The sequence below is a fragment of the Chrysemys picta genome, chromosome 3 (assembly GCF_011386835.1).
Source record: "Chrysemys picta bellii isolate R12L10 chromosome 3, ASM1138683v2, whole genome shotgun sequence".
NCBI classification, from domain to species: Eukaryota; Metazoa; Chordata; order Testudines; family Emydidae; genus Chrysemys; species Chrysemys picta.
Window position 1 is genome coordinate 123,711,509 of NC_088793.1, and position 125,647 is coordinate 123,837,155.

A 125,647-nucleotide genomic window follows, 5' to 3' on the forward strand; every position below is an offset into this window, starting at 1 on the left:
AATGTATCTTTCAAATAAACAGCACCATAACTGTTGCATATGATGATCATAACTCTGTGCTAAGAATCTGTTCATAAAGAGTATTGATGTTACTTAGGGCTATATTTCCAAACTTTATGCTTGCTTAAGAGCCATTTGGGGGCATTGCTGCTAGCATTACTATGTAATTTGCACTTCCAAGTGGATGCATCACAATCTAACAGCAATGCACTTGTGTAAGAAATGTAAATATTTAACTCCAATGAAATAACATATGAATTACAGGTAAATAAACCTTTGTATGGGTATAATAAAATGCAGCATTTATTGTATGCCTGCCTTGTGTAGCCTGCCTGGGAAAACGACTGTAGAGTTATGAAACAATTTATACAAGTGTAATTAGTGATATTCCCAAAGAAATAACAGTTCACAATTTAATGAAAGTTGTTACAGAAATTGCCTCACCCAGCCAACAAAATCTTCTCTCCCACCCTTCCCATGATGATGACACTAATGAAACTAGTGAAATTAATATTTGTGCACATATAAAAATAATTGCTCACCTGGGACTAGTGGGTGAGTAGAATTTTGCAAGGTTAGAATATAATAATAATCAATAATGTCAACAACCTTTAACTTCAGATGGCAACTGAACATGCGCAAAAGTCTCTGGGAGATTTAACAAAAAGTAACTGAAGCCAAGATTTAAAAAAAAAAATGGTTAGTGAGTTTGGAGTCTTCAATTTTTGGGAGCCCAACTTGAGACACCTTCAAGGGGCCTGATTATTCAGAGGATGGATATTCAGATTCAAGTTGTCTTGAACTGGGCCCCCAAAACCTTAGGCACGCTAAATCACTAGTCATTTTTGAAAAAATCTTGGCCTAAAAGCATAAATTACCATAATAGACAACATGCCCAAATAAATCAGACAGAGCACAAAGTTTGAAAAAAATCAGAAAAAAATAAATCTACAGATCACATCTGTAATCAATAGAGGGGAAAAAGAAGATCCTAATTCTTAATCAGGGAACACTTCGAATAGTGAGGGTGCTGAAAGCCAACCCCCTTACCCTTGTCTGCCCTCCCACCCCCTCCTGGAGCCAGCAGCCGGGACCTGGGGGTAGTGGGCTGGCAGGCTGCGACCCAGGGGACTGGCAGCCGGGACCCAGGGCATTGGGGAGCTGGCAGTGGAGCCCCGGATAAAACCTGGGGGTGCTGCAGCACCCCCTGCACCCTTAGATCTCATGCCTATGCTAATATATGGAGATATACCTATCTCATAGAACTGGAAGGGACCTTGAAAGATCATTGAGTCCAGCCCCCTGCCTTCATTAGCAGGACCAAGTACTGATTTTGCCCCAGATCCCTAAGTGGCCCCCTCAAGGACCGAACTCACAATCCTGGGTTTAGCTAGCCAATGCTCAAACCACTGAGCTATCCCTCCCCTCTGCTCTTAAATATACGATCAAAATGCTTTTGTGTGTGTTGAAGGGGAGTGAATTCCACAGGGGCAGCCCCTCACGGGAGGAGGCCCTGCCTCTCTATATTGCACTCTGGGATGTTTAGTAGATGCAATACTGCCTGTCATACACATGCTGCACAGTTGCTTGAAAGAAACCACACAGACCCAGAGAGAGAGAGAGAGAGAGAGAGAGAGAGAGAGTGAAGTGTTAGTTCATAAAAACGCACAGAGACCCTGCAAGGCTAGGAGACAGAGTCCTCATCCACCACATGCAAGTCAATGGTCAGGCCGCAGCTGCAACTGCAGAGAATGTGGAGAAGTGATTGTAGCTGCTGCCAGCTCCAGCATTTCCTGCCCCCACTGTGTATGGGCACAGTGTCACATCCTGGCCTACCCCGTTTCCCCCTTAATCTGTGGTGCCACTGACAGAGACACCACACAATTTTGCTCAATGGCGAGCAGTAGAGGCAAAGAGTCCACCTGCATGGGCTCGTTGCTGCCTAGCACACCCACATGTTGAAGATGTAGGAACAGATCCTCGGGTGGTGGAAGTGGTTTAGCTGCATTGCTACTAATGCCAATTTACTCCCGCCGAAGCTATGTGGACAAATGAATTGACAGAACTTGTCATTTTTCTATTTGCAAAATTGATTTATTTGTAGGGAAATTCCCCTTACCCTTTCTAGGGTGTTTGCTATTCCCTGGATCAAAACATCGAATAACTTCCCAGCCAAAGAATATAATTTCCCCCTCCTCTATATATTTTTCTGCCCTGTGAATGATCATTTGCTAAAAACAACCCAGTATCAGTCTGCAGCTTCAAGATTTTCCAGAAACAAGGAATTTCATAAATACATCACTGGTAAATGGCAGTCACCAATTCCATATGACACCTCACCCGTATAGACTATGCATACATGCAGCTATTACTTAGCTTGGTGTGAAACTGTGGTAGGACATCTGGTTTATGAACTCTGGGAGAAGGACCGGTGTGCTTTGCTGTAAAATGACAGCGCATGTTTATGACAGGATGGTCTGGTATGGTGTGGGGTGTATATGGTCAGGGGAGTTTTCTGTAATGTATACAACTCATGCTGTTGTATGTGGTATGATTAAGTGATTTAATGTGATACAAATGGAGAATGAAATTCATAGGTTTTTTTTTCTCCTTTCTTCCCTCTGTTTTATGTGTCTCTGTGCTGCAGCATTTTTCTTTTTGAGTTCCCTTCTCACTTTCGTAGGGAATAAAATGAGCACGAGAAACTGCTGACACTTGGGAATCATTTGGGTTGCCTTAGCAACAATTGGCCAGAAAAGACAGGGTCTAATTGCTCTGGCTTAATCTGAAAGGCCTTCTGAGGCTTGTTGAGGAAAGCAGAGTCTGGAGCTAACCAGGACCAGAAGCAGGCCAGATAAGAACAGCTCTCCTAAACTTGGGGAGGAAGGGAGTGACAATTCAATTGGTAAAAGTGAGAGGCCTCCTGCACCCAACAGCTGGGGCTAAACACTGGTGGAATGCAGGCTGTAAAGCCCTGTCTGGGAAATCCGAGTTTTGACTTTGTAATTTTTGCCCTGGATCCACATGGCTAGAAAATCACAGGAACAATGGGATCCACTGAGTTAAGTGCCTCGGCTCCCTATACAATGCATGAGGAAAGATAGGCACCTAAGAATGGGGTCCACAAAAGCCAGCACGCTAGGCAGGGAGCTGCCTAAGCTAGGCAATGGGAGATGCCAATGAGAGGGATGTGTCCCAAGCCCTGAATGTGATGCCTAAGTCCAGGCTAGAGGAAGGAGCCTATGTTTGCTTGTGATCCACAGCCAAGAACTCCTCTGCTGGAGTTGAGGTGCCTAAGGTGTTTCTTGAAAGAATGAGTTAGGTAAGAACCTAACACTACACAAAATGGACAGAAGAAGAGGTAGTGCCTCCCTTATCACTTTTAGTCCAGTGGATAGCACACTAACCTGGTATGTGGTAAGTGTAGGTTCAAGTCCCTCCTCTGCCAGACGGGGAGAAGGGATTTGAACAGGGGTCTCTCAGACCTCTCAGGACAGTTCCCTAATAGTCTGGGAGCATCTGTAATTCCATGGGCAAGTTAATGACAGAAAGGTAAGGGAGGTGTCATTTGATTTGTAAAAATCTACCGAATCATAATTTCAGTGATGTCACCCTAACTGGTGTGGCGGGGGGACTCCCTTCCCCCACCCAGCCCCAGGTCCTCTAATTGGTGGAAATTTTGATAAGGCAATGTTGTTGGAAATGGGTCAAGTTGAGTATCATTTCTCCCACCAACAAAATGGTACCAAGCATGATAAACCTAGACCAACTATGTAGCTATATAGTCAAGAAATGTTTAAAAATCATCTTTTAAAATGATCCTTTAACACAGGCCTGTCAGACATGCAGCCCTCACAAAGTTAAATTGTGGCCCTCGACTGACAGTGTTGTGTTATCAGTTACTGCTCAGAACATGATACCTGATTCATTTTTTAAATGTTATAGATTACTATAAATGGAAGGAGTGCTTCAGGCTAATTTGCCACCATCGGCAAAAATGAAGCAATTCAGTAGTATTGATTATCAGCTTTGTTTATTGTGCCAAAAGTGTTGTCAGCGTCCAGCCAGAAATTACCGGAATCCATCTGCAAACAATATTCACATGTTACATAACAGACATTACATAACAATTCCAAAATAATTCATTACAAAATCCTTGTTTTTACTTTGGTTTTCACCATTTTTAAGCATCAATGTAGAGATATAGAGCACCAACTAGTAGCTGAATCTTTGGAGAATACCATCATGGAAGACCTAGTTAAAAACAATGCTGGGTACACCTTACATGCTATATGAAGTGCACTCATTAACTGAATATGGCAATGTTGGAGAGGTTCTTTGCTGCATGGAACTGAAAAAAGGGTTGTACATTCCCCCAGACCACATCAAGGGTAGGTTTATATTCCATGCTGCCAATAACAGACTTCCTTGAAGATACAGCAGATGGTAAAGGGTACCTTCATGCTACTGATATGGACTGCTATTAGAGTATTAACGGGGACAAGTCCCAATCTTCAATGCTGTGTGGACCAGCAAAGAACCATTCCTTGAAAGAGGTTCCTGACTTCATGACTCACTTACTTTCCTACCAAGGTCTAAAAATTCTGAAGCCAAGAAGTCCAGTTTTCAATGAAGCAACAGTTATATTGACTAAGGTAGAGTCTTCTACTTTCACTAATCTTGACCTCACTTGGTTATTGTGCAAAAGTAGGATGCACTCCAGAGGTGAAAAAATGACTGAGTTCTGGAAGGTTGCCTGGAAAGACCAAATTAGCTTACTGGAAGGCATTTGAGTCAGCCGCCAAAGACTCCCCTCACTCTGAAGATGCTCAGAACACCTGAGACAGTTATGGGTCATAAATGCACCGGAGGGCTTCATATGATGAGTTTATCATTTGAAGATCAACGTTATGAGGCTAGCAGAGCTACACTGGTGGATGTTTTCCAAGAAGCAGACAAACAGAGAAAAATTGCCACCAACAAGGGGTGCATTTATACCTGCTCTCAAGAAGGCAAATTATCAAGCAATGGAATGGCTCCAGGATGATGTAGTGCATCCAAAACTCCTCTCTATGTTGGGCATGAATGAGTCTTGGAGGATGGACTGATCACACCAGTCATGTGTGAAATACCATGTTTTTCCTGAATCAAGCCTTCAGCTCATCAAATGCTCGTGTTCAAAGAGCAGATGCTCATCACCCTGCAAATGTTCGGCCAGAAGCTTATCTTGTGCAGAAATGCGTGAATATGGCAAAGATGAGAATCAGTGTGACAATGTGTCTTTCTGTGGTGCCCTGCAATGGAGAAGACACTGATAGTGACTTTGATGACTAAATGTTTTCAGTTCTACTTGTCAAGGCTAACTTCCCTAGAATTACCAAAGATCAAAGTCTTTTTTATGTTGGTAATACATCCCTATGTTAAAGTATAATTTTAAAAAGCTGATTTTTAAACATTTTTCTACATAATTGTTCTAGGTTTCTCATTTTTGGTACTATTGGGTTCATGGAAGAAAGGGCTTTTGAATGATACCCAAGTCAACCCATTCCTGACATTGTATTATGAAAACTTCCACCAACCAAAGGACCAGCTGCTGGGGGGCAGTGAGTCCCCCGTGAGACACTGCAGAGGATGACAGCATTGAAATTATGCTTCTGTAGATTTTTACAAATCAACAACTCCCTTGCCTTTCGATCACTGATTTGCTCACAGATTGAAATTTTACTACTTTATGCTCTCAGCCTATAACCACTGGGTTTTGGGATATTCTGATGTGGGTCAGCCTCAGTCTCTCGTATTGAAGCTGTTGAACTGTGGATAAATAATTAGAGATTCATTAGAGTAGGGGGACTGGATCCTGGATCTCCCATCTCTATGGTGAGTGCCCTAACCATGAAGCTATAGAGTCATTCTCTTGCTCCCTGGCCCAGTGATTCTAATTATTTATCCAAAGTGGAACAGCTTAAACAGGAGAGATTGTTGTGCAGATATTTAGCTGGCTTTATTGACTTCAAGAGCAGGTCCAATTTCTACAGTAAGAGATTGTCGGGGCGTCAGAATGAGGGGGTGGAGGAGGCAGGGGCAATGGCCCCATCACTTTTTATCATCTGTAAGGGCAACGGGTGGGGGGGAAGGGGTGGAGAGGAGCAAGCAGGGGGCGGGATCTTGGGGAGAAGAGGTGGCACTGGAGCAGGGCCTCGGAGGAAGAGGTGTGGGGGCGAGCCTTGGGGGAAGGAGCAGTGTGAGGGTGGTGGCTCAGGGAGAAGGGGCAGTGTGGGGGCGGGGCCTTGGGGAAAAGGGGTTGCGTGGGGACAGGGCCTCAGGGGGAGGGGCAGCATGGGGATTGGGCCTCAAAGGGAAGGGGCAGCATGGGGGGGACAGGGCCATGGTTCGGGTACCGGTGGCCCCCCTACTTTTAGGGAGCTTCTGCCGCTCCTGGAGAATGTACAAAAGCTTCCATGGCTAGCATGGAGTGGGCCTTGCACTTCATGGAGCCGGCCTTGCACTTCATGGAGCCACTGACACCTCCACAAAGTGGCCCAAATCCTTGGCTGCCATAAGTCAGTGTAGGTCCATTGACTTCAAAAGAGCTATGCCAATTTACACTTTCTGAAGATGGCAGCTAGTGTACACAAGACATAGTTCTTCTAATTTATGAGTGGAAGTTTCCATTGACTTTGTGGAGGTACAAGAGACAACACAAACTTCATGTAGCTCAAAAGCTTGTCTCTTTCACCAACAGAAGTCGGTACAATAAAAGGAATCACCTCTCCCACTTTGTTTCTCTAACACAAGTGTAGGACAGTGGAGAATAATGACCAACAGCCTGGATTCTTCTCTTACTGACCCTAGTTTTATACAGATTCAGTAGCGTTGCTCCTGATTTACACATGCATGAAAGGAAAATTAGGTCAAGGGTCTCAACTCTGTTCCTGGAATATTTCCACTGAAATCAATGGTATGGCATCCACTTGCACCAGTGCTGAATTTAGCTCATTATTCCTTTTTGTCTTTCCAGGGCAGAAGGTCACTTCTGTATCATAGCTAGGAGACAAAAGTCTGATAGTTTCAGTAGCTGTTGTATTAACAGCTTGGAAAATTCCAAAAGTGACTAAAGTGGATGTCTTGTCACAGTGCCATTATGTTGATAATAACTTCATCTTTTAACAGGGCTTTGCTTAGTAGCGCTGCTAGTCACCATCACACTGCATCACTAAAACAAAGCTTGCTAAAGGAAAATAAGAGGTGAGCCTTGCCTTTCTGGAAAACAGCTTGTATTGATAGTGTCTACTATCACTCCAAAATGGACAACGTCCTTACTATATGTGGAATGTGGTAGTTTATATTAAATGCAGCCTCTGCTTATGTAATGATAAAGTTATACAGGTAGAATATAAAAGGTCAAGAAGTGCAAAAATTACGGTTTCTACTGCATTATTAAATTGGTGTATTTTCTATTTTGCTTACTTTTTGTGTGTTAAACCTGTCCTGTAATATATTCCCATTTGATGTTAAATGTATATGATAAAATATGCAGGGCATGAAACTTGGCAGAGCTAGTGTTGCTATAGGAATACTTTGCTTATACATTTTCCAACTTCTAAATTTGTGGCTGTATAACCTTAAGATTGTACTAACACAGGGCCAGACCCCACCCTTCCATGGCAGAATCCTTCCCAGTGCTGTAGACTTTATGTTCTGGCTACTCCCTAGTATGTCCTTATGCCAGGTACCACCACGGATGGTGGTGGTGGTGGATAGCCGCACAGAGGAGAGGTAGGCACGCTTTTGTCCACAAATAATAAATTTGCCAAAAATGCATTTTCGGGGGTGTGACGAAGTGTGAATGTTCTTGATGTTTTCTCTGAATATTGTGTGTGCGTGCCTCAGTTTCCCCTATGTATTACTCAAGTATCAAGGTAGTGGGATAAGGGTGTATGATCATTGCAGAGACCCCAAGAGGGCAGATGTGACTGCCAACTGGCTGTCTGGGCAAAGAGCATGGCCGACAATCTGTATCCTAGCACCTGGTGGCTTGGCTCCCTCCTCTGCAAGAATCAGCCGGAGGTGATGGAGAACAAAGAGACCAGGTGACCCAGGAAAGAGACACAGCCCAAATGCGGGGCAGCTGGGCATGACACAGGCTGGGCTGGTGGAAACTGGTCAGTCTCCTGGTTTGGGTCTCTGGGGGTGGGAGGGTGGCGGCGGAACCTAGGGCTTGGGGCGCTGAATCCTCCCAAGGTGGATTTTGCTGAATGTTCCTGATTTGTGCTAACAAGATCTGTTCTACTGTGTTCCTGTCACCTAATAAACCCTTCTGTTTTACAACTCTGGCTGAGAGTCACTGCTGGCTGTGAAGTTGGGGTGAATGGCCTCTATGGGGACATGTAAGACTTCCCCGGGTGTCCCTTCCAGGTGGACTCACTGCGGGAAGCTCACAGCGTGAACCAGGGTGCTGAATGCTTCGAGGCCAGACCCAAAAAGCACTGAAGCTGAAGAGGCTTTTTGCCCTGGTGAGAGTGCGCCCTGAGGGGAGACACTCCACTAGAGTCCTTCATGGCATCATTCAGAGCACCAAGACTGTGACTCCATGACAGGGGGCACAAAGGCCATTTGTGAATTCAGGTTGAATTTGACAAATAGTGTCAGCCAAAAAAAAAAAATTCCCCTAGAAACATCAAAACATTGTGTTTCAACGTTTCATTTCAATCTGACATTTTCAAAACAAAATGTCAAATTAAATCAACATTTTGTTTTGAAAACATTGAATCAAAACAATGTTCAAAATGTTTTGTTCAACCCAAACAAAGTTTTCAGTTCAAAACTACAAACTTTTTCCAGATTTTTCACTTTGGCCACTGAACTGAAAAATCAGTTTTTCACTCAGCTCTACTGCAGAGTCCTTTATGCTGCTTCTCTGCCAGGGGAATTCCCACAGGGCCATTGTGACCCCTTTAGGTAGGTCTATGCTGCATTGTAAACCATGTCTATGGGCTCATGGACTCCATTTCCAAGCCCTCATTTGAGTGTCCACACTGCATTGTAAACCCGGGCTTATGATTGCTGGACCCAGGTCTCACAGCTATGCTAATGTGTCCTTAGTGTGCTACGCAGACCTTCTGACTTGGGTCTGCAGCTTGAACTGCGCCCACACTTCAAAATGACAGGGCTTAGACCCAAATCATAGAGGGACTTGGGCTCTGACCCATTGTACTAGCAGGGTCCTAGGGCACGGGTGATGATTGCTTGCTGCCCCAAGTCAGGATGGATCTACATCTACAGTGGCATGTACAGTACAGACAATGCACATCCAGCTAGCATAGATATAAATAGCAGCGTAAATGGTCAGGCACTGCTTAGGTGAGTAAAGTAGAGTGGCCTGCATGCCTGAACCCCCAGGGTACATACCCTACATGACTCGCTACCTGACCAAGCCATGCCTCACATATCTAAAAATACACTACACTAAAAATAGCAGTGTAGTGTCCTACCACCTCCCCCCGCCAGACTCTTTTCCTACTGCAGTGAAAGGCTCCAGCTGCAGGGAGTTGACAAAGCCTTTCCCTACCACAGTGAAAGACTGGCAATAGGGAAAGGCTCTGGCAGGTAGAAGGCAGCAGTGAAAAGCTCTGGCACGGGTGGGGGGGGGGGGGGAGGTGTCAGTGGTGAAAGGCTCCAGCAGCTCCCCACTGTCGGAGGCATTCCCCATTGCCTCCCTCCTGCCAGAGCCATTCACTGCTCTGTGAAGATACATAATGCAGCGAGTGTGGATGTAGCCTGCCTTCCACTGAGGCATATAGCTACATGTTCCTTACTTACTGTCACAACTGTAGACAAGATCTCACATTGATTTGTATGTGGATGGAAGGGGGACTTGGGCTCAAACCTGAGTCAGAGTTCAGGCTTAGTGTGCAGTGTAGACATCCACTTGTTATGGCCCTGCACACTGCCAGTTCAGCATACAGGGGCTGTAGTAGGAAGCAGAATCTGGCCTCTGTTGCTCTCCCTAGTTCAAGCACCAAATGCTTAGTGTCACCTCCTCTTGCCTGGAAATTCTTGAGACACTGATTTCTCTTGGCCACTGACAGCTGCATCAATGAAAGATGAGGAGTCATGGTATATGAGCAACATCCTCCCACACTTCGTCCTCAAAGAGAACAAAAACATCTGGCTATTTTATGCTAATAATCACTGAAGTTGTTTATTATTAACAGCAGTGCTGTGTCCAATGTCCTCAACCAGAATCAGGGCCTAGTGGTGCTAGAAATTGTATAAACATTAGGTTGGTAGTGAGTAGAGCTGAGTGAAAATTGGCATTTCCTGCAGAATTGACATTCCAATATTTCAATACTTGTTTTTCTCCTGAAGTGGGATGAAAAGTTGAAATCTCAATTTTTCACAGAATAAAAAATTCCCCCCAAATTATATTTGGAAATGGTGAAATGTTTTGTTTCAAGTCTGTTCAGTATTAAACTGCATTTCCCTATGGTGGTGCCAGGACCGGCTCTAGGCACCAGCAAACCAAGCCCATGCTTGGGGCGGCACATTTTCAGGGGCGGCATTCCGGCCATCTTTTTTTTGGCTTCGGGCAGCAAAAGGCTAGAGCTGGCCCTGGCAGCAGCAGTGCATCTTGCGCGGAGGGCGCCCTGGGGCCGCTGCGGTTAGTGCCGGGGGGGAGCAGCGCCCGCACCTTGTAGCTGGGCTGGGCAGGCTCCGAACAGGGGACACTTGGGCTGGGGGCTGCCCTGCAGGGCACATAGAGTCACCCCCCAGCGCCGCAGCCAGGACTGGGCGAAGCGGCCCGAGCCGCCCAGGGACTGCGGCAGGGCAGCCAGAAGCAGCAGCGAGGCCATAGAGGGTGAGGCGCTGCCGGGTGGAGCCCGCGTCCTGCTCTCTGAGGCTCCGCTCCCTCTGGGGCTATCTTGCCCCAGCTCCTCATCCCCCTGCCGGGGCGGTCCCCCAGCTCTGCCCTCCCTGGTCCCGGCCGGTCCTGGAGGCAGGAGCCCTGGCTGGAGGGACCCTGGGCTGAGGCAGGGCTCGGGAGACCGGCTGGAGGCGAGGGGGGAGCGGGCGGAGTCAGCACTGGTGGGGGGGAGCCCAGGGCTGGAGCAGCAGGGGGTGTGGGTGGGGGAGGGAACTGGTGGGGGGGGGTGAGAGCCCAGGGCTGGGGTAGGGGGGTAGCCAACTTTTTTTTGCATGGGGCAGCAAAAAACCTAGAGCCGGCCCTGGGTGGCGCATTGCCTCCTGGCAGTTGTAGTTCAGGTCTGATGTCTCCCTTCTTCCCTATGAGCCAGGTTCTCTGGCCAGACTACATCTCCTATGATGCACCTGAAGCCATGTGTCTCCCACAATGCACCAAGCTGGTCACAAAAGGAGACTAAATTGCCTCATGGGAGATATAGTCTGGCCAGGGAGCTCAGCCCATAGGGGAGAATGGGGAATCAGTTATCTTAACTACAACTCTTGTGGGTCAATATGACACCATACAGATATGCAGTTGGATGTTTGAACTGACTCATAACAAGATGAAAAATTGAAAATTTTGGCAAACTTGACTCAACCTTTGGGAATCAAATGGATGGCTTATTCTACTTCCAGGTGGACAGACAGGTGTCACACTTGTCATTAATTCATGCTCTGGTGGGCAGCCTCAGCAGAGAAGCCAAGGACAGAATAGGCCCAAAGACAGAATATACCCCCCCACATCTCCAGGCCATGGCTGAGACATGGTGGCAGAGCATTGTGGGGAAGCATTTTTACTGCCTGTTCTGTACCTCTTTTGGGTATAAAAAGAGTTCATTGTCAAGGATTTTCAATCCAACACTTTTCCCTAGTACTAAATTCATGTGTCCCTTCCTATTACTCTTCCAATTCCCCCCGCCCCCCAAAATAAAAAGCACACACACACACACACGAAAGAATGGTGACATGCAGCAGAATTAAAAGGCAGTTCCATGGCCAGAAGCCTTGTGTCCCATGGCTCGATGAACAAAGCAGTTCTTTCTCTCTTAAGATGATCATCCGTGCCAAATATTCTGGCACAATTCTGAGCCTGCTTCCCAAACTTATTCACTTAATAACAGGACCGTTTGTCTTTGGGCAATGCTCTAAGTTATACCATTGGGGTTTCCAGGGCCTGAGAATTTTCAGTCCTGGAAAATGAATAAAAGGCCATCTCCTTTCTCTGCAGGCAAGTGGAGACTCTGAATTCCCTCAGTGTAGGCTCCTCTTTGTTTTTAGTCCAAAGATTGTCTTAGATCCAAGCCAACCAAACAAAAGCTGATTCTCTCACCTTTAAATAGAGGGATTACTGCAGACAAGTTGAAGCTGTGGGGGAAACTGTGAGCTCCACTTGAACAACTGAGGACACAACATTTCATATGAAACAAAGGTGAAGAGAAAAAAAGCCCTGCTGAAAATTTACACAGAGTTATAGCTGCAGGAATCATTGCTGACACTTGAGACATTGTTTAAAGCTCTTTGTATTTCTATAAAGAGGGCATGTAAATAAACAGCAACATTATTTCCCTCTGCAATAAGAAACCAGCTTTTAAGCTGAGAAAGTTCACTATGAAAGCAATCTTAGTGAGTTGTGCGTAACAGAAGAAAAATGCCAATGTCATCAAATACTGATGTCTGTCTTTCTTCTCTTCCCATACCTCAGCAATAAATCATGTTTAGAGACATGTATATTACCTGCTATTTATGGTGGATGCCATGCAAACAATAGTGCTACAAGACAATTTCTCATACCTTCTTTGGAACAAATCACTTCTACCAACAATGTGAAAAACAATCATGTCCCAAAATAACATCTCACTCTGGCTGGGAAATGCTCAGCACAATTCAGGTGGTGGGTATGGAGCAAACATGGTTTTAAGCATTTTTTGCACTCCCCCAATCTTGGGCTGCTCTGTGTTGGAAAAGTCCTTGGGACAAGTTAGAGAAGCCTGAAAACTGCTTTGATCTTCACTGCCTGCCGACTGATCCAGGCAGCCATTATAGTAGTCTGGGGTTGCTGGGGATCTCTGAGGCAAAGGAATACCCTGGCCTTGCTTCATGTACCTGGCTGTTTTCTGCACCAGCTTGGGAAGGTATTGGTGTTGGGAGTCACTCTGGCAGCTCAATGCCAAACAAGGATCCTTCTAATCGTCCTCTGGCCTACTACCATTTGCTGTGGGAGAACAAAGCTAAAGGAAGGGAAGGTGGATTCTAGGCTTTTCCCCTAACATGAACACACCTCTGTCTATTACATTACTGTCTTTGGCAGCTGTACTTGCAGAAGAATGACATTGACCTACAGAAGTCTCCCCAAAGATCAGTTTTTTATAGAGGCTAAACTAACATTGTATTGATTCTGAGCCTTTAAATATTGGTCCAGTTTTCAAGAGAACAAGAATCTTCATGGTAATTGGAACCAAGTTAGGAAAAGACACTGCCACTACCAGCAAGCTGATCCACAATATTTCATATCTTTAAATGAACTAAAGCCAAGTGAGAGAAAGAACACTTCAGCACTATGAAATTGTCATTGCGCCTGCTCCTGATTTAAACTGGTGTGATTTCAAATGCGATAATCCTGATTTATAGCAAGGTAACCGAGAGGAAGAATCAAGCCCATAATATCTATAAGAGCAGCCATGCTAGGAAAGGGTTAGAGGTTTAAATTGTCATCTTAGGCAAGACAAAACAGATTTTCTTGCCACCCACCCACCCACGACCTTGCAGCCCATGACGGCTCAGAGCTCTCAAATATGGGTTTATGAACTCAAGGAGGGTGGGAATCAAGCTATGAGAACTCTGTGAAGCATTTTTTCTGCATTTCATCTTTTTCTCTGGTTTTCCTTACAACATCATAATCTAGATCTGCCACAGCGGTGCACTGCATGAATAGCATTTGATGTCACGCAGGCTTTTGAAAAACGTGAAGATATTGTCTGGTTCAAGTGTCAGACAGGCACTGGCAGGAACCAATTTACAGCAGAGTCAGAAATCTGAGTAAGTCTGAAGTATGCTTGTCCCCCCAAAAAGTGCACTATGAAAATTGATGTGACATTGTGCAGCGGTGAAAGAGGAAATCAGTTTCATTTTACTTTAAGGAGTATGGATGGCTTCAGATTCTAATATTAAGAAAAACTTGTAGGAATATCTTGCATGGATTTCCCATGTGTAAGATCAGTTTTTCGTGTTTTAAAAAAAAGCTCAGGGGAATTTGTATTTATACCTGTATAACTAAGAGTAGGGTCTGATGCATGCAGTAAGAATAAAGAGAAGACACAGATCACCCTGCAAAATAAGAGGCAAGGATTCTGAACCAGTCATTGCTGGCAAAGTGAAATTTTTCTCCAATATAAAGCAATGGGGAACAGCAATCAAAATTGATTGTTCCAGTTAAAAGGCTGTATCATGATGTTACCAAAAAAAAAGTATCATGATGAGCTCAGCTCTTCTGCTAACATGTTGTAATAAATATAGACAGGAACCCGTTAAGATTAAACAGTTCTTTGGCACATTGTACATTTTCTTGATTCACTGTGCATCATTAAACATATTTTTTATGATGCTTTGTTTATTTCCTGGACAAGACATTAAATTCAAATTACATCTTAAAGGAGTTTTACTCAATTCAGATCTCACTGTGGGAATCTCTCATTATCAGGGTTCAGATTTCTAATGCAGATGAATGGGTCAGACTTCGATAGCAGGTCAAGGAGATTAGGTGAGCTCAGACTCATTTGGATCCAAGGCACTTTTTACATTAGCTAGTCTGCTGCTACTTTTGTAAGGAATCTACAAAATATTTATGTAGATCTGTGCACTGAGGTGATAAAAATGATAGAGAGCCCTTTTTTTCTGCCCCCAAAACATAATTTAATACGTTATTGTTGATTACGGTGACATTGAATAGTCAGTAAAACGTGAGCGTGCATCTCACAGTGCGTAAATGGTGTTTCAGATTCCTTTCTAAAATGCATAAAAATATTCAGTGGCATAGTATCTAAAATTGTCCCTCCCTCCCACTCCCTTTCCCCTTATTCCTTTGCCAGTTGGTCATGAATTTTAAGAGTAAAAGACTAAAGCTGTATAATCAAATTCATTATATAGAAGTAGAAAGGCTTTATTTGTCATTAGTTTGAAAAAAAATGTCATTGCATTCTCTCTTCTTTCATCTAAAGATAAGCATTTTGTAGCATTTAATAAAGTGCATAGGGTGAGTGCACAGTTGAAGGACTTGTGCAATTGTTAAAGGTCCTCTTAACATTATCACAGATTTCTTTAAACTGTTTCTGGCTCTCGCGCCCCCCCCCCAAGGTTCATCCCCACCACATTAAGTTAGGGTTTGCCATGGTCAAAGAGCTCAAAACTGAAAGACAATATTTCTTGATAATAGATATTCAGACTTGAATAATTTCAAATCCTTTCTGGTTTTTAAGAAACCAGTGAAAAATTCTCAATGATTCATGGCCAGTCTCTCTCACCTTTGGAAATGCACGTGCTTGTCAGTTTTACCATCACCTACTGCATTATAGTTTGCTATTTATGGACCCAATCAAGCAAGGTGCCGAGTCCCCTCAGTTCCATTGGGAATTGAAGGAGCTCAAGCACCTTGGAGAAGGGGCTAAGCACCTTATAGGATGAGGTGCAAGCCCTACAAACAACATTTTGTTCTGATCAGATACAAATCTTCAATGCTGAGCGACCCTAAAGATAATGCATGAATTTCTTTTAACTTGCCTGTCATTTTTATTTATGATAATGCTTTGCTGTTTGCTAAAATCCCAATAAGGTGCTATATTATAAAGATAAGCCTTTCTCCAAGATTGCATTGTATTTTTGTGTCATAGAAAGGGAGCGTGTTCAAGGTTGTGCTCCAAGATACATCACTATGTTGTACAGGACTTACAGTTTTCTAATTACTGCATTTGAAACTTACCCAAGAGACAGGTTGTGAGCCTGGGCAAGCCACTGCAGAAAGAGAGAGAGAGAGCGTGAACGAGTGAGCACACAGGGCCTGATGGAGGATGCCACAGTTAACTCCACTCCTAGTGCAGAGATCTTTGGAAGATCTCTTGCAGGAAACTTGATAATCATTCAGTTAGAAAATGCAATCTACTGAACTCCTCTGGGGGAATCTGGGGACTATGTGAGTAATTCTCAACTCCAACAAAGGAAATTAGTAAACACAGTTAGTTGTTCTGACCCCCCCCCCCAATTCCCATTTTGGTTCAGAAATTGCGGAATGCTCACCCCTTAAAATGTCACAGATGCTAATTTATTTCTTAACCATGAAATAAATGGTTGCATAGAACTTTATCAGAATTGTTAATAGGATGTTTTATCAGAAACACCATGACTACTAACAGCCTCTGTAACAATAAAAAGAGTATGCATTTCCCTTAGTTATCCCTAGCGGGGAGCTGCTGCAATGCACCCTCTCTCAGAGCAGAAGGACAAGGTATGTGCTAAGCAGCAACCACCAGTGCAGCTGCACATAGGTCAGGACTGCATTGCAGTGAGGGCCTCTTCAACCTCTTCAGTCAGACAAGGTTCCTTGCTTTCATGGTAAGCTTAACCTCCATTGACCCTGGAGATGAGATCTCTACCCCACCAAAGTCAGTGGGAGTTTTGCCATTGGTGTCAGTGGGGCCAGGATTTCACCCTAGGTTTATAACATCTTGAGTCTACTCCAAAACCCAGAATCCCCTTCCCCTTTCATTGCCAAAGCAAGATGCCACTTGAATCCAAGTTGACTTGTGTAATAATACTTGTTTAACACTCTATGTAACATCATTAAGAGGAGGCAGTGGAACTTTAAGTCAAGCTTCAGTCTCCTAAAATTCTCAAGCAGGTCAGAGCCAGGGCTTAGATAAACAGGGAAAGCTAGAACCACAAGGGGGTCTTTGATGCTTAACTACAACTTTAGGCACCTAAGTCCAACAATTAGGCACCACTGGCATTCACAAAATCAGAGCTCAGCTGCCACCTAACCCCATAGGTGCCTACTTCCAGGAGAGGGTTCATCATCCCAGGCGGAGATAGGCACCTTCCTCTGGCCCAGAATTAGGTGCCTAACCATCCTGGAAGGGCACAGCTTAGGCCCCATCCCTCTCCTCAGCATTTCTACTGGCTATCTTACACAGCTTCCTACTCAGCATAGGTGGTGGGTGGCTAGGGCTGGCAGGTGTTCAGCCCCCTCCCAAATCTATTGAGCAGTTCACCAACTTTTCTCCAGTTTTGGCATAAAACTACAGTACAACAGCTCTGCCCTGCCACTTTGAGCTACCCTGCATGCTCAAGCCCAGCATGACAGGCAAAGCCCATGTCTGACAGCACCAGGGTCAGGCGGGTGACACCCCACCTGTGCATGGAGGTGCCTATCATGTGACACTGTGGCAGATTTCTCCGACTCCATGAGCAGCAAGAGACAACAGGTCAGAGTGGGGAGTAGGGACCACGGCTAGAGGGTGAATGCAGGTGGGCTTGCTCTCCAACACTCCCAGTGCCCCACCCCCGGCCCTGTACCAAGCTGGGATAGACACTGGACTGCTGTAACTATGAATTGTTCAGTTGTGAACCCCACTAAAAGTTCCTGAGCACTGTAACTATTAAGGTTTGCTCAGCCCATGCCCAAGGAATATTTTCACCCGCTGCCTACACCCCTCAGCTTGCTGACTTTTGTGGATCCCATGAGTAGATGCCTAACTCTCCCCTGCAATGCATAGGGAGCCTAGGAACCTAACTCAGGGTGGCTGTGGATTCCACTACGCATCAGGGTGCCTACCAGGTAGGCATTGAGGCACTGAGCCTCTCTTGTGGATCTAGTCCTGAGCAATTTATATTGATTAAGAAAGAACTATTTAGGGCCAGCTCCTCAGCTGCTGTAAACTAGCATAGCTCCATTGACTCCAGACACCGACACTGAGCTTCTATATAGCTGGTGTCACATGTTGTATCATTTTTTGGCAATATGGGTGCCTCCACCGGCTGTGCTGAGTTATCCATTTCAGGCAAAGAAAAAAAAAAAGTTCCAGAACAACTGGAAGTTTGATACATAGTGAGAATTTCTCACGGTGTGAATTTTAAGAACCCTGCACTCGGGCAAAATGGAGCTAGCTTAGTGTTGTAGACAAGGGCTCTGAACAGCTCATCCTTCACATCAAACTCCTCTAGAAACCACCCTGCTTGTAAAGGTTGACCTATATGAAGTCTTAATTACCCAGCAAACAAAGAGGGAGCTTAGTTCTGTTAGTCACAAACTTGGTGGATTGCCCCTCTTCCTCTCACAAACAAAGGCTGACATCACTCACTGGTCTGAATACTGCTTTCGGTGGAACAGCATAGCTTGTAATAAATAAGAGAATCTCAGCAGGGCGGCTGCCGGCATTCAGTCTCTCATCAGTGGTGAGGAGACGGGAAACCAGCACGTTAGCTCTGTATCTGCTTTGTTCAATGGTGGGATGAACTGAGAGCTCAGTGCTTTTCATGCAGTTGTGTTACCAGGCAGATATTTCGTTCTTTGGGGGGCCTGGCCGATAGTATTTATACCCAAACATGAGAGTTTTAAAAATTGCTTTTTCACTGTCAACTGATCTGAATAGGCGGTATCAGCCTTATTAGCCTCCACCTCCAAAATAACCCAAACTTCTTCAGGGGACTTGTACTATGCTGAGTTGTGCCCTGTGTCTGAAGGCCTGACTGAATTTCCCTGATAGCCTGGCATCCCGTGGCTAGGATGGGACCACAATTCCCAATTTTCCACTTGAACTATATTTGATGGCAAACAACTGATACATAACCGTGTTTGATAGGGAAATCAGGGCATACTGAGAGTAATGTTGTGTCAAAAGACTGCCATTTTCTCCAGCTCTGCATTAGTGGCAGTTTTATTAGGTAAGGATTGTGAGCTAGATTCACAAAGGGACTTTAGGTGTTGCAAGGTCTAACTCTTACGTGCTCTGCCACCCAGGGGAATGCATTGCTCTGAGTTAGGCACCCAGGCTCTCCATACAATCCATGGGGAGTGTTAGGTGCCTAAGAAAGGCATTCTCAGAAGCCAGCAGACTGAACAGGGAGAGGCCTAAGCTTCCACATGAAACACAAAGGAAAGAGGCAGGGCTTAGGGCCCAGATTCACAAAGTACTCAGGCATCTAGCTCCCATTGGTCTGGGCTTCAAAGGCAAAGTAGGTATTTGAATCTGGGTGTCCCACAGCCCAGGTGAGTGTCCTCTTCACACACACAGGTCTTTGGTGAAGAGGTGCTCCAAGCACACTAACTGGATCAGCCACTGCAGGGGAGATAGGTAGGGAATACCTACTTTGAGAGTCCCTCTGGGACTTAGGCTAAGCAAGGGCTCTGAGATGCTCATTAGTTGTGGGGCAGCATCAGGACTTGGGAAGCTGGTGGAGACTAAAGTCTCCTAATTGCTTAAGGTGCCTTCAGGGTTAGATGCCAGCTGAGCAGGGGTTTCCAAGGATCTCAGTGATGACTAAATGTTGGACTTAGGTACCTAAAGAGCCAGTCAGGTGCCTAAGTACTTTTGTGAATCTGGCCATGTAAGATTAGGCTCACCCGATCTGATCCTGTCAGATGCTTCCAGTGGAAGCTAAGGGCACTCAGCATCTGGCAGGATTAGGCCTATAAAGTTAATTGAACAGTTTAAAATCTTCAGATGAAAGCTTCTGTGTAGGGCCCTGATTCAGCAACGCACTAATGTTAAGCAGATGAGTAGTCCAATGAGTTCAGTAAGTTTAATCACATGCAATCACACAAAGTTAAGCATCTGCTAAGTACTTTGCTGAATCAGGGCCTAAACATTCGTTATTAACAATTTTAAAATGACAATTATCAGAGGGGTAGCCATGTTAGTCTGGATCTGTAAAAAGCACAGTGTGTCCTGTGGCATCTTTAAGACTAACAGATGTATTGGAGCATAAGCTTTCGTGAGTGAATGCCCACTTCATCAGACACATGAAGTGGACATTCACCCACGAAAGCTTATGCTCCAATACATCTGTTAGTCTTAAAGGTGCCACAGGACTCTCTGTTGCTTTTTACAAAATGACAATTTTTATTCTGATTGAAAAAAGATTGACGTACTGGCAAGACAAGAAACATTATCTACAGTGCATATTCATTTTGCTGGTCATAAATGTTCTCTGGTCAGCTGGTATTTATAGAACAAAAACTCCCTCCAGGTGTCTGGCAGTCAGCTTAGCAAGTACTTTGTAATCAGTATTGAAGAATGATATTGGCTTATAGACCATGCAATTATTTGTTTCTTTGTGTGTTTTCTAATAAGATTGCAGCTGTTTCCAGGGATTGTGACCTTATTCCATGCAGAATGTCTCTGATTACTGCCACCATGAAGTATGTAGTGTAGCTTTGATTGGACGCTCAGTTAAATTTCAGTGATAAAGCCAGCCAGTTTGCCTTGTTTGTTACACAGAGAAAAGGGGCTCTGATATTTTCCATCTCTTTAGACTACTTTTGTTCCAGTCTTAAGATACTATTTTTGTCACCTCATCAGGGAGAGAACAGAATACATGCTTTTAAAGGATAGAGTAGGAGACTAGTTTTTTTGTCATCTCCAGTAATTTATCATATCAATAGCATTGCTGTTCCATTTTTGCTTCCTTCTGTTCTTTCCTCAATATACTAGGCCTGACTCTCCACTTGGTTACCCCAGTTTAATTCCATCAACTTCCATGGAGTGACCGTGGCATTAAACTGGCTTAACAGACCAGAAAATCTGCCCCACCCGCTTTGAAGTGGTGCCTGACTTTGTTCACAATACTACTACTAGCCCGCGTGCCTTCTGAAGCCAACTTCATGGGATAGGTATTTTTGCAATATCACTACATGTCAGAGAAGCTTGTCTGAAAAGTCTGAATGGCTTGTCTCTTGCTGTAGGATTCCCCATGTTTTTTATTATCTTTTCTAGCACCCAGAATGTACATCTTTTTTACTACTGCCAGTTAGTTAAAAAATGAGCTTTGTTTAATTCATTGGGCTTTCAAAAAAATGTTATTTTTATACTAAAGTGTTTTACAGTATTTATACTATGGCATAAATATTTTTGCAAGTACACCATCAACCAGATTGCATCTCCCCCTCACTGTGACTTCAGTGAAAGTTTTCTACATTCCTGTGAATTTAATGGAGCCTTTCTATTGCTTCCTAGGTCTCTTGCTATAGGCACACAGGTACTCACTGACAGACACACACATGCCCCACGGCTCTCAGAGTAATGTTGCACAATCTACGTTCAGCAATGTAGAGGCAAGTGCCTAATGAGGGAGCTCACATCCCAAACAAAACACGAGGAATGGTTAATGCAGACAAGCCTGAGCCCTGATTCAATAAATCATCCCTATTCAGGATAGCACTTATGCATGTGCTTATGCATGTGCTTAAGTGCTGTCCAGAATCAGGCCTCTTGTCTATACCAGGAAAAAAACCACTTTTCTGCACCAGTGCAACTCAATCTGTGCTGCTCACAATGCAAGCTGCAGTGTAGACAGGGTACAAACATCTTTACAGTTGTGTCATCTGGCTCTATTTTTCAATTTGTAACTGTTATGACTTGGGGCCTCTGTCTGTACAAGTTATACATTCTAGTTGATATTGCAAAGTTATTCTGAAGTTACCTGGAAATTAGTGTATCATGGAAAGCCTATGTATTCATACCATCATTGGCAATCCCTTGATTAGAGGATGATCTCTACCACAGATTTACAGATGGGTCCTGAGATGACTCAGGAGTCTGATCCTGGAACCATGGATCCACCTGCAGTACGTACAGACATTTCCTGGTGTGCCAGCTCCCTGCTGGAAAAAAGTTTTTCCTTCCTTCTTCTCTCTTTTCAGCTTCAATGGCAAGGGACTGCTCCTCAAAGCGGGCCACTGCCTAATGGAGGATGTGGCACCATTGTGGTCAGTTAGTGGCTTGCTCCTCCCAGCCTGTGATGTCCACATCAGTTTTCTTAAGATACACTTTCAGTGTCTCTTTGTAGCATTTCCTCTGACCACCATGAGATCTCTGACCATGGGTGAGCTGAGAGTAGAGGCCTTTTTTTGGGAGGAGAGAGTCTGGCATCTGCATGCAATGTCCAGCCCAGCCCAGCCGAGTTGGTGCGTAAGGATTGTTGCTTCAATGCTGGTGACATTGGCTTCAGTGAGGATGCTGGCATTAGTGCAGCGATCTTCCCACTTGATGTGAAGGATCTTCCAGCGGCATTGTTGAAGTGCTGTCGATAGGCCACCCAGGTTTTGCATCCATAAAGGAGTATAGGAATAACAATGGTCTTATAGACCTGGGTCATGGTGTCCACAGTCCGTGAAAACGCATCGGAGCAATTTCCCAAAGGAAATCACTTACACACTGGATCCTGTGCTGGATCTCACTGTTGATTATTCCGTTTTGAGAAAGTTGGCTACCGAGGTAGCAAAAGTGTTTGACTGTCTCCGAAGTCTGTCTCTCGATGGTGATTTTTGGTGGGTCACGTGCAAGGCCTGAAGCAGGCTGATAGTCTTCTCAATACTGAGAGAGTCCTAGGCTCCGATAAGCTTGTGCAAAAAAAAATCCAGCGTGGACTGAAGGTTATTCTCAGTGTGTGTGAGGATAGCACTGTCATCAGCATACTGAAGATCAGTAAAGGATGCCCTGAGGACTTTATACTTTGAGCAGAGACATCAAAGATTAAAAAGCCATCCAGCTATTTTGTATTGAATATGTGGGTATTCACTCACGAAAGCTCATGCTCCAATATGTCTGTTAGTCTGTAAGGTGCCACAGGACTCTTTGCTGCTTTTACAGAGCCAGACTAACACGGCTACCCCTTTGATACTTAACTCCATTGGGGAGGCAGTCTTTAACAAGAATCAAAATGACTGCTAAATAGATGGAGAATAGGGATGGGGCATTAAGGCATCCTTGCTTAACCCCAGTTTTGATGAGAAAAGGGTCCATATCACCATTGTGGAGAGGACCTACAGTTAAAGACAATCTGGTCTTTATGTTTGTAGAATAGTGGGCCCCAACCTTTTCAGTGTGGCGGGCGCCTGACAACTAGCCGCTGAAGAGCACGGCCACCAGACTAGCAGCTGCCGAAATACTGCCGAGAAGCGGCAACGCGAAGAGGCGTTGCCGCCGAAATGCCGCCGAAAAGCAGCGGCATTTCGGCGGCGACTCTTCTTGACATTGACGCTTCTTGGCGGCGGGGTGCTCCCTTGTCAGTAGGCGGGCACACATAGATGCCCGACGGGCGCCATGGCGCCCGCAGACACCGCGGCACCCATGGACACCACGTTGGGGACCACTGTTGTAGAAGATTATATTTTAGAGATGCTCCCTTATAAATGACAGTATCATGAACACAGGAATTTGGAGATGTACCATGGAGGTGGAGGTTGGAAACACAGCATGGCTGTGTGCAGCAATTCACCAGAGATGCTCTCCAGTTTGTTTTATTGCTTTCTCATTCACTGGTTTGTTATTTAATGAACCCCCAGATCGCTACAGGCCTAGCATTAGAGTGCAGCTTCAGTGGAAAAATTTGCAACTGTTTTTTCCCCCTTGTACCAGTGCTGCTCCATTGGTGTTGACAATGGTGTGTACTGTGGTGTAGAAAAAGCACTGCCATATTGTTTAAATCTGCTCTGAGCAGATGTGCATGACACAGTGGTAAAACCACCACCAGCCAGTCAACACCATCACGCCATTCTTGCTAGCACCAATGTCAGTGCACTGTTGTTACAACTCTGGTGGGAGATTTAACACAAACAAACAAAAACAGCCAGCTCAATGTAGGCAAGACCAGTGCTGACTTTCTGCCTGATTCACCACTGGGTTACTCCAGATTTGTGCTAGTGTAACTCTGTTGGTTTCAACGGATTAACACACTCATTAATCAGGCCTTTGGATTTGAGGCAAGCAGGTGTGTTCCAGTGTCTGATGAAATCTTACTTTCAAAATTAATGCAGATTGGCTTGTACCTGAAGATTGTCATGTGGATTAAAAACTGTCTGAAGGATGGTAAGAACAATGGGTAAGGATTAACTGCAAAGTATCAAAGTGGAGGGAGGTGTGTAGTTGGAAACAGAGGGATGTGTTAGGTCCGGTTTTAGGCCCCAATCTTGCATTGGGGTCTGCAGGATTGGGGCGTTATTTAGTCTCTTCATTAATGCTTTAGAAGAGGGAGTAAGTGAAATTCATTAATGGAATTTGCAGAAGATAATAAATTGGGAGAAGCTCTCAACACCAGAGAAGACAACTGAATAATACAGGGAAGGCCTAGATATTAGAAACATGAGCAGGAGATAAAATCTGATTCATCTTGAGACAATACAAGATAATGAATCTGGGCAAAACAGCTCCAAACACAGATACTCAATAGCAGGGAGAAAGCTGGAAAGCATCAAGCTGGCCTTGGTTCCTTTCTGTGTAGAATTATTTCTTGTTCCACATGTTCTCAGACAAAGAAAAAGCCAGAGCCAGCTGTCCTGGCTTGGTATTTAATGGCTCTTGATACTGCTACTAGAAGGGGCACGTGTTCAAGGAATAGTTTTTCTGTGCAATATCTATTTAAAAGGATGTGCCAGTTGCTTTGGACAAGTAAATTTGATGGATGTAATCAGTAAGCAGTTCTGTAGTTTTAACTGAAATGGTATTTAAATGGTCATTAGGCTTAGAAAGTAACACACTGTTAAGATGAATGGAGGAAGTTAGCACCTCTCTCGGGGCCTGATCCAAAGCCCATTGAAGTAAGTGGTTATCTTTCCATTTACAATAGTAGGCTTTGGGTCAGGCCTTCAATGCTTTGTTTCTGTCTGCTTGGCTGTAGAATGAAGCAAATGACCGGTGTATGAATTGAATTGGGAAGCTTATTCTCATATCCAGAAGTACTAAAAATCTCTATAAAAAACATCTGGAGAACTGAACAAAATCTGCAATTTCCACGGAGTTTTCTGCAGTCCAGATTTTATTTTCTGTTTGTTACAGAGACAAATCTCCAGCATTTTATACAGAGTTGGAAACAAACATTGCCTTGATTTTCCAGAATCAGTTGCTACTACAGTATGTTGTTTACTTATACTCTTGGAAAAACTGGTTGTGTAAGGAAAGTGGACCCAAGACCTTTTTTTTTTGGTATGAGGCAAGGGCATACATTGTCTGCTAGCTATAGCTTCAGAGATGCTAGTGGAAGATGTGGATATCCTGAGAAAGATCCTCAAGCAGAGGAAATAAATGCTAATTGCTCTGAGATCTGGCAGGAGTTACCTCGACATTTCTCTGTAATAACTATTTTATTTGATGGAACAAAATGGCATCATGAAATCTCATGGTAAATTATGGTATTTTCTATGATGATTGTGCAGCAATGCTGTATTTGCAGTAAATGCAAGAAATATAATAATTCTGGGCCTGATTCAAAGCTAATGAAATACACGGGAAGCTTTCCATCAGTTTTAATGGGAGTTGGACTGCACCCTAAATGAGCTAAAGTGAAAAGAGGAGGGTTCCTAGAGTAGGTATTTTTGTTGATTTCTTTAGCTCTGCAAAAGTTCCTCTAGGGGTCTATCCTGTGCTCTGAGTGGGATTGTCACAGAGTGGCTGGCCTGATTAAGGATAGATGAGCCCAGCCCCACCTGTGATACAGAAATCACCTCCCCAGTAGGGAGGCTGAAGAATGTCATGTGATAGGTGAGTCAGGTGACTAAATCAGGCCTTTGAAGTATAGGTAAGTGAGGCAATAGAAGGCGGAGGAGGCATTGAATTCTCTCCTGGGGGAGAAAGACCACCCCAGGAAGCCCTGAGAGTTGATGCTCAGTAGAGAATGTTATGTTGCATGACTATTTAGGATTCTGAGTAGGGTTCCCGCTTTTGAAATGCCAAAAAAAACCCACAACCAGTACTCTCCCTGCTTCCCCAAGGCAAGCCTGCCGCAACTTCAACACCCAATCTCAAGGCAACTCTGCAACCTCCCCTTGAACAGCTACTTATAGTATCTAGAGAGAAAAAAACATATAGATAAGATTGAGAACATCATTTTCTTACCTTGGTCATGTTTCTCCAAGCTGCTTTGTTTGTGTTAGTCTTCATTGAGATTGGGCAAAACCAAACTGCATTGATTCTATATTTTAACTATATACTTGAATGTGAATGTTTTGGAACTTCATACACAGAGAAAATCCATTGATCCTACATCTTGAATTTGTATTTGCTATTTGATTTTGTCGTTTCCAGCAATTTCTTATTTTTAATGACAACATCATAGCATCTTTAGCTGGACACAAACTTTTTAAATTAGATATCCCAGTGCATTGTGATAATAATGCAAATCTTTAGGCCCACGTAAAAGAACCCCAGCAGATTAAATTATTTTTCTGGCAACTGACAAATCCATAAAAAAAAAAAAACTGGCTAGACCAGTCAAATACCCGCCAGGTGGTAACCCTCATGCTGAGGGACCTGGTTAGAAGTTCAGGTCCCCCAAAGGGAGTCTTGTTTTCATTTTGAACTTCGTGCTAATAATCTAGCCCCAAGAAGGCAAGAAGGGGTATCATTGGACAGAGGAAAGCCCTTGTGGGGTTATAGAGGAGTCCAAGAGGGAAAACTGAGGCAGCAGCGAGCGTGAGCACAGAGCGGGTAGGATATCTTTGCTAGAGGGAGACATATTTCAAGCTGCAGTAGAAAGGACTGCTCATCCCACCCTAACAAATACATATCAACCAGATAATAAAATAAACCCACTCATCTCCAATCTTCTGACCACCCACTCCCCAAAAGCCAAAGGAGTAAAAACACAGCTTGCAGTACCGCCAGAAGGCTAACAAATACAGACTACTGCAGATCCGAGTAGGTGGATAGGAAGTGAATTCCAAAGATGGGGAGCCATGCTTTGCTAGCAGCTTCCTCCTGTTCATAGCAAGGGAGCTCCAGCTCAAACACATCAGCTGATTGCCACTGTCGCAATATGTCATGGGAGGAGAGGCAGTCCCTCAAGTAACCAGGTCCCAAACCAGTCAGGGATTGATAGGGTCAAAGCAACTCCTTGAATTCCACCCAGAAATGTATAGAAACCAAAGCAGTGATACAATTTGATCCCACCATGAAAGTCTGCTTAAAAAGTGTACCTCAGCATTTTGTGTTAGTTGTTTCCAAATGGTTTCGGTCTAGTGATTATTGCAGCATTTTACTCTGCAGATGAGAGAGGCTAGGATAATTAGGTCAAGGTCTGCAATAGAAGAGAAGGGCTACGCTCTGCTCATTTGATGCAGACCAAAAAAAGTGTTGTTGGCTAAAGACAGCGCGTTCAGGAACAGCCCAGGATCTAACAACACACCTAAGTCCCCCCTCCCCCACACCTCTGTTACAAATGGCAGTTGCACTCCCTCAGTGAGCAGCATTGATTGACATTCTGCCAAATCTTCTTTCGGCTTTCTGTCAACCCACCAAAATTCCCTCAACAGTTTCTGGATTACTTTGCAGCCAGCTAGCTCTCATCCAAGACTCGGGTTCATCTCGACACTGGGTAAGTCATTCCACTGCTCCAGCGGGGTGACAGCATACTGAATAAATCGCAGCCCATATCTCCTCACTAACTGCTCAGGAGGTCTCATATGTATGTTCAGCAGGATGAATGACTATATAGACCACCACCATATCTTTCAGGAAAGGCCTAGGTGCAGAGGAGCAATTGCTTAGAACTACTCTTAGTTCTCCCAGAGAAATAAGTGCAGAGTCACAGGAGAACAATTCCATCCACTTCTGCTAAGGTCTGAGAGATCTCAAAGAACCACAATGGCCACTTTCACTTAGTCCTCTGCTAGCAGAAGATAATCCGATAACAGAACCAGTTTCTGTCCCATATCCAGTTTCTATCCATAACCAACTGACCAGGCTTGGGGAAATCTAAGGACTCAAGAAGTTACTAGTGGCCCCACCAGTGACTGTCTCCAAAAATGGGAGATTGCTTTCGAGGCAACAACTAGCTAGACTGTCAGCCTCAAGAGTTGGTTTCTCAAGCATTGCCCTTATGAAACGTCAGGATGATAATGGTTCTTTTCTCCCAAACATGTACACCAGGAAAAGGGGTGGTAGTGAGAACATAGCCATTTAGAGTACACTCAGTGGTATATTTAATTATTATATGACACTTGGGCCTGGTCTACACTATGAGTTTAATTTGAATTTAGCAGTATTAAATCGAATTAACCCTGCACTCGTCCACACAACAAAGCCATTTATTTCGAAATAAAAGGCTCTTAAAATCGATTTCTGTCATTTTGAATTAGGGTGGCCGCAATTCGATGGTATTGGCCTCCGGGAGCTATCCCACAGTGCACCATTGTGACCGCTCTGGACAGCAATCTGAACTCGGGTGCAGTGGCCAGGTAGACAGGAAAAGCCCCACGAACATTTGAATTTCATTTCCTGTTTGCCCAGCACAGGAGAGCACAGGTGACCACAGAGAGCTCATCAGCACAGATAATCATGCAGGCCGATAATCGAAAAAGAGCACCAGCATGGACCGTACGGGAAGTACTGGATCTGATTGCTATATGGGGAGAGGATTCAGTGCTAGCAGAACTTTGTTCGAAAAGACAAAATACCAAAACTTTTGAGAAAATCTCCAAGGGCATGATGGAGAGAGGCCACAATAGGGATTCAGAGCAGTGCTGCATGAAAGTCAAGGAGCTCGGACAAGCCTATCAGAAAACAAAGGAGGCAAACGGTCGCTCCGGGTCAGAGCCGCAGACATGCCGCTTCTAAGCTGAGCTGCATGCAATTCTAGGGGGGGCCGCCACCACTACCCCACCTCTGACCGTGGATTCCGAGGCGGGGGTAATCTCATCAGCCACACCTGAGGATTCTGTGGACGGGGAAGAGGAGGACGATGACGAGCTTGCAGAGAGCACACAGCACTCCGTTCTCCCCAACAGCTAGCATCTTTTTCTCAGCCTGCCTGAAGTACCCTCCCAAGCCAGTACCCAAGACCATGACTCCATGGAAGGGACCTCAGGTGAGTTTACCTTTTAAAATATAAAACATGGTTTAAAAGCAAGTGTTTTTTAATGATTAGTTTGCCCTGAGGACTTGGGATGCATTCGCGGCCAGTACAGCTACTGGAAAAGTCTGTTAACGTGTCTGGGGATGGAGCGGAAATCCTCCAGGGACATCTCCATGAAGCTCTCCTGGAGGTACTCCAAAAGCCTTGCCACAAGGTTACTGGGCAGTGCAGCCTTATTTCGTCCTCCATGGTAGGACACTTGACCACACCATGCTAGTAGCAAGTAATCTGGTATCATTGCATGACAAAGCCTGGCAGCGTATGGTCCCGGTGTTTGCTGGCATTCAAGCAACATCCGTTCTTTATCTCGCTGTGTAATCCTCAGGAGTGTGATATTGCTCATGGTAACCTGGTTGAAATATGGGAATTTAATTAAGGGGACAGAAGTGGCCCTTCCTACTGGGCTGTTTGCCTGTGGCTGAAAAGAAATCCTTCCCTGTAGTAAGCCAAGCACAGGGGGTGCGGTGTGGGGGGGAGAGTTTGGCGCTAAGCCTTTCACGTGTGGCTAGCAGGGACTTTCCCTGATACCAGCCATGCGGTGGGGGGAGGGAGGGATAAAGCGATCATCCCAGAGATTTGGATGGGCGGGGGGTTAGTTTGTTTTCTGCTGCTGAAGGTTAACAGGAAAACTGCAGCACTCAATGGGCTTTGCTTGGTATGTGGGAAAGGAGGACGCAGAAGCCGAAAGACAATGGCTTACCATGGCCGCATGCAAGCCAAATTCTGTTGCCCAGTCCTGCGTCTGTGATCTCTAGCAGCAAAGCCACAGGCACTCAATATTAAGAGGCAAAATGCAACCTTGCACAGAAATCACACGTGCTATGTAATGTGAATAGTGTTGGTCAGCGTGAAAGAGAATAAGCATTGTTCTGTAAAATGTATATTTTTCAGAAATTCTCTCCTTTTTTCCCTCCCTCCAGCAGCTGCAAATTTTTCAAGCCTCCCTCCCGAAGGCTATCTCAGATAAGGCATCGGAAAAAGAGGACGCGAGACGAGATGTTCGCGGAAATCATGGAATCCACCCACAGTGAAAGAGCTCATCTGAATGAGTGGAAGGACACTGTTTCAAAGTATAGGAAAGATGCCAGTGAACGTGAGGACAGGAGGGACCAACGTGAGGACATGAGGGACGCTCGAGATAAGAGGTGGTGGCAGGAAGATCAGAGGAGGCAGGATGCAATGCTGGGGCTGCTTCGTGAGCAAACAGACATGCTCCGGCATCTGGTGGAGCTTCAGGAATGGTAGCAGGATCACAGACTGGTGCTACAGCCCCTGTATAACCCCCCTCACCATGCTCCATAGCCTCCTCACCCAGATGTGTAAGAACACGGGGAGGGGGGAGGCTCCGTGCACCCTCCCACTCCACCCCAGTGGACAGCCCAAGCAAAAGGCTGTCATTATTTTAACCTTTTTTTAACCCTTCCCGGCCAGCCCATGTTGATGTTGGTGAAACGTCCCCTTTGATCCACCAGTGCTTGCAGCACCATTGAGAAGTACCCCTTGCGGTTTATGTATGGGGTACCCTGCTGCTCCGGTGCCAAGATAGATGGAACCCATATACTTCTCACCCCACCACAGTTCGGGAATCCCATTGCAGCGAAGCTATCCACTATGGCCTGCACATTTCCCAGAGTCACTACCTTTCGTAGCAGCAGCTCAATGATTGCTTTGGCTACTTGCATGACAGAAGCCCCCACAGTAGATTTGCCCACTCCAAATTGATTCCCGACTGACCGGTAGCTGTCTGGCGTTGCAAGCTTCCACAGGGCTATCTCCACTCACTTCTCAACTGTGAGGGCTGCTCTCATCCTGGTATTCTGGCGCTTCAGGGCAAGGGAAAGCAAGTCACAAAGTTCCATGAAAGTGCCCTTACGCATGCGAAAGTTTTGCAGCCCCTGGGAATCGTCCCACACCTGCAACACTATGCGGTCCCACCAGTCTGTGCTTGTTTCCCAGGCCCAGAATCGGCGTTCCATGGAGACAACCTGCCCCATCAACAACATGATCTCCAAAGCGCTGGGACCCGCGGTTTGAGAGAATTCTGTGTCCATGTCCTCATCACTCTCGTCACCGCGCTGCCATCGCTGCCTCCTCCTTGCCTCATTTTTCTGGTCCTGGTTCAGCATAAACTGCATGATAATGTGCGAGGTGTTTACAATATTCATGACTGCTCTCTTGAGCTGAGCGGGCTCCATGCTTGCCGTGGTATGGCGTCTGCTGTGTTCACCCAGGAAAAAAGGCGCAAAACGGTTGTCTGCTGTTGCTTTCACGGAGGGAGGGGTGAGGCTGTAGCCAGAACCACCTGCGACAATGTTTTTTGCCCCATCAGGCACTGGGATCTCAACCCAGAATTCCAATGGGCGGGGGAGACTGCGGGAACTATAGGATAGCTATGGGATAACTACCCACAGTGCAACGCTCCGGAAATCGACACTAGCCCCGGTACATGGACGCACACCGCTGAATTAATGTGCTTAGTGTGGCCGCATACATTCGACTTTATACACTCTGTTTCCAAAATTCGAATTCTGTAAATTTGGATTAATCCCGTAGTGTAGCCATACCCTTGAATACCACAGTGATAAGTATGGATAGGTGTAGAAAACCCTAATATTTATAGGTCCATTGAATTGAAGCATCTCTCTCACACCCATTCAAACTTTCATGCTTATTACAATTTTCTATGTATAAAATGACTGCTATTAACAGAAGCATTCAAGTAGTAACTGCACCCTCTTTTGAAGATAGCTGTGATCTCATTCTCAGCACCAGTACTATGCTGTTGTAAGGCAGGGCAGGAAGAGGGCTGAGTATAGGACATGGCAATTGGCTATTTTTTTAAAGAAGGGGTGGATCCCCGCCTGCTGCCACTGAACCAATATTAAATTAGGTTTTCCAAGAAACAAGGTTCATATATAATTTACAATACATGAAAACTACATATGAAAAACAAAAACTTGTCATGTCTGTTCAGCTCATTGATCACTCTAATATCCTGACTGCAGAGGTCACCAATATTGGAATCTTTAGAAGATGAACTCCTCCTGTACTGCACCTAACCACTTGTTAGTGCTATACAAAGGTGAAAATCTCCTTCCCGATCACCTACTATGATCAGTTCATGTCCCGAAGCATGAGATTTGGTCATCCTTAACATTACTTCTATAAATACTACTTTAACTTAAGATAATTGCTAAACCTCTTACCCTGCAGTTCTTGTTCTAGGTTGGTTTGCAGCTGGTGCTAAAACCACAAACAGCAATTTGGACACCAGCCTCAGAGGTAGGTGTAATTAGGTTTTAAGTGTATATCTTTTTAGTAAAATAAATAATAGCTGACTTTTACATTAACATAACACTAAAAGTAGGATTTTTTTATCATCCTCTGATTTGTTGTACCAATAAAATACCACCCATACAGATAACTGAACACTGCAGTTAAGAGTTTTAACAAGTCCCCCTCATCCCCAATCTTATTCTCAACCCAGATTATCTGAGACCTCCTAAATGATACATTTGAAGGAACAGACTTAGACAGATGTATTATCTGTCATGAGGTTTGAACCCACTGTCATCAGGGAGAGAGCTGCTATTAACGGATGAAGATGTCAAACTACGTTACAGGAGTAACCGTGACTGCATATTTATCACAGTGTCACAGGGTCCCTCACAAACCGAAAGATTTCACTGTTTATTCACAGTGAAGACACTTAATTAATGACTAGGCCTAATCAGGCTGTTTTATTATTTACAGGGATTCCAGCATGGCTTAGCTCAACTGATATGCAAACAAACCATCCTTGGACTGCTTTAATTAATAATTCTGAACCAGGCTCAGAGACTGGCACTGTCAAGTAGCTCTTTGGTGATTTACAACACCTCCACTGCCATGTCCACATCCCTTGCATGCAAATGAGCAGCCACCCCTGCAAATCCGTCATTTTGAAATCCAATGTGCTGTCTTGTTGATTACAGGAATGCCCTTATCTTTGCACATGACTTAATGGAGACAAATGCTTGAGCTGGGCAAGTTCCTGGGGTCTTTCATGGACATAGACCTACAAGGGGCATCATTTCAGAAACATTCAAGGGGAAGGGAAAGAGAGCAGGGACAAGCCCTTTATCGCATATAGCGCCACTGGTGTTTCACAATTCTTCCATCTTGTATTGTGTTGCCACCTCCAAAAAAAGGGCTGATTGGCTCACTGCTTTGCACTTTGCTGTTGTCATTGACACCTGTAGTAGGGGGCACCTGTGCTAAATGAGTGTAAAATGGTACCAAGTCAGCAGGATAGGTGGTGTAAATAATAACCTACAGTACCAGGCTGGAAAGAATCCAATCCCAAGCGGTTTAAAAGGAGATAAGCAGCACAGATTCTCTCTCAGAACTGGCAGGGTAGAGGTGCAGAATTTGCAAATGAGAATGAATAGTAGTAGTTTGCATTTCTGAAGCTCCTTCCATCTAAGGAAGGATTTCAAAGCACTTTACAAGCATTAATGAATTAACTCTCAATACCCCTGTGAATTAGGTTTTATTATCTGTTTTACACATGGGGAAGCAGAGGGAAAGAAGTTAAATGATTTGCCCAGGGTCAATCAAGAAGTCAGTGCTACAACCAGGAATGGGACCCAGACTTCTTGTCTTCCAATCTTGGGCTTTACCCAGAATGCCTTCCTTTCTTGGAAAGTGGATTCTAAATAAGCAGCCAAAGCATTAGCAGTGCAATAGAAGGCAGATGAAAACAGCTTATGAGTGTATGACGCCATATGATTAAAACATGACCATTTATTTTGTCAGTTAGACAATTGAAAAATCTTATATAAAGTATGTCGTATAGGGTGTAAATGGAAAAGTTATGATTTGCTGAGTATGATTATCCTGTTTATATGCATGCATTGTTTATATATCTTAAGTTATGAATATTGACTATGTACTAGTATTTCAAATGTGTCTGTCCTGAGTAACACCCACCAGGTAAAAATCTATATTAAAGAGAGACAGCAGATTATAAATGGACTATTCAAGTTGATGGCCCAATCAAAGACTACTTAACTCACAATGGGCCATAGAAGAAGCTTGTCTCCTCCCAATGAGCCTTCCTGTGGATGCTTTGGCCAGAGTGTGGGTAATGGCTACTGCTATGCGTCATCAAATCATACAAGGGCATGTGATTAGCTCATGTGACCCTGGACTCCATCTTGTGCCTGCAATTTTCCACAAACTAAGACTGAGAGCATTCCCTCCACATGGGTGAAGATATAAAAAACCCTGGAAGCATCTCCATTTGGCTTCTTTCCTGCTCTGATCTCTTGACCAGGGGTATGCGCAACGGGGAGCAAGCAGGGGCATGGGCCTCTCAGGCAGCAGGGTCACCGAACTCCTCCCGCTGCAGGGGGAGAGCGGGATCCATCAGGCCTAGGGCCGCAGAGGAGGAGGGAACAGCCAGCTCCTCTGGCTCCAGGGGCGTAGGGGTGGGGAGAGCCAGCTCCTCCAGCCACTGGTGAGAGAGGAAGTGCCCCTCCAAAAGTGGCCAAATCTGTATTCCTGTGCAGGCCCCTGCTCGGACTATGGACTTGCTCTAAAAGGAGCATTCCAACCAAAGGACTGAGGACCTTCCAGTCTTTTGGGAGTTAGAGACTTTACAAGCCAGTAGTTTATTCCATCACTTCTTCAAACCTGCTATAAGAACTCTGCAATGAGTGTATGTAATATTTAAAATGGTCAAGAAAAACACTCGCCTCTTTCTTTTCTCTTATAAGCCTTTAGATATTCGATACTAAAAGATTGGCAACAGCAGGATTATTGGGTAAGATCTGAGTTATATATTGACCTGGCTACGTGGCTGATCTTTTAAGATCAGAAGGACCCTTTGTTTGATTAAAATTTGTTTCAAATAATCACTCATCATAAAGGCTAGTAGCTGGGTGGTGAAATAAGTGCTGGAATACTCAGCAAGACTGCAGTTTGGACTTCTTGTTAACTAGTGTGCTGAGACACAAGTTTACTTTTGTTACTGGTTTGGTATATCTTATGGAAGAATAATCGCCAGTTTGGAGTAGGTTTGCCCCATTTATGAACAGTTTATCCTGAATCTGGTATTCTCAGCTGTGACTCACTGAGGCACGGTGACAGAGTGAGAGTCATAGCACCCATAAGCACTATCCAGTACCATTATGAAGCACTCTCCAGTAGAACCATTAAATAGAGGAGTATCAGCAAGAGAAGATTATCACATCTGATATATTAACTGATGTGCTCGCATGTGGAGAGCCAGATCTCCTGGAGTGTTTCTAGAGGCCCTGTGCAGGTTTTTGTAGTGGAGTTGCTTGTTTGCTCACTTGGTCAAAGTTTGTGGTTTTGGAACTTAAATCTGTGAGTTCTACTCCTGAAGACACATGTATGCATACGCATACCCATGATTAGCAGAGGTTTGTGCATGGCTCAAGGCAGAAGCTAGCTTTAATTCAAGTACAATGCCAGACTGTGCCTATTAGGTAGTGCACATCTGCGCAGCCCTGGGAGTTGGCAAGTTAAAGGAGGTACAATCTCTCCCCAAGCTCCCCCATCTGCAAAAGAGGCGTGCACTAGCCCTCCGTAGGAGGATACTGCTGCCCTTCTCCTTGTGCTCCATCCACTCTGCAGTACATTGGGGGTCGTGGGGGTACACAGCCAGGAGTGGGCTTCATCCCTGAGGGCTCTCTTTTCACTATCAAGGTCTATTCGAATTACCCCAAACATTACTCATTATTGATCTCTCACCACATGTGAAACTTGTTTTGAGATAAGAATGGGCCAAAAATTCATGACACATTTTTTAAATTAAAACAGGTGATTGTTGTAGCCTTGTCACTTCTAAACAAACTATTTAGTTGACGTTTTTGAATCGCTCCAAAAGATTTTTCAACCCTAAAAAGATAGTTTAAAAAAATTAACAATAATATGTGGTTCCTGTTAAAATAGGAGTGTAGGGGGTGTGAGATTAAAAAAAAAGTTTATAATGAACCTCTGCTTGCAAGCTAAACTATAGAGTCTCAGTGAATTAGATCCACATTAGGAAGCACTTCATTGACCGTTGAAATTCAGGCCCCTCTGGGGTGCTGTGACATTAATGTCACAGAGCCCAGTAGAACTACACAAGAGTTTAGGACAGGAAATGAAAAACATGACACCAAAACTGCATAATTATGAATATCTGAATACATGCTGTGAGAGAGAGAGAGACAAAAAGGAAGGAGGATGAAACATCCTGTAAACATATGATCTTATTTTTATTCAGCCATGCAGCAATAATTTTTCCAGCAGAACATGTGCAGTGTTAGGGGACGTAGGGTTTTTAAATGGCTTTTTCCAATCATACTTAAGTTAAGGGCTAGGTTTTCTAGATTCAGAAATTACACCGAGCGTAACTGGATAAAACAGACAGCCCAATGGACAATTTATCAAAATATTATCTACTCAGCGAGGTGAAAATTATTAATTTGTAACTGGGTTATTAAGAACTGTCAAGCCTTGAGTCAGGTTTGCAATTCTCAAGTTTGAAAATTCAATTTGTGGACTGCAGCATTAAATTAAAAAGTCTCCTTCTGTGTCAGTTTTCACTACTGTTTGTAGGTGTAACAGGGGCTTCTTGCATCAGCGAGCCTGGTTCTCCACTACTCCATTTCTGTGCTTGCAGGAAGGATGGCGGCGAAGAGGGGGTAGACAAAGGTGGCTTAACTCGACCTTTGCAGCCCTCGTATTCAGGGGCAGTTCAGGAGCCTGCCTAACCCCCAGTGGACTCTGGGGAAGCAGAGAGTAGTTGTAGTGCTCTATACCCCAGCCACCCCTCCAAAATGGTCCCTGTGCTGGGGGCTTTGAGCAGGTGCTAACACAGAGCCTTGACTGGCCATGCAAGTCTTCTGCACTGGAGTTGGGTTGGCCAACATTTTTTCATTGAGGGGAAAAAAAGCCAAACCAAACCAAACAAAAACAAAAAAACCAACCCTTTAAATCAACCCTAAAAAACCCCATTGGTTTCTTTGAAAAATGTCATTTTTCACCAAACCCATCATTTTCCAACAAAAAGTGTTTCATGTTTTGAAAAAAGGTTCAAAATGAAACACTTCCAAAAACCATTTTTGAATTTTGCAAATTTTTCACTTTGAAAGCATGGCAACATTTCCATTTTTTCTTAGCAATTTCCTTCCCCTGTCATCTCTTCCGAAGCAGAAAAGGGGGGGGGGGGAGGTTAAAAAGGCAAGACAATATTTTTTCTCCCACTTATTCAACCCCCCTCCCCCCACTGAAAATGGGAAAAAAGTGAGAGAAGGGAAGGGAGATGAAAATTCTGATTTTAACTCAACTCTAACTGAAATTAAAACAGCATAGTTAATGTGGCCATGCTGCACCTTTGGTGTTTGTACATCCCTGCTGTCTCACTAGTTCAGTCACCAATGGTTCATGTCTCTAATGTAGACATAGTTTGTTAAATACTTAGCTAATAAAGCTCTGAATAGTTACAGAGGGACTAATTAGACACTAAATTATTTGTAGTATAACAGATCACCTTGCTTTGACAGTTATTTTGAGTAACAGACTTGACTTTGCAAAGAACAATGCATATTTGCGGGCTGGTGAAAACTGTGCATACAGAAAAATACTGTAACATGTCTGGGCAATGTCCCAGAGAGCTCCTGTGCAGTAACTAGGCTACCTCCTTGGGATTTGTCTTCATTAGGAAATTAACAAATGGGTTAGGTGACAATACTGACTGATTGACTGGTCAACATGCAGCATTGTGTCAGCTAGTCACAGAAAAACCCTACTGAGTCCAGACCAGTCAATATGACGCTGAACAATCTCGCCTTATTTATATTGACCCTTCAGCATTGCGTCAGCTAACTAGATTGCTAAAATTCAAGTTTAAACACAATTACATTTCCTAGTGAAGACAGGGCCGAGGAGGTTGGCACAGACCTGCAGCCTGCAAGCTCCAACAGCTATTGCAAAGGAGAGGAAGCGCTGTGGTCTTCCCTCCTCATTGCCACTTTTAGAGAGGCAAGTGTCTAAAAGGGCCCCCTAGTCCTGATCAGAACAGTTGTGCTTCAGTTTTGGCTGCTGCATCCCATGTGCTGGCACAAGGAGCCCACAAAAGAAAAGGTGGCACCTTGCCCTTCTGCACATCCACATGGTGTCCAGCCCCAATCTGATCAATAGCCTCTAGAAAGCATCAAGTACCTTGATGAAGTCATTCAGTGCCTCTGGTTTGCTGTGCAGCCTGTTTAGCCACAGGTACATAGAGCATGTGGAGTTACACAGTATTGATATTGTTCTCACATTTGCAAGTTCTATAATTAGGCTGTAAAATGTTTAGGGTCCCTCCTGAGTGTAATTACAAAGTTTACTCGTGCATCATTTTTAAAATGAGCAATTCTTTTTCGCTCATCAAACAAGCAAGCAAGCCCAAGTGTGACATTTGTCAAGGAAGCGAAAGAGGGGGCTGGTAACTTTATTCTGGGCCACCATTTTGGTGCAGCTGTGGGAGCCCACTATATTATAGCTACTGGGGAAATTCCTTAATATATATTTTAACCCGGGAGAACAAAAATTATTGTCATAGAGGCCAGGTTGACTGCCTGGGTGACTGACATCTTGTGTTTATCCACAGAACAGGGACGGCTGTAGAGGAAGCTGATCTACACATGTGCCTCAGTCCTGGCCTGGAGGCACCACACAGAGCTAACAGGGCAGACCAGTTTCCATAGCTCTTTTAGTCCTTGGCCTCTCAGCAGATTCTGCCTCAAAGAGTGCCAACTGTGATTACCACCATCCACCAAGGTTTAGTCTGAAACCACCAGTTTGCTTCACAGAGACTGTACAAACCACCATGGAAAACGTGTTAGGTTGTAACCAATCCATGGATGACTGTGCAAGGAAAAGAGGGCACCAGGAGCCTCCACCATCTTTTGACAACATGGAGGGGCTGGGAAATAGAAGTCTTCATGCTCAGGAATTTCAAGGACACAGCAGGGCTAATGCCACTGCCAGGGTAGCCTCTGCAAAGGGAGCAGAAACAGGTGGAGAGGAGATGGGGTCATAACCCCCTCACCCTCCACACCAGCTGATGGAAGTGGCCAGCCAGAGAGGGGGAAGCATGCCACACTCTCCGAACAGTGTAGAATCAGCTGTGCTTTCCAGGAGCTCTGAAGTACTGAGGGTGTTTGGACTCTGAATAGGATTCTGGAATTAGATATGTGCCTATCCCACTGATCTTTTGGAATTCAGAGATATTAAGGCTAGAAGGGACCATTGGGATCATCTAGTCTGATCTCCTGTATACCACAGGCCAGAGAATGTTCTGAAAATAAGCCCTAGAGCATATTTTTTAGAAAAAACATCAGCCTTGATTTAAATATACTCAGGGATGGCGCGTCTACTTCGGCCCTTGGTAAATTTGTTCCAATGATTAATTACGCTCATTGTGAAAAATTTATGCCTTAATTCCAGTCTGAATCTATCTAGCTTCAGCTTCCAGTCATTGGATCATGTTATACCTTTCTATGCTAGACTAAAAAGAGGCCATTCTTAAATATTTGTTCCTCATATTGGTACTTCTAGACCATAAGCAAGTCACCCCTTTACCTTCTCTTTGTTAAGCTAGACTCAAGGAACTCAATCGGTTTCTCTCATAAGGTTTTCTAATCCTTTAATTATTCTCATGGGTCTTCTCTGAACTCAATTTATCAACATCCTTCTTGAATAGTGGGTTCCAGAACTGGACACACTGTATTCCACCAGCAGTCATACCAGTGCCAAATACAAAGGTAAAATAACCTCTCTATTTCTACTCAAGATTTCCCAGATACTGGCAGCGAACATTCTGATGTTTCAGTGCAAAACAAAAAGCAAACAGCATGTTTATGAACTTATATTTTACAACACACAGAACCTTATCCTGGCATGGCGGATAATTGTATTATGTCCATTCCTAGATAACACAAATACTAAGGCCTTGTCGGTATTGTTAACATGTTTACCTACACAATCAATTTTCCCTAACACAATTTTGCCCTTGCTGTGGATAAGGGCAGTAGTTGTTTCAAAATGTGTTAACCTTGACCACAACAAGATAACTTTGTCCACATCAAGACCAAAATCACATTTAGCATCATGCTAGATACAAAACGCTAGCTAACATGATGCATTTTCCCCAGTATAGACACGGCCTAAAACTACAAGAAATCCTGATTTAGGATCTCTCAACCTTTAGGACTCACTTTCTCTTTCAGATATACTATTCCATATTAGTATGAAAAGGAAAATTTACACAACAACTTCACAACAAGTCTGAATTAGAGCTGTGTGAAGGACTGATTTTCAGTTTGCTGGCAATTCTGAAAAATAAATAATGTTCAAGTTGACCCAAAATGCAAGTTTTTGGAAATGTTTGGTGAATGTAAAAATTTAGCTCAAACAAAAAACACTTCATTAGACCCAAAATGAAATTTTTATAGTTTAGCTTTTGAGCTTTTAACTATTTAAACTAAAACAGGTTCAAGGAAATTTCTAAATGAAAAGTAATTTCAAATAGCAAAATCAAAACCTTTTGTTTTGAAAATGTTCAGATGAAATGTTTCAATTTTTTTCAGATTCTTTTTCCAGCTGAAACAATTAGACAAATTTGAAACAAATTCATGAAATGTTTCAATGGACCTGACTCTGCAAATTTCTCTGAAAAAGGCTTTGGCTGAAAAATTTCACGTGACTCTAATCTGACTTCAGGGTTTCTGTGCATTAATATAGTTACGTTAATTAGTTCTGAAGAACTATGCAGTCTTAACAATTAGCTGGCTATACACAACATTAAAAATAATGACCCTAGGTAATGAATATGAAGTCACAATAAATGTATCTTATATAAACAGTCAAACTGCAAGAAAAAAAATTCAGAATACCATTCACAAAAACCAAACAAACAAAAATCGAAACATGACTTATGCTTGCTTTAAGAACTTTAAAGATACTTTATTTTAGACATTATGCATGAGATTTTAAAAAACACTCCACTTTGGCTCCTGGTGAAGTCAGTGAGAGTTTTACTGTTGGCTTCCGTGGGAGCAGAATTAGGGCAATGTGAAATGCTTTTGAAAATCCTACCCTGTAAATATATCTAAGCACCTCCATATGTTTGTCCAGAAATGCCTGAGCATAGCTTGATGAGGTTATGTCAACACTGTAAACAAATACTTCATATTTCTCAACAAATACTCTGTATCAGAGACATTATCTACAGACTAGTAGTTTTGAATTTTGAGTGTATTGAACTAGAGGGACCAAAGGCTAATCAGTGAAAAAAGTGTCAAGCATGAATAATTTTTAAACGCTTCTAACCTATGCAAAAGAATCAGTTGAAATTGTCACAACTATTAAATCTCAGTAAGTGGTGGGAGGTTGGGAAAGGATTATTTGGTTGTTAGAAAATCAGTGGGAAAGAGTCCTGGCTTTAAATGCCTTTTTCTACTCAACCCTAACTAGGGCGTTGTGACTACTTCAGAAAATAAGGTGAATAAAATGATTAAACCTGTTACTAAAGGAGAAAAGTAGCCAGTTTTTAGTGATTTTTGCTGAAGCCTAGAAATTTAAAATAGCATTTTAAAGCAAAGGCTTGCTTAAATTAATATAAGTATGGAGCAGAACAACATAGTACAAATCCCCAGATCTTTTTAACTTTTCCTCTCTAACAGGGATAAGTGTGTTATCCCACTGTAACTCATTATGTTTTCTATCTCCCTTTGTATTGTGATAATCATTAGTTCTGTGGCATACTGTTAGGCATTGAAACATATTTGCAAAAGGGTTTGTTAATTGCCCAGTTGAAGCTCTGGCTATCCTGTGAGGAAATGTAGCAAATTGCAAGCATAGAGCCTACGTTGGAAATATAATTGGAAGACTTATAAAACAAAACAAAAAAACCCACCACCCACACACACACACCCACCACACTCTCCCCCCCCCACCAAACAAGACAACAATCCCCTGATCCCACCCCCCACCAAAAAAACACCACAAACACAACAAAACCCAAAAACAAACCACAGCCTGAGACTTGGAGTTATTGGGTGGGGAAAATGACAGAGAGAGGCAGGTGGTCAGCTGGGGGTGGTAGAGGAGGATACACTTTTCCGAAAGCAAAACATTACAGTCCTCATGTCACTGAGTAGGGCTAGTTTCATAAACATTATGATCACCTAGTCTCTTTTTCTGTCTTCATAGAATTTGCCAAAGGGTAAATCCAGACTAGGAAAGGATTTCATTTGTTACCGGTTGCAAGAATACTTAATTGAAATATTTTGTTTTGCTATTGTGACATGACGTACAGCAGTACATTTGTGCCAGGCTGTTTCATGAGCTATTGAAGTAGCTCAGCTGCCCAAGACAACAGCCTCTTTAAATCTGTCCCTCTGCTTTAGTCCTTCCCTTTACGTTTGTCTGAATCGGCCCTTTCTCAAAGTGTTGACACACAACAGCAAGTTTTGCTGAGGCTACTTTCTCACTCCTAATAAATTCCGAAGCCTGCCATAGAAATGCTTGGTCATCAGGCCCGCTTTCTTCTGCTATTTGAAAAACAGACATTTCTAGAGTGGCAGCTGTCTTATTTCGTATTATATTAATTTGCTTCATAGTGTAATTTTCTGACTAAGGGCTATATCCTGCAAAGTGAGCAGCGCCTTGAGAACACTGAACTTAATGTCCGTGACGGGAAATAAACACCTCACATGGATGGATCTAGATCAAAATTTTAGCTGGGCACGGCCCTTTGCCTATTCTGTGTTTGGGCTCACTTAGGGCCTGTCTCTCTAAGCTTGATGAAGTTTGTGCAGCATTCATTCAGGCAAGTAGTCCTACTGAATTAGTCATGTGAGTAAGTTCTACTCAGGGTTGCAAAATCTTCCCCTGTGCCTTCCCCTTCGCCGCATCAAGGTATGGGCACTTTTGAGAGTCCACCCCGTGGGGGGTTGTAGTGGATAGGTTGTTCAATGAAGTCCTGCTAGTGCTGCTAATTTAGAGCCTGCTGGGGGAATGTTCACATGTGGCTCCCCATCTAGAAGAGCTTTTCTAGAGCAGTGGTTCTCAACCTTTCCAGACTACTGGACTCTTTTCAGGAGTCTGATTGGTCTTGCGTGCCCCAAGTTTCACTTCACTTTAAAAAGTCAGGCTTTGGCTTCAGCCCCATGCAATGGGGCTTGGGCTTTTTGCCCTGGGCCCCAGTGAGTCTAATGCTTGTCCCTGCCAGCAGGTATATGGGATCTTGGGGAGCAATTACCACACAGGTGGGGTGCCAATTCATATCTTTATTAAAGGAAAAAGGAAGTGGTGGGAATTTAACAATGAAATATGATGGGATGGGGTGTTTACAATAGACAATGATGGGGGGGTTCTTCTAGTAAATGGAATAGGGGGTTTCAATAGTGGGGTACAATACAGTGGGGTACAATACAGTTGGTAACCAATTAACACTGAAGTATAAATGTAACAGGTAGCTAACAATTTCTATGTAAAGTGTGTCACAGCAGCATATAACCAACTAACAGTATGGGTAAAATAACCAACAACTTTAGGTAAAAATGTGTCAGTGGTGTAAATGTAAAATGTGAGGTGTGTTAGAGAGAAAAGGGGGATCCAATGGGGTTTTATGCTAGAAAGAGAGAGAGCAGACAGGCTGTAAGTTTAAAAAGCAGAGAGGGAGGGAGGGAGAGAGAAAGAAAGTGGTAGAGAAGTGAGGTTGGGGGATGGGGGAAGAGGAGCACGTGGTGGAGGGAGATTTAAACTCAGGGAGACACAGAACAGACAGGCTGCAAGTTTAAACAGCAGAGAGACAATTATACAAGACACAGCAATATCTTATCTATGATTTAACTTAACCAAACTTAAACAAATTAGCAAGTAACAAAACACAATGCAACAATTCTTTAAGCCTAACTTACAGGGTACAATGCAAGCAATTTTCTAAACCTAATTTAACTACAGCTATGCAAAATGAAATTACAACTTATCTAGACTAAAGGACAAAATCTAACCTAATGGGTGCACCTTATACTAGGTGTAATTCCAGAGGGCAGAGTGGTGTGTGCCCAGGATACAGCTCCAAGGGGGGGGGGGGGGAGGGGGATTTAACTAGTGGTGGCTGCAAGCGGGGGGGTGGCTGCAAGCTGGCAGCCCAGGATACAGTCCAGGAAGGCACAGGCTTATTTCTAGCAGCAAAGGCGCTGCAAAGCAAGAAACAGATTACAGATACAGACCAAGGAGTTTAAGAGAGGTTTTAAGACACAGACCAAGGTTTAGCTTGAGTCTGTGTGCTGGGGAAAGAGAGCCAGCAGCTAAAATAATAAAGGTGTAGAAAGTTTCACAGAGGGATTCTTACCAGTCCCCAAGGCAGCAGCAAAGGCGAAGCAGCAACAACATCAGAAGAAGCAAGGAGAGCTCGGTACGGTCTTGATAATCAGGAGGTCTCTCAGGCAGCAATTCGTTCTTCGTGGGGGGGTGTGTGTGTTAAAAATGGGTACGCTCAAAAATAAAACGAGAGTGGAGAAAGGACCCCCCAGAACCCCTGGCTGATCAGACCAGGTAGCAATGCAGGAACCTCTCTGATGTTTGTTTCAAAAATGTCTGTTCTTAAAGGCAATCTCAGGCAGTTTCCCCACCAGTAATCTTGATAGGCTCCTTCTGTCACAGGGGAGGAGACACAGGGAAAACCTGCAGGTGAGCATAGAGACGTGCCTGGGCAGAGTCCTGGACCATAGGCGTGAGTTCCCACCTCAGGACTCAAAAGCACATGAGGCCTATGACTCATTCCCAGGATCTCAAAAACACATTAGGTCTTGCAGCTCTGGACATTGCCTACCCTACACCGAGCCCAGGTTTAACAAGGTGATAACAGGACCAACCCTTTGAACAGGGCAGTGGTCCCACTTAGCACACAGCACAAGTGGCCCTCCCTTTGAGAAGGGCAGTGGCCCTTGGTAAACAACTTAACAGCCAGGGAGGGGCGGCCACAGGAGAACAAAAACAAAATGGAGTAAGGGGACAGCTGTAAGAAACAAAATGGAATAGGGGGAAAGCTGTAACAGACAATGCTGACCCTGGTGACCCCATTAAAATGAACTTGTGACCCACTTTTGGGTCATGACCAGTGTTCGCTCTAATTTTCCCACCCATGTGCAGAATGACGTGTGACACATCAGCTTCATATTGGTGCACATAACAAAATTCATGTGGTGTGGGTGGTGCCAAGGGGTTTGGAGTGTGGGAGGGGGTTCATGGCTGGGGCAGAGGGTTGGAGTGCAGGGGTGAGAGGGCTCTGTCTGGGGGTGAGGGGCTCAGGGGTGGGGCAAGGGATGATAGACTCAGGGCCAGGAATGAGTGTTGGGTGAAGGGGTGAGAGCTCCAGCAGGCGGTGCAAGCTCTGGGGTGGGGCTGAGGGGCTTGGGGTGCAAGAGGGTGCTCTGGGGTCACACTGGGGAGAAAGGACTCTCCCCAGCACTCTCTCCCCACAGCAGCACTTGGTTGGGGGGGGGGAAGGGGGAGAAGAGGCACTTCTCCCTACCGTGGGAGTTCTGGGGCTGGGGCTGCAGGATAGGCGCCTGGGTCAGGGCTGGGGGAGAGCAAGCTGAGTTGGGGCTGGGGGAGGGATGCCCCTCCCCCAGCAGGACCTGGGCAGGTTCCCGGAGTGCCTGCATGGCTCTAAATAGGCTGCTGCGGGTCCGTGCAGCTTATAGGGAAACTTATCACGACCCACCGTTTGAGAACTGCTGAAAATATAGAGCAGTATAAACAAGTCATTGTATGAAATTTTAGTTTGTACTGACTTTGCTACTGCTTTTTATGTAGCCTGTTGTAAAACTAGGCAAATATCTGGATGAGTTGATGTACCCCCTGGAAGATCTTTGCGTACTTCCACTGGTACAAGTACCCCTGGTTGAGAACCACTATTCTGGGGGGGGAGAGGGGAGAGGACGACGGACGACCCAAAAACAAACAAACCCAGCAATTGTGGCAAGCACAAGCTAGTAAGATGTTGGTAATTTTTATTTTGCCTCCAGTTCATCTCTTATTTTTGTGAGTGGCACAGTTCTCTGGGTGCCACCCCCAAATAGAGTCTGCAAGGTGCTGAGCAATGGAGAATCAGGCTCTACAGACCAGGTCCTCAGCTGGTGGAAGTGTAGTGTAGCACTACTGACTTCAGTACAGATGTGCTGATTTACCCCATCCTAGGATCTGGCCGTCACTGTGTATGGCTACTACTGCTCTCTACTTGGTAGAATGTGACCATGGCAAGCCTACAGAGCATAAGCACTACTAATTCTACAACTAACAAGGCTCACATGGGAGCGGCCTGGTCTGAAGCTGCAGGGCTTAGGCCTTGTCTACACTTAGGGTGACCAGACAGCAAATGTGAAAAATCGGGACAGGGGGTGGGGAGGGGGGGGTAATAGGAGCTTATATAAGAAAAAGACCCAAAAATCGGGACATCTACACTACACAATTAAGCAGACTTAAATTATGTCGACATACAACCACCACAGTAATTAAACCACTTTTGCATGTTCAAACTATGTGCCTTGTGTCGCTGGTATGCATCCACAGTAGCAGCGCTTGCATCGATACAGAAATCAGTGCACTGTGGGTAGCTATCTCACTGTGCACCTTCTAGCCACCATCTAGCATGGGGTACTTTAGAAATGTTTTCACACATAAGGCATTGCAAACCAAGTCATGGAGAGGTGGCTGGAAACATGGATTCAGCATCCCATGATGCCCATGGAGTGATGGGATGGAGAACACTGCATCTTATGTTTTGCACTACTTTTCAAAGGCCGCACTAGCCTGCGTATCTGCCATCTCTGAGAGAAGTATGGATCCAGCATTGCTCTTCAGTATTGTGCTGATCCTGCAGTATCATGAGCTGCAAGTCTGATGATGATGCCTTGGTGGCTGTCTTGCTGTGAACTACGGAAAGAAAAACAATTCAAGATTGCTGTTGGCATTTATATAACAGCTGCACATGGTGGACCACCAGTTCTGGGCCCAAGAAACAAGCACTGACTGGTGGGAATGCATCATTAATGCAGGTATGGGATGACAAGCAGTGGCCGTGGAACTTTCGCATGTGCAAGGCCCCATTCCTGGAACTGTGCGTGGAGCTTGCCCCAGCCCTCTGATGCAGTGACACCAAAATAAGAGGTGAATCACGGTGGAGAAGTGAGTGAAGATTGCTCTGTGGAAGCTGGCAATGCCAGATTGCTACCAGTCGGCAATCAATTTGGAGTTGGTAAATCCACTGTGAGGGCTGCTGAGATACAAGTGTGTAGGGCCATTAATTGTGTCCTGCTATGTAGGACCATGACTTTGGGCAACATGTGGGCTGACAGAGTCTCCTCTCCCCACAGATGCAGGAGATCCACCACTTCCAGTGTACTCTAGGCAGAAGTTTATGTGCTGCAGCTGGGCAGTGGCTAGGTGAGCTCTCCACGCTGAGCAAACAGGAAATGGAATTTGGCTTTAAAATAGGAGAGGCGTGCACCTGGCCGCCGGACAGTAGAATTAAAAAAAGGTGACCAAAGTGGTCACAGTGCAGCATTGTGGGACACCTCTGGGAGGCCATTAAAGCCAACATAAGCAATGCAGTATCTACACTGATACTGCGACTACGCCTCTTGCCAAGGTGGATTGACTAGGTCAGTGTAGCGGGTGAGTTGCAGGAGGAACACTAGTGTAGACTCCTACACAATTAGGTCGACGTGAGGTGCCTTATGTTGAACTCGGTAGTGTAGACCAGGCCTAAGGTTCTATTGCTGATGTCCAAAATGTGGTATGGTGATCATTAGGGGTATTTGTGACCATGGATTCATTTAACAGGGAGGGGGGGGGGGGGGGGGGCGCTGCGGAAAAAAGTAAAGAAAGGCTTCTGAATTTGGAGTGGAACATGGAGGGAGAGAGTTAAAGAAATAATGGAAGCAAAGCAAAGGCAAGGCATAAGGCTTGAGTACATTGGATATCCCCGCTCCACTGAAGTCAATGGGATTATTGCCATTGATGTCAGTGGGGCCAGGATTTCACCTTTTTGGGGGGCGGGGGAATGCACAGTAGATCTTGACTTGTGACTTCATTCTAGCTTTATGATGAGAGCATCCGTGACTGGATCCTAAATCCACATCTTTCAGTGTATGAGCACAAAAGCTAATGAAAAACATACATATGCTATATCAATCTCAAGGAGTAGAAGTCAATATGGATCTCAGCAGGGGCACAGATGAAACGGTTGAGGAGTGAATACAATTCAAGTAGCTAGTCAGATTGACATTTCAATACAATAGCTGACATTTCTATAGCACCTTCCTTCCCAAAGAATCTGGTACAAGCACTATACTGATATCAAGGAAAAGCTTCACCCACTCAAATGCAGTAAATTCTGGGGGGACAAGCAGTAGCTGTTTTAAACAGCTATGTAGTGTTGCATAGCCATATTAGACAGGAAGTGAAGATGAGCATAACCATTTGAAATTGCAGGAGGAGTTAATACATCAGCAGTGTTTGGCCAATTCTCCTTATTTGATATGCACTATGCCAGACTTTCCATAGCTAAGCAAATTTCAGGAATCTTTGTGTGGTGTCTCTTTCATGTGGGTGGTAGCAACTAGCATAGCATAAGGGTTATTATAAACATTATGGATCCATGTGAAAAAGAGCTCTCACACGTTAATGCTCCAAAGCATATCAAATTAATATGACTATTAAATTCTGTCAAATACCTCTCCAGCATCCAGCAAGAGAACCAAGAAATTAATTTGCCTCATTTTGTAGCATTTGTCATACTCAGGGTCTGCAGGCATTTTACTAGAAATGTTCCTGTAAATACTGGTAGGTCTGAGTGAACCCATTGTGGAAGCAGTGTTTCCACATACAGCAGCGTGAAATCCTCTGAGTTCAGCTCACACTATTCTCTGAACTAGAACCAGTGAATACTGTTTTCAGGGGTTCACACCTATATCCTTAAACCCCAAGCTACCCTCAAGCAAACCCAGCAAAATTCATCAGTTTTGGAATAAAAGCCAGTGAGAGTTTTGCCATCCATTCCCTCTTCACTAGGCTGATTCCTACCCTTTATGTCTAGGCTTGATGGCCTTCTCCTCTCCCCCTCATCTCCTGATATCTTCAGAGAACAGCTGGGCCCTTCACAGAGATGTATATATTTTAGGGAACAGTTAGCTGGCCTGCTCTCCACCCCGCATTGTGATCTTCTGAGAGGGCAGCTGGTAGACGTCCTCCCTCAGATCCACAGCTAAGCCATTTTCTGTCCCCTTCCCTCTTTCTGCAGTGGAACCAAAAATGGTCTTTTGGACCTCTGGCGATGCAGCAGGATCCTTTATCTCCCTCTGAGGGAAGGAATTTTCTCTTAGTGTCTGTCCTCTGGCTCACCTCTGCCCTTGAGTCTGGTGAAGTGCTAGCAAGTCCACAAGCTACTTTTCAAATCTATAATTTAAAGGGACCCCTACAATTACCATTTAACTGACCTTATAGCAAATATAATTTTATAGAAAGGTAATAAAAAAAAATAACTGGCCATATAACTCAGGCAAATCAATACCACCGCCACCCCCCATTTTAAAATTAAACTAAGAGGAGCTAAACAAGAGAACAACAGTGTAATTAGAATTGGTTTGGAATGATGTGTTTTGGAGAATTCTCTCCTAGTGGTTTATATTCAGGTAAAATAGCGTCTTGCCTTCCAAAAGCAGGAAGCTCTCATTATCATGATTAAATAAATCTATTACAGTAGTGCCCATATTCAGCATCAAGGACTCCCTATGCTAGATGCCAATGCAAACTCTCATGAAGACAGTCCCTGTGCTGAATGTGGCTACTGGAGCTCTCAAAGACAGAAAAGGAGTTGAGCCTGAGGGATTTTCTTTATTCTGCAAGTTTCTGGGCTAGATTCTATCTTAGGCCCCCACGAGGTGCTTTGAGTGATATGGAGAGGCCACACAGAAGCTGGAGTCTCCAGGAGGAATTCTGGCTGAATGAGCCAGAGTTTCTCCTACAAGCTTGCAGATGCAACATACTGGCAGGGCAGCTGTACCAGGCTTAAAGAGGTTGGCTCATATGTCCCCTTTTTAACTGTCCAGTGTGGTGGGGCAGAGCAGAGCCATGCTCTGGTGCCCACCCCACCACTTCTGCTGCCTTTTAGACACTCAGTGCCCCTGGGAAGGGCTGAATTGGAGAAGGGATTTGATCTCCAACAAGATTCTGGCCAGGCTCTGCACAGAGGCATGTGATGAGACAACACAAATTTGCTCTGGACAGAGCATCCTTTGATCTTTACCCACATCCCCTATCCTCAGTGCACACTGCAGGTGCTAGCCAGTATGTGGCCCCTGTTTGTAATATTTTCTTTAATAAACTCTTGAGAGCAGATTGCATGGCTTATTACCTACCAGGGCATCTGTCCCAAATTATATTAGTAATTTTCTGAAGGCATAATAAAGATATAGATAGAAGACTGACAAACGTTAATAGACCATAACATATATTCTATTCCTCCCCCTAACCCTACCCTCTGTCTAATCTTGGTTCACTTGCTGACATGACCACCTTCTCAGATCACTTTCTCTTCCCCTCCACCTCCTTCAATCCACCACCAGCTGCTCCGAGCATCTCCCTACCAAAATCCCACTTTACAGGCAAGGAAGACTGACCAGAACTCTGAGTCCATCAACACTGCTCATTAATCAACCAGACAGTTGTCTGTTGGGAGACATAAAGGGACCAAACATGCAGCTTCCACAAGCTCCCTCCCTCCGCCCCCACAAAATCTAGGAAATAAGAGTTCAAGAAGCAAATTAAGCACCATGTGAAATCCTATTGACTTCTGTGGGTGTGCATGGGGTGTGTGTCTATGCTGAACTTGCCTTGAGGAATCTGAACTACAGACCGTTTCCCCCACTTTCCTCCTCTTTTCTGATGTAGATACAGTTAGAATTATACACAGCAACATGCATAGTGTCACCTGATTCTAATTCTGCTAGAAGTTTCACCTTGATCAGTGGAGTTACAATATGTTTTGTAGCTTATTTGTTTAGTTATGCAGCAAAATGCTTTGCACAGTGTAGATGAGCAGGGCAACTATTATATAAACAGTGCTGTTTCACCAGCTGTGGAATAAATGGCAATCCATTAGATAAACAGACTTCTGTCTGCAATAGTGAGTGCCACTAAGCTTTGTCCATGCCAGGGCAGTGTCATGGAAACAAAAATATATTTTGATGTGATAAGTAGGCAAGAAAAGCCAGAAGAGACTGAAACACGATGAAAACCTAACTAATACGGGACATAAGCAAAATATGTTATGATTACTATTCCTATTCCATTTTATTGCCACTGGCTTGTGAAAACCAGCATAACTCACCCATAGCAATAAAACTTTATACCACGCCATCATACCTTCTAGATTTAAGCACATTTATAGTATCCATGTCTAGACTGTAACTTGCTCTGTGGTGATCTTCAGTTGTTTGGAGGGAGAATGCACAAAGAGCCTTCCCCATGTCCACCCTGTCATTTGCCTTGTGTCCCTGCTCATGGGCTATCCACAAACTGAGCAGGGAGTACCGGTTCTGTGCTAGGATAGCATTGCCAGCAGCAGAAGCCTCCCCAACAAAGAGGGTGGGGAGGGGCTCCATCCATTGTATGCTCTTCCTCCACCCCCAAAAGGAAATCTTGCTGGGTGAACAGTCACCAGCTCCAGGATGAAGACCATTGTTGGCAGCTCTGCTCCTCTGGTGCAATGGAACTCTCTACAATAAGGGTGAAGCTCTTCTGTGTAGGACACTGTGCTTTTTCAGGGGCTAGTCTGAAACTGTGGAATGCACTCCATCACAAATCTCACCACCTTCCACCCCAAGTGCAAGGTGCATTTCTTTGATCTGCCCTTCTCTAATATAAATATAGAGAAACCCTACCAAAACAAGACACTCCATGGCACACACTTCTCCCCTGAGGAGAAGATGAGACGACAAACATCACAAGACAGATGTTAGTCACATTACTTAATACACTACCAGAAGGCGCTCAGATACTACAGGGATGAGAACAGTACAAGAACCTAAATAGAATAGAAAGCATCAAGGAGGTGCAAAAGGTTGGGGGAAATTCTCTTTGTTAAAGATGCAATCCCTTTCTACCTGAAATTAAGTATTAAGATGATGCCTTTTCTGCTTCTTTGGTCCAAAATCAACAGCAAAAACACAGACAAGACTTGATAGTTCTAAAATAAAATGAAAGCAGGAAGAAAAAAGGAACCCCTTTCAGGCCTTCTTTATACACTATAAAGAAACAAAGAAGGGCACAAGCCCAACTGATTTCCCCTTTGCAAGTCATCTTTAAAGCCACATTCTGGCCCTTAGAGCCAGATACATTGCTGATGAAATTCCATTTAAGCCAATGGAGTTATGGCTGGGAGAAATTTGGCTCATATTCTAAAGCTGTTATTAAGATAAGGGTCAGATCAACATTTGGTTTACTCTCCTGCACTGGCTACCTGTAGCGTGAGAGGGAGAACAGTCTCTGTGGGGCTGCTGCACTGCATCTTGTACCAGTTGGGATCAGGCCAAGCGTTGGTTCCATTCCCTCCCCCACCAATGCTCCAGCCACTGCAGCTGAGCCAGCACAGGGAGTGAAGTAATCTGCATGGGGGCAGGGGTAGATTGCTTCACTCCTGAGACAAGAAGGGACCTGGGAACCAGGTTGGGATTCTGAGTCACTGTCTGATTCTGGGTCTGCATGACCATATACTGCCTGTTGTTCAAGGCTCATGGCAAAGCCATAATTTAGCCCAAAGTAAGTAGGCTTTAGCGCCACACGTTTAGTCTCGTACTAAGGCAAAACTCGCACCAGATGAAAGATTAATGGACATTTTTTAGCACCTTAAAAATTCTATTGTAATCTTATTCAGATCAGAGTCTTACTGGTCAGCACTTTCTTGTATGATGAAATCTTTATGAACTCTGAGAACATTGGCTGCAGTAATATTAGTGGTTGTTGCCCTACTGCATAACCTAGTCTGTATCCCGGTCTTCAGGAACATTTTTGACTGCCTTATGATTGATTGACAAACAAACCTGCACCTGATCTTTAAGAAAAGGGTCAAGAAGCAAAGTAAGAAATTTAATTTCCTAGGCGAATGGAATTCTGTGTGTATTTGTTTCTATCACAGCTCCAGAAACACTGGCTGTGGCATATTGCTTGAAATAAATACAAGAGGCAGCAGAACAAGAGTGAATTTTCAGCCCCCAAGATTTATGCATCAAAAATGTCTCAGCCCTAGAACATGTTTTATGAGAATTAACTAGAAGGTACAGTCCCTCTTGTCGCATATGGTGAGCAGGCTATAGCTCTACAAGATTTAGCTTTTCATAGACATTGCTGAAATTCCTAAAACCTGTGAAATCATGAATGATTGCCCCAGAGGGGAATAAAGTCTATTGCTGGATCCCAAACCTAGTTCCAATCACTGCCTATAATTACAGTGGAATTTTTGGTCCCTAACAGATCATAAAAAATTATGAAAAAAGAGCATCAGTTGTATTTCAGAGCATAATTATTCAATAAACCTATTTCCCCCATAAATAAGGCTGGGAAGCTCTTCAAATAGATTAAGCCAGTGTCTACAATTTACACATTGTGCGTTGGTGCACATACGTGAGACTTACCAGGTAAACAGTACGAGGTGAAGATCCTGCCAAACTGACGAGGGCCAGTTTCTGCCAGCAGTAATCATGAGTAGTATCTTACTACGTATAGTATAGAAAGGAGAAGCAGGCATCACCTCTGGTATCAAAGGGAGAAGAAGAGAAGATCTCCACCCCACCCCTTTCCTCACTCTATGGAATGAAAAAAATCTGACCTAGGATCACTCCTGTAGCAAACAAACAGTGCTGATTTTAACAAATGACTTGGTCATGTGATCTGCACACCAGGTTTCCAATGCTATAACCCCTTCCCCATCAACTGCCTTTTGGAGATCACTGTTTCCTGGAATGACTTCACAATTGCTGGGGCATGCCCGGTTGTTTGTAAGAGGGGAGCTGAAAGAAACTGCCTTAACTAATAGCTGCCGTATGCCCCAGGCATTCAGGGGCACATTCAGATTGTGGCCCCTTTCTGACTAGGATTATGACTGGGGCGGGGGAGGAATGGTTCTTGAATTTAAAAGAAGAGGTTTCTCTTATATTCAAGGAGCTTGTTGGTTCCCTTAATATGCTAGGAACAAACACTGCTACAATCATTATGAATCACTACTCTTGATTAGTCTAATTCTTTTTACTGCCATTACAGCAGATGCTCACATTTCTATTCTCAGTGGCCAAATCAATCTTCCCAAACCCCTCATAAATATTCCAATATGAATACTAGATATTATATGTATGCAGTGCTGTTGTAGCCATATTGGTCCCAGGATACTAGATATTATTTCAGTCTCTACTGGCTTTAGCAGGAGATGATCAAACCACACCCTCAACTTTCTGGACCACATGCCTGGTAAACTGAAGGAGATACAGCATACAGTTCCATCACCGACTGCCCCTGTTATGTAGGCAGATATTCAGAATGACAACACATTTCCCCATGAATGACCTCCCATTTAGTATTTTTTTCCTCTATGGTGGAGATTCCTATTTCAGTATCATCCATCTTCCAGCACTTGAGCCATTTTGCAGTCAATTAAAAAACTCTAGGGATTTTTTTTTCCATTGGAAAGGTCTCAGAATGCAAACCACCCAACCAAAATGCCCACCACATCCTATAAAACCACAAAACAAAGTCTAGCTAAAAATCAATGCATTTGGGATGCATGTAAAACTAAATTAAAAATGTCAGATTCACAATCCCCTTAGCTAGATGGAATATCTCCTCAGTGTTGAGCTGCTGCCTTGGTAAGCATATGGATTGTGTTACCACCAATATGTAGGGCTGTATCTGCCCACCCCTTTCTCCCAGGCTTCCATTCTTTATCTCCAGGTTCTCATGCATGCACAGTCAAATTACTAATACGGCAATTTATAGCTGACCCAAAAATGTTACCAAAATTTCAAATTTCTGAAAACATTTCAAGTATTCTATAAAGCTAGTTAAAACAGCCAAGAGGGTTTGTGAAAAGTTTGTCATCAAAATTTCAAAAATTTGAAAATTTTCAGCCTGAGATTCTAGCTTCATTCTGCACAATGTACAAACAAAGAGTAAGAGACAGTCCCTAACTCCCCCCCCCCCCCGCCCACATTTATGGTCTAAATAGGCAAAACAGATACTGGGTGGGAGGGGAAACAAGTGTAAAGAGGTGAGTGATTTCCCCCAAGGTCTCACAGCAGACCAATGGCAGAATGACGTGCTGCTCCAGAGGCCCAGTCCCATTCTGTGGCCACTGCACTATGCTGCTTCTCAAGTGATGTGGGGTAAAATGGGAGAAAAGTGATGCTGCTTTGGTCAGTTTTTGCTTGGTACCTTCTATAGTCTTGTGTTTTTTAAATGCGTGCCCAAGGTGATTTTTGGGGAGAAGCTTATACAAGATTGAAATCTAAATAAATATAATTCATTTCTGAACTAGGTGGCTTATTCCTAAGATTTGCCCTTATAGGGTGGTAATTATATCTGTAGAACTCATAAGGAATAACACTCAAGAACCCAGAGATGTGCTGAGAGATCCTCTTTCCTGATGCATGTTTTATTTCTCTTTCAGAGGCCCTTGTTCATGAAAATCTTGTTTTCTGGAAACGATCTTTCCAGGATAACAATGCAGCTTTGCTGTGCAGCACACATGGCATGTGGGTGTTTTAAGGGCATGATGCTACTTCCAGCAAAAGTTAGTGCATTCTTTATCTTTAAATAAAATTCAAATAATGTAATAAGATGATTGAAAATGGATTTTCTTCCCACCTGATTTAGCCCCATGAATGCTAATGGTCAATGCTTTTAAAAAATATACCCACTTAAATGAGGGGACATGGCCAGATGATCATATACTATATAACTGATGGATGATGTATGTATTACTGTATGCTCCCAGAGTTTCATCCTAAACCCACTGAAATCAATGGGAGTCTTGCCATTCCTAGACACATGTAGTTAGTGTTCCATAATCAAATGGATTTGTCTTCACCAGGCAATCGTATTGCTAGATGATTTATTTTACCTGTGTTCATCTTGCTTGGGGTATCATCACACCAGAGCTAGCCATTTGGTTTATAACAGATTTAATCACATCCATCATTATTGGCTGATCTGTTACCTGAAACCACAGCTCTTTTGAGTGTGTGAGTCACTGTGCCCTGGTCATGGGGTGGAAGATCCAATTTATTTAAGACTGTCTGAGATGTGGTCTCAAGTCCCCCTCATTTTTAAACAAATTACATTTCTCTTCCTTGCTTTATATTTGGGGACCATTTGCTTCTCTGGAATGTGATTCCTCTCCCTTTGCACTTCTCTTAGGAGGTCTCTAGGTGAGGATGAAAGATTAGAAGTGTTAGCTAACACATTGTAAATAAGGGTATATCTACACTTAAATCACTTCAGCAGCACAAGTGCAGCGCTTCAGATACTACCTATGCCAACAGGAGGGGGTTCTCCCGTTGGCATAGGTAATCTAGCTACCCCCTGTCGGGGAGTTGGGTCAATGGAAGATTTCTTCCATCAATTTAGCACTCTCTATAATGGGGGTTAGGTCATCATAGCGATCACTCTCAGGGAGGGGGATTTTTCACACCCCTGAGAGACATAGCTATACTAAAGTAAGTTCCCAGGGTAGACCAGGCCAAACATGTTCTAGAACGATAGTGTAGATGTGGCAAGTTGTACTTTAGCAAGTGCTAGCTGGTTGAGCTGAGGGAGAGCCTCAGGTTCATCTTTACCAGCTAACGTGTAAAATAAATTTTCACTGCTACACTAGTTTTTCAAAACACATTAAAGGTTGGAGCAAACACATTAAAAGACCACACACAAAATTTAGAAAAGCTTCTAGTTTTTTGTTTTTGTTTTTAAAAATCACAAAGGGCCTGGTTTTTGGGGTGCAACTTCCAGTATTGACTTTGCTACCTACAGATCCTCCTAGTTTCTCTACAAATCCCAGATTTTAATGAAGGCTAAGAGAAATGAAAAGCGGGGGGAGGAGAGAAAGGGAGCCAAACTGAAAACACAAAAGCCAACAACATTAGTCATAAGTTTCTGCACATTTTCTTCATTCCAAACCTATATAAATTATAAGGCTTCTGAGTCATTATTGCACCAGTGTGTGGCTGATCATAATCTTTGTCCTTGCCTTTTTTGTGATCATTGCTGCTGATTTGTATTTCAGCGTGTGGGGACTAGAAGCAGAGACAGTACTGAAATGATGTTTGGGAGGCCAGATTCTGTTCTCAATTACAACAGTATAAATCTGGAGTGACTCCTCTGAAGTCAGTGGAATCATGCAGACTTAGGAGGTCTGACTGAGATCAGAATCTGGCCCCAAGTCTGCAAGATTTCCTTTCCAAACCATCTTGCTGATGAGGGAGATAAATACATATTCATCAAAATGTCCTGGCTAAATAAAGGATTAAATAAAAAGCTTCAATAACAATATATTTATTTTTTAAAGCCAGGATTCTCAACCGCTTCAAAATTATTTCCCTCAGTTATTCATCACTAAAGAACTCCTTTCAATAAAGTTCAGAGAACAGACAAAGGCAAACAGAAGGCTGTAAGTAATGGATGTCTGTGAAAGCTGTGTTAAAAACAAGTACACCTGTGAGGAGCAATTGGCAGACTGTTGGGACTTTATAGGTAATTACATTACATGGGCTCTCATAATGTCAGAAGTAATGTAATAAATAGGCTGCTCATTTTGGTGTTCCCTATAGTCAGCTAGAGCTATCACAGAGACAATGCCTCATTTTCCCCCATTTGTCTGGAAATTATGGCTTTTAGTCTGCAGCTCTTTACTTAACAGAATACCACACACCCCAAAATTTCTTTTCTCTCTTCACAGTCTTAATTAGATTATACCAAACTGGCTGCATTGAAACATTGGGGCTTGTATCGTCTCAGTTATATTCCTGGACTCCCTTCAAAATTGTTTCATTTGTCACAGTGACCTCTATGGATGAAAGCAGAGATACTCAGATGCAGTGAGCTAAGGCCCAATCTTGAGAGGTTCTGAGCAATCCCTTGCACGGTGCTGAGCCCTCTCACACCCTATAGATGCGGTACGGAGTTGAGGGTGATCAGTACCTTGCAGGAGGTCCTCATTGTCTTGCAAGATTGGGTCCCTAATCTTGTTCTTTCCCCCATGGAGACCATGAGCTACTCTAATGCCGTGGTTCTCAACCAGGGGTACATATGTATACCTCAGGGGGTAGGCAGAGGTCTTCCAGGGGGTACATCAAGTCATCTAGATATTTGCCTAGTTTTACAACAGGCTATATAAAAAGCACTAGCAAAGTCACTACAAACTAAAATTTCACACAGAGAATAACTTGTTTATAGTGCTCTATACACTATCCACTGAAACACAAGTACAATATTTATATTCCAATGGATTTTATAATTGTATGGTAAAAATGAGAAAGGAAGCAATTTCAGTAATAGTGTGCTGTGACACTTGTATTTTTAGGTCTGATTTTGTAAGCAGAAGTTTTTAAATGAGGTGTATCTTGGGGTACGCAAGACAAATCAGACTCCTGAAAGGGGTACAGTAGTCTGGAAAGATTGAGAACCAGAGCTCTAATAGTTTTGTTTTAGATAGAGTAAGGTTATTGCATAGAAAACAGCCTGTGAAATATGTAAGCAAGTAATCTCAATTTTAAAGATAGGGAAACTGAGGCAGAATAAAGTGACTTGCCCAAGGCCAGAAGAGAATTCAATGTCAGAGCAGAAATTACAACTCAGGACGAGTTCATGACTCTTACCAGGGGCTATTCTAGCTATAGGCAAACTTGGCAGCTACCTAGGGTAGGAGGGCCAAACCTGAGTGGTGCTGTGATCCCACATGCCAAGTCACAATGCCACCCACTCAAATTTGGCCCCGGCCACCTCCCCACCATTGTCATGGTAGAAGGGCGACCAGGCCAAACCTCAGTGAGTTGCATTGCAACCTGGCCCTTGGCCTTCCCATTTCTAGCAAAACTACTAAACCATCAGAAGGGTTGTCATGCTCCCCGAAAAGTCTCATGTGCTCCCACCCACAGTTCAGAACCTCTGTTCTAGGAAAGAGGCAGCACAATGAAGTTTTGCCTAGGGTAGCAGGCCTCTGCCTCTTACCAGTTTCCTGGCTCCCAGTCCTGTGTACAAACCACTAGACCATGCCTCTCATCAAAACATGTGGGGAGAAGTAAAGGTCTCCAGTTGTAGGCTACTACTTGACATAAGATTAGTTGAACATGGACAACTCAAACCCAGACCTCTCATCCTCTTTTGAGAGCTCCAAGAATGGACTGTCAGGATATAGAAACCTTGTTGGCCAACCATACCTGGTTGGCTAAACAAACAGCTGGCTGTCTTCTCAACTGAGTGCTGAAGAAGAGTTGCTGGAGTATGGGTAATTAAATGTGCAATATATACATCCAGTTGGCAGTCTCTATAGTGGCTGGTTTGTGTTTCCACTTGAACCACGGCCCAGCCCCAGAAAAAAGGGCACTGCTCTGAAAAAGAAAGCTGGAGTAGAAGATAGCATATGCCCTTGTGTAAATATGGAAATGTTGGCAACATGCCCAATAGCAGCAGCAAATCAACCTACCTGTTCTTCTCCACCCCCATCTCTTCTCTACCCTATGCAAAATAGTCACATTATTTAGTCCGATGGAAATCAGCTCTTTCCAGTTAGACTTATCTGAATTTCAGGTCTCTTTGGAATGATGCCATTGTGTACCAGTCTGGACTCTTGTGCACTGGGAATGGCATTTACTGAGAGGGCTTGAAGACAGAGAAGTCTGTTTTTTAACTACATCTAGCAGTCAGGTGCCTTTGAACATTGTAGACCTACAGAAACAGCAGGCCCTCATTTCACCAAGCATTCATTAGAGTTAGACACTTGCTTTAGGCATTTCTGAGAGTTGTATAAGGGAGGGAATAAAACAAACCAAACCATCTTTCAGAGTCTGTTTTAGGAGCCAACTCTTTTTTATGGTGTGATGACACATGCATTTAATAAAGATATACAGTATTCTGAGCAAAGTAAATCTACACCCTTATATTACAGAAACTTAGAATGAGGATTTCATTTAATTGTGGTAGACTGCTGTGCACAATTTACCAAAATGGCGTAAACAGCTATTGAACTGTAACATCTAAAGATGTCTAAGCGATTAGATAATTTGAGTCTTATTTTGCAGATGTTAACAAAATAGATAAAAATAGGAGGAAAATCTAACAGAGGTGCCCTAAGACAAGAGGAAAACGGGGAGGGGAGTCACAAAATATGGGGCTATTTCTTGTACTGTCACCAAATTCGGTAGATGTTGTCTAACTACTTCACGTTTTATTAGTTAGTTATTCTTCACAGGGCCATAGGTGTGCATTGGGAACTACCAGTCAGTAAAATGACAAGTATGTACCCCAGAGAATGACAGTTTAGATTATATACATTATAAATTGTTTGGTGCAGGGACTATCTTTTTACTATAGTTCCATACAGCACCTAGCACACTGGGGCCCCTAGGTTCGGCCATAATATAACTCAGCATGGGATGGCAATAAAACAAAGGACTGGAGGGAAAAAAACTAAGCGACAATAGAAGTCCAGCAGGGTATTTCCACTTTTAACACATCATAGTTCTTGGCCTGCTCCTCACTCAACACTACATAAGCAGCTCAAGATTCTCCTGCCAGATAAGGGGCTAAGTATAGGACCTATAATCCTTTATCCCAGCCCACACTTGTAGCAATTCTTTCAGAAGTCAGTAAGAATGCACCAGAACCTTCCCCAAAGCCCATTTTACAGAGTCTCAGCCCCCCCACCCCTAGACTTCCCTTCCCCACAGCAGGACGTGTCACATTTTGTATCAACTGCGGCTGTACCTGGGTCTGTTCCATCACACACTCCTGAAACAGTTGCTGCTACTGCTCCACCTGTCAGCCCAGCTTGTCACTCTGTCTGTTGGAGTGCCTGCAGCATCCTTCTGTTGGTCTACCAGCCAATGCAGCAGCTCCTCCAGCTTTTCCCCAGTTCAGCTAGTCTTCCCACAGGCCCCAACTCAACCGTCTTGGCTCTGGCTGACAGGTGACTCCCACACAAGCCCCCATTTGTGAATGAGCTTCCCCCTCAGCTCCTGGAACCCCTGGCTGATAATCCCTCTTTGTGATTTAAGCAGCACGCTTTGTCCAGTGGGACTCCACTAAGTATCTTTATTACTGTTTATACTCCAGCTCTATCCCAATATATTATCAAGCCCCCTCGTTCAGCCATTTATACTGCTTGTTTTCTTCTCAGTGCTGTCCAGCTGGTGAGCAAATTATCTCATTAGCTCATCAGGCTCCCTACAGGTGCAAGTGATCCCTTCTGAAGCCAACCAGCCCAAGTCCCTCCTACTCTAACTACATCCAGTGTGCCCTGGGTGGTATGAGTTACCAGAGTGCTGACTTTCAAAGGACTCAACTTATCGCTTCTAACAGCTTGTCACAGATATGCTGATAGTTATGGAAGCATCTCATTAGTCCCTGAGATTTTTGGAGTTGCTGCTGCTGTTTTTTAATGCAGGGGGGTAAAATTCAGGATACTTTCCAGAAGGAGGGACAGGGAATTGGGAAAGGAATGCTTATCTGCCAGTAATGCTACATATCTATACAGAGAGGGGAAAAAAAAAAAAGGGTCAGGTAAAAGACACTCATTTAAGAACTTTTCCTTGCTCATATAACAGCTGCCTTTTTATCTATAAGGTGGGAATTTCCATTGTAGCTATTAGACGTAGGCCAGGCCAAAGGTATTTAGTATATGTTTCAATGGCCTTGCCTGAATTTGTTTCTCAGTAGCTTGGGGTGACAACTAACAGAGTCTGTGCCCTTTGATTTATGCTGACTAATGCAAAATCAGTAGTCCATAAGTTTAACACCATGAGTGATTTAATTGTGTGTGACTCCCCCCCCCCCCCAGTTTTGCATGGCTAACTGAGACCTAGCTGGATGACACTGCAGAGCCATTTTTGGCCCAGATGTCTCCCACTGGGCACTTGGCTGTGTCTGAACCAAAAGAGCATCATGGAGTTGGTGTGGCCATGTTGGTTGTATCAAATGTAAGGTGGGCTCCCATGTCTAACAGCATATGTCTGCCTAATGTGTGAGCTAGGGGATGCAGTTAAAATAGGCCCAGTGTTAGTGCACAAAGGAAGGAGGAGGAGTGGGAAGGAGAAGGATTATAAGCAAAAGGAGCAGCATGGAAGATGGCACAAAGATGAGAGTGGGAGAAGGTTACAATTGGCTGTTGAGGAAGGAGGTTTAGGAAGAGTGTATGCAATGGGAATGGGAGTAGGAGAAAACAAAAATGTAAACAGGGCAGAGTTCTGCAGAAACTTCAAGAGGTGGTACTGGTGTATGATCACCCAGTTCCTACTTCGCTAATAATTGGCCAACTTGATAGAAGTAGTTAACTGACTGCGGTGTTTGGGGGAAGGGAGTTTTTCTCTGTATGACTGACAAAAACCTGAAGTTCACTCCAGCTTCTCCTTACCTTAATCCCCAAATTCTCAAGCCCTGTGTTGCAATCATCATTCTTCCAGCTGAGAAGTATAAGATAAGGATCCCTTAGAACCCCTTATGTGTTGACTGGCAGTGCATAGAACATACTTAGGACACATGGACTGTACCATGCATATATCTCTGAAATGCAAGGAGAGAGTACACACTTCTGTAGGGCCATATAGGTATCAGTATTCAGTCTGTGATTTTCAAATCCACTGGGCATTGAAAGGCTAATTACAGCCAGAGTAGGTCCTGTTATGATATGTGATGGACCCTTTTTTCATAAAGAGGATAAATGAGGTACTCCCAGCACTTACCAGTCCCCTGGAGTGAAGAACTGAGTCCCAAAATCTGGTAGATAATAAGGTAAGCCACCACTCTTATTAGGCCAGTTATCTACTCAGTTCACAGACACCTGAGTATTGTTTATCAAGGGTATTATGTTGAAACATAGTGCTAAGACTGTGTATCTTTCCTTATTCTTATTAAAAAGATGTATAATCCACCTCTCGGAGATAACAAAAAGTAAAGTTCATGGATATTATTAGCTTCCACTATGTGCAGTCAGAAAATTACACACTGAAAGTTATCTCACATTCATGTAAATTACATTGAATGGAAAATATCTAATTATCTCTCCAAGATAACAAATATATATGTAAATGTTTTAATCTAATGATAATAATATGTCTAGGGAGGGATATTACAATTTGAAATCTAGAGTAATCACAAAAAGTTGAACTGTGATCGTTGAACTTCCTAGGTAATGGATCTGAACTCTTGTTTTTTGATGAAATAAAAGCTATGGGGTTTTGTTGTGTTTAGATCATTCACATGCTTAGTTATTTGCTCCATTTAGCATTCAAAGACGAATGGCAAAGTTCAGAGGCAAAAACAAACAAAACTCATTCTGTAGCAAGAGCTGAATTCCATTTTTAATTATGTCTTGGGGGCTGGAGTAGACAGGACTACATACCCCTTTCCTGCCACAGTGAATTTGCCAGTTATGTCAATTTACCTCTCTTCCCTTCCTTTGGAAGCTCATTTTATACATTCCTCCCCCCCAAGAAAATGATGGATTCATATCCCTCCCACTTTTATTACAAAAGTGAAAAACTAAAGATGGGTGAATAACTAAAAATAAATGAGCTGAATGATTAATCTGAAAAAATATTGTGAATATAATGAGAAAAATTTCAACAATTATTTCACTAGCCCTATGGAAAACTATCCTGCAACACTGAAGAGTGTGTGTGCAGGCATAAAATTACAAATACATGCTGATTTTAAAGCACCCTTTACCTGTCAAGACCTGAGATCAGGATTTGCTTTTTCCGTTGTGTTGTTAAGTAGATAGCATACAATTAAACAGTGGGAACAAAGCAGGAAGGGAAGGAAAATGACTCCTCTGTTTCTTTGTGAACTTATTACATTTTTAGTGGAGATAAAAGGTGCTAGATTGACATCCCTGGAAACTAAAATCCTTTATGCACACAATAGGTACAGTGGAAGCATTCACATAGGGTCTTGACAATGAGCCTCAGCCCTGACCTGGAGGGATCACCTCTATTAGTGGCGGAGTAGTTCCATTCTCCGTGGCTCATTCAGTCCTTGGCTTCATTCAAATGCCCAAAGTTTCTAATTAGTGCCAGTTTTGGTGCTGGTTTCTCTGATGTAGACAGCTGCCCATTGGAACCTCCTGAATCCACCAAACTTGTGTCACACAGACCCCCAAACAGCCATCAAATGCTGACAACCTACAGTCACTGCTAAACAGCACCAGATTTGAGGCAGCTTCCTAGAGATGAAAGGCTCGGTATGCTATTGCAGCAAAGTTTTGGGTGATAATTGTCCAAAACCACATTTTGATTGGCTGGCTGAGTCTTTTCTTGTGATATCATGACCATTCACCCACTCCCAACACTGCACAGCACAAGCAGCAGTAGCATAGTCAAGGGTAAACTTGGATAAATGCAATTTACCCACTTCTCATTTGAGGAATAGGGAGTTTAGTTCAGGATAGTTTAACCCACTTTTTTTTTTTAATCACTACACACTGTGAAGTAGCCTACTCCTTAGCAGTTTCTGGACTTTCAGACCCTGTTAGTTCATTTTTTCATGTAAAAATGAAGGCCCTGATCTAGCAAAGGAGTTCTATGTGGGGTTTTGGAGAGGAGGAGAAGGGGTTAAATAGTCCCGAGGACCCTAAAAAAGCAAACTGATTAGAAAAAAATCTATATTCAAAATTGTAGATGAAAGATGGTTCATAGATAATAGTGGAATGCATCATGGGTCTAATACTGCAAGAAAGGGTTTACAAAAATGAACTCAGTTTCCAAATGGTTCTTCAGTTTAACCTTGTTTGTGCCCTTTTTACATTCATGTGATGTTTGGGAACTGGCTTTTTGTTTTTTTAATACAGATACCTGCATTTGCATGTGAGTAAACATACTGGTGAAGAACCAGAGGTGAGATGCTGGCCCCACTGGAATGTATACGAGTTATGCCACTGATTTCAAGAGATCCAGATTTTCACCTCAAGAGTATTCTGTATTCAGTAGACATAATTAATTATTCTCCTGTTTAAAAGGTTTTCAGTCATCCATGGAACAGAATCTATACTTACATGACCAACCACACAGGTATTAACGAATAGTGAAAAGTGCACAGTTCATGAACAACTCCCTGCCAGGAATTTGTTCAGTCAAGAATTACAAAAAGAATACATTCTGAAAAAATAAAGTCTGTTCATGAGCACTGTGCAACCAGAAAAAATTAAAAGGATGAAATTCACTGAATAATTTATTTGCCACAAATAATGGAACCAGAGGATACATTGAAAAACTCCCGCACATTTTCCAATAAAAAAACAAAACCATACAGTACTCTAATAGCAATAATCCATGCCTGGATGTGCATAGGCTATTTCTATACTTCTTTAAAGGCTATTACCATGAAGCAGACAAACTCAAACCATGTATGAATAGTCTTCTAATTCAAGACCTTTTGTGCCTCACAACTGTATTACTATTCCCTTGAGCCATCAGTCCATCCTCCCCACTCTTCATGATGACATCAGCTGATGCTGGTGAATTGAACAAAAGAATCTTGAGCCAAAGTCTCGGCAAGTAACTGAAAGAGAATTTGATTTTAAAAAAATGGTTTCAAATGTATTTAAATTTTGATTTGAGGATCTACACATTTGCCATTGCTTTGAAGATCTTTCTGATCCTCTTCCCCTTTCTTTTTTTGGCTCTCAGAATATTTTGGCTACAGCATCCGTGCAAGTGAGTTTTCTTCCTGTCTTCTTTTCTTCCTTAGCACATGAAATCTATGTTAAATTAGTAGTTCTAAAAGGAGATCTGTCTCTAGTTGTTGCTTTGGAAAGTTGGCTTCTTTATCTAATGACTGACATATTGGCTGTTATCAAGTATTGGGGGTAACTGTGTTAGTATCCACAAAAACAACAAGGAGTCCGGTGGCACCTTAAAGACTAACAGATTTATTTGGGCATAAGCTTTCATGGGTAAAAAACCTCACTTCTTCAGATGCATGGAGTGAAAGTTACAGATGCATCTAGGTAACTTTCTGTAACTTTCACTCCATGCATCTGAAGAAGTGAAGTTTTTACCCATGAAAGCTTATGCCCAAATAAAACTGTTAGTCTTTAAGGTGCCACCAGACAACTTGTTGTTTTTATGGGCTGTGCAGTGATGTTGTAGACGTGTTGGTCCCAGGATATTAGAGACACAAGGTGGGTGAGGTAATATTTATTAGACTAATTTCTGTTGGTGAGAGAGAAGCTTTCAAGCTACAGAAAGCTGAGGAATATTGGCTGCTGACATTTTGGCTGCCATCTGTGCTGGCTGCCGCTGTGTTCCATGATCTGAAGCAGTGATATGTTTTGTGCATGTGTTATAATGAGTCTGTTGCCCTCAGTTATTCTCATGCAATTCCCATGGATTGCAGTGGAAGTCACTAGCATATATCTGAGAACAGAAGGCCTGAGTCAAAGCCCATTGATGTAAATGGGAAAATTTCCATGTAATTGTATGTATACTCCACTTTAATTAGTACATTGTTCTCTGCCCCCTATAAGGAGTAGAACACAGACAGAGAGAGCTAGAAAGGCCTCAGAGAAACAAGTCTGCAGAGGGAATGGTTTTCTTCTTGTGTTTGTTTGTAATAATTAGCTCTGTTCAGGATGACAAACACTGCAAGGACTTGTCAACATGCAGAGCTGCATTGGTTTAATTTAAAGTGTGAGCGTAAACTGATTTAGTTAAACCAGTGCAAAAGACTGTGGGTATGTCTACACTACGAAATTAGGTCAAATTTATAGAAGCTGGTTTTATAGATATCGGTTTTATACAGTCGATTGTGTGTGTCCCCACATAAAATGCTCTAAGTGCATGAAGTCGGCGGACCGCGTCCACACTACCGAGGCTAGCGTCGACTTCCGGAGCGTTGCACTGTGGGTACCTATCCCACAGTTCCTGCAGTCTCCGCCGCCCATTGGAATTCTGGGTTGAGATCCCAATGCCTGATGATGCAAAACAGTGTCGTGGGGGGTTCTTGGTACATGTCATCAGGCCCCTCCCCCTCCGTCAGAGCAACGGCAGACAATCGATTCGCGCCTTTTTACCTGGGTTACTTGTGCAGACAACATACCACGGCAAGCATGGAGCCCGCTCAGCTCAGCTCACCATCACCATATATCATCTGGGTGCCGGCAGACGTGGTACTGCATTGCTACACAGCAGCAGCTAATTGCCTTTTGGCAGTAGACGGTGCAGTATGACTGGTAGCTTTCATTGGCTATCTGGGTGCTGGCAGATGTGGGGCTGCATTGCTACACAGCAGCAGCCCCTTGCCTTTTGGCAGCAGATAGTGTATTACGATTGATATCCGTCATCGTCGTATTCCAGTTCAATCAGAGGCACCTGGGCAGACATGCTTTGTCTCCTGGAGACTCAGTCCTGCCGGCAGTCCTATTGAACCGTCTTGACAATGATGGCTAGCAGTCATAGTACAGTATCTTCTGCCAAGCACCCAGAAGATGCCGAGGGCTATCAGTCATGCTGCACCGTCTGCTGCCAGCTTAAGATGTAAAAAATAGATGTATTCATTTGCTTCCCCCTCCCTCCGTGAAATCAACAGCCTGCTAAACCCAGGGTTTTGAGTTCAATCTTTGGGGGGGCCATTCTGTGTGACAGTTGTTTGTGTTTCTCCCTGATGCACAGCCACCTTTGTTGATTTTAATTCCCTGTACCTGTACACCATGTCGTCAGTCGCCCCTCCCTCCCTCCGTCAGTTTCACGCCTTTTTTCAGACCAGACGCCATAGCACTGGGATCATGGAGCCCACTCAGATCACCGCGGCCATTATGAGCACTATGAACACCACGCGCATTGTCCTGGAGTATATGCAGAGCCAGGACATGCCAAAGCAAAACCAGGACCAGCCGAGGAGGTGATTGCAGTGCCGCGACAAGAGTGATGAGGAAATTGACATGGACATAGATGTTCACAAAGTACGGGCCCCAGCAATGTGTAAATCATGGTGTTACTGGGGCAGGTTCATGGCGTGGAACGCCGATTCTGGGCCCAAGAAACAAGCACAGACTGGTGGGACCGCATCGTGTTGCAGGTGTGGGACGATTCCCAGTGGCTGCAAAACTTTCGCATGCGTAAGGGTGCTTTCATGGAACTTTGTGACTTGCTTTCCCCTGCCCTGAAGCACCAGAATACCAGGATGAGAGCAGTCCTCTCAGTTGAGAAGCGAGTAGCGATAGCCCTGTGGAAGCTTGCAACGCCAGACAGCTACCGGTCAGTTGGGAATCAATTTGGAGTGGGCAAATCTACTGTGGGGGCTGCTGTGATCCAAGTTGCCAGGGCAATCAAAGACCTGGTGATATCAAGGGTAGTGACTCTGGAAAAGGTGCAGGTCATAGTGGATGGCTTTGCTGCAATGGGATTCCCAAACTGTGGTGGGGTGATAGACGGAACCCATATCCCTATCTTGGCACCGGAGCACCAAGCTATCGAGTACATAAACCGCAAGGGGAACTTTTCAATGCTGCTGCAAGCCCTGGTGGATCACAAGGGACGTTTCACCAACATCAAGGTGGGATGGCCGGGAAAGGTACATGATGATTGCATCTTCAGGCACTCTGGTCTGTTTCGAAAGCTGGAGGAAGGTACTTTCTTCCCGGACCAGAAAATAACCGTTGGGGATGTTGAAATGCCTATCGTTATCCTTGGGGACCCAGCCTACCCCTTAATGCCATGGCTCATGAAGCCGTACACAGGCAGCCTGGACAGTAGTCAGGACCTGTTCAACTATAGGCTGAGCAAGTGCTGAATGGTGGTGGAATGTGCATTTGGATGTTTAAAAGCACGCTGGCACAGCTTACTGACTTGGATAGACCTCAGCGAAACCAATATCCCCATTGTTATTGCTGTTTGCTGTGCGCTCCACAATATCTGTGAGAGTAAGGGGGAGATATTTATGGTTGGGTGGGAGGTTGAGGCAAATCGCCCGGCCGCTGATTATGCGCAGCCAGACACCAGGGCGGTTAAAAGAGTACAGCAGGGCGCGGTGCGCATCAGAGAAGCTTTGAAAACCAGTTTTGTGACTGGCCAGGCTCCAGTGTGAAACTTCTGTTTGTTTCTCCTTGATGAACCCTCCACCCCCCTCTCCCCCGGTTCACTCTACTTCCCTGTAAACCAACCACCCCACTCTTGCCTCCCCCCTTTGAGTACTGCTTGCAGAGGCAATAAAGCCATTGTTACTTCTCATTCATGCATTCATCACACAACTAGGGGGATAATTGCCAAGGTAGCCCGGGATGGGTGGGGGAGGAGGGAAGGAAAAGGACACACTGCAGTTTAAAACTTTAACACTTATTGAAGGCCGGCCTTCCGATGATCAGGCAATCATCTGGGGTGGAGTGACTAGGTAGCCGGAGGCCCCCCCACCGTGATCTTGGGCGTCTGGGTGAGGCGGCAATGGGACTTGGGGAGGAGGGTTGTTGATTACACAGGGGGTGTAGCGGCGGTCTCTGGTCCTGCTGCCTTTCCTGCAGCTCAACCATACTCTGGAGCATCTCAGTTTGATGCTCCAGCAGCCGGAGCATCGACTCTTGCCTTCTGTCAGCAAGCTGATGCCACCTATCATCTTCAGCCTGCCACTTGCTCTGTTCAGACCGCGATTCATCCTGCCACCTCTCCTCTCGTTCAAATTGTGCTTTTTTGCACTCTGACATTGACTGCCTCCACGCATTCTGCTGTGCTCTTTCAGCGTGGGAGGACATCTGGAGCTCCATGAATATATCATTCCGAGTCCACCGTTTTCTCCTTCTAATCTTTTCTAGCCTCTGCGAAGGAGAAACATTTGCAGCTGGTGGAGGAGAAGGGAGAGGTGGTTAAAAAAAGACACATTTTAGAGAACAATGGGTACACTCTTTCACATTAAATTTTGCTGTTCACATTACACAGCACATGTGCTTTCGTTACAAGGTCGCATTTTTCCTCTTATATTGAGGGCCTGCCGGTTTGGTGTGAGAGATCACTCACGCAGTGCCAGGCAACAGAATTTGGCTTGCAGGCAGCCATGGTAAGCCACAGTCTTTTGGCTTTTTTAACCTTCATAACATGTCGGAATGGTTTCAAACAGCAGCACCCTCATTTCCCATACCAAGGACCCATTGGGTTGGCCATTTAAAATGGGTTTGCAATGTAAAAGGAGGGGCTGGGTTTTCCGGGTTAACATGCAGCACAAACCCAACTACCCCCCCCCCACACACACACACCCAATTCTCTGGGATGATCACTTCACCCCTCCCCACCACCGCGTGGCTAACAGCGGGGAACATTTCTGTTCAGCCGAGCAGGAAGGGGCACCTCTGAATGCCCCCTTAAATAAAATCACCCCATTTCAACCAGGTGACCATGAACGATATCACTCTCCTGAGGATAACAAAGAGCGATAAGGAATGGATGTTGTCTGCATGCCAGCAAACACCGGGACCATACGCTGCCATGCTTTGTTAGGCAATGATTCCAGACTACGTGCTACTGGCCTGGCGTGATACAGTGTCCTACCATTGCGGACGGGATAAGGCAGCCCACCCCAGAAACCTTTTGCAAAGGCTTTGGGAGTACATGAAGGAGAGCTTTCTGGAGATGTCCCTGGAGGATTTCCGCTCCATCCCCATACACATTAACAGACTTTTCCAGTAGCTGTACTGGCCCCGATTGCCAGGGCAAATTAATCATTAATCATTAAACACGCTTGCTTTTAAACCATGTGTAATATTTACAAAGGTACACTCACCAGAGGTCCCTTGTGTGCCCTCAGGGTCTGGGAGCACGCCTTGGGTGAGTTCGGGGGTTACTGGTTCCAGGTCCAGGGTGATAAACATATCCTGGCTGTTGGGGAAACCGGTTTCTCCGCTTCCTTGCTGTGAGCTATCTTCATTGTCTTCATCATCATCATCTTCCACGTACCCCGAACCCGCTTCCCTGTTGCGTGTTTCTCCATTGATGGAGTCAAAGCACACGGTTGGGGTAGTGGTGGCTGCACCCCCTAGAATGGCATGCAGCTCCATGTAGAAGCGGCATGTTTGCAGCTCTGCCCCAGACCTTCCGTTTGCCTCTCTGGCTTTGCGGTAGGCTTGCCTTAGCTCCTTAATTTTCACGTGGCACTGCTGTGCGTCCCTGTTATGGCCTCTGTCCTTCATGGCCTTTGAGACCTTTTCTAATATTTTGCCTTTTCATTTACTGCTACGGAGTTCAGCTAGCACTGATTCGTCTCCCCATATGGTGAGCAGATCCCGTACCTCCAATTCTGTCCATGCTGGAGCTCTTTGGCGATCCTGGGACTCCATCATGGTTACCTGTGCTGATGAGCTCTGCATGGTCACCTGTGCTCTCCACGCTGGGCAAACAGGAAATGAAATTCAAAAGTTCGCGGGGCTTTTCCTGTCTACCTAGTCAGTGCATCTGAGTTGAGAGCGCTGTCCACAGTGGTCACAATGAAGCACTGTGGGATAGCTCCCGGAGGCCAACAACATCGAATTCTGTCCACACTACCCCAAATCCGACCCGCAAGCGCCGATTTAAGCGCTAATCCCCTCGTCGGAAGTGGAGTAAAGAAACCGGTTTAAAGGGCCCTTTAAGTCGAAAGAAACGGCTTCGTCTTGTGGACGTGTCCAGGCTTAATTCGATTTAATGCTGCTAAAGTCGACCTAAACTCATAGTGTAGACCAGGCTTGTGTTGACACTCTGATTTCCATTTAGCTTAAGTCTAAGGCAAAATAAATCAGGTTTAACCAAAATAAAAGGGTCCATGCAGTTGTTTCCACTGCTGTAACTAAACTGGTTTAAAAATCAATTTTAGGCCATGTCTATACATACAGCCCTGCAGCAGCACAGCAGTACTGTGTCTGGTGAAGACACTCCATGCCGATGGGAGAGAGCTCTCCTGTTGGCATAAAAAAAACCCCACCTCCACGAGCAGCATAAGATATATCTGTGGGAGAAGCTCTCCCACAGACAAAAGCACCATGCATATGAGCGTTGGTGTCAATGAAATTTATGTCTTGCAGAGGGGGTGGAATATTCACCCCAAGTAACAAATTTTGCCAACATAGGCTATAGTGTAGACATAGACAAAGTTAAACAAGTGCCAACTCGTGTGCAGACAAGGCCTAAGTTATGGGGCCTGGGGAAGGGAGGTGGAAGAAAAGTAGTAAGGAGGAGAAAGGATCAAATGTATCCGGCTTTTCCTATTGAGAAAAGCGAATAGCTAGCCATACAGGGTTGCACTCCTCAGCATCCCGGGAGTGAATAGTGCCTGCTGTTGTGTATGCAAACATATGAAACTCATCCTTCTAAACTGGAACTAATAAATGAAACAGAGTGGGGAGTTTTAAATTTCATGCACAACTACAGCACGTATAAATTCAAATCATTTTCCAATGCACACAGAGTTTTTGGCACCTTGAAATGATCTTACAAATAGGAGGAAATCATCAGCCATTTGTGAGGCCCGTCCAAGATAAGCTCATGAAGGAACTGGTGGTTCTTATCAGAGAGACATAAGGAAAAATTCTCTGGATTGCAATAAGCCCTTATGATGTATATGGAATGTACCAATACATGTGATACATCTGGAATTGCTACTCCTAATTCTTTTGAAGCTACAACCAGCTGGTAACAGTTTTAGAAAGTGTCACAATTTATATTCCATTGCATTTGAATAAGCTTTAGTAGAACCCACTAATTTTATAATTTGTTTTTATTGCTGTTACTGAATTCATATTTAGTTAAAAAAGATTACATTCCCTATGACATTTTATGATCTTATTCTGAATTAAAAGAAAAGTATACTGTTTGCTCCACAGATAAAATATGGCTACAAATTAATATTTCCCAAATGTTTGCTGTTTAATAAAATTATGTTAAATATAAGTTATTCTTAAAAAAAAAGAAAAATTGACAATATACTCAAGTTAATGGTCAGTATTCAGGCACAATTATTAACTAAGTGCACATAAATTCCCTGATAAGTATTGGTATAATTATGAAATCATATAACATGTATGGGTAATACTAATGTAATTAACCATGAATTAATGGCCACACTTTTTTTAAATCAGGTGTTACCTGTACATAGTGCAAGCAGAACAATTAAATAGTAATAAAAGCAGTTCACACTGATTTATACAGCTTTGGTTCCAAGTAGAACAGAATCCCAGGTGGGCCACAACTTTAAATTGTACAGTAGCAAAAATGAATTACTTTGTTCCATTTCTTTGCCCTACTTTTTCTGAGAGTACATGATTTCACTGTCACTTGTGGTTCTAATGCACAGCAGAGCCTTTTTTATCCACTTAGCAGTGGGTATTCATACCTCACAACATGTGATGTGCTATAGAAAATACCAGTTAGTGTTCATCCATCAAAAAGCACGGTAGTATTTTAAAAAAATATATAGGAAAAAAATCAGAAATAGTTTGCATTATTCTAAAACTCAGTGCTCATATATACAAGAAACACCAAAACCTTTTGTTGTGTTCTTTTTATTGTGATTGAAATAAAAACTGATGTCACCCACTTTTGCTTTGTTCTGTTGTTAATCCGAGCATATGTCATGCTTTGTATGGGAGCATAATATAGTAAAATCTCATTTGGGGGCACGTTAGTGGTAGAAAGGTAAGGGAGATGTCATTTGGTTCATAAAAGTCTACAAAATCGTAACTTCATTGGCATCACCCTCTTTGGTATGACAAAGGGGGGAGGGACTTGCTGCTCCCTCAGCTCCCAGCTCCAGATCCTTCAGTTGGTGGGAATTTTGATAATACAATGTTGTTGGAAATGGTTCAAGTTGAGTATCAATGACAAGTCACTTCTCCCAGGAACACAATGGTACCAAACATGACAAACCTAGAACAATTATATAGATATATATTTGAAAAAAAAAGGGTTTAAAAATCAACTTTAAATTATACTTTAACATGGGGATGCACTGCTTTCCTTGAAAAGGACATTGATCTTTGGTAATTCTAGGGAATTGACATATAGGACTGAAAACATATATTCATCAAAGTCATCATCAGTGTCATCTCCACCTAGGGCACCACTGTTAGCCATGTTGTCACACTGACCCGCATCCGCACATCTCTCTAGAAGGCAAGCTGCTGGCCAAACATTTGCAGATTGTAAGCATGTGGTCTTCGCACTCAAGCATTTGATTTGCTGAAGGATTGATTAGGGAGTGGATGGTATTACACACGTAAGTGGTGTGGTCAGTCCATCCTCCAAGAACCATCCATGCCCAATAAGGAAGGGTAGCTTTGGATGAGCGTGATCATCTTGGAGCCATTCCATTGCCTGATAATTTGCCCTCTTGATAGCAGGTATAAATGTGCCCCTTGCTGGTGGCAGTTCATCTTCATTTGTCTGCTTCTTGGAAAATATCCACCAACATAGCTCGCCAAGTGTTGTAATGTCGGTCATCAAATGGTAAACTCAGCATTAGAACACCTCCAGTGCATTTATGGCCTCCTCAGTGACAGTCTCAGCCATTCCGAGTACCTTCAGAGTGAGGACAGTGTCTCTGGAGGTTGAATCAAATGCCTTCCAGTAAGATAACTTGGTCTTTCCAGCCAATCTTCCATCAGTGTCATATCCTGAAAGGGCATGAAAACTTGGCAGTCTGGCAGCATTTCATGGTGAAAGTGATAGGAGCACAACTTTGAAGGATGTACAGTGATTCTGTTCCCCAGCAGCAGGCACAAAAACAGAATCACGTGGAAGTCTTGGGGAGCATATCCAATAAAGCACTAGAACATCTGTTCTTTTGCAAAGTTATGGAGTTTAGTAGCACCTCTCTGTGGCCCTGATGGCATGCAAGATAGTTCCCATGAGGAGGCTGACACTAAAACTACCAAGAAACTCCACTGAGCACTCAGTCAGCAGCTTTACTACACCATGCAACGAGAAGATTCTTCAAGCAATTCTTCACACGCTGGAGCGTTTTTCCTGCAATGTATGCTATTAACTCAGCCTTCGTGAAACTATGAGACAGTACCTTCTTCATTGTGACATCAGAGATGTTTATTAAGTCAATGATTTTGTGTTGGACAAGTGAAATACCATAGACTTGCTTCTTTTTATTAAATATTTTTAATTGATTCCTCTGCACACGTCAAACACAAAGTGGACTTCACCATAGGTCCAGTATTTTCTTGGTAGCCTCAGAATGAAGTGTTTAGCCAAATTGCAGCTGATGTTAACAATTTCTGATTTGTTGAGACCTTGTACCTCAGCCATGCCATCTATGACTTTTACACTGAAAGGCCTTTGCTGGCAAAGGGTACTGGCCGCATTGTCAATAGGTGCTGGCTTAGGAAGACCATGCAAGATGTGTATTAGTTTGCTTGTCACCTGGCACATATGTATTGTTCTGACACATTCAAACATTGATCATGATACCACAGAGAACTCGTACTTTCCCAAAGTCTCATGTAGATCAACATTACGCAGAGGTCTGGACATGACCAGGAGACAAGCAAACAATGACTTGTCTGTGGTTAGCTCTGTTACATTCATTCATCTCTGTTAGCTCCGTCCTTCATTCTGACTTTCATTTTTGCTTTCGCACACAGCTTTAGTCTGTTCTTCATTGGAGTCTATACATTGATGGAGCCTTGGATTTTGAAGGCTTCATACAAGTCATGACCCATAATATCCACTCAACTTATTTCTTTAGCTACCTCGTCATTGAAGACTGCTTTCATCATGATATTAATTAGCTCTGGCCCATCATACTTGAATGGGTTGCCAGTGCCAGTAAGCTCATCCGATAGCTTTAAAATTGCCCCTTCTTGGCATTTAACAGCACCTAATGAGTCTAGATGGTGCTTAGTTACTTTTGGGGAAGTCATCCCCAGCCATGCTTAATGTTTCATTTGAAATTTAATGGAGTTCTGGTGTGAATGCTGTGGTATGCCCACCAATCCCCCCCAATGACTTTGAGTGCTCTGTTTTCCTGTTCCAGCGTTCATCTGAAGCAAGTGCACAGAAGTCAACTGGCAATCTTTTAACAACCCAGTTTCCTTTTAGAAATTCCTCTCATGTGCCAGGGTCAGACTTTTCTACACATCTTATTTCAGCATGGTACCAGGCAATCATTTCAGAATTGTTGGTTAAATCTAAAGCAAAAACATATTTCTCAAAGTCGTTCAGTGCTGAGAGGTGCAAATTCTAATTAGCAACTCTGACAGATCAAATAAAGAGCAGCAAAAACTCAACCATCTTCATGTATTGCTGTACCAATTATTTTGGGATTGGAATTAATTGTTATGTTATGTAACTATGTGCATACTGTTTGCAGATGGATTCCAGTAATTTCTAACTGGATACGGATATCTTAACCAGTGCCTTGTTAACACTCTCTTGCGATTCTGAGCAAAGCTGATAATAAATACCACCGAACCACTTTTTTGCCAATGATTGCAAATCAAGTTGAAACACATCTTCCATTTATAGTAATCTGTAACATTAAAATAAAATCAACCAGGTTGAGACCCCAGGTACATAGGATAGCCCACATTGAAAATGCCAAGGTCAGAGCATGCTGCAAAAAGGAGATCAGATTCTTCCCTAACTGGTGGTTAACACTGTAGTTTGATTAATCAACCAGTCACAAACTGTGCTTTTGATCCCCCACCCTGGTTATCAAAAAGCTAAAAAAAGAAATATCACAGCCCCCTTTATTGCATTCCAGTTCTCTGGCTCCCAATCAGCAAATAGGTCCAGTAAGGTGAGGAATTATTAAAAACCTCTGCTCACTAGACAAAGTGTTCTTCTGATCCCCAAAGGGCCAGCCACATTACCAGATCAATATTAGTTTGGATCTTACCCAAAATACCAGGCTGCCAGCCAATCCTTAATATATAAAACTAAAGGTTTTTATAAAAAAAGAAAAGAAAAGAACTGGAAGAGAATTGTTAAATGGTCAAGGCAATCAGATACATACATAAAAGACTTCAGAGTCCAGTCCACATATCAGGTTCTTAGCTGCATTGGTGAGTTGGCTGGCTTGTAGAGTCCCTCTGGAACACATCTAAAGTTTGGAGGGGGTCTGTCAGTCCTCTGTTCAGTTTGTAGAGACATTACTCCAGAGGTAAGAAGCAGGACTGAAGACAAAATGGAGAAGATGCAGCTGCCATTTAAAATCCTTTGCCACGTGGCTTGTACATCCTCTGTCCCAAAGACAAGCTAAGAGTACATGGGCATGGAAAAAAAAGTACTTGGGAGTCCCCTGTCCACAGACATGCCCCTACATGTCCTGCTGCCCCATAGGCGTAGACCCTGGCTTCTTTCGTTGGGTTCATTGTATAGCTGATTTCCTTGATGGGCCATCAAGCAGGAGCAGGTTTAATGCGGATGATAATCTGTCTGGGGATGTCACCCAGATACACAGCACAAGTTTGAAATACAGATATACCATACTTATTTATAACTCAGTACAAAGAGGATACATACATATACATGTGATCATATTTAGCGAATCATAACTTTTCCACTGATACCTTACATGGCTTATTTTACATAAGATTAATTGCAATTTTATAATATTGGTGTGATATTGCAGTCTATATGATTTTATAAAAATATGCTAATGAGTGAATATAATGTAACTGGAATATGCTTCATGCAAAAGGTCTCTTGTAAGGTATCATTACAAAGCTTATAATCTACTGAGTGTGTTCATCCTATTTCTATAAATGTATCACTCTTGTATCTAAAACTAGAAATATGAAATATAACAGGACAATTGACTGTGGATGGCCCTGTTTGCAGGCAAGCCTTCCTGTGAGTCAGGCTGGGAGGAATGAAGGCTTGGGGTCTTACAGTGACATGTGATCATGTCACCTGAACTGGAATCCATCTTTAACCTGGTGAGGAGGGGTGGGAACCCAGAGGGACAAAGGATTCCCACCTTATGCAAAAAATATATAAGTAGGTGGAACAGAACAAAAGAGGAGCCATCATGAGAAATCCTCTAGCTAGCACCTGAGCTGGAACAAGAGCTGTACCAGGGGAAAGGATTGTGCCCAGACTAGGAAGGTGTCCAGTCTGAGAAAAGAAACTTATTGAAACATCTCTAAGGGTGAGATTTTGCCCGTATTCAGTTGTATTACTGTATTAGGTTTAGATTTGTGTGTTTTATTTTATTTTTTCTTCGTAATTCACTTTGTTCTGTCTGTCACTACTTGGAACCACTTAAATCCTACTTTCTGTATTTAATAAAATCACTTTTTACGTATTTATTAACCCAGAGTATGTATTAATACCTGGGGAGGCAAACAGTTGTGCATCTCTCTCTATCAGTGTTATAGAGGCCGAACAATTTATGAGTTTATCCTGTATAAGCTTTATACAGGGTAAAAAGGATTTATTTGGGTTTAGACCCCATTGGGTGTTGTCTGAGTGTTAGAGACAAGAACAGAACTGTAAACTGCTTTCAGTTAAGTCTGAAGCTTTGGGGCAAGTAATTCAGACCCTGGGTCTTTGTTAGAACAGATGGCATGTCTGGCTCAGCAAGACAAGGTGCTGGGGTCCCAAGCTGGCAAGGAAAGCAGGGGCAGAAGTAGTCTTGGCACATCAGGTGGCAGCTCCCAAGGAGGGTTCTGTGATCTAGCCTGTCACAATTGTTATCGGTAATATTATAAATGGTCACTCATATTCCATACAGTATCACACAGGTATCATGTTCTGAACATTAACTGACAACAGCACTGTCTGTTGAGGGCCACAATTTAACTCTGTGAGGGCTGCATGTGTGATATGCCTCTGTTAAAATAGAATTTAAAAAAATGTCGATTTTTAAAAATATTTTCTTTTATATAAATATAAAAATAATTGTTCTAAGTTTATCATGTTTTGGCACCATTGTGTTCATGGGCGAAATGACTTTCAAATGATACCCAACATGACCCCTTTCTGATGACACTATATTATCAAAATTTCCACCAACTGGAGGACCTGGAGCTGGGAGAGTGGGGGGCAAGTGAGTCCATCCAACCACAATAAAGAGGGTGACAACACTGAAATTATGATTCTGTAAATATTTATGAATCAAATGACATCTCCCTTACCTTTTTATCATTAACTTTCCCACAGAATTACACATGTTCACAAGCTAACTCTTTTGGGGAGATACTCTCTTTTCTGGCCACCTTTTTTGTGGTTGTGGTTAATCTCTTGGCTTGCTGGGCTTTGCTGAAAATGTCTGAGTGAAATATTACTGAAATAGCACAGCACTGCAGTGACTGTCAAGTGCTACCTGTAGCTCTCTGGGAATTAGGCAGACAGGGATATGTTGCTTTCAGACATCATTTACAACTTGCTGTTGTGATGCTAAAGAATCAGGCAGCTTCCAATAAGGTAGCTTTTTTTTTCCTTGTGTGGAATTTTGGAATCTGCTCTACCAGACCCCATTGAAGGATGAGAACCTAAGTTGCTAAACAAATAGAAAATACTAAATGGGATGTAGGGTTGGGATATGTCTGGACTCTGTTGCTTTTTTTTTTAAACTTTGATTTTTAAAATTATTGTGCTGGTGAAAGGTGCTGATTCAAAGCCATAGAGAACTAAATCCTTTATCCTCAAAAAAATGCAGTTTTCTCCACACTGCCCCATCTGTAGGCCTCAACTCTGATTTATTGGGATCAGGGTCTGTATACTCTACAGACTCATTCAATCCTTGGATTCTATGCTGAGACACCCCATAAAAAGCATACCAATTGGTGTTATCTAAGAGATGAACACCTTTGCAATATGAATTGCACATGGACCACCAACTCATTTTATATAGGTTGCCAGTCGGCTATTAGAGGATCACAATTTTAGGTCATCGGATGTATTCAAAACTCAACTATTCCTTGGTCATCTAACTTTTTTAACATAAGCATTTCCTCAGAAATCCTATTATAATGCACCTTATATTGAGATAACCATTGGAGGAATGTGGTGGGGTGGGCGAGAGAGGAAACTGTTTCTAGCCAGAGGACTTCTGCTGTCCATGTCAGAGGACAATCAGGCCTGATTTCTGCTGCTCAGTTAACATGTCTGTCTAAACCAAATGTTCATTTTCACTCTGACATGTCAGGTGTGAGCTGTGCTCCCTACAATGTGCTAATTAATGGCCTCAGTCTGAGCGTGCTGTACACCTTCAAGTCAGGAGGGTTGCGAGTACTTTGATCATTTCAGAATCAGATCTGATCATTGGAGGCATCCTGTATCCCTAGTTATTAGAATAATTCACCACATCCTAATTTTGATTTGCTACACCTCATTGTTGTACATGAATTTAACCAGTCTTTGAGAGCAGCAAACTTAGACCTAAAGGCAGCCTTCAACTCTATCAATAGTGCTGCCCTGTGAAAGGTCCCATGAGGCATCAGCATTCCACACATCCTCATGAGGCTAATTCATGATGTAAATAAGGTCTCAGCAGTAAGGTTGCATTGGGGGACCCATAGGTTTGACAGGTTTCACACTAGATCCGGGGTGAAGCAAGGATATGTCTTGGCCCCAGCCCTGTTCTGCTGCACAATGGATTGGCTCCTTGAATATATCTCCACAAACATGGGTCTGTCAGTTCAACCTCTGTTACCAATAGGGTGACCAGACAGCAAGTGTGAAAAATCGGGATGGGGGCAGCGGCGTATTATCGCCTGAGCCAACAAGGCCTAGGCCTAGGGTGGCAAATTTGCTCTTGCCCCCTCCCCAACTCCGCCCCTTCCCCAAATTCCCAGCCCGCCTCCTCCCAAAGGCATGCCGCGCTTCCCTCCTTCCACCTCCCTTCCAGGCTTGCCGCGCTGGGAGGGAGGGAGGGAGGGAGAGAGAAGCAGGTTGCAGTGCGCTCAGAGGAGGCGGAGCAGAGGTGAGCTAAGGCCCCTGGCACGGGGAATAAGGGGGGGCCAGGAACCGCTCCCTGGCCCGCCCCAGCTCACCTCTGCTCCACCGCTGCCGCCATCCCCCGAGTGCGCCGCAACTCCCCTTCTCCCCCCTCCCTCCCAGGCTTGCCGCAGGGGAGCGGAGGTGAGCTGGTGGGGGAGGGTCGGCAATTTTTTGACAGCCTAGGGGCGGCAAATTTGTTAATCCGCCCCTGGATGGGGGAGGAGGGTAATAGGAGCTTATATAAGAAAAAGCCCCAAATATCGGGACTGTCCCTATAAAATCGGGACATCTGGTCACCCTAGTTACCAACCTGGAGTATGCGAATGATGTTGCCCTCTTTGGTTGGGATGCAAAAAAACATTGTCAAAGCTCAACTAGAGAGCTTCCAGCACAAGGCAGCTGCCCTTGGGCTCAGAGTTTCTTGGGCAAAAACAAAGCATTGCCACAAAAGTTGTGATACAAGACATCTGTGCTTCCAGACAAACCATGGAAATAGTGGATAACTTCCTCTATCTAGGCAGTATGCTGTCCTCAAACGGGTGGAGCCAGACAGACTTCCTAAAGAGAACTTATTTAGCATCCTTAGCCATGAAGGATCCGCATAGAGGCTGGAGCCAAAAGAAGGTGAAACTATATACAATAAGTACAGATTTATCAAGCCTGCATACTTTGATCCTCTTATATAGAAGTTTAAGCAGCGTCCATGTTTCACAAGACAGCAGGAGGTTGGAGGCAGCAGCAACTACTGGGTATAATATGGTTTGATTTGATCAGTAATAGGGCTATATCACTGAGAACTGTATTGTTGAGAGGATTGAAGCCATTACTGGCTACCGCCTGCTGGCCCTTTTTGGTCATATTGCCTGCCTCGGGAGCAAAGTCCCCACATATTGACCCCTGAAAATCAAACCTGAAGTCAGGAGGGGACACTGCCCAGTCACAGTCTGGCAGCAGTTACCAACAATTAATCTGGCTGCACCAAATTAACGATAGCTCTATGGAGCTCTTAGACTCTTGGAATAAAGCTGTGCAGTGCTGTAATGGACCTTCAGTGCTACAGACCTCCACTTTTTAAGTGTATTGTTGATGGTGGTGATGGTTAGACAGAGACATTGTGGCTACTCTATTTGCATTTCTAAATACAGTAAAAGTCGTCCTGCTTAACGTTGTTACGTTGCTGTTGTCAATTAGGGAATGTAGTCATTTAAAGTTGTGCAATGCTCCACTCTTACATTGTTTGGCTGCCTGCTTTCTCCACAGCTGGCAGCCTCCCTATGCCCTCCCCTCCCAGCACCTCCCGCCCACTGGCAGACCCCGCAGATCAGCACCTTCCTCCTCTTCCCCCGCCTCCTGCCGCGTCAATCAGCTGGCTTGCGGCGTTTTGGAGGCAGGAAGGAGGAGCGACGACTTGGCATGCAGGCTCCCCGTCCCTCCCTGCCTCCTGAACGTGGCAAGCCATCTGATTGCCCCGGGCAGGAGGGAGGGGGCAGGAGCGAGGACTTGGTGCGCCTTCGCCCTCCCTCCTCTGCCTCCTGCCGGCAGCAATCAGCTGGTTTGCAGCGTTTAGAAGGGAGGGGAGGGGAGGGGAGGGAAGGGAAGGAGCCAGAATGCAGCGTGCAAAGTAAAGGGGGAGGAGGTGGGTGGGGGAGAAGAGGCGGGTCAAGGGTGGGGGAAGGGGTGGAGTGGGCGGGCTGAGGGTTGAGCCCCGTGCCCCTGGTGCTTGCAGAGTAGGGGAAGCTGCCCTGGAACCTAACCCCCCCCATTTACATTAATTCTTATGGGAAAATTGGATTCATTTAACATTGTTTCACTTAGAGTCGCATTTTTCAGGAACATAACTACAATGTTCAGTGAGGAGTTACTGTAATGTGCTAATCTTTCCACCTTGGACACATTTGCACCAAACCATGACAAAAAAAATCATACAAAATAATCCAAATAATAGTATATGAATGTCTTCCTCAGGGATGTCTATTTCTCTATTTCAGGATTAACAAAAACTGCTCCTTTAATACATTTACACTCTCCCCATCTCCATTTCCCAAAAGCCTGGGGAAAGTCTTTGCTGCATACCCTAAAAGTCAACAGATTTGGGTTCTGTTGGACCAACAGGGCCGCCCGGGGGGGGGGGGGGGGAGCGCAAGTGGGGCAATTTGCCCCAGGCCCCACGAGCCCTAGCCCGGTGGCGGTCCGGGTCTTTGGTGGCATTTCGGCGGTGAGGGGGGGCCCCCTTCAGTGCTGCAGAAGACGCGGAGCGACTGAAGGGCCCCCCGCCACCGAAATGCCACTGAAGACCTGGACCGCCGCCGGGTGAGTACAAGTGCTGCAGCTCCCCCGCTTTGCCCCAGGCCCCCTCAATCCTCTGGGCGACCCTGTGGACCAATGGAAGATGCAAGCTCTGGCCTCAAAGGCCATTTACTGAGGAGCCATTGCCAGCAGCTTAATTTTACTTAAGCCAAGACACAGCTAACTCAAGCGCCTCAGTTGAATCTTAACTGCCGAGGTACTACACAAAGGGAGAGAAGGTCACTGGTTGTCAGGATCAAAACTACTCAGGACTTTAAAGACATAACACAATACCTTGACAGTGTGGCATACTAGCAAGCATGCTGAACTAGAACTCTCAAGACCAGGGTTCTATTCCCAGGTCACCCCGTGGTCTGCTGGGTGACCTTAGCAGTTGTTTCACCACCTGTAAAATGAGAATGCAAAGTGCTTTGCAAAGCAGAGAAGCAATCTACTGATGAAATGTGTGACATACGGGTGTGGTTTTATTGGACTTGGAAATGAGTTTTTAGCCAGTGTGGATCATGGAGCACAGGTATAAGGTGCTCTCTGCTAAATAAGAGGACCATCACTTTCTGCCATTTCTAAATCATCTTCAGATGCAGCCTTATCTAGAGAACACTACTGGAAGTCTCTTTCAAGGTGACAGATTCATGATCCACGTCCAAAAAAATGTTCACAACCTTCTATCCAAATACAAATGAAAATGTGTGTGCCTGGCCACAACTGTTCCTTTATCTGGTCATGCAGAAGCACTAGGCAGGATCTGTGGGGAATCCAACAAGACCACCAAATTGTGAACCTGTATCACAAATGGTGAACAAACTTCCCAATCAAATCAACTGTAATAAGTTCTAAATTACTTAAATGGCTTCAACCTTGTCTCAGCCAACTACCCTTCATCTGTTAGGCACTGGGTAAATTTGTTCAACCACACAGACAAGGTGAGATGAAAGAAACAGAAAACCATGTGTCATCTGCATACTGAAGACACCGTAACCCACATCTCTCTAGCCCTATGAATGGCCTCATGTCCCCATTGAATAAGAGGCATCACACAATGGATCCCCGTAGAACCCAGCATAGAAGAGCCTTTGGGGAAGGTGAGCAAGTGCTCCATCCTACCCTCTGGAGCTGTCAGAAAGAAAGGAATAGAGACGCTCAACATTAACTCTTTTTAACCCTGCTAGGATCTCCATGTGAATCAAGAAGTAACTCAGCAATGGTGTTGAAAACAGATGACCAAATCATCTGGGACACATGATCCTCAGCCATTGCCAGAAGGTGATAATTAATATGGCCATGATGTACCATTAATGACTTAGCTTTGCCAGAACACCTTAATTATTAATCATACCTATTGCAGCAGTGCCCACAGGACCCAAACAAGATTAGGGCCCAGCTGTGTTAGGTGTTGCACAAACCACAGCAAGTCACGATTCCTGTCCCAAGTTTGAGTCCTTAAAGCAGTGGTTCCCAAACTTTAACAACCTGCAAACCCCTTTCACGAAAATATCAAATCTCACGAACCCCCTCATAAAAATGAATATTTCCAGGGATTTTCTCCCTTATCCGAACATAAATTATAGAAGCAGTGATCTTGGAAATTATTTGTTTTTTTTTATGACATGCTCATTACACACTATTTATTACTACATTATTATTTATCATTACATTATTAATTTTATTACATTATGAAAACAGCAACACTCTTCCAAGATTTCACTTTTGTAGCTCATATCACTTCGATTAAGCCTCCTACATGTTTCATCAAGGAGTACCAGACGTGAAACAGCATGAAGGTATTTAAGAAGCCAACTCAATTAAAGAGTTCCTCCCACAAGCATTTGGGTCTTGAGCAGTCCAGGAAAACAACACATGACTACAACAAAGCTTAAACTTGTTCTGCCAGGAAGTCACGGGGCTCAGGCTGCCGGCCTCCACACCCAGGGTCCCTAGGAATGGCTCTGTCCGCCATTACAGAATTTTTTCTGAGAACCCCGATACATTTCACGAACCCCAGTTTGGGAACCACTGCCTTAAAGGTAATGCTGTTGTTGCAACACCACCACCACCACCACCACACTAGTTGTTTGCAGTTATTGCCTCAAGATAGTTACTGTAAATTAAATAAAAGCAAACCCAAATTTTCATCTAACTGAAGCAAATATTTCCATGGAGACCCAGTGGCTACATTTTTCACATGGTTGTAGGGAGGGAAAGAAATCTCTGGGCAACACTTATTTTTGATTATTATAGGTATTAGTTCATACTCCAATAACTGTCTGCCTTGGGCTTTCTGATTATTGATCTGTGCCAAAAAGCAGATCTCACATCTCCAGCAAGTATTTTGGCTAATATATTTTCCTCCTAACATTAATACTCTCTTTAATTTCAACCTCAAGAAGCAGCAATATATTGCAGAGTCCGTGGCTTTAGCTTGTAAAAACAGAGCAGACGTTGTGAATGTGTTTTGGACAGCTTGTCACAGTCTGCTGCAGAATCCAATTAATTCTCTTAGGTTATTATGCCTTTCTTCATTATATCTATTTTATTTTTTTTGGCGGGGGGGGGGGAGGAGAAATAACTTTGGCTGTCCACCACCGTATTAAAAAATTCTTAATCCAAATTAATGGCAATTCCATAACGCTTGCACACACACACACACACATTATTATATATATGTGTTGAAAAAGTGGTGGAAAGTCTGATTTGCGATCTAAATTTATCAGTGGGAAGCATTAAATGTCCTTCCACATATCTCACAAGTAATTGATGAAAGCTACCATAATAAACAATTTGATACTGTAATAAACAATTGGATACTGTAAGCTGGCATGGCTGTTCCTCCGCTTCCACTTCTGAGGGAGGCCACGCCTCCTCACAAAGAAAAAAAGTGGGGAATTAGCAGCTCTCAAGGGGCCCCGGCCTTCAAGCAGGGCGAGGCCGTAAACAGCGTGGGCGCTGACCTGCAATCAGGCAGAGCTGCAGCAGTTTATTCACCCTGCCTTTATGCAGGGTTCTGGCAGGGGTGGGTGCCACGCACAGTCTATGGAGCTCAGGTAGGGGTCACTGAGGGGTGCAGAACCCCTGACCTAAGGAGTGGGGAGTACTGCCACCCCAGAGTCGGGTGGCAGAGGGGACACAGGCCATCCCAACTCCACCGTGTCCCAGCCCAGGGCCCTAACAGTGGTGGAGTGGTCTGCCACTGGATCAGCGGGGATCCACCCACAACACGCTGACCTTGTCTCCAACCAGTTCTCAACCAGACAGTTGCCTGGTTTCCCTGGGCTGCTTCCTACTCTCCCCTTGGGGGTACCTGGGTCCGGTGGTCGTCCTCAGTCTCCCCGGGATATATGGCCAAGGGTAGTGGTAGTAGCTCCTCAGCGTTGGTAGTTGCAGGGCTCTCTGAAGGCTCATGCAGGCCCTTGGCGCAGCCACGTTTCTCCTCAGCATCCTTCTCCAGCAGCAGAGAAGATGCCTAACCTGAGGATAGGACAAGAAGCAATGGGCTTAAATTGCTGCCAGCGTGGTTTAGGTTGGTGTAGAGGAGCAGACTCACCCCTGCAGCGCCTTCTGCTGGTGACTTCTGGGAATTAGCATGTTCCAGCTCTGGAGCACCCTCTGCAGGCCGGTGATCCACCTGTCCTCTGGCCCCGTGTCCCTCCCAGGACCCCAGTGCCTTGTTGTCTGGGGTGCTGCCCCCTGGCAGTACACCCCCCAGTTCTGGGTCTCCCCCTCCCAGGGGAACCCCCACCCACTATCCCCACTTTGCCTCAGTCTTGGCTACTGCCCAGTCTCCATCTAGCCCCCATTCACTAGGGCAGACTGCAGTATCAGCCACCCATCACAGGCAAAGGGGTTTGGACTGGCTGCCTCCACCCACCTTCAGGCTGCCCCTCTACAACCCCAATACCTAGGTGGGCCTAGAACTAGGCCCTGCAGCCTGGGGAGTTGCTGGCCTAGGACTTCCTAGCTCCTAAGACCTTTCCCCAGCCCTGCCTCACTCTAGATCCCCCCTGGGTGAGTTCCCCAGCAGCCAGGTCTCTCTCCCCCTCCCATCAGAGAGAGACTGTCTCTGGGCCACTGGCTCACAGGCTTTTATAGGGACCCGCTGGGCCTGATTGGGGCATGGCCCAGCTGTGGCTACTTCCCCAATCAGCCTAGCTTTTCCCTGCCACAGCCCTCCCTCTGCAACAGCCTTCTCCCAGGGCTGTTTTAAGCCCTTCATGGCAGGAGTGGGTGTCCACTCCGCTACAGCTGGACATTAGGAAAGACTTCCTAACTGTCAGAATGGTTAAGTACTGGAATAAATTGCTTAGGAGGCTGTGGAATCTCCATCATTGGGGATTTTTAAGAGCAGGTTGGACAAACAGCTGTCAGGGATGGTCTAGATAATACTTAGTCCTGCCTTGCGTGCAGGGGACTGGACTAGATGACCTCTCGAGGTCCCTTCCAGTTAGATGATTCTATGCATCTGTCTCCCTTGGCAGCTGCCTCCCAACTGAGCTGCTGGGCCGGCCTTTCATACTTCCCCTTCCTGTCCCACCCCTCTGCTTCCAGTGTGCAGAGGGTGGTCCTCCTGGCTCTGCCCACCAGGCAGCTTGCGGCATTCCCTCTGCTTCCACCTCTGAGGGAGGCCATACTTCCTCGCTACAGATACCTTTACATTTATTAGGCCAAATCTTTGATTCCATATTAAGGGAAAGATTGTAACTCACTCTATCACAGGTAGCGGTATGGCATGGAGAGCAGCCTCAACAGACCCACTTCTTCCTCTCTGGCTTAGCTGGTGGGGAGTTGATGGACTGGTAGAGTGAACAATGCCTTGGCTCTTCCCCACAACTCACTTGCCAGCACAGAGTGGAGAGTAATCTGCACCAGATGTAGGTGTGGTGTAATCTAACCCCCGAAGCAGACAGAGTGAAAAATGGATGGTTTGGGTGCTGAACTGAAAAGAAAAAAAAAAAAGGAAATCCCAATTTGACCAAAATTTTTTTTTCTATTTTTCTCATTGAATCAGAAAACTAGTTTCAAAATGTTTTTTCCCCCAACTGTAATGTTTTGAGATAATCCAAAACAATTTTTTAGAATTCATTTTGCATCGACTGAAATGTTCTGATCTACTCAGAGCAATATTGACTTTTTCATTTTGATTTTGAGTGTTTTTCACCCTTGTTTGTACATTAAAAAAAGCCTGGCCAGATTTAAAATTGAAATTCTGTTTCAAATCAGAATATTTTTAAGTGAAACAGTTGAAACAAAATATTTTGATTCCTTTCATTCCTTTTCTAACCAAAACTATTTTCCAAATTCATCCAATAGCTTTCAACCCTGAAAAAATCCATTTTTCAGCAAAAATATTATCTGCTTAAAAAAAACGTGGCCATCGTTACCAGGGATCAGACTATGAGTCAGAATCAAAGTCTGGTTCCTGATCTTTTCCAGAGACTGTGCAGCTATGTGTTATCTCTGACTCAGTACTCGTGGCAAAGCCACAGCTGCGCCTTCAGTTTTCCCTCATTCAGAACTCTCCAGTGATATAAACGGGAGCTTTGCCCGAACAAGGACTGAGTAAAAATTGAACAAGGACTTTAGGATTTAGCCTCTGAATGTCTGATAAAAAGCTGAGGCAAGCTGTTCCTTCATTTTTTACATACAGCTTTCATGAATTACTTCTGAGATTTATGGAAGAATATTTAATGCTTCCCGGAGAAACATTTAAGTAGCAAATCACACAGTCCCAGTACATTTTAAATATATGATATGTACCGGTGTTATGGAATCTGGTTAATTAATTTGAATTAGTTGCTCATTGCTATTTCTTGGGATTTTACAGAACACAGCTTAAATTCTAAACAAATCTCTTTGACCTGTTAATGGGTTTTTATAAGGGCTGTTTAAGAACTCTCCTTGTGTTTGTCTACATATTTGAATGTAATTTGAATAGAGTTTTTCATGCTATTGAAGTAGATACAAAGAAATGTAACTTCCAAAATCCACAAAGTATCAATCCCAACATTAAATAGGGTTACAATGCTCTGTTAATGATATTAATACTTTGTAATTCTTCCCAGCATTTCTATAGTACCTTCCAATGGTACTATTGTCAGAGCTATAATGTAAAGACAGACCCGAAGAAAAGCTCTGTGTAAGCTCAAAAACTTGTCTCTTTCACCAGCAGAAGTTGGTCCGGTAAAAGATATTACCTCACCTACCTTGTCTCTCTTAGAGCTATTATGAAACATTCTTTGGTAATTGTAAACAAATGGGCTGGCTCTTGGATGAGGTCAATCTTATGGATATGATTCAGGGCCTGGAAAAGGAGTTCAAAACAATCTAATCTGTAAATTGGACATAACTCCACTGGCCTTTGCTTAGCTTGATGTTCTCCTCACTTCATTCACGACTGTGGAAAATCTTCTCCACAGAGAGATGGAAAATTTGGGTGAAAGGAATCTGACAAGGAGACAATGACAATTCAACAGAATCTCTTCCTCTTCATCTGTATCTTTATGTACTATAGCTTAATTATCTCTAAACAACTCATTTAGGGCCTGATCTGAAGTCTATTGAAGCAACAGAAAGAATCCCATGGAATTTAATGGGTACTGGATGACATCCAGGGATTTCTACCTATCATTCTTCTGCATCTCTTTCTTTCAGTGCCACCAATTGCTACATCCACTTTTCAGTGCATTTTCGTAGTCCACAGAAGCTCTCTTCCAATACCAGGTAGCTGATGAACCACATAGCATAATTCCTTAAATATAAGCTTCTGAAGTCTATTCTCATGTTTTATAGATACAGAAGTATAAATACAAATGTACTGCACAGATTTTATGTGCATTCTCTTTCCTGTGGCATTATACTACCTTACCCCCACCCCAGCTGCTAGGGCTTATTCTGAGCCTGCCAATGTCCAAATGTGGGACAAACTTCAAAAATGAGGGGCACTGGACAAATAATGGACCAGAAAGCTGATGGTTATGTGTGATTCGATTTTAAATAAATGTAACATTTTCTATAACCTCAGTCTTATTGTTCTACACTGGAGAGAAACATTTTGCATCCAAAACTGTCTCCCTCCCTCCTCAACAGCATAAACACTGCCATATTACTTCTTCATTCCTGACAGGTGGTACAAGTTGAACTTGGAAGTTTGCTGGATAACATTCATTTTAATAATTAAAATTAAATTGATATTAAACAATTAGCACCAATATTTGTGTTGGATTATCCCTATGCCCAGTATTTAAAGGATTTGTAGAATGGCTTAGTTTGTTTATTTTTCTGGATCTAGATGCCATCTGAATTGTGGCTTGGAGCTTTAAATACAATAAACCCAAATTCTGGTTCATCTGATATAAAGCAGCATTGCCAACTGCAGATGTTCAAAATTCTTGAGTAAGGCCCCTCCCCAATTCTGAGACTAGTTTAAAAATCATGAGGTTTTTTTTCTTTTAAATATTGACTTTTGGGAAGAGAAGGGTTATTTGCCTTCTGATATTTGAGCCCTTAGGGATCATGTTTTCAAGCTTTTCTCCTCTGGCAGGAGGGCTAGAAATGTATATTTTTTAAATGAAAGCCAAGACTCTCAATCACCTGACTCCAGGAGCTGGGTTAAAAAGAAAAAAGACACACCAAATATTGTGAGGCTCCCAGTTAAACCGGAAGATTTTGCAATGGAGAAAGTGACTTCAGTATCCTTGAGTACAAGAGAGGATAAAATAAATAACTGAAATCTGACAGTGTGATCCTACTTTGAGCATCTTCTTACTCAGACGTACATTTCTCTCCTCTGCAGAGAGCTGGGAGAACATTCACTGAATCATGCATTCAATAAATTGTGTGGCTTTTTTTCCCCTTCAAATAAATTACTTGATGAATATTCATTATCCACCCAGCTCTGACAGCGAAACGTGCCTCCAGCATGCACTGTGTATTTGCCAGTTGTCATGCGAGTTGTACCTTCCTGGTTTCATGAAGTTCCAGTGTGTCAGGAATGAGGACTTGCAGCTGCACCTGCCCAGTGTCCGTGCAGTCTATGAGCACAGCTGAGCCATAGCAGGGCCTCCCCGATTGACCACTCCTCCTGACTGGCTGAGGAAGTCACCAAGCCTGCTCTTAATCCCAACAGCAACAACTGCTCTCTGGCTTCTTAAAGCGCATGCCTGCAGCTGTGATCTCTCGTGTCTGCCTTGCTCTAGCTCTGCTCCTGCCTTGTTTCCAGCTTTGCTCCTACCCTGCCCCGTCCACTCCAGATCTGCTCAGTTTCTGACTCTGGCTCGGACTCCTGGTTCCTGACTCTGACCCTCTGCTCTGACCACTAGGCACGACTGCCGCTGGTCTGACCACAGGCCTGACTGCCCATGTCCCAGTTCAAGACACACTGCTGCTAGCATATGCGGCTTACAAAGCCCTTTAAGGGACAAGACCTACAAAAGTGTTTTAAGTTCACAAGTCTGAGGCAGAAAATCTTTTGCCCTTACAGCAGACAGTGTGTACAAATTATTGTCTGAGCAGAAAACAGAGCTCCAACCCTAGACATAAGTAAAGAGGCATGGCTATGGGACATAGGCCTGACCACCTGGCTCCTAGCCACTGTCAGCCCACAAGTAACGTAGGAGTAGACCAAAACAGCTGGGAGCAACCATCAGGAGCTCGCTAGATACTGGAGATGCATGCTAACAGTGTGTAGGCAGGCTCCAACAAGAGTCAGGCATCCTTTCTGCAGAACTCATGAGTTCTAATGGGTCACACAGTGAGGATTGCATTGGTCACCCCAGACAAACTAGGAAGTGTTTTTTTGGAAACTTTTAATGTTATCACCTTCCTTTTTAGCATCCTGCTGTTGGTGGCCATCTTGCTGTAAATCAGCAGCATTTAAATGGGTGAAAGTCTAGCCTCAGTTTTCATCCTGCTTGTATCTTGGTTTAACAATGAGAAGAGTTTGACAGTTTAATATAGTCCAAGAGGTGGCAGATAAAAGGTGTTTCCATTTGATGGCATACTAGCGTCAGGAAGAGGCCAGTGCAAGCTGCCTAAACCATGACTTGGACTCACCACCTGTGTGGGGTAGAGGATAGTTCAGTCTCCATACACAGACAGTATGTGAGGTCTTGGTTTCTCTGTTGAGACTGCCTGATATGGACTGAGACCATCAACTCATTTCACTGAGGTCACCAAACTGCCATCAGGTCGTAATGACTGTCAGTCATTAGTGACCTATCTGGATTCAAGTCAGTGACCTAGAACTGAAAGAGTCTGTAACCCATTACCAGTCACTTTGCCACCTTTTACTTAAGAAATATCAAGCTATAGAACAACAGAAGGGGGAAAAACTCAAAGGGAAGCAGATGGAGCAGAAGTAATAATGAAATAGGTAGAAGCAATGGGAAATTGGGACGGGCAAATGGCGTGGGAAGATATAGACCCTGGGATTAGTTTCATATTTGTGTCCATCATTGTTTATCAGCTGTGCATCCATGCCTCATGGTTTCAACATTGAGAGACCATTTACACTGCTTGATTTTCAGATTTACAGGGTTTTTATTTTGCAGCAATTTAGTTTTGTAACTTGCAAAGAGAAGGATGCTTTTGGCTGGCAATTAGTAAAATTGTGGTGAGTCAACCCTTCACAGAGGTGGCTCACTCACTACCTCCCACAAATTCTTCTAAAAATAGCTGCTGCAGAAATACCTTTCCAATAGGAAAGCAGACCAAAATAAAGAACTTTGTCCATAAAAACTTAAAGTTCTAGTTTGGCGGTTAGGAAAGAAAGCAGACAAGAATGAAGATGCATCCAAACAATGTGGAGTGTGCTCATTTACTTATCACATAGATGTGCACTAAAAAGACACACAGGAAGAATTTACTAGGGATAATAGTACAGGCATATTTCTATAGGCTCAAAAGGTCAATAGATGAACTATAAGTAAAACAGTGCTAATGTATCATACCATAGAGAGAGGCAGCACGGTTTTTCCTTCCTGACATACTGGATTGTTTTTTTTTAAAAGCATGAAGCAAGTTCAAGCAGCGGGGAATGAAGTCTTGGATATGTGAATAGGATGGATATGTTTTTTACAATGTGCTGAATTTTGCTGTCAGTTATGCCATTGTAATGCTAGAAGAGGAGGTTACTCACCCTGTGCAGTAACTGACGTTCTTCGAGATGAGTGTCCCTGTGGGTGCTCCACTCCAGGTGTTGGTGCGTCCCTGTGCCTTTGCTCGGAGATTTTTTGCAGCAGTACTCGTACCAGCCACACATGCGCAGAGGCTGCCCCCCACTGTGAGTCTAGGTTAATAGTATGCATGCGTGGCCGGTCACTCCAGGTGACTGAAAAGCCGTGTGTCTTAAGGAGGTAGGGACTTCGGATCTGATAGGAATGCCATAGATAGTACAGCCCTGCCCAAGCGTATATCATATAGAGGGCCTTGAGTAAGGGCATAGTGTTTAACAAATGTGTGTTCAGAAGACCAGGTGGCTGCTTTACAGATATCAACCAGGGGAACTTTGCATAAGAATGCTACAGAGGTAGCCAGGGATCTAGTGGAGTGTGTTTTGATGCCGTCTGGAGGTGTAACTTTCTTCATCTGATAGCACAAGCAGATGCATTGAGAAATCCAGTTTGAAAGTCTCTGGGTAGAAATAGGCGTACCTTTAGAACGCTCCACGATGGAGACAAAAAGTCTAGAAGAATTCCTAAAAGGTTTGGTTCTATCCAAATAGAAGGACAAGGCCCTGCGTACATCTAGTGTATGCATTGAGGCTTTGAACGAGTTTGCATGTGGTTTCGGAAAAAAGGTCGGTAGGTGTATCGGCTCATTAATGTGGAATGACGAGTGCATCTTTGGAAGAAATTTGTCTTTGAAAAATAGCGTATATGGTGGGTCTGCCATAAGAGCTGCTATTCCTCCTGCCCTTCTGGCAGAGGTAATTGCCACTAAAAATGCTGTTTTCATTGAAAGGTGTAAAAGGGAACACGTGGCTAGGGGTTCAAATGGTTGTTGAGTTAGGCAAGATAGTACTAGATGAAGGTCCCATGGGGTGGTAGGTGGTTTAATGTCCGGATATAGGGTTTGGAGTCCCTTGAGGAAACGCTTGGTGATAGGATGAGCAAAGACGGAAGTATCATCAATTTTGTCATGAAAAGTTGTAATAGCAGCTAAATGGACCCTGATGGAGCTGAAAGAAAGGCCGGATTGCTTAAAGTCCAAGAGATAGTCAAGTATGAGCGAGAGAGATACCGACGTGGGACAAAGTTGTCTAGCTGAACACCAATTTGTGAATCGTTTCCACTTCCGTAGATAACTGGTGTGAGTAGATTGTGTTCTGCTATGTAGGAGCACTCTTTGAACTTGTCCAGAGCAATCTAGTTCGCTTTGGGAGAACCATGTAGGAACCAGGCTTTGAGGTGAAGCGTGGACAGGTTGGGGTGGAGAAAGCGGCCGGGTTGTTGTGATAGGAGGTTCAGGATGAGAGGCAAGGAAATTGGTGGTCGAATCGACATTCTGGTGAGAAATGGAAACCATGGTTGTCTGGGCCACGACGGGGCAATTAGGATCACCTTGGCCTGGTATCGGGGGAAACGCATAGAGTAAGTTTCGGTGCCATGGGATCATGAATGCGTCTCCCAGGGAATGTTTGCCCAGTCCTGCTCTGGAGCAAAAATTAGGACATTTCTTGTTTTTTGTAGTTGCAAAAAGGTCTATGGTTGGGTAACCCCAAATGCGGAATACGTTGTGAATGGTTTTCTCGTTTATCTCCCATTCGTGGTCCCATGGGAAGCGTCTGCTTAGTTCGTCCGCTGTGGTGTTCATTACTCCGGGAAGATAGGCAGCCGATACCCGGATGTTGTTCGCAATGCACCAATTCCAGAGCTTCATAGCCTCTGTGCACAGCGAATGGGATCGAGCTCCTCCCTGCCTGTTTACATAAAACATGCATGCAATGTTGTCTGTCATTATGCGTACGTGATGATTCTTGATTAATGGCAGGAAGTGACGGCACACATTGCGAATAGCTCAAAGTTCTAGGACATTTATGTGCAGGGAGGTCTCGGTTTAAGACCATAGCCCCTGGACTGTGTGGTGAGACATGTGTGCACCCCAGCCTGTCAGAGATGCGTCGGTAGTCAGTATGAGGGATGGAGCCTGTTGAAGAAAGGGGACTCCAGAGCAGAGGTTGGAGTGAACTGTCCACCAGTGTAGAGAATCTTTGACTAGGGCAGGTATGGAGAGAGTTTTGTTTAGAGAGTGCACACTCAGTCTGTAAACCGTGGCCAACCACGCTTGGAAGCACCTCATGTAGAGGCGTGCATTTTGGACGACAAAAGTGAACGAGGCCATGTGACCTAGTATTTGTAGGCAGTCTCGGACAGTCACCTGGGGACTGTTGCGAATTTTTGAGGCCAGTTGGCTTATGGAGTTGAAGCGGTCAGGTGGGAGAGATGCCAATCCCGTCCGGGAAGCGAGGTATGCGCCTATGAACTGCAGATGTTGGGTGGGGCATAATGTGGATTTGTTTTTGTTTATTTGCAGGCCTAGAAATAGGAAACAATTGACGGTAAGCCGTGTGGATTGGAGAGCTTCGTCGAACGTTGAAGCTTTGAGGAGGCAATCGTCTAGGTAAGGAAATATTACGACCCCTTGTTTCCTGAGGTAGGCAGTAACTACGGCTAGGATCTTGGAAAAAACATGGGGGGCCATCCACAGTCCAAAGGGGAGAACCCTGTATTGAAAATGGGTTGAGCCAAGAGTAAAACGTAGGAATCGTCTGTGGGCTGGGTGTATAGTCACATGAAAATAGGCATCTTGTAGGTCGAGGGCAGAAAACCAATCGCCTTGCTCCAGCACTGGGATTATGGTGGTGAGAGTAACCATCTTGAACTTTTGCTTTTTGACAAATTTGTTGGGCCGCCTGAGGTCGAGGATTGGTCGCCATCCCCCATTTTTCTTTTCTGTTAAGAAATAATGGGAGTAAAAACCCTTCCCTTTGTGTCGTTTTGGCACAATTTCTACTGCTCCCAGTTGAAGGAGATGTTGCACTTCTTGGAGGAGTAGCTGCTCGTGAGAGGGGTCCCTGAAGAGGGACGGGGAGGGTGGGTGGGTGGGTGGCAAGGAGAGGAAGGGGATGGCGTATCCAATTGTAACTACCTCTATGACCCACTTGTCGGAGGTAATGTTGTGCCACTGGTGGGAGAACGGTCATAGGCGGTGTCCAAAGATAGGTGTGTTGGCTGAAGTGGGAACACTGTTTTCTAAACCCTCGACCAAGGCTTCAAATCTGCCTATTAGTTGGAGGGGGTTGAGGCGCCCCTGCAGAATTGGGACAACAACGCTGGAATCTTGGTCTTTGATGTTGGTGTTGTTGTTGTTGCTTCTGTGGTCTATGGGAGTGTTGTGTAAATGCGGGATAGTGTGGACGTTGGTATGGTTGGTATCTATATTGCCATCTTCTGGTCATAGGTGTCTGGAGACCTAAGGACCGGAGGGTTGCCCTTGAGGCCTTCATTGAATGAAGCACGTCGTTCGTGGTAGAAGCAAAAAGTTTTTCACCATCAAAGGGAAGATCTTCAATGGTGCTCTGAACTTCTCGAGGAAAGAAAGAGGAGGAGAGCCATGAACCTCGTCGCATGACCACTGCTGTGGCGGTCGATCTTGCTGCAGTGTTGGCTACATCGAGGGCCGCTTGAAGAGCGGTACGTGATATGACTTGTCCCTCGGAAACCAGAGCTGTCAATTGTTGTTCTGTTCTGGACTGTCGTCAATAAAGTCCATGAATTTATTATAGTTTTTGTGATCATATTTTGCAAGGACTGCAGTATAATTAGCTATACGAAATTGTAGGGTCGAGGATGCATATACTTTACGACCCAAGAGGTCCAAGCGTTTACTGTCCTTGTTGGATGGGGTGGACCAGGAATACTGTTGTTTGGCCCTTTGGTTTGCTGCGTCTACTACCAGTGAGTTTGGTGCCGGGTGGGTAAAAAGGAATTCAGAGCCCTTTGAAGAGATAAAGTACTTCCTGTCCGCTTGTTTACAGGTAGGTAGGCTTGTAGCTGGAGTCTGCCAGATGGACTTAGCGGGTTCTAAAAGGGCTACGTTGATTGGTAATACCACCCTAGAGGAAGAAGAGGGCTGTAGGATGTCCGTTAGCTCATGCTGTTGTTCAGTGACTTCCTCCAAGTTAATTCTCAAGTCACTGGCAACTCTTTTGAAGAGGTCTTGGAATTTTGCATAGTCATCCGACGGGGTTGGAGGAAGGGGAAGTAAGTCTTCTTCAGGCGTCACCTCCGGCTCTGCTGGAATAGGAGCAGAACTAGGTTGATCCTGGACCTGTGTGATGGTGCTGCCAGGTGTCTTGTGTCACTGGCAGATTCGTCAGGTGGTGGCGCCAGACCAGTGTTGCGCCTGGTCGAATTGCCATAGCGCACGTGTTCTCGAGGGTACGATGCCCATGGTGTCCAATATTGCCATGGTGGTGGGTAGGGCATAGGTGGTGCCATCCAGGGGTTCACCCCCCAGAGGGCAGGATCCTGAGAATAGGATGAGGTAGTTTTTTTATAACCTCTATTGACTGGGGTCTGGGAGTGGGAGTCTTGATATGGAGAAAAAACTTCCTGTGGATCAGTTTCCTCCTCACTGGAGGAAGGCTGTTCAGATCCTGATTCAGGCATTGGAGAAAAACAGACATTCATCAGGGGAGACTGCAGGATAGGTGATACCAATAGATCTTCTGTCTGAGTAAATTGAAATGGTGAGGCTCCTGCGTGAGGTGAAAGCTGTGCAGGGGGAGGTTGCCGTGAGGGAACATTCCTCTGAGCAGGGGTTTTGCTTGTGATCTCCCTGTCAGTCTGCTCTGCGGTTGTTGGTGACGCGGTCAGTGCCGGGCGGGCAACATCAGCCTGCGGTGGATCAGGCATGTTGTGAAATGTCGGCACCTCGTCCGTTGCGGTGCCGAACGGTGCCATAAGAGAGGCAGGCAACTGAAAGCCTGAAGCCTCGGCACTGGAGCCTTGTGCCACCGCCGCAGCCTCAGGCGGCTTTCACGTGGTTCCCGAGGAGCCCGGCTCATCAAAGTTGCTGAGGCGAGGAAACACAGGCAGGGAGACTGTTGATCTGCCTGAAGAAATCTTGTGTCTCATAACCTTCTTTGGTGAAGAAGGCTGCCCTTTCTTTGTAGATTTTTTCAGTTTTTTTGAGGCGGGGGGGCTGTGGCAGGCAGCGGAGCCGGATTCAGCGCCTGGGTCTGAAACTGACCCGATAGACTTTTGCAAGAGGAGCAGTTTAAGTCTAAGCTCCCTGTCCTTCCGTGCCCTGGAGCTAAGTTTGCTGCAGTGGGCACATTTTTGAGGAATGTGGGCTTCCCCCAAACATTTTATACAGGGTGAGTGGCCATCTGACAGCGGGATAGCCTCTTTACATGTAGAACAGCGCTTGAAGCCTGTGGAGCCAGGCATGGCCGAAGCGGCTGCGGCTGACAGAAAAAACTTTTTTTTTTTGTAACAGATAAAAGAGGTAATTAACTACACTAACGACAAACTAACTACTAGAAGGGTAATTGTAGCAAGAGTGAGGGATTTCCTAACGAGTCTGCTGAGCTCCGTCTCAGGCCGGGGATGGTAGAGAAGGAACTAAGGAGACCGGCCACGCATGCATACTATTAACCTAGACTCACAGCGGGGGGGGGCAGCCTCTGCGCATACGTGGCCAGTACGAGTACTGCTGCAAAAAATCTCTGAGCAAAGGCGCAGGGACGCACCAACACCTGGAGTGGAGCACCCACAGGGACATCTCTTGAAGAAGAATAACTATTACATTCAAAGAGTCATTTTGGATTTACAGTGGTGTAATTGACAGCCAGATGTAGCCTAAAGATATCAGTGACCAATCCAGTGTTAATTTGACTTTCTTATATAAGGGTGTATGTGTGTGTTAAACCAGCATTCTCTTAAGAGCCAGAAATGTTTCTTGGCTGAAGCATAATGCTGGGAAATATAGTGCAGAACGAATTGCTTTCACTGTTCATCATGAATCAACACAAGAGATTGGACAAGATCATGATTTGTGATAGATTAACCTCCAGAGGTCTGGAAGCAGTAGGCTTGCTCGGCCATTTCTGGAAGTAGCCTTATTGACTTACTCACCCCATCAAGGGGCCATGAAGGTGGCTACTGGGCTTGCTTCCTTTATCTAAAGCAGTGGTTTTCAACCTGTGGTCCACAGAGCCCTAGGGGGCTATAGACTATGTCTAAGATTTCCAAAGGGGTCTGCACTTCCATTTGAATTTTTTTAAGGGTCCACAAATGAAAAAAAATGTTGAAAACCACTGATCTAGAGCATTGAGAACTTAACTCTTTTGCTGCTCTGGGCTTTCAATATTAAAAAGCACCCCAGAGTTACATGCCCCCTTATGCTTTGGGATCCCAATTCTGCAAGTAGTTCCTTTGAAGTCAACGGATGTGGAATAAGGGCTGCAGAATTGGGGCCTGGGATGTTGTGACCTACTCAATCTCAAGGGAGCCTAGCTATTTTTTTAACAATTAATATTTAAGGGTCAAAGCAGCAGGATCCCATGTAGGAATTTCTTGGGCTATAAGAGGTGCAGAGGTTGAATGAGCAACTCTGCTCCTGGAGAGACACCATGAAGGGTGGGGAGGCTGCCCATCCCCAGTTCCATGAGACTGAGAAGGGATTAAGTAGCCTGTTTGAGGGGGTGGGAGGAAGCATGTCAATGACAAACACAACAGCTACTCCTAGGCCATTCCACTGCCTTTGTCTCATCCTGGAACTGGTCCTTCTTGGGGCCACGTTGAAACTGGTTGGGCACAGGAATACAAGTCGGTGGTTCATCTCACTCCAACTCACTGACCTCAAGCTCTGTATGTTTCCTGCTGTCCACCTGACCCAAGGCCCTACCTGGAGCCCTTAAACTTCCCTTTGTAAAATAGGGGTCTGTACTTGGGGCACTGCTAATGACATTATCCATCTCATCATAGTACAAGTGCATCCTTGGGGAATGACCAGACTGGGAGCTATGGTCCTTTCTGGAAGAGCATCTTAATCCTTTTGATTTTCTCCTGACATTGAGGTCAAATTAATTGGATTTCACGCTCAGCCAGCTTCATTGAAATGTCATCATACAGCTTGGCATTTTGCTTCTTTCTCCCACTGTTGTGGGCCTCATTAGCATCTCACCAGAGATCTACCAGTACCTAGGTGTTGGCCTCTGGCCAGCTGGCAGCACACAGATACAATGACTTCTTGGTTACATTCTCACACAACAGAGCTCTGTATTGGAGATGGATGAGTAGAGTTGCTGCTGGTGGAACCTGAGTGCAAATGTGGGGAATGAATGCCAAGCAGGCCAATATGCAGTGGAAGGTGACATCCCGTCACAAAATGGGGTATACGTAGATGGCAAGAAAAGACCACAGGGCAGGGCAGCCTAGGATATTGTAGTAAAGCACTGGAAGACTGACATAACAATTGAGGACTACTACAGAGCTGTTGGTGTCACTAGGCATAGCTACCAGGTAACTCGGGGGAGTGGAAGGCCATAAGTGCCGATGAAACTCCTGCGCTCTGGGTCTAAGTGAACCACAGTGACTCCATCTTGTGAACTTTCACCTACTTCTATGCTAACTGCTTATATGCTGAAGCAGGCTGAAGCAGAATATGTAATGGTCAGCTTTTTCTAGCAGACAGCTGCAGATTTGTTCACACTAGCAAACGCTGTAGTGATAATGCGGGGGAAAGAAGGAGGGGGAGAGACTGCATGCGCATGAATCTACAAGGCCATAGATAAGCATGCTAATGGGAAAGTTTCTAACATGCACAATGTGTACCTGCTGTAACTGTTGTCTGGAAGGGAGGGGTAGGGGGAGAAATAGACAAAGGCTTGCACAGAAACGGCTTGGAATATAAAAGGGAAAACTTACTTATATGTGCTGTGCTTGATTTGAGACGTGCCTGTCTCCCTGCACCACTTTGAGATCTCAAATAAACTTGGTTTGCTTCTCCACACCTGGTGTGTCTATTAGTGCAGTGCACACCAGGCAACGAACCCCGCTGCTGCCTCCTCGGGCCCTTTAGGCCGGCAACAGAGCTATCCTATGCTCCTATAATAGATAGGTTATGCCGATGGCTGCCAAGGAAAATTCACTCCAAGCCTACCCTATATCCCTAATCACTCCCACACACAAGTGACACACAAGTGACAGCTTTGGTGTGCGGACTAGAGTAGAACTAACAAGAACATTTGAGCTCTGTCTCCTGTTAACTCGCTAGTGAAGACAAACCCAACCTTTGATAAAGATTCAACATACAAAAATTTAAAATGAAAACTATCTCCTCATTAACCTCTTGCCTTGAGCTTGGCACACTTGTCCACTTTTAATTATTGCCATGCTCAGCTTCAGGTTACAACATGGAGGGTGGGATCCAGGAGCAGATCTATAAATCTTGGGCAAGAGCAGAGAGAAACAGATCTGTGCTGCCACCAATAATTTCAAAGCAAAATAACTGGGTAAATAGCTAAGCAGTAATTCATGTTAACACAGAGGCATTTTGTGTGCGCCTCTGTTGTATCTAGAAGTCAGGAAGGCAATATGCAGGTGAAAATAAAACCATTCTGTGTGCATCTGTTTATGGATACAGAAAAGGTGGAGCTGTAGGATTCACTGTATAGGAATCTTTCAGTCTTGTAGGGTGAAGTTCATCCCTGTGCAGAGAGGCCCACAGAAGGCCATATGCACCCCGTGTTAAGTGTTCAAGTATTTAAATAGTGCCAAAGGCAATCTGTGGATGGGCTGCAATAATTTACAAGGATAAAATATTGTATGCTTCTGGCGACATCATAAATGCATAGTATATGATTATTCTGTGATGTAGTTAATACCAATAGCAACATGACTTGGATGAAAGCTGTGATCTCATCAGCTGAAAAAAACTTGAACACATGATTTTCTCAGAATTCTACAAATATTGGTTCAGATTTTTAATTGACTGTGCTTGTGCCTGTTTTATGTTGGCTTCCTTTGGTGGAAGAGTTTGCTGGCAGGAACACTCAACAAAATAGTCAATATTGTTGAATATTTGCAGAGAGTGAATTTGAAATCCTGAATATATGCACCAAAAAAATGATTCTAAGAGATACAGTTAACCAGACAGAGAACAGAGATACACCATATGACCAAATGTCAAATCCAGACCAATCAATCCAAATTTTAATACTGAAAACTCACACCAAACTATTCACAAACAAGCTAGGGTCTAGAAATCATTCACACTAGAATAATTTCAAGTAAAGAATAAAGTAGAAAATATTACAGTCTCATCAATTAAATTCATAAACAGAAAAAGAGACTAAACACATTGATTAAATTATTGTTGGTAAGTTATTCACCAGGGCTACTGGCAACTGTGCATCTGGGTAATATTCAATTCCCAACTCTGTGCATGTTTCAAAATGGGTTTTCCTTAGTGTCTAACAGACAGAGTTACCCCAAAGAGGCTTTTTGAATGAATGGGGTATGGACTACATTTTTCTTCTGTGTTCGTACAGCACCTATCACATCAGTGTCCTGGTCCATTACTAGGTCTCCCAAGCACTGTGATTCTAGTAATAAATAATAATAGTAAAACAATGAGATGATAAAAATGGCAACAGATATCAAACTGAAAAGAAAAACCAGGCATATCTGAGTGTGAGCCCTTGTCTATGCTTGCGGCGGTGTGTAGGGTATGTGTAGCTACTCGCATCAGTGAAAGTCTCTGACAGTGGCAAAGGATTCTGCAGTGGGGAGTTGCAGGTCACTTTCCCTGCTGCCTCCCCTCTGCCAGAGGCTTTCCTCACTGCCGGAGCTTTTCACTGAGGCTGGGAAAGGTTCCAGCAGCGGAGAGGCAGTGGGACACTACATTGCTAAAAGTAGCAATGAAGATGTGGGATGCACTGCTTAGATGTGTAGAGAGCTGTGTAGGGTACATACCCTAGGGTTCAGGCATGTAAGGCGCTCTACATGCCTAAGCAGTGCCTCACCATCTACTCTACTATTTATACCTGTGCTAGCTGGGCATGCAGTATCTGTACTCTACATACCCCCATATGTGTAGACCTACCCTGAGAGATACCTTGAGTCTCACTGGTAACTGTAAAACAGAAAATACTAGAGTTTTTTACTATATGGGAAATATTTATATAGCTATAATAAGCCATGTGCGTTACGTAATCTCTAGTGTGGCACATGCTCCCCAGAACTAGGTTAAACATGACCTATGAAATGATGTACAAACAAAACCAGATGTATTAGAAATGCAGACAACCCGCATCTTAAGAAAACATATTTGAGACTGCCAATTTCAAAAGATATATTAAGATTTGAAAAATATTAGCCATATCTGCAAACACCCACACACTAAATCATACATACTGTATGCTGCTTTGCTGGCAATTAGCCTGGAATTTAAAATAATGAGTGCATTTAGAGATTATGTTAGGCAATACATTATATGTATACAACATGGCTGAATATTAAAATACTGTATTCAGCTGATCGCAGGTACCCAATGAATATGTGAACTACCTGTGTAGAACAAGAACAGACAGCTGCAGTCTTGAGCACTATCCCACCTTGAAAGCCATCGCACCTAACTGATAATTCTTGGAGTGATGTAATAGAACTTTGGGAATAATATAGAATTAGTCAGTCAGTGATGCTTGACATTGTGACTTCCTTCCTCAGAGTGTCACTGATTAATGTCCTGATGGCATTTTTCGTAAGAGAAAGTGTTGTTAATCATGGTGTCCTGTCCAAATTCCACTTGGGTAACTGCATTCTACTTAATTCATTCCCCAGTGCTCAGCATAAATAAATCGTCTATGGCCTGTTTAGAGGCTCTCGCACACATCCAGAGCGACAGCAGAGCCGCTCCATAGAAGCTACCCTGCCACCCATTTCACATGGGAAAAGCACTGAAGAATCCATATAAGTGAGCATCCTCTGACCCTGCACTCTCTCCTTACCTGACCTACCATTATTTCTTCGTGCTCCACCTACATGTGGCTGTGTAAGGAACCTCTGCAGAGCTGGGCTTGATACCACTCATGGGGTTTACATTCCTTGTCCAATCTCCCTCAGCCTTGCCTTGGTTCTGTTTCTAGAAGGCTGCGAGCACTAGGGCCAGCCAGAAAACAAGAATTCCATTTCATGAAAAATTTCAAGTTTTTGGCCTTTGGTTTGCTTTCTCTCTGGATGAAATCAAGACCTTTCCAATTTTTTCTATGAAAAACTGGGCAGGGAGACATCCCAGAATAGCCAATAACCTGGAGGTTAGGGCACTCAGCTGGAATGAGTGAGTGCTGACCACTTGGCTGTTCTGTGGTCTCATTCTCTCATTTTGACCAGAAATTCCATCCTAGATTTCAGAAGCCTTCCTGATGTATCAGTTTTGGCAAAACTGATACATTTCCACTAAAAGTTTTGGTTTTGATGAATCAGCATCTTCCGACAAAATTCCCAGCCAATTTGACTTAGCACTAACATTGTGGCATTAAGATTTTCACATTCCTGCCCTGAACTGTTGTGTAACATTGTTGTATGCTGTTTAAAAGACCCATTCTACCCCAGATGTGGCTATGTTGCTTAATTGATGACGTGGTGCCTGTGCATATCAAGCTCAGTCCTGCACCACTGAAGTCAATAGAAATTTTGCCACTGAACTGTATGGAGCAGGAGCAGACCCATTAGTAATCAAGTGTTGGGATTACTTTATGATTTTTGGACAAAAGTTGCTATATAGTTGTCACTTATTGTCTGGTAAGCTGTATATGACTAAAACACCCAGGGCCAACTGTATTGCTAGTGTGACCCCACTGATATTAATGAAACTACTCACAGAGAAAGGTACCATTTAGTGTGAGAAAGGGTGGCAGATTCTGGCCCAAAGGAAAAATAAAAGGAGAAATGCTACATGTAAATATATCAGACAGCATGAATGTCTAATGCTGGCTATCTACCCTGCCACTACAGCTTCAGGAACACCAGTGTCACACGCAACCCTAAATTCATATAAAGAACATAGAATGGCCATACTGGGTGAGACCAAAGGTCCAATCTAGCCCAGCATCCTGTCTTCCGACAGTGGTCAATGCCAGGTGTCCCGGGGGGAAGAACAGAACAAGTAATCATCAAGTGATCCATTCCCTGTCACCCATTACCAGCTTCTGGCAAACAGAGACTAGGGACACCATCTCTGCCCATCCTGGCTAATAGCCATTGATGGACCTATCCTCCATGAATTTATTTAGTTCTTTTTTGAACCCTGTTATAGTCTTGGCCTTCACAACATCCTCTGGCAAAGAGTTCCACAGACTGAAGAAATTGTGTGAAGAAATACTTCCATTTGCTTGTTTTAATCCTGCTGCCTATTAAATTCATCAGTCAGCAGCAGCACAACTATCATCTGCACTACATTTGCTACAGCTCCTGTTTGATCACCACCTGCCTGCATCACATCTGACTAAGAACAGATTGCCTTAGTTCTGCTCTCAGAAAATACTGACTGAAAATTCATCTAAACCAAATGAACACTTGTTATTCGTAGAATCCTCTCTAGCAGCAGCACAGCACAACTCCTGGACTAAATATTATTTGACTTTAATCAACATCACTGACATCAGACAGAAAGGTTTGTTTCGCAGCCTTTAATGTGAACCCAATGAGGAGGTACTCCTATATAACTTGCTGTATCACAGTATGTGGAGCCTACTAGATAGATCCTGTCATCATCTTCCTCCAAGATTATCTTTCATATTGCCAAAAGGACAACTTTATTGGACTAAGTATTGGCATGTATCTGTGTGGCCCACACAGCTTAAATCTCTCCTCAGGCCTTATGTGTGTCTGAGTCACCAAGTGTGGGTGTAACAACTTTACCAGTTATTAATCTTTTTGAAATGTTTTTTTCAGTAATTAAGGGAGTACAGTATGTAGGCAATCAGCTCTCTGTGTTGTAGCCAATGAACAGCTATCGAGCAGATTTTGTTGGTGCCTTCAGCCAAATTGCTCTTTTCTTGGCAACTGAAGTGTACATCAACATAAGTGTAAAGTCAATTTCTATTTTTTTAAAAAGATGTACTTAATCATTACTCAGGGACTATGCAAACCACCGAAACGTGGCACTTAATGTAACCAATAACGTATCCGGTGCACAAGTGTGAGAAGAGAAGATGCATTGCCTTAGCTGGAAAAAAACTAGGTAGTGTCACATTAGGATTTTTTTTTTTTTTAAAAGGAAAGTGTAATCTGGGCTACTCATATCCCAGTGATTGCACAAATTTCTTCTGTGAACTGACTATACTGAAAATCAGAACAACTCAATTATTTGTCATGGGACCTAAGTTCCTAAGAGAGATTTGTCTTGAGCTCAAGTGCTAAAGGCCTATGCCTTTTGGAGAAGGGAGAAAGGAGTTCTAACCTTGCTATCACCATGAAGTTATATATGGCAATGGTGTACATCATCATGGAATCATAGGGACTACTGATTTGTCACACTGCATTGTGGTTGAAAAAGAAAATTTGAGATTCCATACTTCACTAACCTACACTAGTAGCCCTTTTCCTGGCTGAATTTGAGCTTTTCAGGTTCTCTAAAATTTACTGTGGCAGGTTTGGCCACCCCAGAGCATATTGGGCAATGTTCTTTGCCTCAGGTTCTCACCTTGTGGGAACATCCAACAAACAAAAGTTCCTTTAATATGCCCCTGTCTTCTCCCTCCACTGCACCCCTCTCACTGTTGTTGTCCTGGGTCAGTGGAGACCCAGAATTCAGAGGTGCTTTCGTACGAGTTCATCTCCCACCCTGCGGGGTTGGGGGAGAAGAGGGAAGGAGAGAAGGCACCTTGCTCGCTCCGCCAGCTGTTCTGCTGGCATGTCTTGAGGTCCCACCACTTAACACAACTTTCAGTGATTTCAGCTGTTAGTGGGGGAGCCTTACTGCTAGTGCAGTTGGACAGTCTCTCATGAGACACTGTCCCACAGCAGGCCTAATGCTTAGACCTGATTTTCAGTGGTATCAGCTCTACTGATCTGCAACAAAAGACCCAATTGAGTCTTAATTAGTTCTACCCTTCTCCTTGGGCTGCCACTTTGATGTGGTGGAGAAGCTTGCGTATACTTAAGATCCTAAAAGTGATGCCGTCGGGAGTCCTGTACTCTTGTTAGGGTCACCCATGGCAGTAAGGTCAAAGGCAAGGTACCAGACAAAGTGCAGCCCAACACAACCCAGTATAAGACTTCAATGGCAGAACATGCGGATGAAGCAAAAATCACCTCTCAATGGCTGAGAAGGCGAATGAAGGCTGCAATGGAGGAGAAACCCCCAGTCGTGTTGGATCTCCTTGCCACTGAACACAGATGCCTCTTCTGGCAAGATTGGTGTGACTGGTGGTGCGCATCAGCTCCCGCATATTAAACTACTCATGCACAGGTTTCTTTCACAGGAAGAACTTTCTCCCCACTCCTACCCTTAAAAGTCCTGCAGCGATGAGTGAGTGGTGACAGGGATAGGTGAAGTTATCACCAGGAGTCCCTAGTCACAGACCTACATGCAGGCGGTGACTGCAAGATGGTCATCATGTGCCTCTGGACTGGGATAGGGGAGCATTTTCGGCAGCAGTGGTCATGACTGAGCAGGCCTTTGTAGGAACTCCTCTGCTCACCCCATATGGGGAAGGGGATAGAAAAGGTTCCCCAAACATAGGCTATCCCACCATACCTGATTGGATAACCGTGTCCAGAGGGATCACTCCCAATGCTGTCGAAAACCAAAAATGTTCCTTGCAACTTGCAACGTCTGTACCCTATTAGACTAATCAAAAAATGAAAGACCTAAATGCAGAACAGCAGTTGTTGCCCAAGAACTTCTGAGGTGCAACATCAACATCGCTGTTCTGAGCAAAACAAGATGTCCAGATGAAAAACCACCAAGCGACAGGTGAATACAAGGTGTTGGCTTTGCAATCAAGAACCTTCTAGTCAATTGCCGAACTGAGCTCCCTGTTGGCCTCAATGAGTGCCTTATGACCCTCTGCATCCAACTGGTCAATAAGTCATTTGCCACCATCATCAGTGAATATGTGCCAATACTTGACGCTGAAGAAGAAAAGAAAGAATCCTTCTACACTGACCTTGATAAAATTTTGTCATCCATTCCAAAAACAGATAAGATAATCCTCTTAGGGGACTTTAACACAAGAGTTGGCCAAGATTCTAACATATGGAGTAGCACCACTGGGAAGGAAGCAGTGGGCAAGACCAATTGCAATGGCATCCTTCTACTTAACAAATGTGCATAGCATGACCTCGTGATCACAAATCTTCAGACAAAGCAACAAGTACAAAACAACTTGGCAACACCCCCGCTCAAAACAGTGGCATCTCCTCGACTATGTCATTGTAAGAACACAGGATCTAAGAGATGTCCAAATCACCTGTGTCATCAGAGAAGCTGATAATTGCTGGACTGACCACCACCTGGTCAGGGGCGTAGCCAGGTGGAGGGAACAGGGGAGTGAGGGAAAAAAAAAAAAAAGGCGCCGCCAGTTGCGGCGCTTTTACTGATGGGGCGGCGCTCCGGATCTTCAGCGATACTTCAGCAGCAGGACCTTCATTCGCTCCGCAGGTCTTCGGCAGCATTTCGGCTACGAAGCTTCAGTGCCTCCAAAGATACCTGGAGCTAGTGAAGGGCCCGCCGCCGAAGTACCGCCGAAGACCTGGAGCACCGCCCCGTCAGTAAAAGCGCTACAGCGGGTGGCGCCTTTCCCCCACCCACTCCCACCACTTGTGCTCGGTGGGGGAATGGCCACTGACCCACTCCCCCCGAGTTATGCTACTGCACCTGGTGAGATCTGTCATGTCCATCAGGATTGCACCAAAACATAGAAAGCAATCCAGATCACACATACAGAAATACAACATCCAAAGACTTCAATCCTCAGTGCACCAAGAGAACTTCCAAACACTCCTCAGTGAAAAACTGACCATATGCACACCTGGAAATGACAACACAAGTGTCACTGAAGCCTGGGAAGCCCTATAACAGAACATCCATGAGACGTGCGAGCAATGCATCGGCCTTGCTACCCACTGCCATCAGGACTGGTTTGACAACAACAACATTGAGATTACAGCCCTTTTGGAGCAGAAGAGAAAAAGCTTTCTGCCACTGGCAAAACCAACCACTATCCAGTCAGAAACAGAGCTCTTTCCATCAGCTCAAAGCTGAAGTTCAAAGGAGGATCTGAGAGGTCAAAAAACAAAAGGCGGGAGGACAAAGCAAAAGAAATCCAAACATTCGCTGACAGACATGAAATGCAGAGCTTCCATTGTGAGATAAAGACCCTGTATGGACCAAGGTCATGTGGCCTCACACCTCATATCTGAGGATGGTAGCACCCTTCTTAAAGATAATGAATCCATCAAAGAGCTCTGGAAGGAACACTACCAAAAGCTTCTAAATTGAAAATCGACTGTGACTGACAACACCAATGACTCCTTCCCTCAGCACGCAATCTGGGGAACTTTTGCCAACCTGACACCTGTGGAGGTCTGCAAAGCAATTAAACAAATTAAGAATAATAAAGTACCAGGTCCTGATGGCATACCAGCTGAAGTACTGAAAGTGAGGTGAGAAACTGACTCACAAGCTTCACTTGCTGCTCCTCAAAATCTGGTGCACTGAAGAAATCCCTGCCGATTTACGTAATGCTAACATCATCATCATTTTCAGAAAGGGAGACAGGGCTGACTGTGGCAACTATCGAGGCATTGCCCTCCTCTCCATCATGGGGAAGATTCTTGCTAGATTCTAGCAAGAATCTTCCCCAATCTCCTGCTCCCTCTTGCAGGGAAAGTACTTCCAGAGTCCCCACACAGCTTCAGACCATCATGAGGCACCAGCGACATGATTTTTGCAGCCAGGCAGATCCAGGAAAAATGTCAAGAACACCACCAGGAGCTGTATATGGCCCTTATCGATCTGACTAAAGCCTTTGACGGTGTCAACCATGAGGCTCTGTGGAAAATCATGTCAAAGTTTGGCTGCCCAAGCAAGTTTATCACCATTGTAAGACTCCTCCACGACCAGATGACTGTCTCCAGCCTATGCAGTGGCTCTACCTCTGAGCCCTTTGTCATCCGAACTGGTGTAAAACAAGGTTGTGTACTGGCACCCACCCTTTTCTCCATTTTCTTAGCAGCTATGAAAACACTAACCCAAGACCATCTACCACAGGACACTGACATCCAATATTGGACTGACGGCAACCTCTTCAACCTTTCTCGTCTCCGTGCCAGAATCAGAGCTGGCTCCAGGCACCAGCATAGCAAGCTGGTGCTTGGGGTGGCACATGGAAGGGGGCGGCATGTCCGGCTCTTCGGCGGCAATTTGGCGGGGGGTCCCTCACTACCTCTCAGAGGGAAGGACCTGCCGCCAAATTGCCACAGAAGAATGAAACAGCGGCGGTAGAGCTGCCGCCGATCGCGATCACGGCTTTTGGGGGGGAGGGGCTGCTTGGGGCGGCAAAAACCCTGAAGCCGGCCCTGGCCAGAACTAAAGTAATATCAGCAACAATAACCAACTCCAGTGTGCAGATCATTGTTCTGTAGTTGCACACTCCAAGGAGGGTCTACAAACAGGTTCTCTGAAGCTTACAAAAGCATAGGGCTAACTCTAAACATCGTCAAAACAAAAGTTCTCCACCAGCCAGTCCACAGTCAATTATCAGACCCAGCAAGGAAGATCTATATTTACAAAAGAAGAACTGGAAAATATAGAATACTTTACCTATCTTGGCAGCCATCTCTCACAGAGGGCAGACATAGATGTCGAGATTCAGCACAGAATCCACTGTGCCAGCCTTGCCTTTGGCAAACTGTCTCGCCAGATGTTCAACAATCTCAACACCAGAACACATACTAAGCATTTAGTTTATAAAGCAGTGGTAATCCCAACTCTCCTCTATGGCTGTGAGACTTGGGTGACCTACAGAAAACACCAGAAAAACCTGGAATGCTAGCAACAGCACTTTCTTCGGAAGATCCTCAACACAGAGTGGGAGGATCATCACACTAATGTCAGTAACATCTTCAGTGTTATGGCCCAGATTATTCAGCACCAGCTGAGGTGGAGTGGGCACATGCCTGACATATACTTACCAAAACAACAGCTGTATGCCCAAAAGAGAAAGGAAACAGGGAGGCCAAAAGAAAGGCTTTAAGGACACCCTCAAGATAAACATCAAAAGATGTGGCATTTACACCACACAGTGGGAGACAGCAGCCCAAGATAGGGATAACTGGGGAAGATTTGTCAGAGAGGGAACATCCACTTTTGAGGAAAATTGTCTTGCCCCTGTCGCAGAAAAAACCCAGAAAAGAAAGGAAAGACAACTATCATGCAACAATTGTGGCCCAGTCCTTTCTTCCAACAACACCTGCAATGTCTGCCAACGAGCCTCTGGCTCAAGGGTCGGACTGCTCAGTCACCAAAGTACGCATGAAAAATAAAACCTGTGAAAGAGATCACCCTTTACCTCGAGGGATCGCTGATGATGAATTAGTTCTACCATTACACAGTGGAGAGGGGGGAGGATCAAATAGTGTCTAGGACCCTTCAGCAGAGCCCACACCACCAGGCACAAATACCTCTCCCAATCCTCTGATCTCTACTAGGCTTTGACACCCCTACCTACCAAGCACAGTTCAGTTGAGGGTGAACAGTTCTGCCGCCCTTGATTGACACAACAAAAATAACAATCCTTTATTACCCTTGCACCCAATAACAAAGTGATTTGCAATCCAACACTCTCCAAAAGTGATCATTTAGGCAAAGCAGCTCCATTTGCTGCTCACCTAGGCAGAGTGGGTGTGTCCATGCAAACAAGGTTGGCTCCTGAAGTCGTCCTCCCCAGCTTATCACTTGATGTCAGGGGAGAGCGCATTCAGACCCTGCTTACATCTCTATCTAGCAGAAAGTGACTGTATACAAAACAACTTTAGAAATAGATGTGGGTAAGCAAAGAGAAAGACAGTGACAAGCTGAATCGTGTTCTAGACCTGTCTGTTACATAAGGGCCAGTTCTGAGGAAAACAAATTTGTGAAAAACAGAGGTTCTGAACAAACACAAGTAGCAAAAGAGGAGAAATAAACTGGAAGCAGATTTTTTTCAAATAGATATTTGGAGCTCAATGTCTTGCTCACTTGATTATTCTTAGCTTAAACTACCTACAGCAATGCTTTGAATTACCAGTTTTGCCCCATTAGGTAATTAATGTTGCAGTTATGTACAAGTTTCTCCTGTATCATTGCATTCACTTTATCTCCTATGGTCATCATTTCAGCTTCTACTGCATGAAAGTACTTTTTGTATGTTTAATTGGGGATACTTCTTCTCTGACTTGTTCCATCTGTGCAGTGTGTATGTTATTACCTTCTTTATTTCTGGGGAATGGTGTTAGATCCAGTGCCTCAGCAAGGCCTTTTAAACTCAATTCTTCGATATGCAAAGACAGCAAGCTCACCCATATGGTGGCAAAGGCCTTTGCTGTTTTGATTTTAGGCAGATTACATGTATCAAACATGTCACATAACCTCTCTCCCCCTCAGCTTACCTATCCATTAAATGGTTACAACAACATTTTGGGCTAGATGATGTCATTTACACATAGGCTTGCATTGGGGCAATGTAGAGATGAGCTATCCCAGGAAGAACTCTGGGTAGGAATGTACCTCAAAAGACAAATTTTCTTTCAGAGAGTCCTGTCACATAGAGGAAATGTGCTTGCTGCACCAGTTCTGGGATAATGCAAAGTGCTCCTCTCCCTGCATTGCCAGCTGTGCTGGCCACTGCAGATGTGCTTGCCTCATCTGGGGTGATTTACACTCCCAGGAGTAACAGCAGGAAAGAGTCTTTAGTGGCTGGCTTGGCCTTTGCATATGGGGACAAGGTCATAGTAGGAGAAGGAAGGCTCCTGAGGCCCTTTCTTCCTCCTTCACCTACACAAGGAGTGAGGACAACCTAACCCTTTACATGGGGCTTGTAAAGTGCTTTGAGATCTTGGGATGAAACTCAAAATACTAGTACAACAAATAGATTAAATGACCTTAAAATAGCCTGGTGGTAGTAAAGAGTTCTATACATCCCCTTGCATGCTGCTATTGCATGACCCCCTCCTCAAGTTGATATTATTTTATATAATGGTAGCATCCAGAGGCCCCACTCAGGATCACAAATCCATTGTGCTGGGCTCTGTGCAGACTTCTCCTTCAATGAGCTTTCTGTACATGAAAGGACAGACCTCTTGTATGATCGTCCTCTGCTCAGAAGCGAGAAAAAAAAAATGTTTCCACAAGCAAAAGTTAAGAAATGGCAGGAAATAGCAATGGCCTAGCTACTAGAAGAAGAAAAATATGCTACCCAGCCAAAGCGTTCAAGAAATTTAAAAGTACAGAGAAAGAAAAGAGATAATAATCAGTCTGCTAGAAATGAGATGTATTAACAATTGCAGGGAAATATTTAATAAGATCCACTAAAAAGAAAATCTAATAGAGAAATTCAAACTATCTAAACGGAGAATCTTACAGGAAGAAAATTCCTCTTGCATGTGATTGCTGAATCTCTATGTGACGTCAGTAAAGCCTTGTCTGATATTAGAGATAAATATGGACAGGAGATAACATAACCAAAACCAGTAGCAATCTGTCTCTGCTCAGTCTTCCACTAATGCAGTTAGGACTTTTGTGATTAACTGGTATGACTAATGATTTTATAGCTGTTCCTGTCTGCAGAAGACCCAACTGCAATGAAATTGCCTTCTTCCTCTCGAGAGGCACAAAATTTAACTTGCATCCATCAAAGATGCTGCCTGCAGAGAGGCCAGAAACAGTGAGCCATATTAGCACTGGAAAAAAAAATGCAATGAACAATTTGTGCTTCACGTAATTTAAATCCATTTGTAATTATTACACCCACAGTAGCTTGAAAGTGCCATTTGTTAATTTATTTTATGTTCTTTAAAAAAATTGGAAACATTTTTCATAGTTAAAAAAATTGTTTGATTTACTGCTGTAAGCCCCTTGGAAGCCTGAAATGGAAGTCTGCTCCCTTATCAGACTGGAGACAGTTTCTAATCTCATTTACCCCAGTGTAAAATCAAGAGTAACTCCATCAACCTTAAAGGAATTACAACAGATTTACATCACTGTATCAGAATCTGTCCATCTCCCTCTACAGCATGTGTGTATACCCATTTGTGGGGTTGATCATGGGTTCTCAGAGGCTGATACTTACAGTACATCGATACTGCAACCAGCAGTGCGATTGCGGCATGTGTAGGCATACCTGAGCTAGTTTGGATTGAACTAGCTCACTAAAAATAGCAACATAGTCACGGCATCCTGGTTTAGCTGCCTGAATACAATCCTGCCTGAGACCCTGCGTACTGGGGTGGCTAGCCCAAGCTGCCATGACTACACAGTTATTTTTAGCAAGCTGGTTCAATCAAAGCTAGCATGGGTATGTCCACACATACTTCAGTCACACCTCCTGATTGCTGTACAGACATACCCTAAGGCTCAGACTCTGTCACCCTTATTCATATTGAGTAGCACCATGCTTTGAACATTCCCATTTCAATCAAAAATGCTACTTATAAGCTCTTTGGGTTGAAGACTACTGTTATATATTTGTACAACACCTAGCATGATGGGGTTGAGGCCTGGTTGAGGTTTCTAGGGACTACCACGATATAAATGTTAAATAGTAATGACTGCAGAAGAAGGTGCTATGTAAGGTGAATTAAAAGGGTAGAATCTGGCCCTGTACAATGAAAACATTGAGGCCTTTTGTGCGTGTGTGGAGATGGGGCGTTTGCAGAATCTCAGAGTTTAAAGAAAAAACAAAATAGGTCAAATTTTACGCCACCAGCTTTGACAGAATCCCTTTAAAAATGTTTTGGTCAAGTAGCCTCATTTTCTATTTATAGCATAAATTGAAGATTTTCTCACACAAGAAAAATCTTCCAAATACAACAGTTCTTCTTGATCTGTAATACCATCTTTCAGTCTCTCCAGCTACAGATTATTCACATTTCTGAGCAAGGCTCAGAAGAATACTGCATAATAATACCACAATATGCCAGAAATATTATACATCTCTTAGAAAGGTTGCATAATAATGGGCCACCAGATTTTTCAAAGCAACCTAAAGCTCATTTTTAAGATGCTAAATGTTTCTTCCGTTACTGTTCTGAGATTTTGTGTTTCATTATAAATGTAACTGTGAGGGAGAATTGGGATTGGAAATGGGCATCATTTGCCAGTGTTTTGACAGCTAACCTTTGTCAACCGCTGGAAAAAAAAAACCCACCACCACACCTTAAAACTAGAACTATTGTAATTGTGTATTTATCAAAAATGAAAAAATAACTGCATCTCTGACAGCCATCCACCTTCAACATTAGTCACCCTCAAAGAGATGTGCAATATCAGTCTGTCTTAAAATAAATGAGAGACTCCTAGGCGCTTTGTGACTATATCATAAATCTATCCCAAGCAGCTCACACACACCATCTTTGGTGCATCTTTGTATGGTAGCAGACAGTTACAGTAAGCAGGGATGCGTGCAGGGCAGTGGTTTGCCTCCAGGAATATGATGAAGTCATAACACTCAGGCAGATTTTAAACAACAGGTGCCAACATTGCAACTTCTGAGAGCTGGCACTTTTGCTAGCAGTCTTGCTAAGGAATGAATGGGTGTGGACACTGACCTACCCTCTCTCTCTTATAGGGTGATACCTGCAGGTTAAGGTAGAAGTGCATTGGAAGAACCATGCAAAGAAGCTCTCACTGCTGCTACCTAGCATTTTAGGGCTCGACCCTGCAACGTGCTGAATATCCTCACATCCCATTGAAGTCAGGTAACTGTGGGACTGAGTGCATGGTGGCTCCACATGGGAGTGGCTCTGCTGGCTGCCTGGAGAATAAATGGTTCTTTGGCCTTGCCTCTCTGGTGAGTCTAGGTCAGGCAGTGGTACCAGCCCTGAGCAGCCCTATGCTCAGGGAAGCACTGCCATTTTGACCATCCTCTGTGAGGCTGTTCAAGCAGAAGCAAGCACCTGCTCTCCTGTACCCAGCTTCATCACACTCTGGTCCTACCTGGCCAAAAAGGACAATAGAATTCAAAGTGTTTACAGGAAATTGTAAAGCATAATTGCTCAGTTACTAAGTTGTGTATTTCAATTCAGTCATTTGGTAAGTACGGTTTTGTTTCTGGAGAAGGAGGGAAGGGAAGAGGAAGAACCTTCATTTAAACCCTCAGTTAATAACCAAATTTCTAACTTTTTAAAAAAAAGTTATAGAATTACTCAATAGGATTTAAAAATATTCTTCTGCATTTCCAGTGTTATTCCTAGGCCATCAGTATAATCCTGTGCAATGTGGTTTGCTGGTCCCTTGCTGTTTCATACAAGTTGTATGGAATATATAGCAATTAGTTACCCCAATACTTTCATCTGGTTTCTAGCCTGCATTATTAGGTGATTCCTTTTCTGCATTTGCATTATAAAGTCTGTCAAACTCCAAATGTCTTTACACAAAAAATAACTGAACTATGAAGCCAGACACCAATGTTGAAATGTTTGACACCATTTCTGTGTGCTTGTGAGGAAGAGAAGAAAATGTTCTTTCAGATCTGCCTGAGCAGTTTTGGGAGAGAACATACTTGTAGCTGCAGTTTGGCAAATACATGCATAGCATAGATGCCCATGGGTGAGTTGTCAGAAGCAGGGATAGAACCTGGGACCTCTGGATATTAATACATGAGATCCTACCATCTGAGCTAAAAGACCTTGTTCTCTTAGCCCAGAGTTGCTACGTCTATACTAGGAGCTAGAGGTGTGATTTCTCTGCTTATGTAAAAATACTTGCGCTAGCTATCATGGAACTAGCAGGAGTATAAATAGCACTGTTACTAGGGTAACATTACTAGCAGCAGCAAAGGCATGGATGGGCTGTGCAGAGTACAAACCTGCCTGAAACCAGTAGGTGTATACTTAACCAGCACAGCTATGCCACCCTTACCTGTACTACTGCAGCTACATTGCTATTTATACTATAAGAGCTAGTAAGAGTATGTGTACATTAGCAGGGGAATCATACCTCCAACTTTTAGTGTAGACAAAGCCTAAGATAAGAAAATAACTAGTAGTAAACAAGAAAGGTATATCATGTAGTTTCTGAATGTTATGTACTTATGCAAAGTTGTATATCTATGAATTGTATTCATGTTAAACTTTTCCCAGAATTCTTTTTACTTATCCTAAGTTGTTCAACCAAGGGAAATATGAAGTGATGTAACTTCAGTGCTAGGTAGAGAATACATACCAAAACCCCCAGGATAAAATGGATGTTGCTGATGATGCTTTACTAACACACACTCTGTACAAAGTACAGCTAGCACAGATGTCTCTAAGCTTTGCTGACTTCTGAAATCTTCTTCATTTGCTACTTCCTTATTTGGGATCAGTGACTTTTATAGCTTTCTTCCAAAACTCATGATCGTACACCTGGCTGTCATGCAGATTGGTCTTTTTAAGGTCCGTTGATATCTGGACAACATACCAAATCTTTGGACTCCTCCTTAGTCATCTTCTGTCCATGACCATTGCAAAGGCCATCCTACTCCTATAACTGATGGGTCTCTGATGGAGTTGTTCAGACCATCCTAGCCTCCCACAACTGGTCTTCAATTGAGGCAATCCACATTACACCCTCTCACAATCTCATTTTGTTTCCTATCATGGAGTGTCCAACCATTTGACCGTCTCAACATCTTCATTTATGTAGTGCAGAGAATACGGATTTCTAGTCTTGTGGCTGACCAGGACTCTATTCTGTAGATTAGGATGGGTCAAATTACAGTTTTATACACTCTGCCTTTTAACTTTATTGGTATCTTTTTATCACAGAACTAGGATCAGCTTCCAACACTTGCACCAAGCAGCTTTGATAAGAGGCTAGACATCACTCAGGAGGGCACCACTTATTTAAATTCTCTCATTCTTCTAAGCTCTCTGCCTTCAGTATCCTTTATGGTGGGTTGTTCTCTATTAGCTATCAAAGCCTCAGTCTTACCAATGTTTACTCTAAATCCTGCCTAAACAAAACTGTGTTTGCCACTGTTCAATCTTCCACACATATCACTAAGTCATCAGCAACAATATGCTCCAGTGTGACTCCCTTCATACATTTCCACTTGTCACATCCATGACAACTGCAAACAAAAAAGGGCTCAGTGCTGACTTCTGAAATGCTATGTTCAAAACAAGATAAGCAACAAGAACGAACTGGTGTATAAATCTTGGATAGTATGAGTAGAGTTGACCTGGCACTTTGGGACAAACTGAAATATCTCAGTGCTGCAAACTGTTCTCCAGATTGGTTGGTAATGTATTGGCCTTTCTGTATTGTGCTAATCTACCTTTGATTAAACTGATTGAGCCTGGGTTATGTGACATTGTATCAATAAAATAATTCAACCCTAAAACATTTGCCATATTACACAGAGTAAGGCCAGTAGGAAATTTTGCTCAGATTTATCAGGATGACAAACTATAGTAACATGACTGCAGGTGTCATCACTTTTTTCTTTTATTCCTTATTTAAATAACCTTATTACTTTTCTCTCTCCTTCTCATCAATTTTCTCCCTCCTGCTTGACTGCCCTCTGTTCTGTCTTCCCAACTGATAGCAGATCTCTTCATTTTAGAGGAAGCACTCTGCCAAAGGCAAACTATTTCAATAGGGGATATTTAGCGAGAAAACTATGGACTCAGTTATGCCCTTGTCTTAGTCAGCCAAACCAAGGTGATAGAATTCACAAAGCACCCTCCCACACACTTGGCAAAGCAAAATCCATCTGGATTTTGGATCAACCACACAGTTCAGACCCTACTCTCCAGATACTCCTACCAACAAGCAAATAGTCAAGGAGGGAGCAGAGCTTAGGATCTGCACTATCCCCACTGTTCTCCTGTAGTCTGGTGGGCCAGTCCACCAAGTTGGGGACAAAACATTCAGTCACACCCAACTCTGTTTTAGCTTTCAGCACAGACTTTTTTTATTCTTTTGCCACATAAATGCAAAAAATAAAAATAAAAATTAAGAAAGAAGAGTAACAAAAGTGATAGCCCTAACCTGGACTATACTGCAGGGTTGTAGTAGCTCCAGGGTCCTGGCCCTCTCTTAGTCTCAGGGGGTTGGGGGTGATGGTCCTCACTCAGGGGGTGGTCAGAAAGTTTGGCCTAGTGGCCAGGGCTACAACCGGGGACCAGCAGGTGGGTTGTAGGTAGATGAGCCCAGCCCCACCTATTCCACCAGGCCCTTTGGGTCTAACAGCAACCTGGCAACCCAGGCTGCTTAAGGCTGCCCTCTCTGGGTCACTTCCTATCTTGCCCCCTTCCCAGCCAGCTCAGTCCAAGGCTTTCCCCTGCTGTATTAGTTCAAACCTAGAAAATTAAAAGGGATTACCAATGTTCAACCCTTTGGGAGCAGTTATCTTAGACATTTCAGCCTTCTCATTGCATTGTTGCAGGTCTGCTACCAAGTGAGCTGTTTCCCTGTCTTTTAATTCCTCCACCAGATGAAACATTTGGGGCAGGTGTGGCAGGGTGGGGCTAGCTGGACCCAAAGTATGTCCTTAACCCCTTGTGGCCCAGTGTGAGGTTTGTACAGCCCATCCCAGGAAGCTACCTGCCACATTACAGCATGCTCTTACTGCTGCTCAGGGAAGCGTTTGTCTCTCCTGTCTCTTTCTCACACACGTGAGTCCTCACTTATATCTTCTAGCTGGGGATCAAAGCCAATCATTATCTGCTGCTTAGCTGGATCAGGGTGTTCCCAACACTTGCCTGCTGGGCTTGTTCTTAGGTCAGGGCTTGCTGCTCCCTGGCTCTGCAGTGGGGCCGCCCAGAGGATTTAGGGGGCCTGGGGCAAAGCAATTTTGGGGGCCCCTTCCATAAAAAAAAGTTGCAATACTATAGAATGCTATATTCTCGTGGGGGTCCCTAAGAGGCCCGGGGCCTGGGGCAAATTACCCCACTTGCCCCCCCCCGGGCAGCCCTGCTCTGCAGGCCCTTAAAGGTGCACACTGTTCTACTACACCCCCACTCATTGGTGAGAGTAGCTGGCCAGACACAGCAACGAAGTACTCTTCAAAACCCAAGGAGCTCAGTGTATTTAGCTAAACAAAGTATCAGGGGGTAGCCGTGTTTGTCTGTATCCACAAAAACAACAAGGAGTCCGGTGGCACCTTAAAGACTAACAGATGTATTGGGGCATAAGCTTTCGTGGGTAAAAAAACCTCACTTCTTTCATCTGAAGAAGTGAGGGTTTTTTAACCCACAAAAGCTTATGCCCCAATACATCTGTTAGTCTTTAAGGTGCCACCGGACTCCTTGTTGTTTTAGCTAAACAAAGAGGAAGTTAAGGGATGACTTGATTACAGATTAGAAGTACCTACATAGGGAACAAATATTTAATAATCGGCTCTTCACTTTAGCAGAGAACTGTGTCACATGATCCAGTGGCTGGAAGTTGAAGCTAGATAAATTCAGACTGGAAATAAGGTGTACATTTTTAACAGTGAGAGTAATTAATCATTGGAACTATATACTAAGGGTCGAGGTGGATTCTCCATCACTGACAATTTTTAAATCAAGTTTGGATGTTTTTCTGAAACACCTGCTCTAGGAATTATTTTGGGGAAGTTCTATGGCCTGTGTTATACAGAACGTCAGACTAGATGATCACAATGGTCCCTTCTGGCCTTGGAATTTATGAATAAGGGCTGTAGTAATTTTCTTCCCTCTGGAGCAAGAGGAGAGCATGGGAAGAATTGCAAGATGTCTCTGGAATACAGTGCCTTCTGTGCTATTCTTGGAGTGATGCAGCTTGCCCAGTGCTGTGCCTAAAGGTACAGTCTAGCCCTATGTAGTGTAGATGTAGCTGTGCTGGTCCCAGGATATTAGAGAGACAAGGTGGGTGTGGTAATATCTTTTATTGGCTTCTCTCTCGCCAACAGAAATTAGTCCAATAAAAAGATATTACCTCACCCACCTTATCACTCTAATCTAACCCTATGTAATTTAGCGGGTTCATCAGCCTTCACTTATGTTCTCTCTCCTTTTCCTCTTCTGCTCCCTTTCTTTGTCTCCATATGCTCCCTTCTTAGTCTCTCTCCTCAATACAGCTCAGCATTGGGGAGGCAGGGCAGCCTGGCACTGGCCTCTGAATATATTTAAACACTAGCAACTCAGTGAGCTGGAAAATTGTAACTCTGCAATTTTATTAAAAATAGGCGGTCACCCTACTGTTTGGAGATAGGTTCAGAGACAGCAGGATAATTAATGGACCCTCATGCAACCCAGAGGCAAAACCTGCACATTTTAATACAAATCAGTAAAATGGGATTTTTACCTCTGAGAAACAGACTTTCTGTGTCCGGTTTGCTCATTGGTACAAGAGAAGAAAGGCTAGATAACATGGGCTTTCTCTGCAAAACCTGAAGAAGCACATCATTATTTTCATTTGAAAAAAGTTACATAGCTCTTTTTCTTTCCTTTGAACTAAGATGGGGGAGGCAACTGGCACTAAGGAACTGGAAGCGCATTATAATAGCTTACCATGAGGTCCAAGAGAGGGATGGGTTAGATAACTTCCTGGCACTTCATGTGACAATGTTTCAAATCTAACAACCAGACCTCCCTGTCACCATTACTCATTTTATTTATACAGAACATCCCTGCATAAAGTGCTGCTACGGGAGTTCAGCTATATAAACAGGGGCAAAAACACCTTAAAATACACACATACAATGCCGGGGGAAAGGTTGACAAATTAAAAATAAGGGAGAGGGGCTCAGGGTATTAAATGGGGGAGGAGTAAATAACTACAATAGAAGACACTTGGGAAACAAAATGTTTTCCATATATTTTAATTGGGGTGGGTTGAGTTACATGTACAGGCACAGTGAGTTGTGTCCAAGGGACTGCTGCAAAGGTTTGGCCAGGGACAAGACAAAGGGGCAGAATTTACTGCAGCCCTTGCTCATAAAGTCACTGGTATAGCTGAAATGAAAGAGGGTCCCAGGATGAGTCCCATGGGGCAAGGAAGAAGAGGCAGACGGGCCCTAAATATGCAGATGAGGCGGGGGGAGCAAAAGTAAGAGAAATAGGACACAGTGTAAAACAAAACAATTGTTATTGAAATAGCTTTAGAACAGACCCCGAGTTTGCAGGATAGCATGCATCTTTGCTTGACTATTAATCTTTTCAAAAACACCCAAATGAAAGGTGTTTGTAGGCATAGAAATTGGGTTCTGAACATTGTGTGTTCTTGATAGGAGATATTCAGTGTGGAGAAGTCAGAAAAAGGCTTCTTACACCATTCGTTTCCTTACTCTGCTCTTCCATTTCCAATGTTCCCCATTTCACTCTCTCTCCAGCACACCAGTCACTCTGGATCTAAATGTCATGCTCTGCACTCTTGACCTTTCCCCTCCTCATTTATACAACATTAGGGTTACCATACGTCCGGATTTTCCCGGACATGTCCGGCTTTTGGGGGTTCAAATCCCCGTCCGGGGGGAAATCCCCAAAAGCCGGGCATGTCCGGGAAAATCGGGAGGGAGGGATGGAGGGCTCGGCCGGGGCCTCTTTGGCCGGGGCCGGTGCGGTGCCGGGCCGGGGTCGCGGGGCTGGGGGCATGGTGCCGGGCCGGGTGCGGGGCCGGGCGGGGAGCCGGGGGCGCGGTGCCGGGAGCCGGGCGGTGCGCCGGGCCGCGGTAGCGGGAGGGTGCGCCGGGCCGCGGGCCGGTCCGGGGTAGCGGGGGGGGGTGCGCCGGGCTGCGGGGCCGGGCGGGGAGCCGGGCCGGGGCCAGCGGGGGGGTGCGCCGGGCCGCGGGGCCGGGCGGGGAGCCGGGGGCGCGGGGCCGGGCCGGGAGCCGGGCGGTACGCCGGGCCGCGGTAGCGGGGGGGGTGCGCCGGGCCGCGGGGCCGGGCGGGGAGCCGGGCCGCGGGGCCGGGCGGGGAGCCGGGGGCGCGGGGCCGGGCGGGGAGCCGGGCCGCGGTAGCGGGGGGGGGTGCGCTGGGCCGCGGGGCCGGGCAGGGAGCCGGGCCGGGGCCAGCGGGGGGGTGCGCCGGGCCGCGGGGCCGGGCGGGGAGCCGGGGGCGCGGGGCCGGGCGGTGCGCCGGGCCGCGGTAGCGGGGGGGGTGCGCTGGGCCGCGGGGCCGGGCAGGGAGCCGGGCCGGGGCCAGCGGGGGGGTGCGCCGGGCCGCGGGGCCGGGCGGGGAGCCGGGCGGGGGCCAGCGGGGGGGTGCGCCGGGCCGCGGGGCCGGGCGGGGAGCCGGTCCGGGGTAGCAGGGGGGGTGCGCGGGGCCGCGGGCCGGTCCGGGGTAGCGGGGGGGGTGCGCGGGGCCGCGGAGCCGGTCGGGGATAGGGGGGGGTGCGCCGGGCCGCCGGGGGCCGGCAGTGCTGGGCGGGCCGGGGGTGGTCGGCCGGGGCCGGCACCCCAGGGCCCGAGCCGACCCAGGCTGGAGCCGCTGGGGGCCAGCCTGGGCCGCGCCTCCTCCCCCCACACTCTCCCTTACCTGCTTCAGGCTTCCCGCGAATTAAATGTTCGCGGGAAGCAGGGGAGGGGGCGGAGACTTTGGGGAGGGGGCGGAGTTGGGGCGGGGCCGGGGGCGGGGCCGGGGGCGGGGCTGGGGGCAGGGCCGGGGGCCCCGTGGAGTGTCCTCCATTTGGAGGCACAAAATATGGTAACCCTATACAACATGCATTGCAAACATTACTCATAACCAGTAAGAAGTTAACCAAATATATCTGTCAATAGTAATCATAAATACAGCACCATGAAATTTAAACACAACATTAGACAGCAAGTAAATATACTTTCTCACTTATATTGGGCTGAATCAGTACCAGCTCACCCTTGAAACCGGAAATGTCATTTCATTGGGATCACTGGGTTAAACACATATATTGTGATTACAAAAAACCCTAATCTACTTCAGAGACCTGAAAGCCTGAGAAACATGTCGAATGGCATTTAGTTTTGATTAGTGTGATCCTCTGATCACTAAACTCTTTCAATTAGCTATATTTGACTTGCTAATACCCAGTGCAACTCCAAAGAAGACAATGGTGTTAGACAGGTTGTATATCAAGGCAGAATTTGGCACAATATTCTTCTTCACCTGTTGGCCTAGACTGTTGCATAGCATTTGCTGGTTTTAGGCCCAAAGTGATTGCACTTCAGCTGTAGTAGGTGTATCTATTATCAAGGGTATGCCTGTGCTAAAATCTGAGGGGTGACTGCAGCACTGGTACACATACCCACAGTAGCACAAGCTAAAAAGAGAAGTGTAGATGGGGTGGCGTGGGATTCAGCACAGGCTGTACAAGGACACCAGGGATGCTGGGTGTGTATTTGCATTGCTAGCCCATGCCTCTGACACTACACTGCTATTTTTAGCCATGAGAGCTAGATTAACGCTAACATGGGTATATCACCTGTGATGCAATAACTCCTCTCATTGCAGCATAGACATACCCATAAGTAATCTGAGTATAGTTGGTATTTCAGTGTGGGAATCTTCAGATGAAAAGTTCTAGAAAAATGTGAGGTAGAATTAGTATTACCAGACATGGAAATTTTAAAAAAATTGTGCTGTTGCTCTGTGTGTTATCTAGGGTGACCAGATAGCAAATGTAAAAAATCGGGATGGGGGTGGGGGGTAATAGGTGTCTGTATAAGAAAAAGCCCCAAATATGGGGACTGTCCCTATAAAATTGGGACATCTGGTCACCCTAGTGTCATCCTTCATGTAAACAACACATCTGGGTATCTAACTTCTCTTTTCTGTGTGCGGTTAGTCAACTGCTCATCCTCCCTGAAAACGGATTAATTTTTCTCTAACAATTAGAAAATAGCCCAGGACAAAAGGAAAAAGCATA

At 44.4% G+C, this 125,647-nt stretch overlaps 1 long non-coding RNA gene across 1 annotated transcript; it reads right to left on the reverse strand.

Moving 5' to 3' along the window:
- Window positions 1-44,208: 44,208 nt before the first annotated feature.
- On the reverse strand, window positions 44,209-120,244 carry LOC135982396 (uncharacterized). The gene is made up of 4 exons (XR_010599738.1): window positions 120,165-120,244; window positions 88,292-88,521; window positions 86,890-87,056; window positions 44,209-47,058 (listed from the first exon to the last, which is right to left on the reverse strand). It is a non-coding gene; the product is annotated as an uncharacterized LOC135982396 (long non-coding RNA).
- Window positions 120,245-125,647: the final 5,403 nt, after the last annotated feature.